Here is a 144,179-nt window from a genome sequence, read left to right as displayed (position 1 = left end):
TCATTGTCACGCAACATCCTTTACCAAACACTGTGAAAGATTTCTGGAGATTAGTGTATGACTACGGCTGTACTTCTCTTGTCATGTTAAATGAAGTCGACTTAGCACAGGTTAGTTTGGGGCTTGAGTTTTCCATACACTGTCATGTACTTTAATTGCTCTGAATCCATTACATGATCAAAATGTAGAGCAGTGCAGTTATTTTACAGTTATTCTGTGGCTCTGCTTTACAGCAACTAATTAATACTGGTAAAAAGCTAGATGCAATGTCTGCAGTGGAGCAAGGCAATGCTCATATTGTAACTAAACATTTAACTGTACCCATTTTGCTCTGGCACAGGGCTGCCCGCAATACTGGCCCGAAGAAGGGATTCTGCGGTATGGTCCCATCCAAGTGGAATGCATGTCCTGTTCAATGGACTGTGATGTAATAAACCGAATTTTCAGGATATGCAATCTAACAAGAGTAAGTATTATCATAACAATATGTAACTGTTGTTAACACTCTCTGGACTCTTATGGTTTTTAATTTTGAACAATAGTCAAATATTAATGTTATTAAGACATCACCCAGAAAAGAATGTAGCATCACAATCTAATGCTAGCTTCCAGAACTTTTCTACAGCTGCACATTAAGCAGAGAGAACGGTGAGTGATAGTTGTTCTGTAATGTTCTTCCTGATGCGTATGAGAAGGATTCTGTTTGGTGTTCTGTGAAAGAGGTATCCACATAAGTAATATATGGTGACAGGCATTTAGTTCATACATTTCATATGACCTTTTCTGTCCTGAATCAGAAAATGCAGTACTCAGGGTGGTTATATCACCATCGCCTTCTCAGTTTGAGATACAAGAACCACACACCCTACAAAGTGAAGTGTGAAAACACTATGAAAATTCCTCTAAAGAACTCTGCATCACTGTGCTTTGACCTAAATTTGTCACCTTTTCTTGACTTCAGTACCAATGCCAGTCTTGCTTTCTCGTCAGTTCTTTCATGCATTGCACCATCTTGTCTTTTTGCTGTCCCAAATTGTTTCACACTGTCACAGCATCTTCTCTAGCCCTGTTTGCCAAGGTGTATCCTCCTCTAGCTCACCTCTATAAATTACTTACTAATGTTGCATACAGGTAAAGAGTTACAGATGCACATGATGCAGTTGTCTATGCGGTTAACCAGCAATGCCTAGTTAACTACTACTTCTTATCATTACTACTTCTTATCTTTCATCTAATACTGAGCAGCTCACCATCTAATATTAGATAGTGACCACCTGTGGTGGTTTTTTTACCGTGCTAGGCAGCTGAACTCAATCACAACCGCTCTCTCACTCCCCCTCCTTAGAAGAGGAGGGGAAGAAGTAAAGGAAGGAAAAACTCATGGGTTGAGATAAGGATAATTTAATTAAAATGAAAAAAATTTATATTAAGGAAAGATTATTATTAATTCAACAATTTAACTAAAGGGAAAAAAGGGAAAGCGGAAAAGGGAGGGGGAAAGGGAAAAAAAAAAAAAGGCAAGTAAAAGCTGTGTGGAAGTGCAGAGGAAAGAAATTACTCTCTACTTCCCACAAATGAGCGATGCTTGACCACATCCTTGAAGGACCACGTCCCTTCTCCTCAGGGCTGCTCTCAATCCATCCTCTGCCCAGACTGTATTTGTGCTTGGGATTTCTCCAACCCAGGCGGAAGACCTTGCACTTGGCCTTGTTGAACCTCATGAGGTTCACACAGGCCCACTTCTCAAGCCTGTCCAGGTCCTTCTGGATGGCATCCTGTCCCTGCATTGACTGCACCACACAGCTTGGCTTGGTGTCATTGGCAAAATTGCTGAGGGTGCAAAGGTGCACTCAATTCCATTGTCCACGTCACCAACAAAGATGTTAAACCACATCAGTCCAAATACTGACTTTTGAGGAACACCACTTTTCACTGATCTCCATTTGGACATTGGATCACTGACTGCAACTCTTTGAGTGCAACCACCCAGCAAATTCCTTACCCACCAAGTGGTCCATCCAGCAAATCCATGTCTCTCCAATTTAGAGACAAGGATATTGTGCAAGACACTGTCAAATGCTTTGCTCAAGTCCAGGTAGATGATGTCAATTGCTCTTCCCCTATCCACCAATGCTGTAACCCCATCGTAGAAGGCCACCAGATTTGTCAGGCATGATCTGCCCTTAGTGAAGACATGTTGGCTGTTGAAGAATAGGTGTGGGCAAGGCACAGATTACTGTGTATATAAAGAATTATTTATCTTCATAATTTTGGTCACACTGATTTTTTCCAAATACAGAGATCAGTTTGCATGTGGTTAGTATTTTATCCAAACCCTTTATTTTGCTTATATTCAGAGTTAAGAAAAACATTTTTAGCTCTTCATACACTGTTTGGAAACTACAGGAAGCAGAGGTGTGGAGCACACTGGTAAATATTACACTACATCAATTTTTTGTTGTATGCTGAGATTTCCTTTTTTGGGGAGTAAGAGAGGGGGGAGGGGTTCCTTTCTTATTTTCACTTATTCCATTTCTTTTTTACTGTGGTTTGATTTTCTACTCCTCTACTTCTCTTTGTTTCCTGTGTATTTTGCCTTTACATCTTATTTCTAAACATCACAGAATCACAGAATGGCCAGGGTTGGAAGGGCCCTCTGAAGATCATCTAGTCCAACTCCCTGCTGAGCAGGATCACTTAGAGCACATTGTGCAGGCTGGCATCCAGGCAGGTTTTGAATATCTCCAGAGAAGGAGACTCCACAACCTCTCTGAGCAACCTGTTCCAGTGCTCTGTCACCCTCACAGTAAAGAAGTGCCCTCTCATATTCAGATGGAATTTCCTGTGCTTCAGTTTGTGCCCAATGCCTCTCGTCCACTCGCTGAGCACAACTGAAAAGAGACCAGCTCCATCCTCTCAACACCCTCCCCTCAGATATTTATACACATTTATGAGGTCTCCCCTCAGTCTTCTCTTTTCCAGGCTAAACAGGCCCAGTTCTCTCAGGCTGTCCTCATATGACAGATGCTCCAGTCCTCTGGTCATCCTATTAGCGCTCCTCTGGACTCACTCCAGTAGCTCAATGTCCCTCTTGTACTGGGGAGCCCTGAACTGGACGTAGTACTCCAGGTGTGGCCTCACCAGGGCTGAGCAGAGGGGGAGGATCACCTCCCTTGACCTGCTGGCAACACTCTTCTGAATGCACCCCAGGATACCATTGGCCTTCTTGGATGCAAGGGCACATTGCTGACTCGTGGTCAGCCTTCTGTCCACCAGGAGCCCCAGGTCCTTCTCTGTAGAGCTGTGCTCCAGCAGGTCAGCCCCCAGCCTATACTGGTGCTTGGGGTTATTCCTCCCTAGGTGCAGGTCCCTGCACTTGCCGTTGTTGAACTTCATGAGGTACCTCTCAGCCCAACCCTTCAGCTTGTTGGGGTCCCTCTGAATGGCGGCACAGCCTTCTGGGGTGCTCTATTCTTCCTATTCTCTTTGCACTATTCTTCCTTTTCAAAAATCCACATTCCTATTCCTGTTCACCTGCCTTGGCTCCAAGAAACTGAGCAGACTATTTATTTTTCCAATAATCGAGGCCTTTCTTGTTGTCATAATTCTATTCAAAACTCTTCCCATGCAGCATCTAACACATGGAAGGCTCAGAGACTATCAGCAATGATTATAATAGTGTGGCGAAAAGGGAAGACATAATTTAAGGAAAAAGGTCATACTTGTGCACCAATATTACTTGTTTATTTCTAATGGGGTCAGTTCATGCATGGGAAAGTTTAAAACTGAGCCAAAGGTATGCCTCTTCATTTCTGTAGGTCTCAAAATTTAACAAATGTTTTTTTGTTCATTACTGGTGCTAAGAGTGAAACCTCTTGACAGGCAGAACCCTGGACATTTAGTCAGGATAGGTTGCAATACTGACTGATAAACTTTGATGTTATCTTCGATGTAGTTACTTTTTTTACCTTTTCTCCTTTTTTTTGTTTGTTTGTTTGTTTGTTTGTTTGTTTTTTAAATCTTTGTTGAGCCCAAGGAGTATGAATTAACTACAGACCTATCATGCAATGTATACATGTTGTAATCTGTCCACAATAAAAACACTTAGGTATCATATTACTTTTATATTTTGGTTTTCTAAACCAAAATGTAAGGGTGCCCTATTGACCTAAACCTCTTTGATTTCCCCTCAGCCACAAGAGGGCTATCTGATGGTGCAACAGTTCCAGTATTTGGGATGGGCTTCTCACAGAGATGTACCAGCTTCCAAGAGATCCTTCTTAAAGTTAATCCTCCAGGTTGAAAAATGGCAAGAGGAATGTGAAGAAGGGGAAGGCCGGACCATCATTCATTGTCTGTGAGTAGTTTTGAGAAAGTCAGTTGCTACTCTTCAGATAAATGTGTTTAAATTGGTTCATATTTTAAATTCAACCAATATTTTAAAGGCAGTATTATTGTGTGCTTATTTTTGTGTCCTTGTTGCTTAAAAATAAAAGAAAAACAAAATGTATCACTGGTACTGTAGGCCAACCTTTGGTCAACTTTCAGGTTTGTATCAGGTCAAAGTACCATGGCTATGAGTATTTTAGATATGATATTACAGTGATATTGTGCATTGTCTCCCCTGTACATAATAGCAAGTTTTTTCAAGTGGAAATTATTTACAGATGATTTTCTTCTGTACAGTTTGAATTTTTGTGGTAAGAGGAAGTATTTTATGCTGAATAAATTTGGCCAAATGCCAAATTATTTTTTGTGTACCTCTTGCATATCTTGTATTGCTTTTTTTTTTTTTTTATTAAAACCTATTATTTAGGTTTTTAGATTGAAAGATACAGATATAAGAAATGTAACAAAAGTTCTGTAATGTGATCCTAAAAGTACTGTTGATAAATGACCACTGACTACTTATCTGAGTAGTCTAATATTCTAAAAAGAGTGCTCAGTTCATTAAATGTATTACCAGTAAAATTTCATGTAAAAAAAAAGAAACAGTTAGGGGGTTTCAAAAAGGCACTGTCTTTGTCTACTTCAGCAGAGGATGATCAATCTCTTTCCTTTATATTTATATTTATATTTGTACTTATATTTGTATCCATATTTATATTTCCTCTAGATTTAAATATAGAGTTAAAATCTTAGAAATTAAATTACACATTTCTCCTTTTTTAAAAAACTGCTTCTGTGTATATGTTTGGAATTACCTTGTAGCCCCTTTCTGCCTGCCCCTTCTCAGTATACCTGGAACTTTGTGGCTAATTTAAACTTAACAAGAAAAAACAAGTACCTGAATTTCTTTGAAGTGAAGACTAAAATAATTCAGAAGTGCCCCCAGAGGTCAACAAGATACCAAATCAATGATGCTTTGGCATTACTCTGGCTAGATAACCCTCATATTCTAACACAATTTAAATGAGTCTTCTTCCAGAAGTAAATGGAAAACATTGTACTTGTCATTGAGCTTGGTTTTTAATTTCTAATACCTATTTTAACTGGGCTATAGCATAGTTGGATGGCATGGTGGGCTGCAAGGGCAGAATTCAAGTTACTGAGAACACAGTCGGAAACACCAAGTGTCTCAGACCAAATGCACTGGAACTGCAAGGTGATTGCTAAAACCCAGTCTCTTTGTGGGAGTTGCTTGTGCTTACCAAGCGAAAGAACAGAAGTATGTATTGGATGCTTATTACGCCCTAGTGACATTTAATCATCTCTTCTTTGCATACAGAAATGGTGGTGGACGGAGTGGGATGTTCTGTGCCATCGGAATTGTGGTTGAGATGGTAAAAAGGCAGAATGTGGTCGATGTCTTCCATGCTGTGAAGACTTTGAGGAACAGTAAACCCAACATGGTAGAAACTCCGGTAAGCACAAGTCCATCAGGGTTACTTCAAATGGCCGGGGAGCTGGAGGCTGTCTTATTGTGTGAGCTGTGTTCTCAGTCCTGTGTCCATAAAACAGAGCAACCTTTGTGGAACTTCAGCTAAAAGAAGAAAAGGACCTGGATTTTGGCCTCCCATTGTAGTATATATGGAGTGGAGGCTGGTCTGATTCTTAGAGTAAGCATAAGGTTGTGAAATGTTACATTTTGTGTTGGAAATTTGTTATGTACACACTAGTCAGCACCATGAGAGGCCAGGCTAAGCATTTATGGTACTCATCTTTTAGTGGTACTGTTATTTTCACAGAAAACATTCTTATTTAACAGTGTGAACTTTAATCTCTCAAAATAACCTGGTCTACTTGACGAGAAGTTGTGGCATGTTGTGCTCACACAAACATCCTGAAATTTCACAAAACAAAGTATTTCTTCTTGGTAGGAATTAGCTGTAATGGAGACTGTCATGTTTTAATATTTAATAACAACTGCTGTTTTGGAAACTATACTGAATAATGGTAATGTTTGTTACTCAGATTTATAGTAGTCAAAATGATACCTCAACTTTAAAATCAAAGACTATTGGATCTTGTGTTTGGAAATTAATAACCAATAGAAGCCTAAATTAGCAAAACCACAAGACAAAACACAATATTTCTATGTACATTGCCAGAACTCAAAACAAATTTCACTTTTCTGAATGTGTGTGCATACAGCATGTCTGTCCATGTCATCACTTGAGTCACCAAAACTGAACATCATGGAAAGGGCTTAAAAAATGTCTTCATCCCCCAAGTAGATTTTTTTTCTCCCTTGTAGTTGAATGTGAAAGCAGGTTAGACAGTGTTTTGGTGCTTCTGCCATTTGACTCTCACACTGCCAGCAGCCAGTGTCACTTTTCAGCCAGATGGCTGCCTACAGCATGAAATTCAGGGATGCCAATTGAAATTAAAAATGTTTTGCAGTTTATGCATCCTGAAAATTGCTTCTGACCTTGTGAACTTACATATTGAGCAAAATGGCTGTAGCTGTGTTTTCCCACACTGCCCTTTTTCCAGGTGTCAGTGTTTGTTTAGTATCAAGTAGCTTCCATGGCACAATTTGCTTAATTATTGTGTATCACTTCCATCCATTGCTACTGCATAAATTAAAAAATGGTTAACATATTAACAGCTAGAACATATTGCAGCAGCAATAGCATTGGTCTAGGTATTGCTGGTTTAGCTGCAAATACTTTACAATCTGCTGTGCTATAGACTTCTCAGACACAACACATTGAATTGCTGCCTGGATTTCAGTTCACTGCTGTGAGGAAAACAGGTTTGATCACATGGAAAATTACTTGTGTCACTGTAAAGAGAGGCCAAGGTAGATTGTGTATGTTTCTGATAAATGATCTGAAAACTTATAGTTTTAAAATAGTCCTGAATTCCATTGTAGCTTTCATCTGCAGGTACTGAATTTCCGTAGTTACATGTTTCTGTGCTGTGTGGGTTTTTATTCAGAACTCTTGAACAGCAGCAGCTGTTGAGTCGTTAGTTAGAAAACAAACCAGGAAAACCAATATACAACATTGTCATGTGCCCTACATTCAGCAGCATGATCAGATAACAAAAAAGAGCAGCACAATAAAACCTTTAAGATATCCCCACCACTTCCTGCTAATGGATCACACTGGCTTACTTTGCAAACAAAAATAAATCACAAAAGCAGGTTTGTTTTGTTGTGAGGACAATAGGGATTGAATTTATTTCCTTGGTTTTTCTTCTTGCTGCCTTCTCCTCCCTCTTCACAAGTACTGGCTCTGAACAGAGGGATTATTAAGGGGAAACAATAAGCATGATGAACTTTTGAGCTTTAACTTCTCTTTTAAATGTGCATTCTCATCTCCTGTACCTTACATCATTACTACTGAAAAAGTGGGCTGAGCGAGTGCCCAGGGGAGCTTGGTGTCATAGTTCAATATTCCCCAGCCATCCAAGCAGCAGGCACTAGTTACCTGCTAAATATTAGCTAACTTAAATATAAATGGTGTATCAGAGTTGAGCTGCTTCACTGCAAGAATGCTCTGGCTGATATGAGAACTTTTCATGTCCGATAACCAGTTCAGAAGCTGAAAAAATCAGAGAAGCAAATCATTGCATTTCATGGTCAGGGTTTTTTTCCACTTCGCTGGTTAGGGTTAGTTTTTAAATCAGAGCTGGTAATATGCTTGTGTAATAGAGCGGGAAAAAAAAAAAAAAAAAAACTAAAAAAAAAAAAAAAACACAACAACAACAACAACAAAAAAGTCAAGCTTGAAGTTAAAGTTGCGTAGTAGTTGGCAAAATGTATTCTTGTTTGTAGATACTGTTGCTGTTTAAGGCTTTAGAATCTTGATTTTAACTTTTTCTCTGTTATTTTTTCTCTCCCCTTTAAAGGAGCAATATCGCTTCTGCTACGACATTGCACTGGAGTACCTGGAAACCTCTTAGTTGGAATGGATGTGACAAAGTTCACCAAATATATGAATCTCAATAAGCTGTTTTGACAACAGTTCTTGATCCTGTGAAGAAAGATTTTAGGGGAAGGGGGAGGGGGGGGTAAATTTTAAATGCAAAGTATTTTTCTTATGAAGTTGTGTATCTTAATAAAAGATCTCAATCTGTTTCTATGCTTGTATACAGTATCAACATTTAGTGCCACATAAATACTATTTAATGAAAACCAGAGTCAGAAGAGATTTGCGCAAATTAGGACTTTGTATATGCAAAGTGTTTGTATATGCAGCCGTCTCTCAATTACAGTAGAGCGACCACCTGTTGCATGTATCGATATTTCCTATATGGTATTAATTTTCCTTTTTTTTTCTTTTGATACATTGTTAAAGTACAATAACAGTGCAGATTGATAGTAAGATCCATTCTTTATACGTTTCAAGTGTTGCATATATATATTATATATAGTTTAAAAAAAACTGGCTTATTTTGTTTTAATGTGCAATGATGGCTGGATCACATAAAGATCTTTATAAGGAAACTTAAACATAAGCCAAAGACTCAAGTGTAAATATGTCTATATGGAGAAAGCACATGTATTTATTGTTTACTCGCATTCCTTTTTTGATGGCTGAAAAAAGAAGAATCATTTTTCTTGAAGAAAGTTCGTTGTTTTTTTTGCCGAAATCAAGTGTAAACAATTTTTGTAGTTTATTTTTTTGTATGTTTTAGTGTAAGTAGAAGACATACTTTTTATGCATAGACCAAGAAACATTGGTATAGTGGTTTTGTTGTGTACATGCTTGTGATTCAAATCCATGTAAACAGTTACAGAAGGTCTTTTACTGGAGGACCAAAATCAGAACATTTTGCTGAAAATGTATAGTTTTTCACATTTGCATTAGTTAAATACTGATCAAAAACAATATAAGGAAGGGTACAAATCAAAATGGCCTTGCCTATGACTTGCACAGCATTGGAAGAAATTTTTAAGCACCATTAGAATTTTAAGGGATTTGATTGTTTGAAAAATATTGAAGCACAGATCAACAGGAGAACTGCCAGGCAAATAGATGGCTCTACGCTTGCCCTTTGGGGTGAAAAGTATCTGTTTAGCAAATTGTAAAATTAAGCAATGTTTATTTTGATGTTTACGAACATGTAAGCTTTGCTTCCAAGAAAGCAAAATTTGAATAAACCAATGCCAGATTCTGATTATAGTTGTGGTGTACAAAATATTACTGTGCTTTTGCTTAGCTTGTATCCATTTGGTTGCAAGGTTTCCTATATTTTGCTAACTAAAATCATTCCAGTCTCTTTTTGGTCTTTTTTTAGAACTGACAGTAAAATGATAAGGTGCTTATAAATATTCTGTAAAGTAAGAGTGAATTAAACTTTTATTTAAAGATTATTTTATATTATTTCCTATTTTGACAACCTCTCACTGTCCTTGTTAAGGAGTAATTTTTGCCAGTAGACGGATACATTCGGATAAGGAAGATCTTAAAAGAAAATTGTATTATTTTTCACTTCAGAATTCCAGGGAATATTTAAAAGACTCCATATCACATGTATGAAAACAAGTACATTAAACTTCTTTCTTTCTTTGGGCACATGGAATTAGCCTTCTGAGTGGTGGAGAAATGTTTATAGAAATTCTACTTCTCACTTTTTTTTTTTTTTTCAGTATCCCCATCTGTATTGCTTACAGAACCACCTCTTCCAGATCTTAGAAGAATACATTTTCTTTTCTTGCACAATGGCCTGGAGGTGTTCAAGGCCAGGCTGGATGGGGCTTTGGGAAACCTGGTCTTGAAGTGGTAGGTGTCCCTGCCCGTGGCAGGGGGTTGGAACTGGATGGTCTTTAAGGTCCCTTCCAACCCAAGACATTCCATGATTCTATAAAAGCCACCAGCAGTAGTATGACCATGTGTCAGCAGCTCTGGCCGTGGAACAACCCACAGGTTTCAAGACTGATCAAAATCCTGCTGTTGGCTCCACTCTTGACGAAGTATTAGCACAGATATGGCCAAGTGGCTACATCCTGTGAGGCACATAGGCTCTGCTTTCCTCAGCTGCATGAAATGAAGACAAGATTAACATAAGCAGTAAACAGTGAGCAAATGGGCATCAAGTCAGAGTAGAAAGAGGTACAAAAGATTTCATCTGTGGAGGAATGAGAGGTGATTCAAGTTTCAAATAAGGTTAAATGAGTACAAGTTGCCAAAAACATGATTGTTCTGTACAAGCAGGTATTCTTTGCTGTAAAACTGAGAAATAATGACTTCAGTGTCCTAGTCTCCATAGTTGCTAGTGGAAGTGCTGATTGACACTTCTATGGCTTTGGTTCATTTACTTTAGAACAGTAACCAAAGACATAACTTAGGGATGTGTTCAAATTATTTGGGTTTTCCCTAAATAAGCAGATTGTAGCATCCAACACTGAAGGAGCATATCAGGCTTCAAGCACCTTAAATACATAGATGAGTCTAAAACAATGATATTTCTGTCATGGAGACTGAAGTAGCTAAAACAAAAGCTACTGAAAATAAGCGTGAGAGAGATTTTTTTTACTTTTTTTGCCTTCTGAATCTGTCTTTCCTGTTCGTAGTGACCCACCTCCAGCAGAAGCAGTTGTGAAGGGACCCAGTTGCTGAGCATTTATCAAGGTACTGAAAGATCAGTCTCCAGCTGGTTGATGAGATCCTAGCATTTATATTTCCTACTTTCTGGGTAAATGCTGTCAACAAGAAACTACAGTATTTAACGAGAATGTGCCTTCCTGGATAACTGTCACAGGCATAAATAAGTTTGAAGCTAGAATGCCCAGTGTATGCAAGCAGTTACTGCAATTTATTTTATTCAAGAGGTTACTCAGGTAATAGAATTGTATTGTTTATGGCAAGTCTTTTCCTTGCCCAGGATATTACATTAAAAACACAATATTCTTTGGAAAAATAAGAAAGTAAAAACTATTGCAGGAGTCTGCTATTTCAAATGGGTTAACAATTTCCAAAATCTAAGGTCTAATAAAGAAAAACGAAGAAAGCAATGGAAAGCAATGGTAGGCAAGTGCTATGTCATTGAGCCTCCAAAGTGAATTGAAACGTTAAAGGACAAGGGGAAGCCTGAGAAAAAATGTTGCAGACTCATTGCATGGCCAGGCCACCTGGACTGACAAATGACTGTATAAAAGGCCTTTTTAAAGCTTCATTCTGCTGCTGTGTCAGAAGAAACCCTGAGATCTTGAAATAAATGTAAAAGCTGCTTTTATAGTGCCCTGCTCTGTACTGAAAAGAAAAGTAACTCATTTTCTGCTGTACTTTCCTGTGTCACATAGAGGTCTGAATTGAGTTAAGTGATCCTAATCTCACAAAGGAGCTTTTGTGGTGGTTTATTGCTGGTGCTCTTCCTTTGTTAAACAGACAAAGGTCTTGTAGCCTCTGCAGAGCCAGGATAGTCAAGGATATCTTTGAATATTCACTTCTGTTTTTACCTTTTGGACTTGAATAATTGTTTGCGTCAGCTTCTATATACTGAGGGTGACTTTCAGAATATGCAGAGGTTTAGCCCTGTAAGTTTCCCTCAGCTAAATGCACCAAAACCTTTTCTTTATTACTATTATTATTTAACTAAAAGCTCAATTCGAACAAAATTTGAGGTGCAATATAGGAGTGTTTCTGAATTATTTTAAGCTTGATGATGTTTTTTCTTCAAACTTGAGTAAAAGAATAATGTGAGAGAATGGTGATGGTTGACAGGCATATGCATTAGTTTGCCTAACTTTCCTCAGAAATTAGTTATTTCCCTACTCTGGGGTTTAAGTTCCTAATTTATGCAGAGATTGACATGTATGATGACAGGCGCAAAAGGATGCTTACCTGGTAATAATGGTTATTAACTGTGGCTTGGCCAGCAAAAAACAGGTGGTTTTGTGCCTTGTTGAGATGCAAAAGCTTGATTTCAACAGACCCTTGTAACTCTTCCTAGTTTCCATCTGGATCAGAAAATAGTTCTGACTTCATGAATTATATCAAGATAAATTTGAAAACCCCATATGTTCAGAGATTCACAAACCCACTAAGTAAGCAGAAAAAAAAAAAAAAAAATACATTAAAGGAACAGCAATGAAATACCTCTTCTGAACCTGGAACCAAACTTTTTTTTTTTTTTTTTTTTTTTTTTTTTTCCAAGCTTTAGAGTATTCTGGAGCTTTTTTGGTAATCAGCACAAAATGTCATCTGGCAAAACACAGGACCTCCAGATTGTGATAAGATGTGCATATTTTTCTGCCAGGTGCAAAGCAATGTGAGCTCTTTCCGTTTCATGGTGGAAAACTTTGGTCTTTCTTATCTGTATCTGATTGCTTGTCGAACAGTAACTGAAATGACACAGTATTCTGCCGAGTCCCATTTTGAGGAAAGTTATTGTCTTTTTGCACTCCAATAGCAAACGTGAAACTGGAGATTATAGTATTTTTAGAGTTTATCTCCCGAGATAACCAGATTGAGTTGTTTTCTGTAGCAGACATAAAGACAAACTATGAGAAGTTTCAGAAAAGTTTTAAAAGTTGTTTGTTGTTGTGCTAGAAATTGTGCTTGTGGACTTCAGTCCCAACAGGTGAAATCCCAGTTCATTTACAGTCAAGGATGTAAGTCTTACTAGTCATGTTTCGTTAGCATTTCTGATCCGTTGGCTGTACCCATGAGCAGGCACAATAAATAGATAGCCCATCCAGAACAACACTCTGAGCTATCTGTAGGACAGAATCAGGTGCTTTAGCCTTTTTCCCCAGTTTCAGGATGAAGTTGTTATGAAACTTGCTGATGATACAGAATAGAAACACAAAATTGCCTCTATTTACTGAAAACGCTTGAAACCACCTGCTGAAGGGGTGTATGCATTCATTTTGAGTTAGGTAGAAATCATAGACTTAGGAGGCTGTGGCAGTGCTGCAATCTTTTCTGTTGCACAAAATTGTATCATTGAAGCTTCACTTGATGCAGTTTAAACTGTTAAATAGGTTGCTGCTTAGTTTCATCTTCGGAAATGATCAAGGTTTCCAGCTTACCTTGCATTAAGAAATACAGCAGTGTTCGAACAGTACTTCCCACAGGTCAGACAACTTCAGGGATGAGGATAAAAATGGAACATAAAAGCACCAGGGATAGTATAGGTTCATCTAATATTTCTCCTCCAGCAAGATGAGCTGGTTCAGCTAGTGTGACAGTGAGCTGTAATTACAGCTGTGAGAAAATAGCTGTGTGGTTTTGTCTGTGGCAAAGGCTTTTAAAATTTTCTTAAAAAAAAAAAATGAAAAGAGGGAAGAAGTGCAGTCTTTGTTTCTATTTCAGCATGCCTTCCTTTCAGGTTCTTGTTTACTTCAAATAATAACCTTGCTTAAAGTAGACCCTTTGTAGGATGTTATTCCTTTAAGTAGTCAGAGTCACAGGCTATAGCAGTCTCTGTCCTTGAATACAAGTAAGCTGTTAGTATATGGAATAAAGGGAGCATGTACAGATATGATAGATTCCTTAGTGCATTCAGTGAGGGACTGCAATGGGTGGAGGCCCCAGAAATAACCCTTTTACTTTTTTCATAAGGGTTTTATAATCTTTGTGCAAGAGAAAGAGAAAAAACTGTGAACTGTCTGGGACCTGCACGAGGATATGAATTTTGTTCCCCAGTTATCTGAGCAACAGTATATGAAGTACTTGTGAGTGTAGGCAGGATGGAGAGTATAAAAATCTAGAACAAATGGGGGCTTCCCTAGAAGACTACTTATGAAATAGATGGAAGAAAAAAAAAAAAAAAAAAAAAAAAAAGAACCCCCCAGCTCCCCAGTCAGTGAAAAAGTTTCAAATGTTGAGTGTATGGTATGCCTATAATCAAGTAAGGTTGAACAAATGGCTCAGGACACTGAGGATGAAAGATGTTGAGTAAGGGACAATAGCAAGAAAAGAAATGGGCAGTTTATGTGAGCATCTCCTTCAAGAAAGGAAAGATAGGAAGGAGTACGTGTCATTAAAGAAAAACTTCCCCTACAAAACAGGCTTAGTAGAGACAAAAGGCTTGGAGATTATTTTGCACAACTCATTTTATTACCAACAACCTCTGTTTGGTGTCTGAACTCAGTTGAGTGCCTTGAAGCCCACAAGGTGCAATTTTTGTGATACCATTGTTGTCATAGTAGATCAAGAAAAAGAAGAGAACATTTTTGTGAAGCTGGGCATTATTATTCAGATATTTCTTATCTTAGCTTTGAGGGCAAGCAACAGATGAGAAGTAAAGTAAATTTGACAGTAAGTTATAGCTCAAGCACGTGATTTCTCATCCCTTTCTTCCCTCTTAATCAAGACCCAAATGTGACGTCTCAGGGTTGTTTCCGATTCTCATTTCTTAATGTAATTATAGCTTGGTTTTGTTTTTCCTTTCTTTGAAAAAGAAAATTTATACTGAGAAAAACAGAATTAGAAACTGTGGGTGAGGGGGAAGCATTTGGGGAGAGCTTGCTGAGAGACAGCTGCTTGACTATGGCCTCAGGGGAGCCACTCACTGTAAAGGAAGGTTTCAAAGATGAGAGAAATTCTGAGTGTCTTGGAAACAGAAGCAAGTTTCATAAATGAAATAGCTTCAGAGTCCTACACCACTTAGTGTCTGGGGAAAATAGCAAAAATTGAGTGCGGGAGGGCCACATGCCCCTGCAAGTTGTTTATCTGTGTTTACAGTCCAGCACACCAAAGTAAAAACTGAAGAAGCAGATGGCCCTGCGAAGAGAATAAAACCTGACAATTACTTGATAATATAAACTGTGTTTTCTGTATCTCCACTATTAGGTCTTTATGTAACACCTACTTGGTCATGCAAAGACTCATCTCAGTATCATGATGTGCCGCGCTTGCTCTTCCCTGTGAGTTTTCCAAGGAGGTGTCTATTTTGTAATTGTCAAAAGCCACACAAACATTTAAGGAGGAGGACTTTTAATTTTAATCATTTCTTTTCAAGACTTTGTGTTGTTCAATCTAGACCCTACATATAACTTCTCATACCTAGTTGGTTTTGCTCTCCCTTCAGTGGTTTTAGTATATGACTAGGATCCAGTAACTGGATACTGCCTATTTGAAAATATAATTTGCTTAATTTTGTTTCTCCAATTTTTGTTTTCTCTGATGTTTTTTCCTCTTCTGCTCATTCTTTATATCTTTGGCTCTTAACACAAGCCAAAGCTAAGCAGGCAGGGATGGGACATAGCATTCCCTCCACAATGCATTTCAATTTTTCAGCAGAAAAGATTTCAAGTAGTTTCAAATTAACAGTAAATAGCTAGACACAAAACACCCCCATGCTCTTATATTAGGCAAGATCATTTGGCACCTCTGAAAGCAAGCTTCTTGCTGTTTGTCATTTAGAGTCTGGTGAGTGTGTTAAGCATGATAACAAGAACTTAATTACAAAGTGGGACAACTGCAACTGCTCTTTTGTTCCTTTGAGTGCTGTTTGAGTGGAGAGGCAGTGGAAAAGCCTGCTCTTTTCCAATTTTTTAATGGTCTGTGGGCCTTAAAAGCAATGTGAACCTGCACAGGAAAAGGTTTGGTTAGCGATGTGCCTAGATGTGTTTGACTTAAAGAAAAAAATTAACCCAGAAATTTACGGGAAGGATTGGTTAAAACGATTAAAGATCCTAGGTTAAGGGACAGGAAATATGAATATCTGGCCACATGCACTCTGGTCTGCACTGTATAGTCAACTTTTCTCTCGTGACAGTAGCTGAAGTGTGCTGAAGTTAGGTGAATTTAAAATAAACATTAACCAGTGAGGGGATTGTGGTAAAAGTCAATTTCCACACACTCGCTTCCAGTAATGTTACTTTAGCTGGTGTTCACAGGGGAGAGGAGAGGTGTGCTCTCAGCTCTTTGCCATAGAGCTGAGTTAAAACACAGGGTCCTTGGACAGAATTCAGAAATGCAGTGGTCTGGGAAGACCACAACTGTCCAAAATGAGGTGAGGCACCCTCTCTTGCAAGTGTCTCTTAAGTTGATTGCTCTTTTCACTACTGTCCGAGCAAGGAGAGAGGATGACTCCAGGGTGTGCCATACTGATGAGTGCCCATGGTAGGGCAGGCTTGGATGAACACGGGGATCTGATTACCTGCTAGTTTCAGGAAGCTGTACAGAATCCTCAACTCTGTGTTTAAAAAATAAATAAATAAAAATAAAAATAAAAATAGGAATCAGCAAATTTTCTCAGCTGTATTTGTTCAACCTTTGGCCTGGTTTTTGCTGTAACTCTGCTTGCTTTGATTTTATTTTATTCTCTCTTCCACAGAGTTTGAGTGTTTGTATTGGATGCTTTTTTCCCTCTTTTTAAGTACTTTCTCTTATATTATATATTAGATCTTCCTTGACAAGCTTGTCTATGGCCGTACTGCGTTGGTAGATTTTGTAGGTGAGCAGAGAACAGAATGCAGAAAAAGAAACGAGCAAAATATGTTGTTCATAAAATGGACTTTGGTGTAGATGATAGCTTTCCAGATTTCAGATTTCATCCTCTAGCCACGGGAAGTCTGTTTGAATTACTTTGTTGACATAATGCTATAAGAACATTTATAAATATATTCCTCAGAGAATTGTGAAGGGAGATGTAGTCTTTCATTTTTCAAAATGAATCTATCTATTCATGCCGGCTGTTTGTTAGAGCTCGCAATGTGGTCAGCACCAGAAGGTCCAGGATGCTGTAGTGCCCTACAGGCTCTCAGCACCCCCTGGCTTGGCAGCTCTAGCATTATGGTGCGGAGAAGTAAGGCGATGGGTCCAACTGCTGTGCTGTATGTTTCACCCAGGAGAACATGTGCTCGGAACACATTGAAGGAGATGCCCAAGGGTCACAAATGCTCTTGGATGTCAAAGAAATGCATATGCAACAAACTGAAAACAAGATGAAAGGCTGGCAGAAAGACTTAAAGTCCAAAGTGAGAGCCCCAGGACATTTCCTTACAGACTGTTTGAAATCTTAGATAATTTAAGTGAAATTTGTGGAGAAGTATAAGGTAAAAGGGCTTTGGCTGGATTGTAGCATATGTTCCATATTGCAAGGCTGTCTGGAAATGGATACAGTGTATGCTACCCAGTAAGCTACCACTCTAGATGAGAAGTAATGAGATTTGTTTAGTGTTGGAAAGGCAGACAAGACAGGTAAGAAAATACATGGTGAAGCTTCCGGACTGAGTATCTCAATAGGAAAGTGCTAAAACATGAGAGAAGTTGGAGAAGTTCTTCTAGAAAAGTTAGAATAAATACTATCTATGCATTCTTGAAGAGAGAGAGAAAAAAAAAAAAAAAAAAGGCAGTCTTTTTACAGGTTAATTTGGAGAAGAATCCCTGTACTCTTTCCTACTCCACAACTAGAAAGACAGGCTCAGTGACCAATTCAAAAAGGAAATACATTTGTTTTCCAGCTCTAAAGGCATAACTTTTCAGAGTGGAAAAGTGTTCTGTGTGCTGTTTGTGATCTCCCTGTTTATTGTAGCGTGCGACACAAAGATGGTGAAAGATTAGGCAGTACTGGAAAAAACTGGACAGCAGCCATTAAAAGTACTGTGCTCCCCTCTTGTGTGAAGTAGAGGATGGTGTGTATGCCATCCCTGAGGACATTAAGGTGCTTTTGGTGATGGCTCTATTTATGTTAATGGTACCAGGCACAGTGGAGAAGACAACACTGCTCTAGGGATGAGAAAAATAGAGGAAATTTTCCTCTGTAAGAGGAACAGAAGGGCGTGCTCTGCCAAATGTGAAGCAAATAAACAAATGTAGCTTATGTTGGACCCATTTTTTTATTATTATTTATTATTTTAATGTCCAGATGGTGTACCTTATTCTCTATTCTTTAAAAAACATTATCTATTTAATTGCACTATAACCCATACCTGAAAACAGAATTCTTTGTAACTGGTAAGTAAAAAAACAAAACAACAACAACAAAAGACACAAACTACACAACAGGGCACTAGTTATGTCTTTGTCTTTAAGAAAATAAACGCATGTCCTGGTTTCCAACCCTGCTGTCCCCAAGGTTGAGGAGCACTGAGGGCAGATGGAAAATGCCCTGGGTCCTCTCTTCTATGGGCTAAAACTCTGGCAGGTGCCAGCCTGGGAGTCTGGCTGCCTCTTCCAATAAAATCACCCTTTAGACTTTCTTTATTACAGATCTTAGTTCATGCACAGCTTTCTTGGACTTTTTCAAATGCCCTCGTCTATGTTCCATTCTCCTATATATTTCAAAAGACAAACAGCAATAGCAACAACAAAAACACAACACAACAAAATGAAATAGGTCCACCAATTAATGAAACCTTTGGACAGTTTCTTAAGAAAGAGTGAGGAACACCTGGAACAAGGCCATTGTTGCAGACTAGTTAAGCAGCAAATGCAGCTGAGCTTTCATATTGTAAAATACTGATAGCCAAAATGCCTTGCAGCAGGGTAATATCAATGCCTTGAAAATGGTAGAAAATCAGAATCAATTTAACTGATACATTGGCAAGTGTTAACTGCATTTTATATGCAGCCTTGATTCTTTGATGAACACCCAATTTTGCTGCAGAAACAATTTGGTTTTAGACTCAACATCATAAACAGAGCGGAAGTAATTGCAGTTAAGATTGTACTCCAACTTTCCAAAGCTGTTTCCAAAATCAGGCCAATACCATTGTGTGCTTGACAGACTGTGTCTTTCTGTGTACCTTCTTTAAGAAGGTTCCTACTGATGGTAAAGAGAAAAAAAAAAAAAAAAAAAAAAAAAAAAGTAGGGGGGGAGAGAAGAGAGAGAGAAATGTTTGATTTTATAGCATTTTAGAATGGCAGCTGATATTTCAGTTCCAATACAAACAGGTAAACGTATTCAGTGCCACCACTTTATCATTAATTTGAAAGTCAGACAAAAAGAATGTCATTTAAGATAAATATTAAGGATGACAAAAAAATTCTAACCATTATTAAAATACATGTTTTTCTGCTTTCTTTTCCTGTATGTGTAGACTAAACTGTGGGTTCCAATGCTCACATAAAAAGGGGTTGTTAGTGCTCTTTCTTCCTGTAATGCAGACATTTGAGAGGTAAGAAGTGTGAGATGCCAGTTTTCATTCTGCTTCTGCTAAGCTCTTTGCTATCAGGAAGAGTCAAACTGTTTTGCTTCCCGTCTGTAGAAAATTGTCAGTTGATAGGTGAAACTTCAGGAATAATTAGTGAAAGTAAATGTGTAAATTCCACTGGGGGACTCAATCTTTCACAAATATATTTAAATGAATGCAGTGTCCTTTTCTTTGAACAGTGGCAGGGTGCAAAAAATTATTTTGGATTCCTTTAATGGCATCTAGAAACCTATGTTGCCTCTTTAAAAATAAATTACAGCATACCCCACTGAAGGAATCACAAAGGGAGAGAGTGATATTTAAAATTAATGCAAAAAAATTCTCCAACATGTCTCCAGCTGTCAAAAAATACATTGAAGATAAGCCAAACATATTTCAAAACACTTTTTGTAATTTGAAGATATTTCAAGTATTTTTTCCTCTCAAAGTAAATCTTTAATGGACCTGTACTTTTCCCTAAAAATATTGTCGTTCTTTTTTAGATCCCTCCCTTCCTTTTTGTTCTGCTCTCCCCCTCCCTGAACCAGCATTCCACAGAAAACAGACATGTAATGAAATCTGCAAAGATATGTGGCTTTGATTTTATTTTTTTCCCCTAGGCTTTGTTGTTATTTGTCTTTTGTGTTTTTATTAATTTATTTATTTTTTATTTTTTTTTAGTTATAAGAGGGAGAGAAAAATGGAAGATAGAGGCCAAAAACGCTAAATATTTGCTTTACAATTATTGGGATACTGAGGATTAGGTTTTTTAATAGTTTTTTACATTGTGATGCCCTGTATAGACATATGAATATTCCCATGGGAATACTGAGTTTCCATGCTGCATTGTTAACTAAAACGTAGTAACACTAATTGGAAGTCACCTGTATGGCCCATTTTGTGTAAACATTACCCATTTTGACAGGTTCCTCTTTGTATTGGAACTCCTATTGTACTAAACATCTGCAGTCTACTTTATCTTCAGTGTAATTTATGAACACTTACAAATTAACCCTCTTAACATTTGTATAAAGGAAGGTAGCATTAATTAATACCTGCCTGTCAATGAGGGAATGTTTGGCTTTAGATTTTGAGTCCACAGAATTGCGGAGGTTACAAATCTCAGATCACATCCTTCTTTGTGTGGTTGTACAATACATTTGTAGCACTGCCTGCCTATGTAGCACTTGAACATTTCAGGGTTTTGAGTGTCAAATTCATGCATAGTGCTAAAACTTTTAACATAGTAAGACCATGGTGCTAAAAACACTTACCTACAGATGGGGACAGAGTTCTGGAGATACATTTCCTATAGTTTATGGATATATACAGAACAATTACTCTTTGTTGAAGAATCTTTGGAAAAATGGATGTCAATATTCTTTGCAAGACTGTAACTTAAAATAGTATTATCAGCAAGGTGTTTTTATGGGAAGCCACAACCAACTGAAAGCCATAACTCTTCCTTATTAAGAATCTGCGCTAACCAGTATTAAAATCAATGGAAAGACCTTTCTGGCTCCAGTAGGTACAGAATCGCTCAATAAAATGTAGAAAATACCCACAGGTTATTATTGTTCAGTCCATAAAAACAGTCAGCCAAAAACTTACTGTTTTTCGAAATGTAATGTGTGTACATGTGCTTCAGTACTTTTAAAAGCACTGGGGGATCCCAGTTCTTCAATAGGCTGTTCGCTGGAGTCAAACATTGGCAAACAACCCTCTGGGCTCAGGAGCTTTTACTAACAGGCTTTTGTTCACACCTGCTAAGCCATTTAAATTTCATATGAAGAACACGTCTAAGATCTCTCTGCCGAGCTGCAAAGAAATGTCAAAGAACCCAAAGTGTAGTTCCTGAAAACATAAAGGAAAGTTCACAATACAATCACAGTGCATTAAAATGTTCCAGGATTTTAAAGCCAGGAGCCATTGCAATTCATTGGGGTGACTGCCTGCTTTGTGAAGGCGTTAGGATTTTTCACCCAGTCATTTTTGTACCTAGTCCAACAGCTTGGAGCAGAGCAAGATTATATCTGTAGAAGGTCAGATTTTATTTTTATCTATGTGCTTCAGCTGATAGTGAAATACTATACGTTTCTGTGGTTAATCATCCTTGCTTTTTAACACAGATATTTATTTCAAATTTCAGCAGGATCTTGCTATGCCTTTGCAGAATTAAAAAGTCCTCTACCCAAACTGACTCATCCTATGGAGACTATGTGCAGAGACTGCACGTGGAAGTGGGAATGTTAAAAGATGTACGCATATATATCTTTGGTCATTGAAATATGCCATACAATGAATGCTTTACATTTGAAAGTGAAATTAGAAGAAATTGTTGCAGATGTGGGAGGATGTTACATAAATGTTAGCCATTCAGAGCTGTGTTTCTTTGGAAGGAAGACTTCAGTGTTTCAGGTACGATCATTTTGGTTTTACTGGCCCATCTATCTATGCATACAGAATCAGTGGGAAAAAAATGTACACAAAGGTCACATTGTAATGCTCCATTGGCAATTAGATTTTCAGCCAATTTGTTCCTGTCTGTCTGGGACAAATCTGGGGACACTACTGTAGGGGATAGATTTTTTTTGTATGATGAGGCAAGAAGCTACTGACACCACCAATGTACATCACAAGGGCCATTGAAAAGACCTGGCTGTCATTTGAGTCAGGTGCTTCTTAGGGGTGCCTGCAGGGAACCTGAATGGTCCTACCAGAACTGCTGTTGATAGGGGGGAGGAAGATGCCAGATCCTGAAGTCTCTGTGGCTTCTTTTCATGCTGGGTTTGCCTCTGGAGCAGTTTCAGTGTAATATTGTTCACCCCACCAAGCTATCGAGCCAGAAGACTCCTATAAATGAAGGAAAACTGCAGCTTGATCCTCACCTATAGGAATAGATCGCTTGTTTCCCTGTGTTTATCAGAACAGTTCCTAATAGGGTCTTTTAGTCCTGTATTTAGTTGAGGCCTAAATGTCCCAAGTGTACATTTGTTCCCTTCAGAGATTATTTCACAGCCCAATGCACTTGTGTCAGGGAGAATTCCCTACAGTTTAATCTGACTTTATTTTTAAAGACAGGTGGAGTTTCTACCTTTCACAGGAATAAATACATAAGCATACTGAACTTTCTGCAGTGCCTTGAGTTTGATTCAAAAGATAGCATAACCATTCAATATAGCTCTCATGCACATCTGCCCTCCAGGTCTTGGCTGTTCCCAGTTTCCCTAAAGCATCCTCCTCTTTGGAATTATAGCCCTGCCAGCTCAAATTGCAAATACATTGTGTTTATAAACTCAGTAAGTAGGGCATATCTTCCTGTGGACATAATGCTTGGTTTCATATTTACTGGACCATTTTAGAGTCCCTTCAACAAGCTCAACTAATGGCTGCATTTATCAGGAGTTTGGTCTGAGTTTAAACAAAAACAAACAACAACAACAACAACAACAAACCACCTTCATGGATTCGGAAATGATTTTATTCAGAAAATTCAAACATTGCATTGACTTCCTGGAAATGAGGAAGTAAAACAAATGAGTGTTCATCAGCATGCTGGAAGAATATCCCACTGGGGAATCGTGGGGATGGCATGGCCAAACCAAATGTTGTCTACAGATTCACGGAGTATACTGGTAACATGGAGGTCCCCATAAGCTCTATTTGCAGAATGCAATAACTCAGAGATGGAGGTGTGGTAAGGAGAAGTTTATGACTCAGTTCTTTCTATAGGAAAAACGGGCCCAGATTTCGTCTCCATTCAGTACACTTTACATGTATTTTTCTCCAGCTTGTCTTTATCTTCAGTATTGAGACTTGGATGAAGCAGAATAAAATTTTCCAAGTCAAGATATTGCTGAGTATTTATTCTTCTATATGCTAACCTGCCCAAAAAGATCCCTTTTTAAGAACAGCCTGTGATGATGATGTGGTAATCTTCCATTCTGGGATGAAGAATGTTTTGGAGATGGCAAAGGATTTTTCTCTGCACTTTGCATTGCACAGCAGGCTGGAAAAAGCTCCTGCAGAGCATTATGGAGAACAGATCCTTTACCACTCTAGGTGCTGTCAGAAATTAAGATTCCTCTGATAACGCATGAGTGGTAAGTAGTACTTCTGATCTGGATTGTAGTTTCGGAAGAATGTATATACATGGCACCTCCTGTTTTGTTACGTTGCTGAACAAAGAGCTGGTCTCTGTGCACACAAAGGAGCAGAGAAAAGCTATGGCAGGTGGGAGAACCCCAGAGGTGCCCTGCTCAGGGTATTCCCAGTCACACTACAGGAGAGCCATTAGTCCGCTGAGGGCCCAGAGAAGGAAAGCCATCAGTCCAGCTGCCCACAGAAGAAAACAGAGAGGCACTGAGCAGCTGGGAACCTAAATAACCCATCAGAAAAAAAGAGATCCTGCCCAGACCCCCTCAGGGCATCACAGGAGGAGATAAGGGAAAAAGCTCTTGAGGGCACCTCAACTGAGGGGGCTAAGCCTCAGGGTTAGGCCTCATTTGTAAAGGGGTCTGGGCCAGCTGCTGGCATGGGGTTCTGGCCTTCAGGGCAGTGGCCTCCAGGGCTGCTCGCCTGCCCTGCTGCCAGCAGCTGGGAGATCAAGGGTCCAAGACCAGTGACCAGCCCAGCTCCTGCACTGCAAGTATATGTCAGTATTTCCCACTGATGAGCTGTCAGCCAGATCAGACAGAGAGGGGACCAGGACAAGGCTGTTGGGGCTTGTACGAGCACTGTGGTTTCTGTCTTTACCTATGTGGCCAGTGCTGTATTGCTGTATTCATGTATAGATGTGCTGTGTGTGTGTGTGTGTGCACGTATACACATGTGTGGACACATACAGCTGGTTGGTCCTGGGGACATGGATCTGCAGCAGCCTTGCTGCTGTTGGGCTTCTGGGTTTGGCAGACTACAACTGTTTTTGTGCTGGTTTGTCTTGCACAAAATCCATTCCTGTTTGTATGCTTGCTTTGCTAGAACCAACTGGTTTCAAAGCCAGTTATTAATTTTTATGTGTGTTTGCAATTCATGTTTTTTTTTTTTTTATATATATATATATATATTTTTTTTTTTTTTCTTTTTTGTGTGGTGGTGTTCTTAGCAAATTGAAGAGCCAAATACAAGTCTATTCAGGAACAGTAAAAATGGCCCTAGGGGCTCTTTATCTATAGACCAAAACAATGTGGACAGGTAAAGCCCAGATTCTGGCACTGACACAATCCCTGAGAATCTTGAGAGCAGGTACCTTAGAAAAATTGGCTTTGATTCATTAGAGTTAGACACAATTTTTAATCTTATAAAGACGTCCTACCTAAATAACTGAAACTACTCACATATTTCAGTGCTCTGGACCCTGCAAAAATCAGCTTTTCATCATCAACCTTTTGATTGCCACTGAATGTGTGCGATTTCCCCCGATCAGTGCTGTTTGATTAATTTCATGTGTATTGTTGGGAAGGAGGGGGAGGACTCCTGTGTGTTACAAGTGGATGAGTGGTTGGCTGTGCATATACTCTAGCTTTTTAGCTTGGTTTTTACTAACACCTGTACCTCCTAGACCCAAAGCTGTTACTCATTTTGCCTGCAGCACCTGCAGTGTTAACAACTGGTGACAGCGAGCTCTGCACCTGCAGCCTCCCTGCTTCTAAACACTCTTTCACACGCTCTGCAGCAACAATTCTTAAGACCAAGTTAACAAACTCATCATATGCCACAGCCTTGCACCTCAAAAACCTGAGTACTCCCTTTAAACAAGTTGTGTTTTTTGTTTTTTTTTTTGTTTTTTGTTTTTTTTTTTTTTTTAAATATGAGGAAGCTTATATTGTCTCCTGTGAATTATTACATATAGATGAAATACAGCTACAGAGATTTTTTTAAAATAAATTATTGGCTTTCCATTTTGTCATAACATCATGCTTCCTGCTTTCTCTGACACCTCAGAGCAGTGTGAGACTGGTGTGAGGGAGCATGAAATCAGGCATTTCAGCTTTCCTGGTGATCTGATTCTACCCCTTATTTGCTACATAGTCTTGATGTTCTGAGGAGTGCTGCTGCAGTAACAGCTCTCAATAAAGCTCCGAATTGGTCTGAGACCAATGCTGGGATGTTGCCTTTAGTGCAGTCAGATTTGCACATGGTACTGGGCAGTAGCCTCTAAAAATTCATTCCCAGTTGTAGCATATCAAATTCAAATCCCCACAAGTCACTGATGACATTAAAACATCTTGGCCATTTTGCATAGCAGCATTGTGCTTTAATGTCCATTTACATGTCAAAGTTATTTGTACTGCCTTTTTATATCTCAAATCCAGCTACAATACTTAATGGAGCAAAAAGCATCAGAACAAAATGGTTTCATTTCTTCTGTTCAAAGGTTCTTTGTGGTTTTGAAGAGAACAAACACCAAGTTATTTTGCCGTGCTCCAACAAAACAAACAAACCCACCCAAATATGGTGTCTTTTCATCACTTTATGCAGGGAAGATGCTGGATGTCCTCTTTCTGCGGGGGTCAGTATTTCCAGGCACTGAATCAGTAACCAATGAGATGGAGTTCTATGGCAGATGCCCCCGACAACTCCAAAGTTTGGTCCCCACAGCGGTGCCTGCACCTCTTGGTGGGGCCAGGTACCCATGCTCAGCATCCCCTCTTCTCACTATATTCGTCTGCAGCCGTGGGAGGAAGCGGCCAGCGAAGCAAGGAAGCAGAAGTACCTTCCTGTGCTGCTCCTCCCCACCTCAGAGCCCTGCAGCTCTCGGGGTGCAGCACAAGCCAGGCTGCAAGCCTTGAATGCTCCAGAGCTTCTCACCAACCGTTAGGTGCCAGACACACATGCTGCCTTGTGGTGGACCATGGCATCTACCCTTGAGAAGTTCATTCATTCTTTGGACCCCAGAGCCCTTCCCAGGGTCCTCCAAATCCAGTCAGGCATCTATTTCCAAGGTGAGCAGCGCGTGCTTTTGGCAAGGTCTTGCAAGTCCTTCTTGGAAACCAGGTACTCCCTGTGAGGGGTGGGGGGTGGAGGTGGAGGGAGGATGTTGACAGACTTGTCTCCTGGCGGTTTCCCTCCAATTTTTTACCCCCTTTGAACAAAACAGTGTAAGGATGCTGTTGGGAAGTCTTTGGAATGGTGTGCATCTGGTCTTCTAACAGGTTTTGAGGAAGGTGAAGTCATTAGTGCTCATCATATCCTGGAAATAGTACTGGAATGAGTCACGAATTTGCCTTGCACTGGCTCAGAAATCAGTCCAGAAATGGTGAATCACCTTGCGGCAGTTAATCGATTAATGCTAGTCCTGGTATTGGCATGGAGCAATAATCTCTGTCTTCAAAGTAAAGAAACAGTCTGGAAAGTGACCATGAAGGATAATAAGGAAAAACTTTTTCCTGAAGTTCTGAGCTGCTTTTGAGGGTGCTTCAGTTGCGCGCTAATACGAAGGGATGGGTATAAGCCAGATAGGAGTACCACAGGGGCCATATTTTGCTCTGTTTTTCTGCACTAGCTTTTGTTTGCTTGTTTGTTTTAATGCTGTATTTATTATTTCTGGGCTGTGCTTGTACACAAAGTAGAGTGGAAGGATGGTAAAGAGGCTTGCTCTGGAGGGAGAAGTTCCGCACTTGGTCAGGGCATAAGACTGCATTTAATAACAGTGAAAACACCATGTCAAGCCTGTGTATCAGTCTAGGAAAAGTAGGTTACCTGCTTGTCACTGCAGATCAATGGTTTGCAGAGGGATTAAGTGAGGACCTGATGTAAATAAATGTCTTAGCTGGACCATGCAGATTTTACAAATTCCTGGCAGCCAGGGGAGAAAGAGGGTAAACTTAGGCTCACACTACATAAAATAGAGGGTGCTTTATGATATGATCTCAAGCTTCAGGATCCACAATATTTACATTTACGTCATTCTAAAAATCCCCGCGCTGCCCCACAGTAGGAGAAAAGAGGAGCTGTGGCCGTGGAAAATCCACACTGCCCTCCTGGAGCTGGGGCTGGTGGGGGCGATCCTTCCTTCTGCTCTTGGGCAGGCAGGAGGATGGGAAGGCCACACTTCTGCCACAACTGTGGTAGGCAGCCGTGTTGTCCTGACTGCCCAGACTAACTGCTTGGAGACTGCCCAGGGCCTGTGAATAGTGCTGAAGTGCAAAAAGGTATTCTAGGAGATTAACTTGGCCAAAATTACCAGAAAATTTTGAAAATATGATTTTCTGAGCAGGCCTCTCTCGTGGCCTGCTCAAATTGTACTGTGTAAAATGGCCCAAGAACTTGATTCCAGCCTGAAATTAATGAAAATCTTGATGAGGAGGCTGCTACCTAGGTGATGATTTTAAATTAAAAAATCACTTTTTAAAGTTGGAGTAGCCACCGTAACTGCCTCTCTCCATACAGATAGAAAGCAGAGGTAACATAAATACAAGATGTAAATTTATATGCATATATATGTGTGTATACACACACAGAATACTGTGAGGTACATACATAGATACAAAACACTAAAATAAAACTACAGCAGCCCTGCTGTCAACAGGTTTCTGGGTCCCTCCAGTTTGCACCCTGCTGCTGGTGGGTGGCAAAGCTCTACACCCTCAGAGCAGGGTGTATTTCAGCACAGGCTTCCATTTGCTGTGTAGATCCTGGAGCGCGAGGAGAAGGCAACGGTGGAGGCACAGCCCACACTGTAGCAGTGCTCTCTCATGTGAGGAAAAGGCTCTTAACTGGCAACTGTCTCTAAGACAAGGGCTGCCCAACCTAGGAGCAGGTGGCATGTGCCTCATGCTGCTCTGGTTCTCCTTAAGCTGCCAGCAGCACCTCCTCTTCCTGCCCTCTGTTCCCGGTGGTTTCCTCTCATCTTGGCTCTGTGCCTCCCCACCAGCAGGCTAGGTGCTCCACTGACACACGTACCGGTGCATGCAGTACGTGAGCAATCATGGTGTTGGTAATGTCACGCCTTGCCTATTGACAGCAATGTGGGTTTATTGCTGTGGTTGCAGGGACCAAATCACAGCATTCATGCCATGATTTTAGTAGCTGCCAACCTGCTACAGGCAGCTTGGTCAGCTGATTCCCACCTGGATTAGCTGATTTATGGAGCTGGGTTTTGTAAGAATCTTAAACCTTTCTCAGTACAACATTTAGATAATAAGAGAAAAGATGTATTTTAAATCATCACACTGCTGAGATTGTTTGAAACTGGTCAGTAGCAAAAGATGAATAATTTCATGACATAAGAATTTAAAATAGTGAGAACTTGTACACTAGTGAGAATATTGTACTAGTGTACAATAGTGAGAAATGTACATGCTGAGTTCTCCACAGGAGAAACAAAAATAAAACTGCAACAACAAAAACAAACATACTGCACGGTCTCTTAATGCCAGTTTAAACAGTTACACAGAATGGCAAGTGGAATAAATAATGATTTACTAAATCCATTAAGAGCTGTCAGATCAAAGCTGCAGCAGGCAGCGAATGAAGGTTGTAACCATATATCTGGTAAAGAGACAGTGGAGTTTAATTCATGCTCTGGTTTTCTGTGGTGCACTGATGTGCTGTGGGGATGAAAATCTTCATTTACTCAATCTGGAAGCAACATTTTGCACAAAATGCACTTATGTCTAAATGATATTAAAAATATATGACTTGCAAATTTGCGTAACTGCTCTTGACAGAGTTTCAGTACCTCTGGAAGCATAAGGAAAACATAATGCTATACATCTTTGTAATGTAAGGGTCGGTGTATTTTTGTCCATGTGGTGAAATGTTTTTATTAGAAGCCGCAAAGTCAGGCTTTGGGGCAAGAGAGTGGGAATTTGATTGCCCTTGAACAAGGTAACAGCCCTTAAAAAAAAAAAAAAAAAAAGTTCCGTCATTCTGCCTTCCTTCACACCATGTTGCACCAAATACAGTCTAGGTCTTTCCTTTTAGATGCAAGCCTACCTGCTACAGCACCAGGTGGAGAATATTGGAAATATGGGGTATGTACCCATTTTGCCATAAATTTCTCTACTTGCCCATACAAATTATGTCCCAGCCAATATTAATGGAATTGTGATTTATTTAACTGTTGTGGTGGTTCCGCTCGAGTGGGCAGCTGAGCTCCACCACAACCACTCTCTCACTCCCCCTCCTCAAAGAGGAACAGGGAGAAAATATGATGAAAAGGGCTCAAAGGTTGAGATAAGGACAAGGAGATCACTCAGTAGTTATTGTAACGGGCAAAACAGTTTGGCGAAGGGAGACAGTAAGATTTATTGCTCATTACTAACAAGCTAGAGAAGTGAAAAACAAAGGAAAGAAACCAAAAGCACCTTCCCCCCCCCATTCACCCTCTTCCACCTCCTCCCCCTGAGCAGCGCAGGGGAACGGGGTAATGGGGGTTATGGTCAGTCTACAGCGCTTTTTCTCTGCCGCTCCTTCTCGGTCACTCTCATCTCCTGTGCTGTGGGGTCGCTCCCACAGGATGCAGTCCTTGATGAACTGATCCAGCGTGAGCTTCCCACAGGCAGCAGCTCTTCCAGAGCTGCTCCAGATATGGGTCCGTACCACGGGGTCCATCCCTCAGGAGCAAACTGCTCCAACCTGGGTCCCCCACGGGCAGCAGCTCCTGCCAGGTCACCTGCTCCTGTGTGGTCTCCTCTCCACGGGCTACAGGTCCGGCCCGGGATCTGCTCCAGCAGGGGTCTTCCACAGGCAGCAGCCTCCGTTGGTGCAGGGCCACCTGCTCCACCGTGGTCTCCTCCACGGGCTGCAGCGTGGAACCCTGCTCCACCGTGGTACTCCATGGGCTGCAGGGGGACATCCTGCTTCACCATGGTCCTCAGCACAGGCTGCAGGGGACTTCTGCTCCAGCACCTGGAGCACCTCTTCCCCTCCTTCTTCACTGACCTTGGCACCTGCAAGGCTGTTCCTCACTCCTCTCACTCTCCCAGCTGCTGTGTGGTGCAGTGTTTTTTTCCCTGTCTTAAATATGCTCTCACAGAGGCGCAAAACAGCATCGCTTATTGGCTTGATTCTGGTCAGCAGTGGGGCCCTTACAAAACAAGAGGCAGCTTTTAGATCCTTCTCACAGAAACCACCCCTATGGCCCCCTGCTACCAAAACCTTGCCACATAAACCCACTACAACTGTACCTTCCAAAACTTCAAAGGGACAAGCCTACATGTATATAGACCCCTAAGCTAAAGGCATTTGAAATTTTGTGGTTGGTGATGAATGCTACAACATAGACTCCTCTCTGCAGAACAGTTCCCTTTTCTGTTCTTGGCTTGAACCAGAGGGTTGGGTTTCCTGTAAGGTTTTACCTTAGCGGTATGAGAGCAGCAGCAGTTCCAATGTTTTTCATGCCATACTGGACTTTGGGGTGATCTGAAGCCCCAGCCAGCTTGCCTTTGGCTGGAAGGTCAAGGTTTGAGGGGCTGACTCAAGTTCCCATGTTCTTCGTGACCTTCCCTTCTACAAGTGTGTGGCTGTATGCTCAGAGTCCCAGCCTGCAGTCACTCTCTGCGACTGTCTGGCGCTATGCAGTGTCAGGAAGATGAGTTTTTAGTAACAGCCTTGACTTCTTCTGAAGTGCTTTTCATTCATCATACTCGATGGGCCATATAGAAGTAGGAAAATTATTGTCATCCCTGGTCTACAAACAGAAACACAGTTGAGAGAAGAGCACAGTACTGCCAGCCCCAGGGATACCTCTTAAGGCAGCTGTTTGGGACTCTGAAGTTCACCGTCCTTGTTATAACATCACCTCTGCAGAAACCGGACTGCTAAGGGAAATAGGAAGGCTGAGTATAAGCTGAAAGCAAATTTGTCACATACAAATATCTTAGTAATCAGCACTGATTAGAAAGGAACTACGGTGCAGTCTGAAGTACATGACAATTTAATAGCTCATTAAAATATGTTATTAACAAATTAAACTGCCGAAACTCCATTAGAAACTGATGTGATTGATTGAATATCTTTCTTTGAACATTTTAGTAAATATTGATGCTTATTGAGCTAAGTATTGTATGGCCACTGATTTTTTACAGATAGCATGCAAGTATGAGCTTTCATCTTTATGTTGCAAAAATTATGTCTGTTTTAATACTGATATTTTATGGGTAATTGAATTTAATATTCTGCAGGCTTAATTTAACCAGTGGCAGAATAGTAAAAAGTGTCAAACTTTAATTGTGAAAGATGTGGAATTGCATTGCTCGAGGCACCTATTCTGTTGGTGTTTCTTGCCACTAGCCATATTCCCTACCCACAGCATTCCCAGTTTTTACTCAGTATAAATAGAAATCCTGTGTTGCATTTTTTATTCCCCTAAAGCACACTTCAGCTATGGGATTAGGACCCCAAGAATTGGGATTTGTTACAGTATGGGGAGACTTGGTAGTTCCTCAACATAGTTGAGCTGCTCCAAAGCAGCACTTGCTGTGTAAATTGCAATGCCAGAATGTCTCTTTATGATGGACCCATGAAAATCATTAGGAAAGTTTATGCTGTATGCCCTTTCTATGGGGAGAAGAGAGCTTGAAGGCAGCAGCCTCCAACTCCACAGGTCTGGGGTACAGTAAAGCAGCAGGCTGCAAATGCAGTGCTCTGCTCTGCTCCCACTGCTGGGGGGCTGGAAAGTTCCAGGTCTCTGGGTGCAGGGAGTAAGCAGTGGGAAGAGATAGCTGTGGGGTCACATGCATACTCATGGCTGATGCTCTTGCAGGTCTAAAAGATGCTCAAGATTGCCAGGTGTGCATCTCCCAGCCCCATGCAACTGTTTGGTGCTCTTTGAAAGTTGCAAGGGGTGATGCCAAACAAATCCCACAGGGACGTGTTCCTTCTTTGGTGAATGCGAACAGCTCCGTTCACAAATGCTTTTTGGTGAACCTTGAAGAACATGAGCATGCTCAGGCTCATGGTTACTCTTGGTTGTCTGCATATCCATGCCTGTTCGCTGCCTCTGCAGTTTCAATTTCACCCTTTCTGCTTCTGTTACTAGGAAGCAGCATCTTTCCAGAGCGTGCTTCTGTGAGCCTTGCAGGAGAGCCATGGGTTCAGCCAGCCATTAGCAGAGCACTGCAACCAATTACAAAAAGTCCTGTTAATCCTGGAACTGCATCTAGGCAAACTGGATAAAAGAGGAATCCTCGTACATCATTTCTGCTGCCCCAAGTCTTATTTGTGCAAGAAATCATGCTCAACACTAATAGTTAGAAAACAATCATGTAGGAAGGAATGATTTTTAATCCTTTTAAGGCAACCTAGAGGAAACAAACCCTGCTGGCTTAGTGTAAGAAGCCAGTGAGTCAATGAAAACTAGGATATGTAGTATTTAATACCCATGAATAAATCAAGAAAGCTTCCTCTTCATGATTAATAAAGGCACTTTCTATTTAAAAAACAACAACCAACCAACCAAAATAAAAATAAAGCAACAACAAAGCCCACACTGTTTAAACAGAGGAAAAATTGTGGACAACTTTGAACAACTTTGATGAAGATAATCGGGGCTGTACTTCTTAGAGGTCGAAGATAATAAAAATGACCTGTGTTTTCACAGGATGGAGTCTTCTTCGAGTGAAAGGGTCAAGGGGAGAATTGCATGAGAATCTGTAGAACTTTGTGGTTCAGTCCTTGTGCTTGCTGATTTGCTTCATTTTTGCAGAGATAGAAGCCAAATCTGTCTGTGAAAATGAAAGGGTTTCTTCCCTTGAACATAGTTATTTCCTTTCCTCTTGATTCAGCAGTTAGGAGTGATATCCCTGGGTACAACAGTAACAACAGATTGTTTGAATTCTCTTTTGTGGTCAGTAGTCAGAAGATGTTAATAAATTTTCTCTATTAATATGTACCACTGAAACTATCCTGTACTTGTTCAGACTGCTTCAAAAACATATTTTATTCTGAACAAGAGGGAAACTGCCTTTCAATGAATACAGTATTGCATTCGAACGAAACCTGACTTTTATGGGTCAGATATTGCTCATTTTATTCATGCTGCAGCCCTCAATGGGATGACTCATCCAGACACAGTGTGAAAAACCTGACCCTCAGTAGTTGGCATTGAGAGGCAAAGACTTTTTGAGGATCACGGACATTTTCTTCATGTGAGATTCAGCTCTGGGCCTCTCTGTGGATGGCACCACAGATGGGTAGGATATCCAAAATACCTGGCTTATTTTGATGTGAGGATCTTCCCTGACATGCTGCAGGTGCCTGGAATGTGCTGATTTCCTGCAAGGGAGCAGGCTCCCCAGATGTTCTTGTTGGGGGTGGCCTCCAGGGATGAAAAGAGAAGGTGTGCAGCAGGAGGAGCCATGCTTTCCTGAGCACCAGCCTGCTGTCCTGTAAAAATACTGCAGTGACCTTCACAAACCTGGGCTCTGGGGAGGTAAGGGGACAACTACAGCAAATGGGAGGGGTAGGAAGGTCCTGGTATAAACTTCTTGTGGTACACAAGTCCATGACCATGCTTGTTGATGAGTTTCAGGTCTTTAGTGGGGGGTATTTTTTTCTACAATAACTTTTCTTCCAGCCATGATTTATGTGTGAGGGGATGTGGCCTTTGCCCAGGTTCACAGTTTCTGGTTAGCTCCCTTGGGCAGACAGTAATGGGTCAAGGGGCAACATGCAGTGGACTCAGTGGGGGAAGGTGCTTAAACTTGTTGCCATTTTGGGGCTACATCTGTGATGCTCCACACTCTGGCCTGATCTTGTAACTCAATTTAAGCAGCCTTCTTAAACCCAGTCCAACAAAGTACATGTGCTGCAAAATATCTACTTCAATAAGCATAACTTAAATCAAATTAATGCTGCAAAGCAAATGAATAAGACTAAATAAATCACAAACTGTTAAAACAGCAGTGATTTCAGAAGAAGCTTTTGACATTCTTTTTGTTACTACATTAATTCCAACTGGTGGGGGTAAAACCAACAAAAGGTCAAAGATGTTGAATTTGGAGCTGTGGTTTCACTTGCTCTTTCCATTATAGTGGGTACTGCATGCACAAAACCGGTGCTTCCACACAGCCCTCCGGGTAGATGAGAATCAGAAAAAAAAAGGAAAAAAGAAAGCCATGAACCCATCAGGAAAGAAATAAATCAGAAACTGCAGAAGTAATTTTTTTTTTTTTTAAATTCCATTATGATTGAAATGGCTTAAAGCACTTGACATTTAAAGTTTGACTTTATATGGCTAAAGATAAATCTTACAGCTTTTGTTTTTTGATGGTTTTGTGCTGGCAAAAATCAGACCCTCTGCAGCCTAAGTAGATAAGATCAAGATAGGATGCCCTGTTTTCAAAGAGCCTTTTGAAGGGAGTTTACCTTCATGGCAATTTAGCCATGGAGCTCCTTGGAGGATTTTTGTCCCAGACTGATCAAATGTACAGATTTTTGTTGCTTAGGACACTTTAGAAAGAGAAGACCTGTTAGAAAACCCAGTAAGTCACTCAGTCACTTGATAGGGTGACTTGATAGGTGACTGGGTACACAAACTCATGCCACCTTCATGACGACCACAAAACCCTGGGCCTCTGGAGCATCGTGTGGGATGGAACACGGGGGAGCTGTGATCACCCACTCTCAGTGGGCACACCTTCCAGGGGTAGGAAGGAAGGGGTGGATGAAAGCTTCATGTGGTTTGCAGCTACTCTCACAGCTTGGGTTTGGAGAGAGAAGCTGGGGCATGCTTTGTTCTTTGCCTGCCATTGTGTATATGATTTTCAGCCTTTGTATTTTCCCCAGAAGCTGTTAGTTTGTGGGGTTCAATGGGGAAAGTCCAGCATGCTGATTATCCTCTAAAGTGGTTGGGAAATACTTGACTGAAAAAGACACGTAACTTTCTCTTGTCAGAAACTGGTTGCTTTTCCCTTCTGCTTAAGCAGAGTGTAATACCGTTAATGCTATTAAGCAAAACTCTCCTCCCTACAACTTTAAAATACATCTCACTTCTTGCTAAAGAGCATAAACTCTGGACAATTGACTAACCCCCACATAATGCCCATAAAGAATGATATCTTTTTTACTGACTCTAATTATAGATGCATTATGCCCTTCATATTACTTTGAGAGCCTGCAGCAGCCTTAATAAAACTGATTTTAACCAAGCTATGTCACAGCAGAGAACAGGCTATTGCAATTCCAGTGGAATGGCTACACCAGAGTGTTGTGCCTTTCTGTGAAAGCAGAATCATTTCAGCAGCCACTGAAACACAGGCACCTCTGATCTGGGAAGACAGCACCCATATGGGCAACCGATGACAACATAATAGTGGAGAAAGGAACATTCGGAGAAGGACACTGGGACAAAGTTCTCCTCTTTCAAGACTTGTCAGGAGATCTGTCATCTCCTTGCAAAGCAGCCAGGCTCCTGGTTCTTTGGATCTTCTTTCAAAGACATCTCAGCCTGCCAGCTACAATGAATTCAGTGGGTGCTACTGAGAGATGAAAAGGGCAAATTCTTTCCTTCAAGGATGCAAACTCATGGGGCTAGGGAGTCAATGCCTACTGTTCTGCCTGCAAAGTTACTTGGTTGCATTAGTAGAAAAGTGTGGCCTTTGTTGAAAAACAGAATAGCGGGTATTTGGAAGTGCTTAGCAGCACCCTGTAGCAGACAGGCTGTCGGACTGGGAGTCGGCCAGCCTGGGCTTGAGCTCCAGCCCTGCTGAATGGCCCTCTGTGCCCCTGCGGTCAGGTCTTTTGTCTGGTGTGCATCGCTCTCCCCAGCCCTCCTCACTGAAGCACCCAGACTTGTGTGACTAAAGGGAGTTATGTAGAAGTGATGTATTATTGCTGTTTAGTCATGGATCTGATTTTGAGCAACACTCCCTATAAGGATCACTGAAGCATTCACTCCTAGAGCAGTCACCGAATGGGGCTCTAAGCTACTGGAAAGCAAAAGAGAAATATTACTGAGATGGTTGCTGTGCTGTCGTTCTAACTTGTATTACAAGGTTTTTCTCTCAGTAGTACTGTCACATGCCCTGACATGAAGAATGACAAGATCCATCTCATGCATTAGCTATATTTATATTTTATCTTGTTGTTTTTAATATGAAAAGACTTTTCTTGTACATTTAATAAGAAATAACTCAAATAAAGGGCTCATGATAGGGACGATGCTGGTGTGGCTGCTTAACATTTTAGGGAAGATGGAGGAGAACGATGCTGAATCAATTGTTATGGTTGCTTTGATGTGATCACAGCAGTTGCTAATACAGATTGTCAAACTAGAGATGAGTTTATGAAAGGATATAAATGTGTTTTTTATTGAACAAAGTAGCAATCCAGAAAAGGTGGTTTCAAAGGCAACAAGCTCTTTAATTACAGCCTTCAGGGGCATTGTTTGATCACTGTAAATAAACTGCTTTATTCTGGGTTCTGTTAAAATGCTTTTTTTTTTTTTTTTTTTTTTTTTTTGCACTCTACTGCATACATTTTTCTCAAATCAAAAAGATTCAATCCTTAAGTTTACTGGATTTACTTTTCAATGTCTTATACTTGCTTTGTGACTTGAATGGGAAAAACACAGTGACTTTTATGTGCAACAGCAAATAAATGCACAAAAAGGTCCATTTTAGTTTTAATTTTTTTTTTTTTCATATATTTTTTGGGGGGGGTCAACATCACACAGACTGAATAAATTCTTTCTGGGTCATGTTGTCACACAGCAGGTATTTTCACAGTGTTTTAAGACTAATTATTGTGGCTTTTAAAGGAAAAAGTATTTTTATTTTCCCTTTTGAAAACCATGCAGTTTCCCTCCCTTCCTTTTATCAGCACAAATATTTGCTGTAAATGCCTATATGACAAATCACATAGGTAACATTTTTCTTGTCTGAATGTAATCTTCATTGTACTATTCCAGGCAAACCTCCAAGCAAGGGCTAAAATCAGGACTAAGGCAATCTAGTTGCAGAGAAATATGTAATTACAATCAATACTGTATGTACAACTGCACCCCCTCAAAGTGGATCTGATCTTGTATGGATGGCAGAGTTTCATTTTTTTATGTTTTTTTTTTTTTTTTTTATTATTATTATTATTATTATTATTATTTTTGTTATTTTAAATGTTATGTTTTATTTTTTAATTCTGGTATTATTAAAAAGGAGGCTTTTACAATGACAGTCTAGGTCCATTAGACATTCTTTTCCCAACCTCTCACCTGAAGAGTCTTTCAACCTCTTGGTATATTTCAAATGAATTTGCTAAAGGAAGAGGTAATTGAAGTCCTACAAGCTGCCCATGAAAATGGTCATATAGATAGATACCCATCTATATACTTATATACTGTCATATCTATCTGTCAGTCTATTCTTGTATCACTACTGACAAGCTGTTGAAGGTGGGTCTCTGACTTCCTTAATTGGTGGAAAATGCTATAACACACTTCCACTGGTGGTTGTACAAGCATTATATCCAGCCTCTCTTCTGGGATGAAAGGTACCTGTCCTGCACTTACAAGTCGTGGGATACTTGGGCACTCTCTCCATCTGCTCCGCTAAAAGTGTTTCTCTGTTCTGGAAGATTTAAAGCACACTTCCTATCTGCTTAATTCCCTTTCCCTTCTTAATGATGCCAAAAATATGTCTTTCCTTTGTTCCTCTTTTATTTAAAACAATAATGGGTTCACTTTTCTTGTTATTATTACTAGGCATTAGATTTACCAGCGAATTATGTACCCATGTAACAGTTTATTTCTCTGATAATGGGACAACCAGCTCCTCTCCTTCCCTTCCCTTTTCCCTTCCCTTTCCCTTCCCTTTTCCCTTCCCTTTCCCTTCCCTTTTCCCTTCCCTTCCCTTCCCTTCCCTTCCCTTCCCTTCCCTTCCCTTCCCTTCCCTTCCCTTCCCTTCCCTTCCCTTCCCTTCCCTTCCCTTCCCTTCCCTTCCCTTCCCTTCCCTTTTCCTTTTTCACATTTTTCCTAGAACTGGTGCTTTTAGAATGTCAATCCATTTGTTTTCCCCAGCATTATATTTTTGCTCAGATGAAAGACCTTGGGAGTTAAGGTGCTGTGACAGCCCTGTGTGTCTATTCTGTGCACTTTCCTTGGTGTTTTGCAGTCTGGTGTTTATAATCCATCTTTTTCTGAATGCATTATCTTGGCCCTTGATGTTTCAAACTGAGCCTGCAGCTCCATGTAATGCTTTTTGTAGACTACAGCTTGAACTCCATATGCTTGTCTGCCTCAGGTATTTTGTCTCTTTTATAAGTGCAGATTTTCCTTTCTTGTGTATTTTACCCTTTTCTTGTACTTTTTTAGACTTTCTGCCATCTCTACAGTGCCAGGCTGCTGTTCACCCCTTGTATGTTATTTGCATTTCTCATGTTTGGCAATTTTTTCTTGCTTTGTCAAAGGCAAATTTATGGGCCATTCAGTCATCTGTTTTTGAGTGTTTGGTGTATCTAGTCTCTTCTCATGGATACTGTTAGATTGGTTCTGAAACCTCAGACTCACCACTAACTTAAAAGTGTTTTCACTTTTTTGCAAGCTCTGCTTATACTTTCTATTGTGTGGTGGAGGGCTGTACTTCTCAAACTCTCTGCAGTACAATCTGTAGTAAAGATAGTGTGCCTGAGGAAAAGCAAACCTGATGAAAGTAGTAAGTCCTTTAGAACCAGCCATAACCAGAAGCAGGACCGTCCTCTGCCTCCCTTCTTTATTTTCCACTCTGCTGCAGATACAGGCTGAAGTAGTGGTTAAATCTTCATCAATCACAGCATTTTCTGGAGAGGATCAGCCTCTTAACTCTTCCCTTCTTCCCCTCACAGCAGTTACTTGGTTTGCTTTACTGAATCTACCATATTATTTACTAATCTCCCCAAGGCAGCGAGGCCACCGAACCCTCACCGCTCAATGCCTGTGCTCTTACAGAGTAGCACCGCCAGCGTGTTGGTGCACGGCGGGTCCCAGGTGGATCGAAGGCAGTGCTTGCGAAGGCTGACTAGCAGAGATGAAAGTAAATGTGCCCGAAGCCTGTAATTAGACAGTGGAGTTACTTTCAATATGCTAAATGGGTTCTTGGGGTCTATTTTCAAGTGAGGATCTGGAGACTCTGTGTCTAAATCTGCGCTGAATAAAAAAAAATAAATAAAAAAAGCCTCTGGAAGCCACGAGCTCCCATTTTGAACATGTTTTTGCAAATATTTGTTCAAGAGTGAGAATATTGGAATTCTTTGCTCATTTTTTGATGTTTCTGTAATGCAGAGCTCATCATGTGGGGTCCTTTGGGATTCCCCATACCTCAAAATATCATGGTTGCTTGTGATTTCTGCTGCGTCTTATGTGAGGAGTGAGGTGGTTCAGCACAAAAGGAATACTACTCTCTTTGAGGCTGCTCAATTTTCTCTCCCTCTCACTCTCATATGTAATAAGTATTGCACAAACTCTTTTCTGACTGTCATAAAATATCCTAGAGAGCTCAGCTAAAGCAAGAGAGCTATGATAATTCCTCATGTGTTTATTAGAGCAGCAGCTACGCTGCCGATAGGAACTGTAACAATATCTAGCAGAGAAAGCTGGGTTAGTCGGTGTTGAATTGCTCAGGGGCTAAGGGGAGAGAAAACAACTATGCAGTATCTTTACAATAAGAAAACTAGATTGTTGTTTTATAGTTAAAGGGCAGCAACTCTCTTGATCTTCTGGTTGGTACTAGACTGGTTGAAAGAATGCATAAACAGCATGTTCTTTCACTTGGCTGTGGTTAGTATTTGTGTGGCACTGTAATCCAGAACTATGTGCTAATTGCCATCCTGGTGTGCAACAGGAAGTAGCCTTCTGGGAAAGTTTAGAGTCTGAGTACGGTAGTCCCCTTCGTCCTATATTACACAGAATCACAGAATCATCTAGGTTGGAAGAGACCTCCAAGATCACCTAGTCCAACCTCTGACCTAACAAGTCCTCCACTAAACCATACCACTAAGCTCTACATCTAAATGTCTTTTAAAGACCTCCAGGGATGGTGACTCAACCACTTCCCTGGGCAACCTATTCCAATGCCTAACAACCCTTTCAGTAAAGTTCTTCCTAATACTAACTTAAACCTCCCCTTGTGCAACGTAAGCCCATTCCCCCTCATCCTGTCACCAGGCACGTGGGAGAATAGACCAACCCCCACCTCGCTGCAGCCTCCTTTAAGGTACCTATAGAGTGTGATAAGGTCACCCTGAGCCTCCTTTTCTCCAGGCTGAACAATCCCAGCTTCCTCAGCAGCTCCTCGTAAGACTGGTTCTCCAGACCCCTCACCAGCTTTGTTGCCCTTCTCTGGACTCGCTCGAGCACTTTGATGTCCTTCTTGTAGCGAGGGGCCCAAAACTGAACACAGTACTCAAGGTGTGGCCTCACCAGTTGGAAGGGAAATCAGGCAATGTTGTACATTCAGTCTTCTGAAAGCATCTGCCAAGTGCTTTTATTTTTATTTGTATATATATATATATTTAATTTTTATTTGGATTTTTTTGCTTAGGTTCCTTCTGCATAGGGTTAAAAACTACATTTATATCTGTCTTCTTCAGGGGAGCAGCTGGAGATTCCCTGGTGTCCATCTTAATTGTGAGAGGATAGCACAAGCAACAGAAAGGTTTGCAGGTTTTCCTGGGTGTATTTTCCTGATGGAGTGAACTCCATCGGTTGCTTCATGTTACTCTTGTTCATTCTCCTGTGCTGACACAAACCTATTAGTTTGTGGTGCTCTTCTCAGGCTTTGAGATTTAGGCTAATACGAGGGTGACTTTTGCTCAGGTTGGTCTTCCAGTGAGGTCAAGGTGGTGGCCAAGTGCTTGTTGCCTGAAAGCACTGTAGCAAAGTTGATAAATATGTCTTATACTCAGAGTGACTGGAACTGATATTGAGTAAGCCTTAGGAAAATTGCTGGGTTAATAGTTGCATTTTTGATATTACACTTAGGAAAAAAAAAAAAACACTTTTTTTTTTTTTTTTTTTTTCCTCCCCCACCTACAAGGAAAGCTTTAGAGTAGAGATTGTTACTTTCTGTGGGAAGTAAGTTCTGGAGGCAATGGCAATATTTCAGTACAGGCTATCTAAATTATTGATTGCTATATATAACCAGAGGTCAGATTTTAAATATCCGTCATTGCCTGAGACCATTCTGGCTACCTAGGTTAAAAGGGATGAAAGAAAAAGACAGGAGTTTCAACTGAACAAGATGCAAGAAAGGGCTATTAGAAGCTGTTGTATTAAAGGAGGACTTATGAGAGTAAAACACTTGTTTATTTCAAAGCCCTGCTAAGGGCTTTGAATGAGCTTCACAATGTTGAACTTAGTAAGGTGACAGACGTAACAGATTGGGAATTGCTGTTGCTAAACACACTTATTGCAATAGTGCTAATATATGATAACAGTGCTGGCAAAATGCTATCCCAGGTATTCCTCATCAAAGGGTGAAGGCGCAGAACTTACCAAGAAAGTGTCCCTGTTTTGGTGAAGAAGGAGCACAGCCCATCAGCTGCCCCTACTAGGTTTCCAATTCTTCCTCCCCAGCAGCTCTTTTTTCCTTGCTCTCTCTCTCTCTCTCTCTTTTTTTTCCTAACTTTTTTTCTTTTTTTTTTTTTTTTTCCCCCATGGACTCTTAGCACTCTATTATATCCTAACCTTATCCATTCCCTCTCCAAGGGTGACATTTAACATGATTTGGGTGAAGAGTCAAACACTATAGTCATATATGTTTAGCATATAATTCATTAAGCTCATTATCATATTCAGGGTGTTAACTTCTTTTTACACATAATGAAGCAAAAGGTTTCACTTGGGCACCATGGCCCTCAAGATTCTGTTCTGCTGCCAAAACAGGGCTATCCCACCAACACAAGACTCCCCCCCTCCGCAACCTCTCATACCAAGCTTGCAGATCTCTACCCACAAAGTTTGTCTAAGAGATAAATAAGAGCAAGCTGCTCAGTTCCCCTTTGCCTAAGGCTGGTGCTTATCAGTGATGCTAACAAGTCTGATTGTTCTCCACAGAGGATTGTGGGAACAAAAATTTGTCTTGTCAGAGGAGATGAAGAGAATTTGTTTCTTTTAGATTTTTGTTAAAAATGTGACTAGAAACAGGGTAAAATTAACCTTGGAAGCACTTTAGGAAAAAGAGAAATGGAAATGAGTAAAACAGAAATATTTTAAATAGCAGTACAATGTTAGTAGCAGAGCAAAGGAATACAGTCACCAATAAATTAGGAGTGGAAATGAGAATAAGGTTTCTCACCATGAGGGAAATGAAATTCTGAGATGAGATTCCAAGCACCACACTTCCATATCGGTTCAGGATAGAGCTTGATAAGTTCATAGAAGGAAATGCACTGCATCAGAAGAATAGAAGTTAGAATTAAAGTTAACATTTCTGATGAGAGGCTTTTTTGTTCAAAGTAATGCTATCTACAAATGTAGCTGAAAAAAGACTTAATCGCCATGTGTTTGCTGCACTGCCTTCATATATAATTAATTAATCCTGTGCCTCAAAGCTTCTGCTAATCTTCTGCAGGGACCAGGAAGAATTTCCCTTCTGCATAACTTGGCTTTTGTTATGATTTTACTTTATTATTCCCCTCACCCTCCACACCCCCAACACACATGCACTTCTGAAACATCAAAGATGGACCACAGCTAGTATGGAGAATGGAGGGTGTTTTTGGCAGGGCAAGCGGCAGTTCCAGATTGTGTTGAGGAATCTCTGAGATGCTTAGTTGGATTGCTTTGTTCCTGAACTCAATCTTCTGAACATCACAAGAAAAAAAGGATTATTTTTTTTTTCCTTTTCTTCCAGGAAAAAATCAATAGGCTTGTTTCAGCATGGGGCAGGGATTACCACTGTTAATTTACCAGCCTTCAATTTTCTTTCACTTTCTTCAGATTTCCTGTTACTATGGAAATCTCAAATGTTGATTTCACTTTGATGTCTCCTGGCCTCTCCCTGGGTACCTTGTAGGGTCTATAGTTTTTGTCTTCTGTTGCAGTCTATTGTTTTCTATGCTGTGTCCTGTGCTGTGCAGAGGCACCTTTCCTGCCCAGATTCCACCACCTGCTGATTTCACGAGGCAGCTCCTTATGACCCAGGTAGTCTATGCTCTGCCTCATTATGTTTTGGTTTTACAACTTTGAAATGCAAGTTCTTCAAACCTTAATGTCCTTACACACATCTAAGGACAGTGCATACTAGATCAGTGAAGATCTCTTCCAAGATCACTGAAGTCACAAGATGAATTTTCTTATAATCTTTAGGGGAGAAAGTGAAGATTTGACTAGTTACTGTAGGATAAGAATATTTCATATAACTTATTTTAAGTGTTTTTACTTTCATTCAAAGAGAGAAAGATACTTGAAAAAGTGATAAAATGTTGAACACTTTTCTTTTCTTTTGATTTGCTTTTCAGGTTCCATCTATGAGATGTTTGGAAATGAATGCTGCCTGTCAACAGGAGAAGTGATTAAAGTTACTGGTTTCAAAATTAATAAGCTCATAGCAAGTATCTGTGAGAATAATGAAGACAGCCAGTTTTCTGCCAAAGTGGAATTACCTCTAAATTTTCCTGGTATAGTATTTCATGAATACGTTTTTGAGGAATTATAACCCTGAATAATCACCTTTGTGCATTTTATTGATTTGCTGCCTTGATTGATATTTGTTTGAGGTTACATCTCATCTGTCAAGGATACAATTTTATCAGATGGCACAAGACACAATCCACTCATTTTTAAATTTCCACCCTTAGAGTTCTCTTTTGTGCCTGAATAGAAATTATTAATGTTATAATGTTCGGTAAGAATGCTTTCTATACTTGAGGTCACTCAGTGTCAGAATCGTTACAAAGCTGTCTTCTCAGTTATTTGTGACTTTGCCAAACTTTGAGCTATTTTCATTGCCTTGTGTACAGAATATAATTCCATTATTTTTAGTGTATAATTATTTTATTATTTTGAATAGAAAAGATTACAAATACTTTCTTATGTTTTTATTTATTTATTTATTTATTATTAGTTATTATAATTCCAGTGGCCAAAGTGGCTGCTACATGCCTGGAAACAATATTAGAGGAAAATATATAAAGAATTACCCAAATACCTACATTTTGGAGCATGGACTAAAGATATTTTGCATCTCATACTGACTTGATATTCAAAATGAAAATATCATCCTCCAATCATGTGGCCTGTCAGGGAGAAGTGGACAATACTGCACCTGGGCTACTTAGTTCATCACACATGTCATTCTAATTCATTATTCAATTCAGCTTTCATCTCAATTCACCTGCTTTAAGGGCCCAGCTGTGTTAAATAGGGAAGTGACTGAAATGCAGTGGAGGAAGTATTGGTTGTATGTGTGTAGGAAGGGGGCAAATCAGGTTGGGAAACTTGTAGAAAAATGTTGTACTTAGGAGCATAAGAGAAGGGTAAAGATTTGATATACGAGGAACAGGCACTGGAGCTGAGAGTCAGTTGGTCCATCAGATGAGGACCACAACCCAACAAGTATAGATATGTAGGGCATTTCATAAGCTGGGAGTCTTGTAGGCAGCAGAGGTAGTAGCAGCAGAGGAGTTGAAGAGGCTGGAAAGCAGCGAGCAGTGTGAAGAGGAAGTGGTACGTGCAGGAGGGAGCCCATGTGTGCCTGGGACAGAAGTTATGGGACACCTGAGAGTGAGAGATGTGGGGACAGAGCACATATGATAGTACCGCAGTCCTCAAGAGCCTGAGATCACATCCAGAATTCACTTTGGGCCAGCAATCTAGCTAATCTATAAAATGAGCTGTAGTTTTATAGAGAAAAATAGCATGTAAGCATTTAATTTAAATTGTATTGTAATGCGACCATGTGGGAGGCTAAGCTGATGCTGCTCAAGGAAGTGTAATGTGGATATTTTCCAGTATGTGAGTGACTTAGTAACATCACTGATGTTCTTCTACTGTATTGCAGTGCACGTGAGATTGTGTGCATGTGCATATATACTGTTTAGGTCATGCCAGAACCCAAACTGGCATTTGCTTTTTCTGCAGCGGGAGACAAGACACACTTCTCGAAGCAAATAAAATGTAAAAACAGATGAGAATGTAATGTTTCATCTGAATTCCACAGGAAAGTATCTTCTGCCGTGCCTTCATTTTCCATCTGCACAATACAGATTTCTCTCTGAAGTAGTCCTATATATCATTTTCTTTTCCCTAGTGGATCCTCAATTTACTTTCATGTTTTTCTTATTCTTTGAATCAGAACCATTTGTATGACCACTTATTAAAAGATTATTTTTTTTGAATGTCATTTTCATGTACTGATAGGGCCCAAATGTAATCATCAAAGACATCTTAATTATTTGTGGCTATCTAGAGATATTGAAGCACTGCTATACTGTGAACTCACGAGATATCTTGCATTTTTCTTGTATTCCAAGTTTCTTTGCTATTATTAACATTTCTACAATCATCATTAAAATATACATACGTATAGGAAGTTATATTCTAAATTTTGTTTGACAGATGAGTTTGAACATTTGAATCCTAAAATATCCAACACAACTGAGTGATAAAAGTAATTCTATATTTATTAATGTTGAATCTCATGATTTTTAGAACAGAACCACCTGTGATTTGAAATGCTTGAACTTGGTGAATTTGGATTTGTTTGCATTTAAGTGATCAGTTTTACAACTTGGCATTTGGATGTTGTTACCCTGTTGAGAATATTTTAAAATTCAGTATAATCACTACAATTTACATACATATTTATGTAATCTCCCAACTGGTATTCTAGAAAACTGAGTTATTTCACTAGAAATATAAATTCAGTGTTCCTTTTGCTGAAATTTATCATTGTTATCCACCACATGATGGGTGGTACTGAACAGCGATGCTGAAGAGGGGGATAATGACGCTTCTTATTAGCCCAACAGGGAGCACTTCTCTCGTTTTCTTCCGTATATGTATCCTTGTGCATTCAAGAGCTTTCTGGTAAGAGGCAAATTTGTCATATGTTTGATTTATTTTTTCACTGAAGAATGAGTCTATTTTACAAAGTCAAGATGTCCCAGTCTCTTCTTCTTGACCCTTAACCTTTTATGAAGCGGTCACTTATGTACACATGCTACGCTCTGAATGGGACAGTTGGACTTGATCTTTGCAGGTCCCTTCCAACTGAACTATACGATGCTAGTCTAAGAACATTGCTGGCTTGCCCCATTTCCACAACAAAGCACAGAACTGGATTATGAATGATCTTTTTTACACTGTTGTTGAATTACTTCAGTAAAAACATCCACAGGTCTCTAGACTCTGATGCTGTATTTACACTGTACTTACAGGGCTCTCTTGTTAATGCTGATGTAAAGAAACCTTCTTTTTTGATGTTATGTTCCATTTCCTTTGTTGTGAGTTATCGTTCACCTGCGATGGGACCATATGTCTTTTCACTGTATGCACACTGGCGTAAGCAAGCCATGTGCCTGTTTAGGTTACTCTGGGAATAATGTCTCTCTGAGAGAAGAACCAGGCTCATTGGCTCTCAACGATCCTTGCTCTTTGTCTTCCTGAATGTATTTGCAGTCTACAGATTTTTTTACTTTTTTTTTTTTTCTGCTCTGGCAAATCAGATTCTTGATAAAGTCCTAATCTGGCCTTTGCATTAGAAAAAACGCTGCAACTGCAAGTTTGCTATCTATGTTATTTCATTTTCTCCTCATTCTAATTTGTTCTTTTTTCATGCCTCAGAGGGCCAGGCTATTCTTTGTACTCATACATTGAAAAAAAAAATAAAAATCTGCTCTTACTCTAGACACTTCGATTGCTACATCTAACAGCATTTTGAACTACAATTTTCACTACTAACAAGTTAGCAGAGACAGGTAATTTACACAACACCTGAACTGTGTGCCAGCACAAATGATTTCATTTTGTTCTGTTATATTCCTTCTTCTGCAAAAATATTGCTGAGCTCTCCCTGTTTTCAGGAGGTCTGTGACAGCTGCTGCTGCTCATTCCTACAGGACCTGACAGACGTAGCTGAGCACAAGCACCCCTTTGAGCTCTCAGCCTTCACAAGCCACAAAGCAGGAGACTTGCCTGTGGCCATGCATGTGTGAAAAAGCTGAGGTTGGGCACTGAAAGGCTCACCTTGATAGGAGTTGAAGTGCTATCAGTCTGAAGGACTTCCATTTAGCAAAGTGAATGCCCCGCAAAACAGGAATGATGAGAAAATCAATCCCCAGAATCTGTGCTAGGGTGGTTGCTAACACATGGCTCTCCAGTGGTGATGCTGAACATAGACTGACAATCTGCTGGAGGTCTTACTGTGACTGTCAATGTGGTTGGCACAGACTGGGAAGGTGGTAAGAAGGAAAACCCCACCATCCTTGGCAAAGGGAAAAAAAAGCAGCAGATGAGAGATGAGAGTGATGGTTTGGCTTTGGGGCAGGATGTGAAGAGGTCACTGGAGCAGAGGAGGTGGAAGTGTGGATGGTGGAGGAATGATAACCAAGTCAGCTCCAGAGAAGTTGGGAACTGAAATGATCCCCTTCTGCATTACCTTGGGGAACAGAGACTGGTAGTCTAGGACAGAAAGTCTTTCAGCTAGTTTTAACTTGAAGACTACTCGCTGCTCTATTAGGTGAGCCTGATTTTTGATTTTTTTTTTCAGTTTTCTGTTGGGCAAAGAAGAAAAAGAGAGAATAAAAAGGATACTCCTTTTCTTCAGGAATCTAATTAGGACTGAAAACAGGAAGCCTATAAAACTACAGAGAGGTGTGCTTTATCACTATGTAGCCAGTAAAAGGGAGCTGCATATATTGTTCTGTAAAAAGGTGGTAAAAACATTCTTCTGTAAAAACATACTTTCCCACAGAACAAAACAAGTGATCTATGGGCCTTCCTTTCTCTCCAATACCAGTAAAAATCATTCTCTCAGACTCCCGTATGCATAAGTCAGTGCTTAAAATTTTTCTTGAAAATTATGGGGCAGTTAGATTTGAGGCTTGCTAATTATGATATTATAGCTAGGCAGGCACTTCACCTAGTGAAATGCTACCAGGTGATATGGATTCATGGCGTGTGACAATGGTTATGCATTCCTGTAGTTACTATGTATGCGTAGTGACTCTTGTCTCTATCTGTAATTTTCCCCCAACTAATGGGGATCAGTGTGTTTTGGTCATATCTCAGATTATTTACAAAATAGATCTATATGAGCAACAATGCCAGCTCTCAATAAACCAGCTGGACTTCTTTCCAGATCCACTATTTCCATCTGCCTATCCCCCTAATAGTCCACCAAGCTCTCTCAGGGAAGTCTAAGTGAATTTGATTCAGTCATTTTATGATTTATGGAAGAGTACAAAAATATTATTTTGACCTCAAAACGTCCAAACTTTAGCATCTCAAACTTGCCATATGTCTCCTACTCTGGAGAATTCTTTGCTAAGTTAGGTTTGGAAAACATTTGGTTTTGTAATTTGATTCATAATGTTTTTAATGAGGTTCTGAATAGTTCCAAATAACATTTTTTAAAGCACATTTCCCCATAAAAAATGAATAAATATGTCATAGCAAGGACAACATTTATGAGAAGATACTGTGACAGATTATGGCAGTTAGATGGGGACCACAGTGGTTTCCACCATCACACCAGAATAACTTTTTATATATTCACCTCTTTTCTATAGAGATAGAAACATATGGAACTTTACATGCTCATAAAGATAAACAGGTGGTTATTAGGGGCCTCTAATTCACGGGCCCCATCAGTACAGAAGCTAAGTATGCAAGTCCACATGGTTCTTTATTTGTCTATGCAGACATTCTGTTATTGAAATTAAGAAAACAAGCAGAATAGATGATGAAGATTTTTCTGCTCCCAGCCCTGACAGTCAGTCTGCCTGGGCCTTAGGGGTAATCAGTTATCTGTTTTGTATGACAACTGATGATTCTGATTCCATATGAAAACTGCTTTCCAATCCAGCATGTTCATCAGCTTGCTGCTGAAATAGCTGTCTTCCAAATATATCCATTGTCCCAAGGAAATTACTAAGCCTGAGTTTAGAGTCAAACTTACAGAGGAGAGGAAGGTTTCTTGTGCCTGTGTATTGCCAGACACTTTCAACTGGAAATGTTGTTAGCATAGTTTATGGAGGATTTTAATGTAATTCTGGATGCTTTCTATGGGCAATAGGCATGCACCTATATCACAGATGAGTAAACATAGTTATTGCCTTTTGGATATATCATATGTACTTTGAATGCACTTTTAATGAAGAATATTCCTATTTCCTTTCTCTCAGCATTATCAAGAGATGACGCCCATCCTATGCTTGCAAAGCATGACATTGGAACACTGTTTGGGAATGCTGTCTTTTCCACAATTGCAGTTTGTCATTGGTGCCTTGTCACTGTGATATTTTCTAAATGCTGATGAATCGATTTGTCTCAATCTGTACTGGCAGCTTCAATCTGTACTGGCAGCTTCAATAGTACTGGGGTAGCTAACTTGTTTATTAGTAATTGTATTAAAAAACAGCTATGGGAAACTTTAAAAATATCATTGAGAAAGAAATGTGGTAAGGTTTTATCTGTGCAGTTGCATTCGTGGATGTGGCTTCCTTAAAAAAGGAAAGCTAGAAAAAAAGTCAGAATACTTTCCCATAGTGCTACATTGAGGACCGATATGTAGCAGATGTATTTCCACAAGGGTACTAATTTCACACAGGAAAAGCTAACTGTCATACAGACAAGTGTGAAGGCACAGAATTGCAGACAACAGTTACATAGGCACAATTAGTGACTATTTCTGCAGTAAATCAAATAGACTATTGCTGTTTAGGCTGCTGACAAGTGCTCAGTGCTGTTAGTTGCCACAGTTACTAGTGGTCTCATGGGACACCTAGAACCAAACATGCCCAATCTGGTGATAAATCAAATGAAAGCTATTCACCAAACAGATTTTTTGTGTCTTTAACAAGAAGGGTACTAAAGCTATGATGTAAAGGTAGCAGTTTTTGTTACAGTGAAGCCAGAAGCACAGCAATTCTGTGAGGGAAAAAAAAAAAAGTCATTTTTAAAGAATATTATCCTAAGGTGCCGCCCCTGCTTCCACACAGGCTCCACAATTTTGTTGATCATGTATTTATGGAGATAAGCTTAGTAGGGAAAAAGGTGTGGGAGAAATAAATAAAAAAGGAGATTATTTTTAAATGAAGCAATCCCTGGATCTAATTTGTTAAACAAACCTGCAATCAAGAGAAAGTCTGGAGATAGGAGTGAGTATCTTCCCAGCATCTAGCAGAAACTGTGTTCTGGCAGTGTCATGCCTGGTTGAGATTCAGGTATCTGCTGGGGCATCCTTCCCTTCACCACAGAAAGGGAGTAGTAGTCAGTGTTGCCCCAGTTCCCAGACTAAATGATGAGGGAGGCAAAGGGGGTACTTAAACCCTTTTACATGATGTGAACCACTTATGAGATGTAGAACTGCCATGAAAATTTCTCTAGCAGCATTCCTTGAGTCCCCATCACATTCCTCCTTCATAACTGCAAAGGTGGGAGTATTCCTTTACCACAAGGATACAGTGCCCTTTGTATGGTCCAAAGGATGCAAAAATGTGGAGCAATGGGGCCATGGGGTTTCTGCTTTTTGTTTTTGGAGGGAGACAGGAAAGAAGGCACAGCATCCCCCTGGGAGCTTGGCTTCTTTGTCACTGCAGCTGTAGCTGCAACTTAAAAGTTGCTGTGCCATGAGGCAACATTCACACTGCTGCATCTTGGGAAGAAGAGAGCTTAATCATACAGCTCAGCTAAACCCTACTGTTTAGTCCTCTAAACTGTCCACTTCGTCTTCCTCTGTGAAAACACTCACACAAATATAAAAATGTACACATTTTTCTTCTGATGCGAACTCCTAATGAGACAGCTCCAAGGGGCATGACTAACATGAAATAATAATGTCCCTGAGGGCTAAGGAAGCTCAGATGCATCTCCTGCCTCGCAGTACTTCAGCACTTTAATTGCCTTGTGCCACAGTGCTCCAGCACCCAAACTGTGAATCACTCCGTTTGATGGTCTGGGCTATCGCAGATGCTAAGATCAATTTCCCTTGCTCATTCTTATCATTACATGCTCCTTTTTCAGTTGTGCTATTTCTTGAAACATACTTGGTCTTGGAATCCTCAGTCTGCATGTAGAAGAATATGTGATACTGATGTTTAGGGAGAAACTTCAACCTGTGTTTCACTGATCACATTTCTGTTGCTCTTCCTTATATCTTGTCTGTAATTATTTCTTAAAGGCTGGTTTCCTGGGAAGAAAGATAAGAACTTAAGATAACACATCTTTTGTTTCTGAAGCAAGAAAGAAAGAAAAAAAAAATGCTTTTTTTTTTTTTTTTAATTTTATTTTTGAATCACAAATGTAAAAATGCTGGATGTAAGAAATACAGTAGTTGCAGAGTGCAGAGGGCTAATTCCAGCTCCCTACGCTTTATATCACATTGTTGATGTTATCTGTGTAGAATTACATTTCTAGCAACTGAACTATCAGCCATGAACTCTTTGATATGCTTTGCTCCCCATTTTTATTGCACAGTCTAAAATTTGGCACAGCCTGTTTTGTACATTTCCTTTTTATAATAATGCAAGTTTTCTGTTCTTAGGTCTTTATAAGGTTGTGGCAGATAAAACTCCATATATCAGCATTGAAGAAATTACAAGAAAAGTTGCTATTGGGTCAACAAGATTTGGCCATCCATGCTTCTACAGCTCTGAGGATATAAAATTGGCAAACCTCACTATCAAACAAGGTGAGCAGATCAACTTCAACTCTGTGGAAGAGGTAAATGGAACAATGGCTGTCAACTGTGGTGTGGTCAGAAACAACCAGACTCTTTCCTTTACTTTGCCCCTTTCACAAGAAGGAAAATTCTATGAATGCGAAGATGATCAAATATACACTCTGAAAGAGATTGCAGAATGGAAAATCCCTAGGTGCAGAAACCGGATTGTCAAACTTTCCAACACTTTACATACGTGGGACTCCTCTAATCCACTGCCAGATAACTTTGATGGCTGCTTGATTCTAACACCTGTCTATGAAGTGCAGGCAGTAATGAAATGTAAGTAGAGATTAAAGTCAATGATCTGTTTTATTTGTATAGCAGAGTACAATGAATCACACTTAAGTTGCTCAAAATAGGCAGAAAAAATTGAGTTTGGTTGAGAATTCCTTACCCATATTTGCCACTGATGCTGGTTTCAAGTTGCAGAAAGATAAAAATAATATTGCCATTTTTATTCCTTTATCAGATATTAATTCAGATAGTTTCCTTATTATTTTTTTCTGTTGCCATTTTACTGTACACTACAATTAAATAATCTTTCAAATGGTTATATATTGCATAGTGAAAAGCAGAGCTTAGGAAATCAAATTCTCAGATTTTATTTGTTTGTTTGTATCTCATGGAGAAGCCATGGCAAAGCCACTTGATCATTTATGGCCCTGGCTAGAGAAAGAAAAAATATATAGATGTATGTTTTATAGCACACTCAACTACAATTTAGGAACTGCACTGTGTTTTTGAGGTTGAGGATTCTGCAGAATGCACACCATTATTACTTTACTCTATTGTGGAAAGAAATTTTGATAGAATATAAACAGATAATTTCTTAAACCTCTGGGTTTTAGGAAATAGGAAAGAATTAGAAATCCAATATCTTTAAGTCAATACTGTTCTAGTTGTTCCACTTAAAAGTGGCACTAAAAGTGTTAGGTTCTGTTCTTACCAATGGTCTTAGTTTAAACCTGTTATTGAAATTATTTGTGGAAATAAAATTTGAAGGTATAAGTGCACAGTGAAATGTTCCTGAGTTACTGTGACTTGAATAGCTGAGCTATAGCAATGACCCATGTATGGTTGCATAGCATACCCTCTCTGAACTGAGGTTCCTACATAAGCAAAAAATCAGCTTAAACTAAAATGTTCGACCTTGCCTGAGGACAGCACCAAACACTTAGACAATTTCTGCAGTTCTTCGTGTTGATACACCCAACCTGTTAGAGTTTGGAGGACAGGAGCTTAGCTTTTGGGAAGGTTTTGCTGCCTGTTCCTTCTACTGGAAACATACCACTAAACTCCACAGAAATGGAATACTGAGAGAAATACGTCACTCAGGAGGATAGTAAGCAGGAAAGTTTCACAGTGGAAGTTTCTCTGGGGAATGACATAAGTAAAGAGATAAAATACATGAGAAAGAAATAAAAGTGAGCAGAGACTGCTATCACAATAGTTGCTAAATGCTTTTCATGAGATATCCACGGTGCTTGCTATGTGGTTTAATGTGTGAGTTTGGAAAGTATATCTTCACAAGATAAAATATTTAGTTTTCTGCAGCTCTAGCTATATTCAGGGATCTTGCCTCTCTCCTCCAGCTGGATTCACTTAAGTGTATTACTGTGACCATTTAGATATGTATTCAGGATCAGTAAGAATTTAATGTTTCTAAAAAACTTCTAGAAGATTTAGAAATGTTTCGTATTCGGTTGTCTTCCAATCAGATATTCCAATGAGAGTTTTATTTGTAGATTTTATTTGTGTGCCTGTTTATGTTTCATAGTGTGCTCAACATTTAAGAAGCATTAAATATGCCCTAAGTAACTATTTAATACAAACCTCAAAAGTAGGTTTCATGGTACATGATTAACTACTTTCTTGTGGACCATGAAAAATGCATTTGCACCATTTTTAGAACTATAAATAGACATAAGATAAAGTATGAGAAATACTATCCACAATTAAATAAAAAGGATTCCTGATAAGAGGGATAGAAGATTACATTTTCACAGGCTGTGAGCAGGAATCCTCTGTACTTTTATTCATTCTTAATAATGTACAAAATTTTGTGTCTGGTACTCCCTGAGTTGCTCATTTTCTCTTTCATTTTCTCTAATTGTTCCTCCTTCATTGACTTTTCTTTGTGGTGGTCAGGATATTTGTCACCTGAGTGTTTTAATATGAGAAAAGTAGAGTGGGAGTAAACAAATCCTGAATCACTCTCATAGAAGTCTGTTACGTAAAATACATGTCTGATACTAACTTTTAGGTATAAAATATTAGTATGTTCTGCTACAAGGAAGTGTGGGACCAGCATATACTATACATGCGTGCATGTCTATGCAGCGTAAGTCTTAATGAAGAGAGCCATTAAATAATATTTGCTTGTTAAATTTTACTGCCTTGGTCAGCGATCTGTGGTACCACTGATCTGGAGCCAAATTCTTCAACAAACTTTAATTGCATAGTCAGTTTTGAGCTTGGAAATTTTACATCCAAAATTTTGCAAGTTCATTTGTGATAAAAGTGTTGTTGTTCCCTGTCAGACTGTTAAAGACAATGGCTCAGTTCTGATAGTAAATAAAACCAGGTGCCTCAGAAAAAAATACAAGAGATCCACAGAGGACCATTATAGTGGAAATTTCCTCATTCAGTAATAGTAAACTTAGACTTTGTTATACAAGCGTTTTTCCCTTTTAAGAAAAGTCATATTATTTTGTAATAATTATTGATGCTTTCTTTATTCTTACAAATATAAAAAAAGTTATTTGTCCCAGATTCGCCATAACAACCTCTTATGTTAATGGGTTCAAACATTCTTTTTAATTAAAAGTGTTTCCCCACCCATTTGTTAGAAGAAAACACAAATTACTATGAAATAAAAGAATAGAAATACATCTTGTACTCAATTAAAAGTGTTTGGTAAGAGGAATAGATAATTAAAAACTTGGAGGTGCTGTAAGAAAGATAGCAAACTGGATTTTTCCTCTTCCTTTTTCTTAAACTTTGTATATTTACATACATTATTTTCATGTTATCTCATTTCATTTCTCTCTTCCTTTCTGAGGTCTGCTGCATATCTGATAGCCATACATATCAAATTAAAACAGTTAGACTTTGACTGGCTCAATCAATTGTACAGGCATATATGGAGTTGCACACACTGGGAAGGTAATTTTTGTATCTGGCTAACATGACACGAATATTTTATTCCAATATCAGTTTGAAAACAAACTAACAAACAAAATGAATGTATTTCTTTTTGTTTTCAGTTCGGAAGGACATAGTTCATATCCTCTCTGATTTGGATGTTGAGGTCAAGGATATAACAGACTGTTACGATATTAGCTCTTTCCTTCAGCCACTGTCTTTGGAAGATGTATTTGAGAGAACAAGTAAGGAATTTCCCATGGTTGCTGAGGTAATGGAGGGCCCTTTAGGAAGACAGAAACCTTATAATTTATTGCATATAGGGAAAGAGATTGTCATCTACAAAAAGTACCAGGCTACAAGAGTCCTAGCCTCCGAGATCAGAAGTGACTCCCCCAAAAGACATTTTTTAATCCCTATGACCTACAAAGGAAAGTTCAAGAGAAGACCTCGGGAGTTTCCAACTGCCTATGACTTAGAGATAGCAAGAAGTGAAAGGGAACAGCTTCATGTTGTAGCAACTAAAGCTTTTGATTCTCCTCATACAGAGCTCTTTTCTGTTTCAGTTGGAGATCAATTTCTAGTTCAGCAACGTCAGACTAGTGAAGTTCTGTACGAGGGAAGAAAGAAAGTCATAGATGTTTTAGCTTGTGAACAAATACTAAGTGATACATATAAGGAAGTGCTCCTGCCTATGTATATGGAAGGTGGCTTTGTGGAAGTGATTCATGACAAGAAGCAGTACCAGCTTTCTGAGATTTGCAAAGAATTTCGTTTGCCTTTTAATGTCAAAGTGTCTGTGAGGGACCTTTCCATTAAGGAGGATGTCTTGGCTGCTGTACCTGGTCTGCAGCTTGAAGAAGAAATCACAGACTCTTATTTGCTGATCAGTAGTGCCAGCAGTCCAGTAGAGAGCTGGGAGATTCCTGTGTATCGCTTAAACATGTCAGTCCATTTGCTCAGCAAGGATGTCCAGGCAGTCTTACCTCCCATGACTAAGACAACAGTGGAAGAGATCAGCGAAGAGGAATACTATATGGTACGAAGATTTGAAAACCAAACCCTACATCCACCTCCCAGGCCACCCAAAAAGCCAGCAGCACTTGCACCAAAACCTGTTTCTGCAGTATCTAAGCAAGTTATATCTGATGTACTACAGGCTACAAAGGTAAGGTATTGCACCATGTCTATGTCTTTGAATCTCTTACAATCATAAGTCATTTTCTGTAGGTTCATAATCTCCATTTCCTTATAGTACTGTATACAGATGGCTCCCAGTTCCCTGTAATAGGCAAATTAGCCATTATAGACAACAATGGTTAAAATCTCCAGTGTGTGTTAATTGATCCGTGAAAAACAATGGAACCATGCCGACTCACAGCAGAAAGCTTGGCCTTATAATTTAGGACAGATAGTCCTTAATTGCACCAATGCAGAAGTGAAGGGAGAGACTTGAAGTGGGTATATTTAAATGTTTATTAAGGGGTAGCATATGTTTTCATGATATTTGTTAAGAGAATTTTACTCAGCTGGAAACAGCCAAATTAAATTCACAGAAAGTCAGGTTGTATAGATATTTTTGAGTGCATGTTTTTGCACATACCCAAGTGGCAAATAGATCTGGAATAAAAAGGGCAGCTTTTTTAGAATAACTTTTGATGTTAAGAAAGTTAAGTGCCCCTTCTAGGACAATTTTCTTAGTGATTAATCTAAGAAAATGCGTTCGCTCATTAATTTTTATATTGGGTCTGGCTGAGATGGAGTTTATTTTCTTCACAGCAGCCTGTGAGATACTGTGTTTTGAATTTGTAACTATAACAGTGTTGATAGCACACCAGTGTTTTGACTGTTGTTGAGCAGTATATGCACAGCATCAAGACCTTTTCTTTCCCAGTCTGTCCATCCAGCAAGGAAATGGAGCAGAGTGGTTGTTCTGGGAGGGTGGCCATAGTGCAGAAACTGGCAGGGCATCAGCCTGCTTGTGGGAGGTGCTGAGTGACGTCACTTGTTTTTCTTCCTCTTTCTTTCACTTACAAATTTATTTTTACATCTACTCATGAGTTTTCTCATTTTTTCTCTTCCCTGTCCTGATGTCAGAGATGGAGTGAGCAAACGGCTGGGTGAGTGCTCAGCTGCTTGTTGGGTTCAACCCATGATAGTTTTCTTGCATAAATTGAAAGAATTAAAGAAAGGCAGTTTGATGAACTTCAGTGAAAGAGTGTCCAGTAGGTCAGTTTCTCTGTCTCATGCAAATGCAAGTTTCCTGTGGAGGGAGACAGGCATACATTGGAAATGCTTTCAGGCATTGGCTGAGGCCGAGTAATGAGACGGCAGAGTGATTGTGCTGTGCTTTAAAAGTGATATAACTCATGACATTGTATTTGGGTGGAGGGTGGTGGTGGTGGTGCGGGGTAAGGTGGTGGTTTTTTTGTTTGTGGTGTTTTGTTTTTGTTTGTTTGTTAGTTTGTTTTTTAATGTTGCCATCAAACTAAGTTCCAACTCTAGCAGCCTTGAAAGGGGATATTTTATGAGTCCCCTTCCTTCCCTGCTGGAAGTGTCCGTCCCATCATGCCAGTTCCAACACCCCATGCAGGTCCTCAGCTCCACAGAGGTCCTGGGAGGTAATTGCAACAGACTGTAGAAGAAGTGAAGGGGGTAGGGTGGGTCCCTCAGATAAGGGTAATACAGCAAAACGTTGCATACAGTGAAGCCTGTAGCAGCTTAAATAAGCCATTCTGCTAGACTAGGGAGGACTGATGAGAAGCTAGGCCCTGGGGCTAACAGGGCCTTCAACCTGGCACTGTCTTGTGGTACAGAGCTGGGGAGGAATTCCCTAATTGTTATGTTTCTGGTAGAGCTGTATGGTCAGGGGGACTCAGACTTCCTGCTGTGACTGGTGTCTCTGTGTAGGGAGCAACAGGTAGATGTTGGCTCTAGACTAGACTCATGCAGAAAATACTGTTTTCCTGAACCAAGGAGAGAGCAGTAAGCACAAGGGAGGGATGGGCTGAGGTTCCTTTGCACATTCATTGAATGAGTGCAACCATAGACTGCAACTGTCCAAACAAAGAAGCACATTTAAGCAGACAGCTCCAGAGGACATATTTTGTCACATGCTTGTTATAAATAAGTCATAAATTGCAGTCAGAATGCTTTGAGTTATGCAGATTCATAAATCTTCCTCGAAAGACTAAATAAGTAGAGATTCCTTATTCATAAGATTAAACATCCTGAGTGTTAATGTAATAGGTTTAGAGTCGGAGAGAATGTGTTATCTGTTCTATCCCAAGCACAGCAAGTCCTCTGAGAGGACGTGGATCATAGCTGATAAGCTCTGCTTTGGCCTCTCTGCCAGCAACAGTGGTAGGGGAGACTGCATTTTCTTCTAAATATAACAGGGATGTCTGAGGGTTCAGAAAGTTGGAGATGGTGCCAAACTGATAAATGGCACACTTTGCATATTTTGTGACTCTGTGTAGACTTATTTGCATAAATAACAGACAAGTGTCCTAATGAGCTGAACTTAAGCCTGACAAGTGGCAGCCTGGAATAAGCTTTAGCGATGCATGAATTGCCATGGCTCCTCTTGCAAGCAGCTCCCTGCTTGCCTGTGTGATGGAGGGTGGTGATTGGCTTCCTTGCTCACTGGCTGGGAAGCTCTGCTTGGCCTGGTGCTCCAAGATTAAATGCTGCTGCTGCATGAGTCCACAAAGGACCAAGATCTGGTTATTTTATGTCAATGCTGAAGGATGCTCTGCCAGGGAGGGGTCACCTCTAGCTATGGCTTCTGCTTTGATCACTTTTTAGCTCTTCCAGAAAGGTTGTGAGTTGTGGAGAAGCTCCAGCTGTCTCTGCATGCTGTTCCCTGGCCTTGGTTACAGGAACACTAGGGCCATGAACAGGACTATACAGCCCACATTTCCCTGTGTGTCTTTGGTCATGTTAGTCACTGAATTGTTTGAAACTGGCAGCAAGTATGGACTGTGACCTCAGATGAGTGCACAAACTGCCTCAGCTTGTGTGCAAGGTGCAGTACTACAGAAACAGGTATGTCTGCACAGTACAGCAAAGTCCAGAGACATCAGATGAATTCTCAAATGTAATATAGCTGCATTAACCAAACCCTCTGCCCACTCTCTTCACAAGGCTAATTAAGTTGGCTCAGCTCCTGCTGATGCAGCTTTCAATTCCAGAGCCTGGGGATCCCTGCTCTCCCCTCTGCAAGGAACTGTAGACCTTGCTTTTCCCTCTCATCTCGTCATTTTATTTGGTTAAGAAACATCTAGCCCACATATGTTTGCTGTTTTGCATTAGTTGCTAATTGAATAAAGAAAAGAAACCCCCAAGAAAATTCATGCAAACTAAATAAATGAAATAAACAGCATGCACTGAACTACAGAACGAATCTGGTATTTAAGAATGATTAAACTCTAATAAACAATGCTATCTCTAGCCACCTCTACTCACAAACCCTACCAGCTTTCTACCACCAGTCAAGGATGGTGATGAAAAAATGATTGTACCCTTTGTTGAATGGCAAAACTTGGGATAAAGCACACAAAGGAAATCCACATTTCCTCACTTGAGCCATGTCCCCCAAGTAGATTTTATTATTATTACTCTTTTAATTGAAAAAATACATCTCACCAAATATGAGTGAATATTCATTCAAAAATGAATGTTAGTACTGGGGGAATGGTAATCAATTTGTGGAAAACAACAGTTTATTCCTGATGCTCTTCAAAGGCACTAAATGCACTTCCTAAGGAACAATAATAAATAAATAAGTAAAATCAGCATTTGGCTTCTGATTAACAATAAGAGAGGTTAGCTCCAACCAGGGCTATTTTCAGTGGTCTGCTTAGGCATGTATTTAGCCTAAGGAACATTAGTATCAGTGAAATACTCACAAGCTTCAAGCTGGGATTGCTGCTAAATACCTTTATGAATGTGGAACTGGAAAAGTCAGTCACAGGCAGTAATCTGCTCAGCTCTATCAAGAAAGCTGAGAGAATTCCAGAAAGGGAAACTGGGATTTAATAAAATAGTAAGTATCAGGGCATGATAGTTAATCGTCATTCAATGCTAAGGTCCATTATCCTTCAAAAAGTCATTACAGTGTTACGATATCAGGAACTTTTTTGCTTTCTTGCTTTTTATTTCAAAATTAAAATGAAAGAAAAATTATCACTTCCATCTGGCTTTACAGTTCTACAAACTGAACTACCGAAATCTGCCATTAACATATTTATCGCATCTGTCTTCACAGCAAAATGAAGACTTATCTGGAATTAAATTGATAAGACATAAGCTGCATTTTTCAGCAAATGAGTTTTCCTGCAGTGCCTTCTTTCCTTCCTCCTAACTATTTCTTTTCTGCTTCCAGAGCATTTTTCATGGTTTTGGGGCCTTTATACAGCAGGTTTAATACAAATATTTCTTCTGTGCAGCAAATTACTAACCTTTTTAAATAAATACATATTAGGAAATGCATGCAGAAAAGCCAGAAAGGAGCAGATATGAACAGACTTCAGGAATTAATAATCCTCTGGCACTAGAAATGAGGTAGGGAAATGTAGTTCATTAGTGGATGCAAAAATGCATGTGCAAGCATGAGGAGGGTTTCTCTCTGACAAGCGTAGTTCTGTGGCTCCTGAGGCTGCAGCAGTGCTTCCTCTTCCTCCATCTCTATGCCCACTGAAAAAAAGCTCTCCTCTCCTCGACCCTTGATCTGCAACCTTTGACCCTCTCTCTCCACATATCCCATGTAATTTCTCCATGTTACTTTCCAGTAGCTTTGTAAATCCCTCATAAATAGGATGGGAAGGCTGGAAGAACAGCCCTTAATGCTTATGACCAGCCCACCTTGTCATTGTGGATCAGTTCTTGAAATCTGTCAAAACCTCATCCCCACTGTGGCCTTGCCTGGTGAGTCAGGCTCCAAATCCTCCACACTCCCCCATGCCACAGATTCTCATTCTTCCAAGCACCACACAATGCGCTGCAGGGTTCTTCTCCTCCTAACACCCATCCTTTGACACATGCCTGATTTTCCCCAGACCTACGTGCCTTGAGTCCCCCTACACTGCATTTGTCAGTGCCCTTCAGCTCCCCCTAGACCTCTGTGTCCTTGGTTCCCCAAGGAAATGTCAAGCTTTCAGAGAAGCTTGTTTCTTCCAAAACATCCTCCTCCTTTTGCTCTTCAGTCCTGCAGCGAGCTGAAGCCAAGGCCGCAGCCATTGTCAGACAGGAGCTGCAGGAACATCCTAAGTTACACATGGGTTTTCATCTCCTTCCCCAGCAGCACATGTTCCAAACCTTAGCAGAGCATTGATCTTCAGCCAGGTTTGTAGGAGTAAAACTGGAGTGGGCTGTAGGTGCTGACAAGTGTCAAGCCACTTTGTGCTTTCTTGTAGGCTGAAGAGTCCCAGCTGAAGGACTTTGTATTGGTGACCTGTTCCAGAGACCATTATAGCTACGTCTATACATGAGGGACCATGACCATTTCCTGGCAACCCTTTGTGCATCTTGATACCACATTGGGCTGAGGCCTGCATGTGTGCCATCCCCTTTTGTGTCCCAGGTCTCTGTGAAAACTAGACCAGGCAATGATGGCTCTGATCTGGATGATGGAGGATTGGAACCACTGATAGACTTTGTATGAATCAGGAGGAAGGAGTTAAAGGTGTAGGAAACCCTGAAGACCCAGCTAAAAAAGGTCTGGAGTTTTTCCAATTTTCTCAGTATGAAGAACTGGTATTAAGATCCTTTTCTCTTTTAAATAATATGAAAAGCATAAAATTTCCACAGAGAAGCATCAAGTCTGTAGTAGGCACTTACTGTAGATTGATGTTATTCTCAAAACCAAAATAAAATGGGGAAGATAGCAATGTGCCTGCCAGAAGGACAGGCAGTAGATAATTGCCTGAAAAACTAGCAGGGCAATCTGAGGTGTAAGTCTCATTGCAGAAAGCCATTACTGCTGCAGGAATTGCTGATACAGTACATGAAATTAAGGAAATACAGATGAACATTTGGATATGCTGACTGACGTAAATGCCAACTGGTTAAAAGCAAATTGCATAATTTAGAGCTAAAAGTGAATGTCTTGGAGAACAAAGAGATAAGAAATATCAAAATAAAAGGGATGCCTAGTTGAAAAATATATATATCAACCGCATAAAAATACGGCACCCTTGATAAGAAGGAAAATACTGGACAGCGTGTTTAAGCCAACAACCATTAACGTCAGTAGGAGCAGAATTGGCTGGAATGTTTTTTTTTCTCTCATGCAGAAAGCGAACAACATAAAATCGTATATTTGTATAATACAAAGTTGGACAAGAAAGTTTTTTTTTTTTTTTTAAATAAGTCTGTTGCACTGCAGCAGAATAAATCTCCAAAAAAATATAACTTGGGGGGATCTGAAATGCTTTTTCCAGCCCGGGTTCCTTGCCATCTGACTTCCAATGTCACTGTTATCCAGTCTGCACTGCCTTAATTTGCCCTTCTCTTCATAGCAAGAAGGTCAGAAAATCAAGCCTGCAGATAGCTGGCTGCTGAAGTGCCACTTATCACATGGCTGCTTAAACACATTCAGGGACTTTTCTGGGCTCTGAGGACCAACTGGCATAAAATGCCTGATGTCTCTGCTAGTAACTCTTTCAGTCTCCAGCTTTGGCTGCTTGCAAACTGCATTCTGGAGTGGGCCTTGGGGTGTTTGAATGCCCAGATTGTACCCAGGAGCAGTTTGAGAAATAGCTTGTTGGCACAGGTTGAAGTGGAGCCCACGAATGCTTACAGGCACCAACCTATTCAATCAGGCAGCATTGATGTAGCCCTGTTTGCTGCTTGGGCAGTGCAAGGGTCCTGAGCCTTACAGGGTGACTGATGAGGTTTGAAATAAGAAGGACCAGAGTCCAGTTTCTGAAAACTTCATTCTCTACTGGGCATGCACAGGCACTTACAGCGGAGTAGCACAAATGAGACAGTGTTGAGCAGTTTAACAGTCAGCCATGGGAACTTCTGTTAAAATAATTATTCTCTGGATGCTTTACTTGAGGATAAGGATAACCCAGTAAGAGAGCAATATGCTCGAGTGACATGCAGGGGCAAATATGCAGGTTCCCAATCTGTTAGCAGCCTTTTTTTTTTTTTTTTTTTTTGAAAAAAAAAAGAAAATATGTACATCAAGGATGTACATCAGAGTCACTGCACTGTTGAATACAGTCAGTGTAAAAGAAAGTACTAACATTTCCCATTCACATTATGCTTTTCTTCATGAAATTCAGGCTTTTTCAGTACTGTCATAGCCAGACATCCCAGAACTGGAAGTATCCCTACAGGTTGGGATTATGGTTTGAAATACATTGCCCTATGAAATGAAATGAGAAACTTGCTGTCAGTGTGACAGCAGGGTCAAAGCCCAAAGTATCTGTAGGCATGACTCACATTTTCCAGAGTTCTCACAATGAGGAATTCAACGATTATGAGGAAATGGAGAATGCCAGGGAGAGACTCATCAAACCCATTAAAACCTGGAAAGACAATCCCAGCTCTGGGCTTTTTGAATATGTTAGTACATAGACAATATTAGAAATAGAATGATAATAAAATTAATAGTGAGGCTTATCAATTACTATAGGAGAGTTTAATGACTGTACTGAGAAAATGAATTTCTTTTCTCTGTGGATGGAGATGTACAATTTAGACAGAATGTTGTCAAAGTATTTAACATCATTATTCTGTTGTTCTATCCTAAGACATTAAATAATTTTACTGGTAAATATTTTAAATGGCAATATCTTGCAAAACTGTGGTTCAAATTTTCCTCCCATTAGTTCTTTTATATATATATATATATACGTGTGTACATAGCAACAGGGGATTCGAGGAGGCACAAGTCATTCTGTAGTTATAGCTATTGTCATTCCAGTGGTGCCACTGAAAAATCAGAGCATGGCTCTCAGGCTTACAGTGGCTGTAGACAGTAGCTTGTTTCAGTGATTCACTTGAAAGAGCATGATGAGTCTTATCAGAATATCACTCGGCAGGAAACACTGCAAGGGAAAAAAAAAAGCCTCTTTGTTAGTTTGTGGCGTGCCATGCACTACCCTGATGGGCAGCACTGTGGCTAAAGAAAGCTTAGAGTATAGAACATTGGAGTCCAGATTAGCTCCAAAAGACCAGGAATGACACTATCTGACATGAAGAGGTTGAAATCTGATGCATAAAGCAGAATAAAGCTTCTCCCATATCATCTTTTTATTATTATTATATCATATACAGATATATGATATAATTATAATAATAATATTCTATATGTGAAATTAAGAATTGTATCTAGAGGTACTTTTACTGATCCACCTGTTTTACATAAGAAGTGGTATGTTCTTGTTCTGCAGTATGAACAAGGAAAAGAGTAGCTGAGTTTGCTTGTGAAGTGATCTCATTTGAAGGAAGATGTTCCAAGCAGTTGAACAGCAGCTCTACAAGAAAATTCTGGCCATGTGAGGAGTGGGGTTGGCAGAAGCTCCTCAGGTCTGGGTTACATTACTTTGTCTTTTAGATGCCCCTTCTGTGACAGGAGGCAAATCGCATAACTATCATTGCCTCAAGATACATGAAGGAACTGCCATGTGTGAAGCGAGGGTGTGGATTTCCAGCTCATTAGTTACTCTATATGGATACTTAAATCTCAGGTAAATGCAAGATACATTCCCTCCCTCCTGTAAGGGTCAGAGCTACCTCACATTTACTCTGGAGCCTTAACCACCCAGACAGTTGCCATGGAGTAGTTAATGAGCTGTAAATCCACACTCATTTACTTTGTAGCAACTTGTTCATGTAGCTGTCTTCTCTATGAAATGGGACATAACGCTTCATTTTCCCATTTTCTGGGGTGTTTTATAGAGACAGGCATCATTTATACATATATATATATATAAAGCTTTTTCATTTTCCTTTTTTTTTTTATTCATTGGCTACCACAAAAGGACCTCAGTAACAACAGAAAAATAGTGACAATGAAATACCCAGACATGTTTTAACCTTACTTAAAAGTTTTCAACTGAAAGTTAATTGAACAGGTGCAAAATGAAACTGGCTGTCTCTAGGACAGCTTAATTCTGAAGTGTGGATATTTGAAAGAGGAAGAAACAAGAAAGAAGAGAGGTGTGAACTTGTCCCATATAACTTTGCAAGGTGTTAACCTTGAAGCTCACTAGCACATTTTAAGCTTGATCTTTTGTTAACCACTTCAAAGTTTATTCTTGTGGAAGACGTGAGCCTTTGTGCTTCCCTGTTTGCACCTTCTGTTGCATCTCTAGCATCTTAAGCCATGTCTTCACCTGGTGGCTTACAGAACGTAGCAGCGAGTTTTAGAGACGTGAAAGGTTATGGATAGAAATTGAGACACTTCTCAGAATGCCTCCTTAAATTTCCCCAGTCTGTAGGACTTTGACAGATGATAGCATTAAACTAAAAGTTGCATGTTAAAGGTTAGTTTGTGTAAGCATACAAGGTGTCAGCAAAGAAAGAAAATGAGGAAAGAGATTGCTACAGTGTGGGTTATATATGTATTTTTTATTGATGGATCATATTTGGATAAAAAGTAGTGGAACATAACTGATGATGTATAAATGAATGCTGACCCAAAAGGCCATTTTTCCAAGTCAACCCTCACACATAGCTTTTACAGCCAAATCATTTATACTGCCTGTAGTGATGGAGCAGCACCCCCATTAGGATGGAAGAGAGGATTAAGGAAGTATGCTAGGAATGTGAAACTGAGAACTAGTTAAACAAAAATGGGATATCCAATTATCTTCTATCAAATTGTGAAATGGGATGGGAAGGCAGAATTTATATAGGATGGAGAGAATTGCATTTTCGTTACACGATTTTTTTTTTTTTTTTGAGGATTTTTCTTTCTAAATATGACACTTTGTCCTTGTGAACATCCTAATTTATAACTATCCTGACCTCATTGTTTCTCACATAAAAAGCGTTATAAATGAAGTTTCAACTCAATCTGAATTTAGTAATATTTATAAAAGTAATATTTATAAAAGGTATAAAAGGCAAGTAAACAGCGCTGGGTGTGCAGGGAGTCTATGCTGCGCCAACACGCACACACGAACATAAAACATTCTAAATATACGGAACATTGCTTTTACATACTAAACCCGAGTATTCCTATACAATCAGAAAAGGTAACAAACAATCCTTTAAGTTCCATGACTTAACAGTCTCCATTTTCCATTCCTTTTGAACAATATGTCTTGCTTTAAGTTGTCAAGCAACTCGGTCTTTGGGCCTTATGTATCCCGTTCTTCCCGAATCGAAGAAAAACATATCCGTCTCCTTTTCGAGGCCAATAGAGTCTGGATCAAAAGGTACGTCCAGGTCAACAGGGGGCGTAACAGCAAAAGCCTTCGATGGCTGTAGCGGTGGGGGTCCGGTGGTGTAGCAGAAGGATGGGCGGACCAGTTCCCTCACTGTCTGGCAAACTACACGTTTCTGACTGTGGTCCCACATGGCTCTTTAAGGCCTCAGAGACTGCTAGCCAGGTGCTGAGCAATCCCACTGCCACCTTGTCGTTTTTATTTGCAGAGTCCCACACCTTGACCTCAATTTGGTCCCATAAACTGTCTGATTGTTAATAAAGAGAATAAGCTGCAAGGTTACCAGGACAGTCTTTGTTTCCAAGGATGTATGATTCCCTATAATGGGCAGCTGCTTACCAGCGAGAGGCAGTTGTGTGCACGGGTCTGTTTCTCTCAGCTTGAGCTGCTTTCCAGCTCCGGTGCGCCTATTTCCAGCGACTTTCTGTACGAGCTTCTCTGAGCAGTTTGCTGAATTTGGCCGAACCCATCTTCATGAGGCGATCAATGTGCCTGTTCCCGTCCTGGTCTCCGTTCTGCTAGCCTGTTCCTTTTCATTCCTTCTTTCTGCTTCTTTATTGATGACAACTTAATCGTGTTGCTTTTTTTTTTTTTTTTTTTTTTTTTTTTTTTTTTTTTTATCTTGAGGGCAGGCTCCCCTCTTCTCTCCACAGCAGTTCTTTTCAAAACAACTTTTCATTGGTCAAACAACTTTGAATATAACAACAACAGCAAACACCCAGAAACTTCCCTGCCTTAACGGCTGGAGAACAAGCAACCCGAGACTGGATGGAGTCTCCTGAATCACCCTTCTTTGTTCCTTCTAAACTCTTTTATATTCCTGATGGCCTCATCGTTAAGAGTCTAATGTTATCATTAACCACGGGGCTTTTCGACCCCCATGGCCACACTCCCAAATCTCCCCCTTGTTTATTAATATCAACCATTTTCTTGACACGAATTACCACTCCATATGTAGCAAAAGGAAAAGTAGTGTACAGAAAAAATAAAATCTGCTTAAACGACATAAAATGATTTAAAATGCTTACACACACTGTAGTGAGCATGAAATGTCTGCTTTTTATCTGCAGCTCTGAGCCTCACTGAATAGAGAAGGACCAGAGTGGTTTTGATTTGTCTCTTAGTTGTACTCCGTACAGTCAGTCAACATCTGACCTTATGGACACCCAGGCCACAAGCCTCTAACACTGCTGATGTTCCTGCTCTGCTGTCATGGTTCAGGCAGTAAGAAAATGGATGCAAAATACAAAAGCTAGGAGGAAAACAGAAGCTAACTCCTTAAACAGCAGGCTTAGGTTTTGCATAATGCTTATTGTTAGTGTTCATCTTCAAAAAACACGGAGATAAAATCCTCTCATGAAATATTGAAACCACTTCTGCCCCATGTGAACATTTGAATGTGAGAGACTTCCTTCTACCCTCCAAAATGGAAAGTAAATCTTCTTATAAATGTTAGAAGTTATTGAATAATAATATGGCAGTGGCCTGATGTTGCTATTGTTGAACTTAAATGAAGAACCTTATTAATCATGGATTTGACAGCTCATTCAGTTATAATGATGTTTTCTGTCAATCTAAGTTCTCATTATAATTGGATCTTACTTAGAAAAGAAGATGCTCCATTGACTGCTCAGATGCAGGAAAATACAGGTTCGAAAATGAAAATATCATTCTGAATTCTATTTCCAGGGAGCCTGCTTATGCATGTACAAGTTGGATAACATTTTAATCCTTGCTGTGTGTCACATTTGGTCGTTACTGTAATAAGGTTCTCTCGCTGAGGTACCAGCTCCAGAGTCAAGACAGTGAAAGTGAAAGCAAGATAAGAAAATGAAACCTTTTCTGGGGGTTGCTGGCATATCATCACTAAAACTCAGTTGCAAAGAATTAACTGAAATAGATGGCTTGAAGTGTGCTAGGCTGTGAATTTACATTTAATTTGTTTTTCTTTAATTTGTTGCTTTTTTGTGGACACTCAGTATGCAGAAAGTATTAAATATTTTACATGGTATTGAGAAAGGATTAAGTTGCCTCAAACCATGGCAGTTTAATGTTCTATAGTAATATTTACAAAGAGTTCATGGCAAGAAACTATATGCTCCTACTCTCACTATCTTTATAAGTACAACCTTTATAAACAAGGCCAAAGACAGAAAAAATAGTTGAGAAATTTTAAAGACAAACAAATATTCAAGCTGAAACTGAAAACACTTTGGAAAGCACCTCAAATAAGTGTAATTTAGAAAAGATTCAGTTGGCAAAATATGTAAATTGCATGTTGGAGGCCCCTATTCCATGGGTGTAAAAGAGGGAGGTGGCTTATTTCCATGGAGGCCACAGTTCATTAAGGACGCATAGTGTAACTTAGACTAAATTTAAAAAATAAACTTCTCTGGGACGGCTGAAATGATAATTCCCAGAAAGTGTTCTTGTTTACTAATGTACCATTGTGGTTACAATTAACAGAAACTTAAAGTAGCACTTCAAAGCATAGTAAAAAGCTAGCAAACAAGGAGGTACAATTTTTTTTTCCACTGTCTTGTAGGATGAGTTGCAAACAATATTCTGATGTTATCGGGCCTGTGTAAAGATCAGAAAATTGTTGTGAACCAGGAAAGAAATTTGTTGTTTATGGATATGATAGGAAACATCACTACAGGAACATCACTATAGGGGGGCTTGAAGATGTAGTTTTGATGTAACTGATTCCAAGAAAAAAATATAATTCAGAAAAAAAAAAAAAATCAATCTGCTTCAATAGAAAGTAAAGAGGGGCAAAAGAACTGATGAGAAGCTGGCACAGCTGGTGTAAAGTCTGGCAAGTCTTTATGAGGTTCTCATTTTGGGCAGGCATGTGTCTGATAGGTTAACTAATAGAGAGAAGCCTGGCAACTCCATCAGCCAGTTCCCGCAGGACCCTAGGATGCATGTCACCAGGCCCCCTAGACCTGTACCTCTTCAGTTCCATCAGGTGGTCTTGAACCTGCTCTTTGTTTATAGTGTGAGGGACTTTTTTCCCCCACCCCTCATCTACAGATTCAGGGAAATTAGAGATGTGGGAAGCCTGACTTGCAGTGAAGACTGAGGCAAAGAAGCTGTTGAGTACCTCAGCCTTCTCCATGTCTGTTGTTACTAGTTTTTCCTTCTAATTTATTAGAGGGGGTATACTCTCCTTGGTCTTTCTTTTCTGGCCAATGTACCTATAGAATCCCTTCTTATTATTTTTTTTTGCATCTCTTGCCAAGCTCAGTTCCATCTGTGTCTTGGCTTTCCTGATCCCATCCCTGCATATCCAGATGGCATCCCTGTACTCTGCCCAGGCCACATGTACCTGCTTCCTGTGCCTCTGCATTTCCTTCTCATGCCCCAGTTTGCCCAGCAGGTCCTTGCACAGCCATCCTGATTTCCTGCCATCCTTGCTCACTTTCTTACACAGGGAGATGGAGAATTATAGAATCATAGAATCATAGAATATCCTGAGTTGGAAGGGACCCTTAAGGATCATCAAGTCCAACTCTTGACACCGCACAGGTCTACCCAAAAGTTCAGACCATGTGCCTAAGTGCACAGTCCAATCTCTTCTTAAATTCAGACAGGCTCGGTGCAGTGACCACTTCCCTGGGGAGCCTGTTCCAGTGTGCGACCACCCTCTCTGTGAAGAACCCCCTCCTGACGTCCAGCCTAAATTTCCCCTGCCTCAGCTTAACCCCGTTCCCGCGGGTCCTGTCACTAGTGTTAATGGAGAAAAGGTCTCCTGCCTCTCGACACCCCCTTACGAGGAAGTTGTAGACTGTGATGAGGTCTCCCCTCAGCCTCCTCTTCTCCAGGCTGAACAGGCCCAGTGACCTCAGCCGTTCCTCGTACGTCTTCCCCTCAAGGCCTTTCACCATCTTCGTAGCCCTCCTCTGGACACTTTCCAACAGTTTCATGTCCTTTTTATACTGTGGTGCCCAGAACTGCACACAGTACTCGAGGTGAGGCCGCACCAGCGCAGAGTAGAGCGGGACAATCACCTCCCTTGACCTACTAGCGATGCCGTGCTTGATGCACCCCAGGACACGATTGGCCCTCCTGGCTGCCAGGGCACATTGCTGGCTCATATTCAACTTGCTGTCTACCACGACCCCCAGATCCCTCTCTTCTAGGCTGCTCTCCAGCGTCTCATCGCCCAGTCTGTACATGCAGCCAGGGTTTCCCCGTCCCAGGTGCAGGACCCGGCACTTGCTCTTATTGAACTTCATGCGGTTGGTGATCGCCCAGCTCTCCAACCTGTCCAGATCCCTCTGCAAGGCCCTTACGCCCTCATTTGAGTCCACAACTCCTCCAAGTTTGGTGTCATCAGCAAACTTGCTCAAAATACCCTCTATTCCTACATCCAGATCGTTTATAAAAATATTGAAAAGTACCGGCCCTAAAATGGAGCCTTGAGGGACCCCACTGGTGACCGCCCGCCAGCCTGACACAGCCCCATTTGGTGCTCTAAGAAAAGGATCCTTAAAGAGTTGCCAGCTCTGGTCAGTTCTTCTGTGTCTAAGGTCAGTGTCCCTGGGGATCTCATCCATTAACTCTTTAAACAGATGAAAATTCTCTCTTCTGTGGAGTCATGACTTTGCTCTTTGCCAAGCCCATATTTCTCAAGATCACAAACTCAACCAAAGCATGGTCACTGCAGCCCAGACTGCCTCCAATTGTAACCTCTTTAATGAGTTTGTCCACACTGGTGAGCAGGAGGTCCAGTAACACTTCTCATATGGTTGGTTGTCAATACCTGGACCAGGAATTTATCCTTGATGCACTCCAGGGGTCTCCTGGATTACTTACGGCCTGCTGTGTTTTTTTCCCAGTGGACATCCGGGTGGTTGAAATCCCCCAATAGGATGAGAGCGTGTGAGAATGATTCTTGTAACTGAAGCAAGGCCTTGTCTACAGGCTTCCCTTGATCAGATGGTCTGTAGTAGACCCCAACCACAAGGTGTTCTTTATTGGTCTGGTCCTTTATTGGTCTTTTACCCAAAAGCTCAATCTGTTTGTGGCTGTTTCTGAGAGGCAGCTCTTTGCAACCTATACATTTCTTAACATAGAAGGCAACGCACCCACTCTTCCTTCCATGACCTTTGAAAATCTTGTAGCCCTCAACTTCAGTTTTCCAGCTTTGTGATTCATCCCACCAGATTTCTGTGATAACAATTAGGTCATAGTTTTCTACGTGCACCAACTTTTTCTGCTTGTTTACCATGCTGCATTCATCTGTGTAGACGCACTTCAGCTGGGCTATCAGCTGCACCAAATTTTAAGAGGAGCCCTCCCTAATTCCTCTGGGACAATTCACAGGTATTTTCCTGTTGCTGTCTGAAGTGCCTCCTGGTTCTTCTCTGTCACTTCCCTTCCCCCAGTGAATCTAGTTTAAAGCCCTGCTGATGAGTCCAGCCAGTTTGTTTCCCAAACACCAATCTGTTGCCCAACCTGTTCAGGTGCAACCCATCTGATGTCAAAATGCCTGCTCTCTTAAAGGTACATCTGAGATCACAGAACCCAAAACCCTGTGTATGGAACCAGCCACACAGACAGTTACTCACCTGATCCATTCTTCTCCTTCTTCTTGGGTCCCACTCTCCAGCTGGAAGGATAGAGGAAAACAGTACTTGCGCTCCCGTTCACTTCAACATCTTTCTGAGGGATATCTACAGTCCCTTTAGATACTTTAGAGTCTGTTCATTGCAGCCTCTTTTGACCCTACAAGAAAGAGCTGGAATTGGTAGTAGTACTCTGGCTTTACCAGGCTTGGTAGTCTCTTTGTGACATCATAAATGCAGGCCCCAACAGGCAGCAAACCTCTCTAGAGAATTTGTCTGGATAACAAATAGGTGCTTCAGTGCCTCTCATTGAGGAATCTGCAATTGTTAATGCCCTTCACACTTTTATTGCTGGCACAGGTTCTAATACAGGTGGTTGGTTGGTCCAACTACATATAGTTGACCTTTCCTAGGTCTTGACTCATGCACTCCTTTTTTTTTTTTTTTTTTTTTTTTTTTCTAGGCCCAGGGTATCATATCTGTTGCATAGGGGCACTTTGGGGGCAAGGGGAAGACTCTTCCTTTGGCTCCAAGGAGAGACAAGGGTCCGGTCTCCATTGTCTTGTGAGTCAGTCAAGCCCATCAGCTCAAGGTTGGAACCTGGCTTGCCTTCCTATTGACAGGACTTAAGGCAGGGCTGTTGCTCAGCCCATGTCAGTGCACAATATTATGTACCAATCCCTTGCTCAGAATCCTGGATACTACACTGACTGGTGAACTCCTTTTGCAACATCATGACTTGATCAAAATGTTCATCCATCTGGGCACACTTGAACTCACAACATCCATCTCTGCCTTCGGGCCCTAGGGGGACTTCCAGATTCAGGATTTCCTTGCACCTGAGGGTCTGGGCAGCTTGTCCAGTCCTTGGGAGGTCTTTTTGGGTGTAGACTTCTGCCTGGGGAGGTTGTGGCCCCTCCATTCAGTACAGCTCATTACTATATTTTACTTGTGTTTGTGCCAAGCAGAGGTAACTTAGAATTTATGGAGACTGCAGTGCCTGAGGGAAGTAAGGACAAGGCTAAGAGTGGAAGTGCTGCAAATGTGAACAAGAATAAAGTTCCAGCAGAATTAGGAAAGTGCTTTTTGCTGTTGTTGTGCATTTGTTTACAAAGTTTTGTGCATGAATAGCTGACTGATGTTTCATCTCTAAATACATAAAGTCAAGATTTGTTTTGTGGGAAAAGTTAATATCAGGGTATTTCTTGTGTTGATGAAGTGCCAAGGTCATCCAGTCATAGACCAGAAGCTTTTATTTAACTCTGCAATCACTCAAGTAGCATAAATTTGTAGAGGTAATCCAATGGTTTCTAAAATGCCTGTTAGCATAAAGCAAACAAACAAACAAAAAACCAATAACATTTGCCATGGAACTATGTAATTCATATGGTGGAATAGTATTTCAAATAATACTTTTTGCAATGTATAACCTGGCCAGCAGCTGTTGAATACATAAAATTAAAATTTATATTCCTGGGATGTCTGTGAAAAGGTCAAGTAGGAGACATTTTAATCTATGCTTTCATTTTGTAGCTATATGTTAGTAGTAATAAATCAAAGCAGCTTTCAAAAAGAAAAACAATAACAGTAGTATATAACTTTAAAAATTATATGGACAACAGATTAAACTAGTTTGTCTTTCCTGAGCACCTAAACAGATTTTCTTTCTTTATTTATTTTTTGGTTATGATTTCTTATATAATTACAAAATGAGATTTGATACGTGATGACATAAATCGAATATGCAAACAACTTGAAATTAGTGGAACTTTTCAGATAATTTCAAAAGACACATCACTAGGAATATTTTTTCTTGACTTTTTCAAATATTAATACAGTTTTCTACCTAATGGCAGGTACAGCACAGTGACATTCTGCTATACTCATTTATTGATCTCAAAAATCCTTTAAAAGTGTTTTATATATTCAGAAGTGCTTATATATTGTATGCACCCTTAACCAAAATGTCATGCGTAGGGTTTTTTTTTTCAACATGTAAATGTAACCACAACAAAACCTCTACTCCAGTATGAAAACACCTGTCAGAAGGTTTGGTTTTTCTAGTTGACACAGTTCATTAGGCCGTGCCAAACTGTTTCCGTTCTGAAACCCATACTACGAGCATCCTTTTGACTGCTTTGCTGTTCTTGTAGCTGCTCAGCTGTGACTGTATCTTGACGCCTATGTTCTGTTTTAGTCTGTCCATGCTTGGATAGATGGACCTCCTGGGATACATGCAGACTTGGTTTAAACAAATACAGCTCCATTTGTTTTAATGGAATTGAAAGTTTTTCCAAGAAGTGTGAATTCGGAAGATTTATTTATTTATTTATTTATTTATTTATTTTAGAGAGGAAGATGGCATGCATGTTTCTTCAGTGCTGGGCCAGCATGTTGCAGTGACTGATGGGCTGGGACAGCTCCACTGCAGACAAAGGCACCATTTCTGAGGTGGCCATGTGTGTGCTACATTTGTAAGCTCCCATTATGTCCTGTACTGTCAGCAGTGCCTAGAGAGCTAAGTAGCCACTTTGTGGTTAGCTGAATCACCTCTTAACTGTATTAATGAAGTTTCCTGCCTGTAGTCAAAGCAAGAACATGTGGAGCATGTAGATTGGTACTTGTAGTTATTTACTTTTGTGTGCCTTTATCTGGAGTGAACTCTGCCCATGTTGCAGTATGTAATCCTATGAATCTATCTTTTTTTTTTTTTTTTTTTTTTTTTTTTTTTTTTTTTTCATGACAGAGCTGTGATTTGTGCCTTTGTTTAGAGAAAGGGTTGCCATGTTACAATCACTGATACTCATGAGGCCTGAAACCAGTCCAAGTGAAGCCCCAAGGCCATGGCTCTGTGACTTGGCCACTGCAGGGCTATATGGCTGCAAGGTCTGAGGGATGAGCTGAACCCCTGGTTCAGGAGTTAGAGCTTCAGCAGGGGAAGTTGAGGCTTAGTTGTCCATGTGTCCTCCTGGAGCCTGTGACACACCATCTGTTCTGGGAAAATCACATTCTTGGAGGATTATTTCCACACTTATCACAGAATCACAAAATCACAGAATTTCTAGGTTGGAAGAACTGCTCTAGGAACTTGCCTTTTTCATTCTTCCAGGTATGTGGCATGTGTCTTAGTGTCTCAGTCTTGTTCAGGAGTCTCATGGGGTCTGGAAGTTTGCATATCAAGGATGAAGTTCATTTCTGCAAGGAATCAAGAATAAACACTATTTAATTTGCATGTAGGTCCTCAGAACAAAGGTCTGAGGATTCATGCTCTCCTGCTGTGCATATAGCATTCTTATTTAAGTGAAAAAATGATCAACAAAAATGTAGATGTAGCAGAATTCCATAGTAGGGCTGGGAAAATTTTGATTTTTTCAGATTTGTTTTTCTTACATAAAAATAAATATTGTCATGATAATTTAAATTCTTGAAGAGTGCCCTTTTTCTCTGCAAATGTGCCCACACAAAATTAATTAGAAAAGATGAAAGGTGTTTATTTTGACAGTTCAGCCTTATAGGATGTCTTGTGTTTTTCTTACAACAAGAAGTATAACATGGATTTCTGAAACCTTAATCTTCACTCCTGTTGAAGAAGTAAAGTAGCAGTTTGAGTTAATAAAAAAAAAAAAAAAAAAAAAAGAAAACAAAAAAAAGACCTCTAGTAAGCTTTTAATACATTTGTTGTGACAAGGAAGACTTTAATTACATAAATTTAAATTTGAAAAAAAAACATTTACATTGGAAGAAACGTTTATGGTTTGTACTTCTCTCATGAATTTTGATTCCTGTAAGCAGAAAGTTTGCACACATCTCTCCTCTCCTCTCCTCTCCTCTCCTCTCCTCTCCTCTCCTCTCCTCTCCTCTCCTCTCCTCTCCTCTCCTCTCCTCTCCTCTCCTCTCCTCTCCTCTCCTCTCCTCTCCTCTCCTCTCCTCTCCTCTCCTCTCCCTCTCTTCCTCACTGGATATTGCCAAATACAGCACCACAGAAATAAAAAAAAGTTGAACATATTTATTTTTCTTTTTCAATATTATACATCCATTTAATTCATGCTCATTACACAAATAACTTACTGTACAGAATTGCTGTCCTAGATAATTTTCAATGGTAGATAAAACAAATCATTAACAAAATATTTTTATACTGAAATTCTCATTTTTTCTTCAGTATTTGATAAATGTGTCCCCAGCTTCTAGTCACTCAGGTTCCATATTTTCATTAACATGTGCAATAAAATATATCTATTTATTTTGCATGGTGCTTTCTGATCTGTATTTTATTAATTTTTCTCATATCTGGAAGATTTATATGAATAGATTTAATTTACAGATAAATATGATTTATAAAACACCACACCATATTGGTAACCCTCACTTAAAACCTACTAAGTTATGTGTTGTTTTTTTTTTTTTAATCAATTTACCTGAAATGGTCATATCTTATATACTCAGATAACCTTGTATAAGACTCTATTAAACCTGACAGGATTATTTGCTGATATTCCACCAGTAAGAGAACATTTGTACACCTAACATTGCATTTCATTTAAAAGCTTGCTCAGTTAAGGAAAGATGCTATCTCTACTGTTTTAAACAGAACTTTTGTGGAGAAAGAAACTAAGCCCAGAAAAAGCACATTTTTCATATTAGAATTTGATTCACTTCTGTCTAGTCAAATAAGAAATGCAATATTCATCTGTCAAAAAGTTTTTTATCCACTTAGCCTTTGTTTTACACTTTACAATAAATGGGGTGATATATAATCCCCATTAATGAATTGATCAGCCTGGGAAAACATCACTGTCATTCAACTTGCAGAACATGACTGATGACTGAACAGTTCCTGATAAAGCATATTCAATACAAGTCCAAAGAAGGAAGTATTTGGTAGTGCTTCTGTTCAGAACACTATTTAATCTCTTACTGCTGCAAAAATTTTTCTCTTTAAATAACTAAACATATATTTTAAATAAATATAAATAAATATTTTAAATTTATGTTGTAAAACATATTTTAAAACATATTTTTAGAATTCTTCTTGCTTTTCTGATTTGCATCTTGTAGGTCCACTTGGATATATTTTTTGATAAGAAGAAACACATCAGTGATATTTAAAATAGAAATTGGCAGTGATAAAATGGGAGCATAGTTGTTGGCTTCCCAATATTCACAAGGAACATTTCAGAAATGAACTGTCTTGATGCATGTCAGCAGGTAGAAGTACCATTACTGAACATCTCCTGAGAAAAAGAAAAAAAATATAGCAATATGGTATGACCTTTGAAGGACTATCAATGTATCACTGAAAGATGAATTGACCAGTTGTAGTCCTTCTGTTTGATGAAATCATAACCAGTTGCAATAAATTACAAATGCCTTGGCTCCAAGGCAAGCCTGAATGCAGACATGTCATTGAGTCCTGTGATCATGATGGGTAACATGTTGGATACTTTTCTTCACTAAACTGAATTAAAAGCATGATTCCTTCTGGCTGTAATTTGTATACTTTTTTTTTTTTTTTTTTTTAAATACATTAAATTCCATTACAGCAAAAATTAACATTTTACCATGCTTTCATGACTGATATCCCATCAGGCAGGAGATTACATTTCATTTGTGGATACTAACTATTAACTGCACAGACCAGTGATGTGAGGAGTGTGCTCATGCCTTCTCTACTGCTTGTTACTTCTCTTTAGAAAGATTTATATTCTCTAGCAAATTACCTGACAGTTCAGAGAATACAATGGCTCTGACAATAATTAACACACCAGGATTTTTTGCTTGTTTGTTTTAAATGTGAGCATATTTAATTTTTATGACCATTTATCCTAATGATGTCCGTGGCCTTTAAAGCAAAAGTTTCAGGCGCTTTACATAAACAACAGAAAAGCCTTGGTTATAGAATCCCCTTGTTCTACAAGTCTCATGCTTGTTTTACCTCTTTTTGCAAGCTGCAAGGTCTGTTCCTATGGCTTTTAAAATCTATATATGGATTCATCTCTACAAATCTACAAATGTTCAGAGCTACAAATGTTGAAAAATCATTGACTCACTATAGATGCCCAGAGGATTAATAATTTAAATAAAAACTGTCAGGACTGGGGTAGTGTTTTACAGTCAACAAATGCCTTTTCCCCATACTATTTGCAGTCAAAAAATGTCTCTTCCCAATACCATTCCCCTTCTGGTGCATGCTGGCATAAATAATTCCTCCACTGTTAGTGGAACTATGCTAATTTATACCCGCAGAGGACTTGGTCTCAAAAGTCTAATTTAGATGACAACGCTGAAGTGCAGGGACTTGCCATTTTTATTTGTATGTAAAGTACCAGGCACTCAAGTAGTGGTGTGTCATTAAATTATTTCTAGAAAATAAATTGCCGTTTGGAAGGCTTGCTCTTGGGTAAAATTATATCTTTTTGTATGACTTAAGACAGATGCAATGAGTTAATTTAAACAGCTCCTCTTCACTTCCCTAATTTTGTTCTCTCTCCTATCTCCCATCTCTCCTCTGTCGAGCATGCCTTCTTCTTTATATCTGACTGAAATAAATACATCCTTGCATGGTAGCTCAAGTACTTCATTGCAATGTTCCCTCTGTTCTGAAGGGCCTTGGTAAAAAATAAGGTAGTAGGGCATAAAAGTGGTTGATGTCAGTTATAGCTCCTGGGGCAGCTAAAAGTTGCATGATAAGAAGATTTCTCAGCTGTAAGTTTTCTGCTGCACAACACATAATTTTGTCCTAGGTTTGTTGACTGAATAGTAAGAGATTTGACAACAGTCTCACCTGCACACTGGAAATATAGCTGTTAATGGGGCACTTCATTTCTGAGGAGCCAAGCAATTACACCAGGTGAAGTACTTCTCCTTTTCAGGTCTCATGTTGGTAATTTCATAAAGGCTGTGTTCTGTTTTCTGCAGTCCATTCTCCTCAGCATTAATTGCTGGTGTATTTGTCTTAGCTGTGTCTGAGTCTTGTTTCCATGTAACCCTGGTCTAGCTATGATGCTGCTATTCTTGCATATTAGCTTATACTTCTGACAAAATTAATTTGAAGTCAGGAAAACAGACATGTAACTATGTAAATGCTGCTTAACATGTGTCAGGGCTGTCTAGCTCACAAGCAGTGAAGAGATGTGATCCTCGCTGAGAGCTTGCCATCTGAAAAAAAGAATAGGCAGAAAGAAAGGTAGCAAAGTTAAGGCTAGTGTTATAGACGATGTAACTGAAATAGAAAGCTTATTTGTCCTATGAAGACATTATGGGCAGTGGGGGAAGCTATGAACTGATCCTATTGCTTACCAGTATTTGATTCTGTGCCTGTCGTTTAATCTTGGTGTTCATCCATACTTACCTGCCATAGCCCAGTGGAATGCAGTGTACTGCAATTTGTTTTCTATTTTGTGTAAGTGAGGTCCCTGTGGTGTTTCAGATAACACTGTGAAATGCTCAGTAATTATTGTCATGGTGACCGGAATATACAGTGAACCTTCAAAAAAAAAAAAAACACAACAGTTTGTTCTTGAGGAATCAGTTTTAAGTTTTCTTAGAGTTGCTAATATAGGTTTTCTCAGGGTTCAGATAAACGATACCCCTGCAAGGTCACTGATTACTGGTGATGGACAAGTAGATAGCTGGAGGCAGGATTCATTGAATAGTATGCACAGAAATTTAAACAGTTTTCTTTATTGGCAGACTATATTTAAATTAACACATCTTTAAATCCTTAGGCATATCTTACTGTAAGTTTTCTGACTTCATACCTCCGTTACATTTAGAAGGTTTCCAGCATTCCATATCCAAAATATGTATGTTTTATAAACATATAAATGTATGTGTGTATATGTGTCTATTTTATAAAGACAAATGAACTAAGTCATGGGTGTTTGTTGTTGCATTTTTGTTTGTTTATTTTTAATATTGGTTTTGCACCAGCTATACAAAACAATTGTATAAGGGTAATAAGAAAAAAAAAGAAAAAAAAAAAAAGAGGAAATAAAAGACTAGTGCTAGCTATAAGGATCCTGGGGACATATTTAATAGTATTACAGCTGTCCAAAGCTTCAGCAGTTAAGCAGCTGGAGGGTTACTCACATCTGGGGACTTGATTTGACTAATCACTGGAAAATAAGAGTGGGATATTTGGATGAAATGAAATTCCACTAAGAAATGGTGTGATGGTAAAACCTCCTGGAATAGATACTTATAGTCATTATCACCTACAGAACCATGTGGAGGGAAGGTCTCAGAGTGTTTTAGCCCTGCAGAAACATGCAGTGAACAGCAGTACCAGCAGACATCCTCATAGATAGAGAATGCATGGCAGAGGGAAAAGACAGCAGATGACTTGCCTGCAGACACTCAGCAGGTTAGTGGTTAGGTTTCTTGGCTACCAGACCTGTTTTGTCCTGAACTAACTCTCTGGATGTGAATTTTTCTCTGTAGCTCTTGGGGAGGAAAATAGACTCAGATCCCAGACACAAAGCTTGTTGAACCATTACCCTATACACTGAATTCACAAGAACTGTGTAATTTCTAAGCCAGGAGTTTGTTATGTGGTCGAATTAATGCTGTGGTCGAATTAATGAAAGGATGCATATGTCATGAGGATGTAATGTGTCCCTATACATCTACATCAAAGCCTATCAAGAAGTTCTGTGTTAGAACAGCCTTGTGAAATACGCTAAGGTATTACTATTGGGAAATTATTCTAAAGTAGTTAGGGATCATCAGCAGACAGTTCTTTCATGAATGACACCCTCTTTATACTGATAGGTGGAATAAATTTACCACTTTACTATCCAGGAAGCCCCTCCTCCTCTGTTCATGGTGTAAAGATGAAATACAGGCAGCTAAGAAGAAATCTTCGAGCAAGTAATTGCCATATTCAGTTTTCCTCTGGAGTAAAATCTTCAAGAGACCCTCTGGTGACAATATGTGTTACAAATGTGTCCCTGTTCCAGAACATTAAGTTCTACCATGTCCACAAGAGAAATGAAGTCTGAGGTTTACCTGAAATGAAGGATTTGGGTCAGGAATTAAATAAATATTTTTAACAGGGTACTGTTATAAGGAAATATTTGAGATGGGCAGAAAACATTTATGTTAGGAAAGGGTAAAGTCCTACACTGCTGCTTCAAATCTGGATCTGTCCAGTTTATCAGTACACTAAGGTAGCCTAAAGCTTGACTGCATGGCAAAATCTGGAAAGAGTAAGTGTTTGATAGATGCTGATGGCATGATTAGAAGCCCAGGAGTTACATGATGATACTCTGACGGGTGTCATTCACAAGAGATCTAAAAAGGTGGTTTGCAGGTGGAGTAAAAACAGGTCTTGAATACTTAGGGAGTGTTGTGCAGAGTCTGCAGCTGGTGGGGGCAAGACGACCACAGCACCCCATTTGTTGGCTCCCTGGTTGTGTGCAAACAGTGCAGATCAATCAATTTTTGTCTCCCTCATGGACAGATTTTTAAATGACTTTCATAGACTCATAGAATGGTTTGGGTAAGAAAGGACCTTAAAGACCATCCAGTTCCACCTCCCCTGCCATGGGCAGGGACACCTCCCACCAGACCAGGTTGCTCAAAGCCCTGTCCAGCCTGGCCTTGAACACCTCCATGGATGGGGTATCCACAGCTCCTCTGGGCTACCTGTGCCAGAGTGTCACCACCCTGACAGTGAAGAATTTGCTTCTAACATCTAGTCTATATCTCCCCTCCTTTAGTTGAAAACCATTCCTTCTTGCCCTATCAATATCTGCTCATGTAAAAATTTTCTCTCCATCTTTTTTATAGGTCCCCTTTAACTACTGAAACACTGCAATATGGTCTTGCAAGAGCCTCCTCTTCTCTAGGCTGAGCATCCCCAGCTCTCTCAGCCTTTCTTCATAGCAGAGGTGTTTCAGCCCTCAGATCATTTTTGTGGTCGTACTCTGGACCCACTCTAACAGTCCCACATCCTTCTTGTGCTGGGGCCCCAGACCTGGATGCAGTACTCCATGTGGGGCCTCACAAGGGCAGAGCAAAGGGGGACAATCACCTCCCTTGACCTGCTGGCCACTCCCATTGATCCTAGGGCTGCATCCCATTGATGCAGCCCAGGATGCAGTTGGCCTTCTGGGCTACAAGCATGCACTGCTGGCTCATGTCGAGTTTTTTGTCCACCACAACCAGCAGGTCTTCCTCTGCAGGGCTGCTGTCAATGACTTCTCCACCCAGCCTGTACTCCTGTCTGGGATTGTCCCAACCCAGGTACAGCACCTTGCACTTGGCCTTGTTAAACTTCATGAGGTTCACATGGTCTGACTTCTCAAGCTTATCCAGGTTAGTTTGGGCAGCATCCCTTCCTTCTAATGACTTTGCAGCCATTTATAATGAACAGCAGTGACAAAGCACGTGGCTCTGTTCCTATGCCTGTGCATTATCTATTAAAACCTGATGAACTGTTGAGGAACAACACTGGGGTTTAATCAGCCTCTTGATTTTATGCCTCTGTAATGCTACCATGTTCAATAACCTGCCTAAAATGGAAATCCACAAAGGGGCTTTGTTTTGGTTTTGTCTTCTGCTTAAAGCAGAGACCTAATAATTACTAAGTGAAAGCAGAAATATACTGGTTAATTCTATTAAATGCATATGTGATGCATTTCTAATAAATACCATAGAAGTAAATAAAGTCGTTCATCTATAAGAAGAAAAACATCACTGATCCTGATGTATTTACTGTACAGCTCTGAACCTGGTTTGATTTCCTTACTTTTATCACTAGCAAGACAAAAGTAGCCGTCAGGAGCTAGAGATGTGCAAGACTCTGGAAGAAAACAGAGTATATTAATGAAATGTACTCAGCAGAGAGCCTATTATGGTATCTGTCCTCTCTCCTGTGCCACTGCAGAGCTAAAAGTGATTGATAATAACCTTGTAGTTACTGTACAATTTGCCTACAATTTTATAGTTGCAGTCATGGCATTGATCTACAGTTAAATGAGATAATTCCTGTGTGCTATCTTGCCAGTCTGCCAGGAGCAATGTACCAATTGTGTCTGTAAAATCACTAAAAATGAATACCTGCTTGAATCCAGGGTTTAATAGAGAAGTTTTAGATAGTTACATTATGAAATTGTTATAAAGAACATTCTTAAGTTTGTAAGAGAAATATGATGAGGACTATCTAAACCTAGAAATTTCTATCAGTAATATTGCTTTTATCAGAAGAGTATTTTATAGCCTCTGCTTTCTATCTTTCATTATATGAATGCTGCAAACCATTTTTGCTGAAAAAGCTATTATAACTGCAGACTTACTAATATTCAGTTCTAAGGCAGTGAGAAATATTTTTTTAACATTTGCTAAATTAATCTGCAAAACCTGTAGACTACTAGAAATATTGAAAAAAACTGTTTTGAAATGCATTTTTTTAAATTTCACATATATATATGATGGATCAAAATTAAAGCTTTTAGAAATTTTACTGGAAAATTCCAGGAACGTTTCTGTTTTGGACTAGAAATCAGGCAGTTCAGCAAAAACATCATGAAGCTTACAAATATATGTGTGAATCTTTTGCCCATTATCTTCCCAAATTTCTTCTTTCACCCAGCCCCCAAACTTACAATGAAGCAATTGGGTCACAGCACCACACAGACCACTTTCTGTAAAGGTTTGCTAAAACCAGAGTGCAATGAAATTCAAGGGCTTCAAAGAGCTCTACACTGCAAGCATGGCTTCTTGTTCCTCCCTGGGGCTACTTCTTATTTGCAATGAAGTCTGGTTTTGCTATGCCAAAGTAAAAAGAGGCCTCAAAATGGGAGCTGTTTACTGTCACAGAGGGGTATGTTTTCCTGTTGCTAACATGCTGGTTATACAAGTGGCCAAATGGGCTAGGAGGAGCCATAAGTTGCTGACCCAATAAATTCTGGCTCAGAAGGAGGCTTTGGAAGTATCCTCAGGTTGCCCATGACACGGCTTTTTAATTCTCAATATTTAGTTTCCATGATTTTAGTCAAGAATGCTGAATTTGAGACTGCTTGTCTTAGGAAATGAGTAATGCTGAAGGGAAGGCTTTTGCTGGCAGGCTCTGTTGTGTTATCCAGAAACTGTTGGTATCTCACAGATGCTCTCTGATGATCCATGTAAAATGAATGAGAGATTTTAGCCCAGCTTCAAGTAGATTGGAGAATTTTATATATTTTTTTTTTTCTCAGGAGCCATTGTCACATGCAGTGCTGCCTGCTGTCAAGTTTATTAGCTATCCAAGGAGTTGGAGGGTGAGGCTAACCTGAGATCTGCATTATTTATATATTCTTTCAAATGTCACCATGCACTCAGGTAGTTTTGAAGTCTCTACACCTGAGTAAATATAATACTATTAAACTACAGAATTAATGATAAAAAGCTGTACATTCTTCTTTTATTCATGTCAACCTTCTCATTAATCCACAAAGAAGGAAATAAATAAATGATGCTAACTTATTTTCTTTATTTATTATTTGAATTTTGGTAGCACCCACGATTTATTAAACACTGACTTTATCTGTGAAGAATATAGTTCCTTCCCTGAGTACTTTCAGTTTAAGACTTATAGGTTTTGTGTATCTGATTATTCAACTATGTTCTATGATTTCCTTAGTGCCAAAAAATATGCTTTGCTGTAGAAAACATAGAGTCCAAGGTCCTGATCTTGCCAGCTCCTAGGCTTGTACAACACCACAGTGAGATTTCCCTTTGCCAAATAGGATTATTCTCTGTAGTAAACTTAAGTAGGTGTGAAAGTGTTGGCAGGGTTGAAGCCTTTAAGGCTCTGCTCCTGTAGGCATTTACACATGTACATAGCTTTACTCATACTAGTATGCACACTGATTTTAACAGAATTTACTTCAGACGATTAGGAATTTTTCTTGCATTGATTTGTTTCTCACTGGGGCAAGAAGCATACAATGGCCCAAACCAGCCAAATACTTTAGAGAATGTGTGTTGCTTTCATTAAACTTGCAGCAAGCCACTCTTCAACCGTTTTGAAAAAATCAGCAAGCACCTCATCTCCCTTTGACTTGGTGGGAGTAGTTTCAGGTTTGCCATTTTTTTTTCAGCTCAGGCAACTTCACCTCTGCCACATACCTCTTTGCATGCATGATCTACAGCAGCCTTCATTTGCTCTCTGTAGCCAGCCACAGGCAGAGCTTGGACAGACCAGCCTTTCCAATACTGGAGCATTTTTCTATCAATCATCTGCTCAATTCTATGCTCATCTACAACACTGTATTTTTGGTGAAAGAAACAGCAAAGAGCAGATCTAGAGAGAGATATTGCTTCTCACGTCTGACTGTGGCAAATCTTTCTTTCCTGATGCGAGTGATTACAGATGGCTGAGATGGCTGAGCTGGGTAGTTTCCTGAGACAGCCACAATTAATTCCTTCTACCACAGCCAGAAGGCCTCCTTCTCTCCTACCTTCCACCATTTTACAATCTAGACAGAGAAAATGAAGGGATGCTGGAGATCAGCACTCATTTCAGCTTAGAAAACATAGTCCCATTGCTGGCAATGCTGCCAGCTCAGTCAGACAGCTGTCCTTTTTGCTCCTGGACCTGCATCTGAGAGCTGAACCAGTGGGCCTGGAGAGCAGTCCAGGTCCAGGTAGCCAACCATGTTGCCTACAGGCTCCTCAGCAGCTTGAGAAAAGTAAACAAGGCTTGATGGTAAGCAGAGGACTCACACAGCACCAATAATATTTGGTACAGTTTAATCAACTTGATTAGTAAACATAGATCAATGGACTTCCCTGGGATCTGGATGGATTTCAGAGCTGGCCAATGTAGGATGTGTACACCCTCCAGCTGTGACATTGGTCTCAATGCATAGAGGTGCTTGCCTATTCCAATTTTCTCCTTTGAAAAAGGCAAGGTCTTCAGAAGTCATATGGTTTTGCTGCCACTAAAGTTGTGCTAATGAGTTTCTGTGCTGTACTGTGAATTATGGTAGAATACCTTTTGTGTAGTTTATGTGACAGGAAAAAGAGGCAGACAGATGATGAACAGGACCAATGGTCTGGCATATGCTCCACGCATACAGGACCAGTGGTTTGGCATGTAATACATGCATATTATGTCCCACTTGGTCAGTTTTGTAGTGATGTGATTTATTTGCACCTCTGCCAGAGAATGCTAGGCATGATGGATGATGGCAGGGTTTGAGGGTTGCTGTTTTTTTCCAGAGTATTTTACACAAATCTGTTTGGCTTTTGTAGAGTGAATGAATGGTTCCTTTTAAGAAAGAAATGTTTTGCAGGTAGATTTTTTTAAAACTGCAAAAACTTCATTAGTGTCTGACATGGGTTTATAATGGAAGCTGTGGAAGTAATGTGAAAAAGTTTTAATAGCTCAGAAAATACCAGTTCCATAGCTTCTTGCCAATTCCATACCTAGTTCTATATATAGTTTAGCTGGTACTGGCATTGCTTATTTTCCCAGATTGTCCTCATTAGATCAAGCTGAAAACGAGAATGTCCCTCAATGAACCTTCCCAGACTATTACAGAATCACATGATGGTTCAGGTCGGAGAAGACTTCTGGAGGCCATCTGGTCCAACCTCCTGCTCAAGCAGGGATGGACACCCAGAGCAGGGTGCCCAGGACCATGTCCCAGTGGCTGTTGAAGATCTCCAAGGAGGAGACCCCACAACTTCTTTGGGCAACCTGTGCCAGTGCTTAGTCACCTGCACAGTAAAGTGCTTCCTGATATTGAGACACAACTTTTGTGTTCCAGTTTATGCTCGTTGCCTCATCCTGGCAATGGGCACCAATGTAAAGAACGTGGCTCTGTCCTCTTTGCACCCTCCCTTCAGTTATTTATAGACTTTGATAAGATGACCCTTGAGCCTCCTCTTCTCCAGGCTGAACAGTCCCATCTCTCAGACTCTCCTCATAGAAGAGGTGCTCCTGTCCCTTCATCGTCTTGGTGGGCCTACACTGGACTCTTTCTAGTATATCCCTGTTTCTCTTGTACTAGGGGGCCTTGGTGTCCACCAGGACTTCTAGGTTCTTTTTGCAAAACTGCTTTTCAGGTGAGGGGCCCCAAGTATATACTGGTTACCTGGGGTTGTTCCTCCCCAGGTGCAGGGCTTCCCTCTTCTTGCTGCATTTGACTAGCTGAATGCAATCACACTACCTACAGGAGAGTGAAACCAGCCAAAATCAGTGCATATGTCAGATCTGGACTTGCCCATAAGTTGTTACAGATGAAAGCTCTACTAATAATCTGATGTGACACTTATCACGTAGGGAAGGTCAGTTCTGCATGTTCAAACTACTTGCTGTTGATAAGTGTGCGAAAGTTGTCTCACTTGGGTAAGTAGTAGGACTACAAACGTTACTTCTCAAGACTGACTCATGATTGATGGCATAATCTCTTTCTAAAAAATCTGTGAGCTTGCGTGGGGTCATCTTATTTTCCATCTCTTAAGAAAAAAAGTATTCACACCAGAAAAAAAAAAAAAAAAAAGACCTGGCTGACCATTTGAATGTTGAGCATGAAGTCTCAGGAGAAAACAGCATTATAGGATGGTTGCTCAACTGAAAAGCAAATGAACAATTAAGCTTGTTCAAAGAGTGAACAAAATCAAATTTTATGCTGCAGAAATAAAACTTTTTCTACATTCCCAAGGTAATTCAATTGACTGAGGAAACCAAAAGAGTTCTATGTGATAAAACTCATGAGAGATCTACAACTTTGACCTCAGAGCAATCTGAAAAGTGCTTTCCTGTTAAGAAATATTTCCAAGCATTGTCCACCAAGCAATTAGGTATTTGGTCAAAGAATCTTCCATCTGGTATGTGTCTGTGGTCACTTTGGCAAATACTTCTGAAGATGTGTGTAGTTGTCTTGACAGCTCAAAATTTAACAGCAGTGTCCATTAGGACAGGACACAGCAGGACTGTCCATGCCAACAGCTGTTAATACATTGATCAGCTGCAAAAGTATTAAAAAAACACAACAGTGTGAATGTCTTCTTGGGTTTTGTTAAATTAATAATTATTTACTTCATTATTTTGGTCAGGATATGCAGATACTTATCATTTAGAATGTTTTCTGCACATGGGATCTTCCAGAAAGATGTTGAGAAAGCCTTTTAGAAGGCCTGATTTAGCACATCGAGGCTATATGCAAAATTCAATATTTCAAGAAGTTGGACATATACTGAATACAAATGAACGTGAACTTGGGAGAAACAACATCCACTTTCAAGGCTGTGTAATCACTAGTGTCATCTGCAGAATGGCGGAACTAACAACTCAGGCATTATTGGGGTATAATTAGTTTTTAAGACAAATGCACACTTTACATGGCTGAAGTTTCATGCTCTCCTTTTGAGCTAGTGCACTCAATGAACAAATGTGAGAAAAAGCTATTCAGTGAGATTAATGAAATCCTGATTCTCCTATTTTTAACCCAAGCATTATTATAGCTGAAGTATCATTCTATAATGAAGGAATTGTCCCGTATCAGAATGAGAAAAGCAGTGAAAGGAGACCTATTTGTCAAACATGCTGTACGACTGTGAAAAAAAAATGTCTTAAAGTTCTAAAAATAACCTAAATATTTAAATACCTTACAAGATTTTATCAAAGACCTTTCTATGTCCATAAACCAGATATGGACTCCTGTAAAAGCAGGGTTCCCTTAACTATGCTTTCAATGCATATTTACTTAATGGACTGCCAATCTACCATAGCTGTGGTAAGAACAATGCCTTTTGTAGGTAGACTATAAAGAAGACAGCTGCTCAAGACAGATGTCTGGGAGCATGACTACACATGGAAAACAGTCTGTGGCAATGAGTTGGCTGAAATCTGTTTGATTTGAACACAGTTTTGTCAGCTTTGTGATCAGTGTTGGGAGAGCTCACGAGGAGACAAGGTGGATCCTGATAATGGCATGAACTGAGAATGTAAGCAATAGATTTCCCCAGGGACTGAGAATGAAAGAAAGATCTTTCGGTCCTTCCTGTAAGCTTTAAGATTGACTTTCCCCAAGGGCTGTGTGAGGACATTTCCAAGATCATCAAATACAGACTTTACATTCACCTGGACGTGATTCACCCAGGCCTTTTGTCTCAACTGTAAATACTTGCCTGTCTTGTATGATACATCCATAAAATCAGAGCAATGAAGATGAATTGCTTTTATCTTCAAGTCTGTCTAAAATCCTTGGTTGTGTGTGGGAGATGACCTGTATCATCTGAATGGTATGGGGTACACTTTCATCCCACCACTGTACATACTGTTTTGAGTCAGACAGTCTTGAAAGATCAAGTGATGCAGACTGAAAACTGGCTACATCTCAAAATCTTGGAGAGTTTGTTCTCTGTGCCACTACTGGGGGAGGGCATGTGGCATGTCTAACCAGACTCTACACTGTTTCCTTGATAGGCGTAGTGTTTACTCATCATACAATACAAATATGTAGCATTCACAATGGGAAAGAGGGAGGAGGAGGAGAAGATGAACAGTTCAGAAGTCACTCTTCTGCTCCCTTAAACATTCAAGTCCAAATAAAGGGTAATATGTACATTTGGTTTCCACAAGAGCATTCGCTAAAATAACATACCATTTATTTCACAAAGTGAAATAACTTTGAGGAGTTTTGTTGAAAAACAAACTAAAAAACAAAAACAACAACAAAAAGAGCTCTTATCTTATTTAACTAACTTTCTACTCTCCCATATAGAGTTTCTCCATTGTTTTATGTGTTTTGCAGCTGTGGAAAAGTTCTAGATTTAAACTGTGTTTAATCCTTTCTCACCTGATTTAGTTCCAGTTTCAGTGTGAAAGACAGTTTAATTTTAAGAGGCAATACTTGGAAAATTTTAGTTCACCTGATCTGTAGCTGTAACTTAAGCCGTAGCTCTGCAATACAGGCACAGGGTACATTTTTATTTCCATCTTTTTAATAGTATCCTAAATAAACAGAATACATTGAAAATGAGTAACTACTATCTCCAGAGTGGTTCCTTTAGGAGCATCAAAAGAGACTGTCAAGGACACAGTTACAATCACAAGGGAAGAAAATGCGTAATTGCCACATAACCATGAAGAAGAAAAGGGAAGTAAAACACAGTTGTGATGTGGTGGAAGTCAGTGATATGGCAAGTCCATCTATGTATTATGAACAGTTATGAACTAACCTGTTACATATGAACATGAACATGTGTTACAGGCTTTCCATGATATGTCATACAGTGACTGAATATGACACATTTTCTGCCATTAGACCTCTTAGTGTACAAGCAAAGTACTGCCGTCACTTTTTTCCATGACCCTTACTAGGACAGCTTTCCAGTTATTTTTCTGCAAGCCAATATTTAACATCGATGCAAGAAATAACAGGCTGGTGTTTGTCCAGATCCTCTCTGCTGACCTCTGGCTTTTTCATGGGCTTAAAAGGCCTCAGAGGTGTAGCTCTGAAGATCACTGGAGTACCAGGTCTGTCCTATAACCCCATCCCTCTGGAGAGAACACAGAAACGGAACAGATGTAACAAAAACACTTGAAAACTGTTATGAGCACAAGAGAATATGTAATTCTTATCTCACAGCTTGGTACTGAGGCAGCTCATTGTTTGAACCCACAGCCTGGCTCTGAAGCCAGCTGGTGACCAAGGCCTGCTCTTTCCCATGGAGATAAGCTGAGAAGAGCTCTTGGACCAGCCAGCTCCAGTGCCCAGGAAGGAGGATGGTCTGTGGAGGGATGTGTGAAGCAGAAATGGGCATTTTGTGTTACTCAAAGTTTTATTTTGATGCCAGAGACAACATACTCTTGAAGGTTTACTCTCCCCTTACATTCATTCCCCAGAGTGAAATGAGGAAATTCAAAATCCAAACTGGTAACAGCTCACTTTTTCCAGGAGTCTGAAATGTCTCCTTTTAATATATTTTATAAATACTCACAATTAGAAATGTCAGGATTCAAACTTTCCTTTCTCATGAGAAGGAATCCTTAGTATGTTTTTCAATATTAACAATAAACCAAAACCCCAGTGACTTATCCAAATTTGGTAACCACTAGTGTGCAGTTTAACACAGCTGTGAGTGAATTCCATTTTGGAGCTCTGAAATTACATCAGATGACAAAGAGTAAATGAGGAAGTAAAAATGGGGCAGAATAGTTTCTTTCTGTCAAAACATTTTAGCTTCTAGTGGACAAGCTGAAACATTTATGTAGTTATATATCTATGTACATTTATATGTATGTAAGTATGTGAGAGGGTAAATTCTTGAAGGGATTTGAATGTTACAGAAATACCTGTTAGAATAGGAATGCATTTTACTAATAAAATAACCCATTTCTCCTGCACTCCTGCTGTTATATTCCCCACTGTGGCCTGGAAACCAGATGATTTTGAAAAACAAGAAGCCTGATTCTGAACTCACATATGAGTAAGTAAATCCAGGATAATGCTTCTGAGCTGCACGGAGTGACTCCAGATTTACACACAGACTCTGAGATCAGAATCTGCTCTGAAGTATTTAATTCCTACCAGTGCAATGCCCTGCTGCTTCACTGAGGCTGCTGTCTGCCACACACAGCATTTTCTGTCATTCAGTAAGAGGAAGCACAGTGTGAGCTCTGCAGCTGGACCTGCAGACTAATGCTAGGGAGGGCAGCACAGCAGCAAGAACTTGAAAACAATTTATTTTAAAACTCTTGCTCCCTCTCCCCAACTGTCTCGGCAGGGCCACAATTAGAGGAAATGGGGCAGGATGCATTCAGACCAAGGGGAGCCACAACAAGGCTGGAAGTGGATCAGGAGTTCAAGGGGAGACTAGACAAAAACTTAGAAGAGAGACCGTTTGAGGGTTACTAATAGACAAACCACATCAAACTCAGGAAATTCCCTGAGCTGAATATAGTTAGAGGCCGAGAGTGCGTTTGGAGGGAACAGATAGTCTGGCTCTGTCCTTGCTCTTCCGTTGTGTCTGTTTATGACAATGGTGAAGAAAAGATACTGAGATGTATTTTGACCTGGACTAGTGTGGTTATTATTATTACTATTTTATTTTTATTTTTTTATTTTTTTGGGGGGCAAAGAAGATCAGAGGATTGAGGGAGAGGCAGCCAGGAGAATGGTGCAGTGAGGGGTGTCTCATTTGAGATTCTCTGAGAGGAGTTACAGGATTTTTTTTTCTTCTTCTCATTTGGTTTCAGTTCAAATTTTCCCACATTAAATTGAACTTCTGTTCGCGTTGACTTCAGCATTCAGATTTCGTTCTGTTGAGTAGATTCCATCTGCAGTTTGGCAAACCTGCAGATAATTAGCTCTCCCTTGTAATTAAATTTCCAGTTAATGTCCCATTAAGATAAATGAGAAGAATTCGCATCTTCTGCTTAAGTGGTGATTTCACAACATACAACATTTCATAGTCTTTGAACAAACAAGCACTTCCATTTGCTGAGGTGAGATGTATTTGTGATACAGTAGCATAATAATTTACACCTTAATAATTTATACCTTCAGAAGACTTTTTTTTTTCCTCCCAAGAAGTTTACTGCTCAGTGGATGAGTTGGCCAGGGGAAGAGCAGAGCCTGCCTTGGAGCTAAGGCACCTGAACAAAAACAGGGTCCTGTTCTTGCTTCAGCTCACAGATGCCTTCTCATGCAGTGAGTGTCATGGAAACCGGAATTTTCACAGGTGGCTGCTAACTGCATTTCTTTGTCCAACCTCAGACAACCGAGGCCTCTTTTCTGTATCTGAGCACTCACTATTGTGGCTAAGATGAACAGGCAAGGTGGGCAGGCAGTGCCACCTGCACCAAAAGCATGGCAAGGAGGTGGGATGGGTGGAAAGGAGGCAGCTGGGTGGACATCACTGGTTCCAACTCAGTTTTTGAGGCTTTTGTGGACAAGAGCATGTTTCACTTTGCCAGCATATAAAATGTGGAAAATAATACTTGATTGCTAATGATGCTAAAGACTAATTGCTCGGAAAAAAAAAAAAAAGGCAGGCCTTGATGAGCAGGTGTATCTGCAAAAACAAATGTAATGCAGACATCATATACATTACATAAAGATGAGAAAAGTCTGTTCTCTGCAGTGAGGCTCTGGGGAACAACTTACCCCTTTATGTATTTCATGAGAAGGGGATAATGAAGAGAGTTCTGTATTTTGCGTTTAAACTATTGCTAAAAAAAAGATCTTAAAATACCCTTTATGATTTGTATTACTAATATCTGACAACGTAAGCCTGGTGATTTTGTGCTGACTAAATAAGACTGTTTCAACTCAGGCCAGTCAAGGATGCCCTGTATTATTATTATTATTATTATTATTATTATTATTATTATTATTATTATATACACATGGAACCATGAAACAGCAGAAAAATGCCTGGGAATGAGACTGACAGTTCTAGTTGCCCACAGGCATAAAGGACCCTTTGGTAGCAAAGCTTCATTTCAAAATCTCTTAAGATATACTCTGTGCCAGTCTTGGACAGACTCTGGAAAAGAAAAAGATCTTAATCAGCAATAAATGGTTAAATAAGTATTGAGAACATTGAATGTGTGCATGAAAGTCATTAGATTAAGAACAGAAATCTTGGGGTTCTGAAATTCTGGAGCAAGCAAAGAATTATAGTAGAATGTAATAGAGGTACACACTTGCAAGTTTTTTATTGATAACATAATACAATTTATTTTAGCTCAATTTTCTACCTGAAGTGTGGGAACTATCCATGAAGAGTAGCAGTATTTAATTACTTTCTCAAAGCCATCATGAGATTTCCTTGTAAAGCTTGTGCCGTGCACATACAACAGCCCTAATTTAAAAGTTATCCTGTTGTCTGGAACACTTATTTTTCCCCATTTTCTGCTCCCCCTAAATGATCAAACCTCAGTCTGTTTAGTCATCAGGTTTTAGCATTTCAATGCATAACACTACACAATACATTATCAAATTAGATGAATATTTTCTTTCTGCCCAGCCCCAGATACAACTGCGAGATTTATTTTGCTTTTGGTTTCAGATGGGGGGAAGCGGGTGGACCAGAAGGAGAAATCTTTCTCAGGCGAGAGAGGGTGTGCTAAGTTTTTACCTATTGTTTTACCGATGAAATGTAAACCCTTGCAAAGTTTGACGTCCTCAGGCTGGCATAAGGCAGGGAATACAGCCATCTAGCGGCTGCCGAGGCTCCCGTCCACCGCAAGCATCCTCCTTGCCTACCAGAAGAGAAGAGTTTGTTCTCGTCTTACAGAAATGTCTTTTCCTTCACTGTTTATTCTTTGTTAGTATGCCATCGCAATAGTCATGCAAGCTCAGCATGTTCTACGTACCATTGATTTCTTGAAGACCATTCAGTCTGATATGTTGGTTTTATTTATTTAGAAACGGATATAGCTAAAACATGACTTTCTGCTCTGTTTTGTTTTTGAAATCCAGACATTCTTATTCATGCTTTGAGCAAGGATAAACTAATTCTTTCCCTATTTTCAGGAAAGGTGCTAACGGAGCCAACTAGGAAAGGTGCCCTCCTAGACCTGTTGCTAGAAAACAGAGAGGGTCTGGTGGGAGATGTGGTGATTGGTGGCCGCCTCGGTCATAGCGACCATGAAGTGGTTGAGTTCAAAATTTATGGTGACAGAAGGAAAAGTGCCACCAAAACCTCCTCCCTAGATATGGGGAAAGCGGACTTCAGGCTGCTCAGGGAACTAGTCAGTAAGGTCCCCTGTGAAACTGCTCTTGAAGGCCTCGATGTCCACCAGTGCTGGTCACTCTTTAAGCGATGCCTCCTAGAAGCACAAGATAAGGCAATTCCAAAATATCGCAAGTCAGGCAGGCGGGGCAGGAGGCCGGCGTGGCTAACCAGGAATGTTCTAATGGAGATTAGGCGGAAACAGAGAGTGTTTCGCTACTGGAAGGAGGGCCAGGCGTCATGGAAAGAATACAGGGATGCTGTTTGTGTTTGTAGGGAGAAAGTTCGAGTGGCCAAAGCACAGCTAGAGTTGAAGCTGGCTGTGTCTGTGAGAGAAAATAAAAAGGGTTTTTTTAGATATGTAAATGGAAAAAGGAGAACTAAAGAATACATAGGGCCGCTCCTTGATAGGGAAGGTCTCCTCACAGACGATGACGTAGGCAAAGCAGAGACGCTTAACGCCTTCTTTGCCTCTGTCTTCAATGCCGATGATGGGCTTCGGGACCCAGGGTGCCCTGAGCTGGAGGACCGGGACGGTGGGGATGACAAACTCCCAACTGACCCTGAACATGTGCGGGATTTGCTACTCCACCTGGATCCCTACAAGTCCATGGGTCCGGATGGGATTCATCCCCGGGTGCTGAAAGAGCTGGCGGATGTCATCGCGGAACCTCTATCAATTATTTTTCAACGATCCTGGGAATTTGGAGAGGTCCCGGTAGACTGGAAGCTGGCAAATGTTGTGCCAATTTTCAAGAAGGGTCAGAAAGAAGACCCTAGCAATTACAGGCCTGTCAGTCTCACGTCAGTGCCTGGTAAAATCATGGAGAAGTTGGTTCTTGGACTTATTGAGGTGCACCTGGGGGACAAAGCAGTCATTGGTCCCAGCCAGCATGGGTTTGTGAAGGGTAGGTCCTGCCTAACTAACCTGATTTCCTTTTATGATAAGATCACCCGTATGGTGGACCAAGGGAAACCAGCTGATGTGATTTTTTTGGACTTCAGCAAGGCTTTTGACACGGTTTCCCATAGGATCCTACTGGACAAAATGTCCACCATACAGCTAAATAAAAACATCATACAATGGGTGAGCAATTGGCTAACGGGCAGGGCCCAAAGGGTTATGGTAAATGGAGCTGCGTCAGGCTGGCGGGCGGTCACCAGTGGGGTCCCTCAAGGCTCCATTTTAGGGCCGGTACTTTTCAATATTTTTATAAACGATCTGGATGTAGGAATAGAGGGTATTTTGAGCAAGTTTGCTGATGACACCAAACTTGGAGGAGTTGTGGACTCAAATGAGGGCGTAAAGGCCTTGCAGAGGGATCTGGACAGGTTGGAGAGCTGGGCGATCACCAACCGCATGAAGTTCAATAAGAGCAAGTGCCAGGTCCTGCACCTGGGACGGGGAAACCCTGGCTGCATGTACAGACTGGGCGATGAGACGCTGGAGAGCAGCCTAGAAGAGAGGGATCTGGGGGTCGTGGTAGACAGCAAGTTGAATATGAGCCAGCAGTGTGCCCTGGCAGCCAGGAGGGCCAATCGTGTCCTGGGGTGCATCAAGCACGGCATCGCTAGTAGGTCAAGGGAGGTGATTGTCCCGCTCTGCTCTGCGCTGGTGCGGCCTCACCTCGAGTACTGTGTGCAGTTCTGGGCACCACAGTATAAAAAGGACATGAAACTGTTGGAAAGTGTCCAGAGGAGGGCTACGAAGATGGTGAAAGGCCTTGAGGGGAAGACGTACGAGGAACGGCTGAGGTCACTGGGCCTGTTCAGCCTGGAGAAGAGGAGGCTGAGGGGAGACCTCATCACAGTCTACAACTTCCTCGTAAGGGGGTGTCGAGAGGCAGGAGACCTTTTCTCCATTAACACTAGTGACAGGACCTGCGGGAACGGGGTTAAGCTGAGGCAGGGGAAATTTAGGCTGGACGTCAGGAGGGGGTTCTTCACAGAGAGGGTGGTCGCACACTGGAACAGGCTCCCCAGGGAAGTGGTCACTGCACCGAGCCTGTCTGAATTTAAGAAGAGATTGGACTGTGCACTTAGGCACATGGTCTGAACTTTTGGGTAGACCTGTGCGGTGTCAAGAGTTGGACTTGATGATCCTTAAGGGTCCCTTCCAACTCAGGATATTCTATGATTCTATGATTCTATGAAAGTACTGCATTTCAAATGCACATTTTGAACCCTAAGAATTTGCCTACAGTGGCATCTGCCTATGGTCTATCATGGCTTTATTATGTAACATCCTCATTGTAACCCTTGGGAAAACCTGGACTATTGACAATGAACATCAAATTAATTGCAATATTGTAAGCACATACAGAAAGTACCTGGTGAGGGAGAAACTAGTTAAGGCTCTGAACCCTGATCAAAACCCAGTAATTTAACCAGAGGTTCCATGTGCCTTTTAGGCAGAAAAGAGCTCACAAACTAATGTAATTTTGTTCCTGCCTTTGAAATGATATAACCTTGACCCCTTCTTTGGCAAAAATAGTTCATCTGTAGTTTATAGTACCTTACGAGTTCTGGAGGCAAATAATAATTCTCCAAAGTGTTCCTGTCCTGTATGTTAATGAGGCTAAATGAGGATCCTCTTTATTGCCCATGGCCTTTCTCAAGCGTCTTCTAACTAGCTCTTCTCCTTTTCCACACTCCATTGGACTGTGGAAAATGAAGGTTTGATATCATGTATTGGAATCAGTGCAATGGGGAAGGCTGTTAAAATTCTTCACTACAAAATCATAGACCCTTGTCAGTACCCTTAACCACAGGTACACTGTGCCCTTGCAAAAATTACTTTGATCTGCAGGATAAGTTGTCTCACCAATAGATCATGTAAGAAGGCTACCTTGGGATACAAATGAGTAATAATCTAAAGGTAATTATTTCCTTTCAAGTGGAATAAATCAGTCCTGACTGTCTGACATAATAATGCAAATTTCTTAAGAGGTGTCAGCAGTTTCCATTTGTGTATTTCTATTATTTGATTTTGTGTTTCCCATCTGTTACATGGAAGTGCTCATTCCTTCTTCTGTTTATATAGTTGGTGAAATTTTATTTATTTTGACTAATATTTGACTAATATGAAAATCTGGACTGAAAAATTTTAAAGAAATGTAGTTACTCCAGTTTATGGTCTTGTAAATTGAGAGAGAATTTTGGTCTCTGCCTCAGGATTGTCTATGGCTCTGATTATGATAGCATTTATCCTGGTTCTGTATCAGTACAGTATGGGAATCAAAACCTGGGATTCTTCTCTGATTCACTGCAGTTCTTAATTGTTTCTACCGAAAATCATGCAGATATAAAAAAAGTTTATCTCTATTGATTATCTCTATTGCTGTAGGTAGGTTTTCATTCTGTAGGTTGCTCTGAAACTCATGAAGTTTTCTCTATATAGCAGCAAGTTTTCTCTATATCAGCAACTACGACTACCCTGTTATACTTGTACTGATGTGTCTCTTTGTGCCTCCCTCTCATAATTTCTTTAAAATACTCTCCAAAATATTAAAAACTAAAGTATTGTTTGCCAAGGTTTGGGCTTCCCCATGAATATTCTGCTGTCTGACTCTCTTGTAGAACGTTTGTTTGTAGGTTGTTCTGATAAATTGTCTTTTTTGTCTGGAAAGAGTGCAATGTATTTTGACTGCAAAACCATTTATCACACTTTCTTTCTATATATGCAGGTTTTTTGCTTTGTTTTGTTTTTTCTGTTGGAAAGGTACGTGCAGCAATTAAGCATTTTACAAGTAAATATAACAGTGGAGGATATGCCAAAGCAAAGATATATGTCTAGAGCTTTGGCTTGAGTTTCTAAAGGCAGCAAGAGTGCCACTCCAAACTGTCTTTAAAGATTGCAGTAAAAGGTTTATGATCTGTATCTGCTAGCATGGGTGACTCACAATAAATGTACTCCAAAGGTGTAGTGCCATGTCCAGCACTGATTGCTCCGACAAATGAGTACTCCTCTTCACTAGAGTCATTTGTAATCATATAACAGCTTGACTTTCTGTCTGGAAAGGCATAGTTTTGTCAGACTGGTTTATGCCACTACATCTCTCACAGCATTTTCAGAGACTATGACAGCTGTTGGTTTCATATTTACTCCCACATTTTTCTATACTTTAAACAAATGTTGCTTCTCCTTCTTTACTCTGAATGTTCTAGATACTGTTGAGGCTTTTTTTTTTTTTTTTTTTCCCTTAAAAAAAAAAAGCAACCAAAACAATAATGTGTATTATGAACACATGTATGATTTCCTTTCCTTATAAAGAGATTTAACAGCTTTTTCACCTTGTGTACTTTAAGAGCTTCACTTTCTTCTATTCTGCCTCAGTGGTTATAGTAGCTTTCCTGGATCTCTCCTCCAGAGTATTTTTCCTTGACTTACTGAGCAGTTGTGACCAAATAGTGCTGCCAGCAGTATATGCAGTATACTGAACTGCCTTCAGTAGTTTTTCAGGCTGCTATCTGGAAAAGAAGCAGAAATTTCAGGATCCATTGCATCATGGATTACAATTTGGCTCCTTTAAGAGGAAAAATGCTATAGACTAGAGCTCCTCAGCCTGAGCAAGAGTGGACTCTGGAGAGAGGTTAAATATGTCTGTAAAAACCTGAATGCGGTGAGAAGGTAAACAGAGAGTGAATACAATGGCTGCATGAAATTATTTGGTAGGACTGTTTTTTAAAAAGGACAATTTACAAAATGCAGAAATGCAGAAGTAAACTTTCAAACTCATTGCCACATGATGTTGATATCAGAAACGTAAATGAGTTCAAAAACAATTACACATAGTAATGAAAGAAATATTTGCAGGGAGGCAACTATTTATAGCCTGATTTTCTGAAGACAGAGAATATACCTTGTAACTGTGAGAAGGAGATGCTAACATATGCTTAAATTTCAGGGGAAATTGACATTTTTGAAAGCTTTTTTTTTTTTTTTTTTTTTTTGGTCAGGTGCTGTAGATGGGCAAAACATTGCTATTTCTTTGATGCTGTTCATAAGAACAAGAATGATGTCAGATGTCACTGCTTTTGGAGCAGGCAAGGGGAGGGAAACATATAATATGAGCTCATGCACATGCACACAAGCAGTAGTGTGTTAAGCTCTTCAGGTAATCAAGGGAAATTCATTCAAACTGTTTGCTCTGAAACTCAGTTTGCTACTTCAGTGTTTTCAGTTTATGTGTCTTGGTTAAACTCTGGACTCATTTACAGCTTCTGCAGAATGCTGCAACTTCTGTTCTTACTAGGATGATTCATCCCCAGATCTTTAGTTCTCACATGAGCCTCACACTTTGTTGTATCCTGTTTGAATTAACACCTCTTATTTCCTGAGAAGGACTGTGCAGTCTTACGCTACCTTACCTTTATGACTCCGTCTTCTGAGACAGTGTTCTTGGACAGTGAGTGAACCTAGAGATGTAATGGGCAATGCTTAGCTATTGAGGTAACTTGTTTTTAGTTCACACACTAGTAGTTGTTGAGATTTGGGATATCCTCTTGTGTAGCCTGTTAAAAGAAGTGACTGAAAAAATAAAGTTTTTAACTGATTCAGTGTTTCTTCTGGCAGTAACAGTACTGAAAACCAAGGCTGGTGTCCTGATTTCTTTAAATCAGCAGAGCAATGACTCCAAGTAGATGAAAACCCTGTACTGTTAAGCCTGCCTAGTATTTATTTGGAAGATGACTGTAAGACTTTGCTCTGCCTTTTTTTTTTTTTTTTTTTAATTTGTTTGTGTGTGTGTGTGTGCGCGCGTAGTTTTAAAAAACATCTTATCTCTATTTGTCTCTGGTATAACTGTTATCTATAGCTCCATTAAGAATGTTGAAGGGATATCAGATTTCAGCATATAATGAAGTGACAGTCCAGTTTCTGTTATCCTGTTTGTTCTTAAATGTTTGAGTTCTGCATATTTAAATTTATTTGCAGTGTGCCCCAGGTAACCATTGTATCACAGTGTGTGGTTTTGCTGATGACTGATAAGATTAGCACAACCTTCAGTTACATTCTTCCTAATGAGGGAATCTTTCCATTTTGATAGCATGGCTTGTTTTTAAGTTAGTTAAGGTAACACAAAACAAATAATCTGAACACACTCATTCCTGATATTGATTGCTAGGATTAATATAATAAATAGGGAGTCGACTGGGAAAAAAAAAAAAAAAAAAAGAAAAAAAAAAAAGAGAGAAATCGTGTTGAAAGCACTATTTTTTTTATTTCTAGTGCTAAAATTAAGGTTCCCCAATTACCTGAAAACTGTCTTTTGAGTGAAAGCATTCTGTGTGGCCAGTATCCTCAATAACTTGAACACAGGAACAATCTGCCAATGAATAAAAATATCTCCCTGCCTCTTCCAAGACCTTTCATTTGTGACAAACAGATATGAATGATACAGAGGACAGTACAAATTCAGTGACGCATTTGAAAAATTGTTATTTAAGCATGTATTTTCCTCAAGCAAAAGGTGGACGTTTCTCATTAAGTACTTGTAAAATGTATTCATATTGCCAGGGTAGGCTGGCAACACATACGTGTGTTTAGGTGCAGATGGTCAGGAAAAGAACCAGAAATAAAACAAAGGCCACACTTTGCTGGTGGAAGAAAGACAAAGGTCCTGTAACTCCAGTGAAGCTGTTCTACAATACGCTGGAGTATCATCCTAGTTTGAACAGCATTTTTTCCATTGGGTTATTTTTCTTTTAAGAACTTCTTCTGACATTTCTGTCCTCTTTGCAAAATATTCCTCAGCTGTGTTTCTTTTTGTTCAAATCCCTGATGTTTCCATGAATTACATCACTACTTTAAGCTTTGCTTGGTATCAGAGGTTCTTCTGCAATCACAAAGAGCGCTAGCCAGCATTGTACAGCCTGTGCTGCACAAACTTCCATTGAATACTGTAACTCAGTCAGCCCCTGCAGATTGAGGTTTCAGTATTTATTTCAGAAAATGGAGATAACTACCTTGGGTTCTTCTAACTGAAAAATGATGGTCTTCCAATTATGTCATGTCATGACTCACTTACCGAAGAAAATTGTCCATACATTTTTCAGATTTCATCCTGAGCTCTTCCACTTAATATGCTATCTCAAATTTTCTATTTCAATTACCAGAGACTTTCCTGTTGCTAGCTCATATCTTTTCAGAAGGAGCAGATTGTCATAAAAACTGAGTTCATGTTGTGCTTTCACAAACTGTGGGTTGATTCTGAAAAGATCAGACACTATTGCTGGGTCACTACTGTCAGTTTTACCAATGCAACCTTCTGTCTCTGAATAGAAATGATTTTATCATTGCTGAGGAAAATCTACATATGTTTTTGAATGAAAAATCTATGCTTATTATTTAAAACAAATGCAGACTTTCTAGTATAATGATTATAATTGGACTGTAAGAATGCTGCAGCTACTGTATAGCTTCAATGAAGATACACTTTTTGACACTTTTAATTGACACTTATTTGCACAGGTATTTTTTTTTTTCCAGACTGAAAGAATTTATAACTAATAACTCACAATTAAAAAAACAGAATTATGAAAATATACGTATCAGGCATGAAATTCAAGGAGTAAAGTATTACTGCCACATAACTTACTTTCCACAATGTTATAATACTACAGTTAATTATGTCTTAATCATCTATTTCTATCATCTAACTATACTCACCATGCTATGAATGCCACTGTATAAATGTAATTGAAATGTCAGAGTTCATATGAACCTGTGATGCAATATATATCAGAACCCATCAAATGAAAGATCAATACAATAAAAGTAGTTAATCAGAAAGAAACCTGTGTCAACCAAAAGGCATAAGTAAATATACCTCCCTGTGTTTACATGAGTCCATACACACAAATAAAGAAAAGGCAGTCTTGAGATACGTTCTAAAGGTAATTTCTTCACCAAGAGTGTCTTCTAATCATGATATTTTGTGAAGTATTTGTCGTAAAGACAAGCTATATGGGAAATGTTATTAATGAATTGCTTTGACAATTTGTGGTTAAATTTCACAAAAGCAGCCCAAAGAATGTTGCTTTTATGAGTCACATCTCTGAAAGTATCCAGTTTGGAGCAACAATTTACATGTGAAGTCAATGTGTTCTTCTATGTAATTTCAGAATTTCTGTGTAGACACCACCAAGAAATCATGTGCAAATCAAGCTGCTGATGTTTCAGAATTACAAGTTAGTTGTCAAAATGATTTGGTGCATCATGACAATGTGAAGGACATGACTGGGAAACCTACATTAGTAGAAGCCGCTGTGATTAAAGGTCAGTTAAGATTTATGGTTTAAGTTATTAATACAACAAATCTTAACCCTAACCCCAATAAATAATTTGCACGCAGAATTATTTTGTGTGATTTCACTTGGAATCTGTGGATTTGTCAAAACCAATAAAAAGCAAACATTTCTGTTCTTCCTCCATAAATGCTATAAGGCAAATTTATCCAAGCTTTCAACAGCAGCATAGTGTTAAACTCTGTTTGACACTGTAACATGAATATTCAGTAGTTTATAGGAACAGACTTGCGTGGAAAGATGCACTTTCCTTTTCCTTTGGGAAACTTTATATAATTTATGACAAAAAATGCTGATTCTAGCGGGTATTAAGGATGAGGAAGCAGTTTACACTAAGTATATGAAGATGTCTTCAACTCATACTTTTGTATTTTGAAGAAAAAATAATGTTGAGAAAATTACTCGACCATTAATTGCTTTAAAATTTGCCATTTGCTTGGATTTCCCAAGACTATTTAATAACTGGTTAGGTTTTCTACTTATCTTTCAACTTTTTCCTTTTTTCAGAACATATTGAAGTTGAGAAGCTAGATGATATGAGGACAAGTACAAAATAGTTTGAAGTTAATACAAAAAAATCAGTTGATTTCACTGGTCTGTCAGTCATGGGTTATAACTGAAATATGAACACCTCACATTAATTACAACAGTGGAACATTTGGAAGATTAAGACACAAATACTCATTCCCACAGTATTTGTTAAATGATAATTGATATCATTGTAAGAATAATTCCCACAAAATTTCTCTTTATTGTCTTCTCATTCAGTGTGTGAGACTCCTAAAAAGGTCATCCTATCTAAACCTACGCAAATGCAACATAACTTTTATATTGAAAGATTACTGTAACACGTTGAATATTCACTGATTTGTACTGCTGTGGAAGCTGATTATTTGGGGACCGTTTTTCTGAAGGTATTTAGGTATCTGGCTGTTTTGAAAGACAGTCACATATTTGTTATTCTGTGGCTTTGAAGAATCTCCCTGTAAGATCCATTTTGTTACTGTTTAATGATCTGATTAGATTTTATAGTGGTAAATAGTGAAGTTTTCACATTGGCAGTTGAAGAGAATGACATGCTCTGTTTAAGCTCTAGAACAAGGTTATTACCAGGATGGGTTAATGATGTACTCTCTGATGTCAATGAAACTACCTGCACATCACTTCTGTCCATGCAGGGATCAGTTGGATCACTTGCATGGGTTGGTCTTGTGGGGTGAGTCAGACACAAGAAGTGGGGAGGGACACATCTGAAGAAAACATGACAAAGGCATCCTTACTGAAGTAAGCCAGACTTAAAGATTATGATGAGGACATCATAATGTGGGTCTCAGTGCTCATGAAGGTGCTTTACCTTGGTGGGTTTAGACTCCTAACAGACTGGAAAAGCCACAAAGGCTGAAGTCACATAATGCCTTTATAGTCAAGATTTTTCAGAGATTTTTCTGAACTCAGCAGCTCAGTTCCTGTAGCGAGGAGCAGTGTCATGCTGTTGTTTCCTGTGCCTCTTACGGGAACTATGCAGTTGTTTCTAAACTGAGATACCCTGGCTGAGAAAAGAAGTTTGGAGTTACCATTGCTAAGGCTTTTGTCCAACAACAGCATTTGGAGGTGGCCATTTCCTTCCATTCTTTATGTTGGGACTAGCTTGTGTTTCTGTATATTGCCATAAAACTGTCAGGTGTTGTGATCACTTCGGCTGCTGCCCAACTGCTTTGTCTTTCTGTACAGTGAGCAGATCTAAGTCAGGAGGGAGATGGCCCCAGACCAGATACCATCTGAGATCTCAATTCAAAATATTTAGAGATACATTTTTCTTTGAGGCTTGCATATTGACTTTAAGATGTGCATGGTTAATGAGGTCCAGTTGCTCTCCTCATCCTCAGCAAGGAGGCTTCCCAGCCCATTTCCAAACAACTCTTGTTTAACTGCCTTAGAGTACCTCCCTTTTCAAACTACCTAAATTTGAGTATAGTGTGAGTTAAATGTTGGAGATAGGCAGATTTAATAACCTAGACCAAAGAATTGTGATGGATTGTACACTAACATACCCAGATCAAAGCTAAAGGTTTTTCTGAAAGCTGTGTGTTAGTATAGCCCTAATTACTGGGCTTAATTCAAAGATAACTGCAAAATTATACAGGAGATTGGATTAGATGATAAAGCAGTTCTTCCTGGCCAGTCAAGGGATCCCCAGGAGTCCACTGTTGCGTGCAGCAAGCTTGTCTGTTCCAGAGAGTATTCTCTGCTCTGCTAATTCACAGGATAATGGATTAGAAAATATGTCAAGACTAATAACACAGACACACTCCTGTGGATTTTGAGTGGGAGGAAATGCACCATTCACTGACTAATTTTTAAACTTCTACTAGTGAATGTTAAGCCACCCTCCAAAGCACCAACCTGCTTCAAATTCCTAATAAGGATAATGAATCTGTGCTTTCAAAAAAAAAAAAAAAAAAAAAAAAAACACACAAAAAAAACAAAACATTTACAGGCACAATTACTACTTCTTACCATAGGCCAGATCTGAAAAGAAAAGGCAACATTTTTCTTTCAGTTTTAAGGCCTCTACGGTGTTTTCTTGCAGAGTTCTTATTAGTGAAGATAGGATTTGTTATCTTTGTTTCTAAGAAATAGAACATTTTTTTTTTCTCCTGTGTTGCAGTTAAACTTGAATTGGCCACTAAAGATATTATCTTATTTTCTTAGATTTGACTGAGTTTGAATTCATTAGAAATAGCAGCAGTTCTCCAGGATCATAACTCTCATCTGAAATCTGCTATATCAGTTTGTTTTGCTTTAACCTTGAAATTTATTCTAAGTGGCATCTTGAAAACATCACCTAATCTTCTTGTATATGCCTTAGCTTTCTGGAGTTGTTACATTCTGCAATAAAAAAAAAATATTTATGTTAATTTTGTTTATTGATGCCAAGATATTTTAGGGAAGCTATTTATGCTTTTCTGACTTTAGGCACTTGATTTCGGAAGGGGGCTTCTGATTGCAGTTCAGAGTACACATAAAATGTATACTAGCTTTGACGTGAAGATGGTTTAAGAAATTTCTGCCCCTGTGCTGTAGCTTGCTGTTCTATCATTTTATCATTTAGGGCAATACATTTGGTTATGTGGCTATACTTTAAACCAAATAATACAATGAATTGAACTTAATATTTTCAAAAGCTTTAAGCAAAACATAGAATTCTGAATTATTTTGAAAACAAAACAAAATAATTAAAAACAAAACCAAAACCAAAACAAAACAAAACAAAAACTCTCACATTGTCTCAGGAAATCTACACTAGTGTTCTGAATTGATGTATAAGGATAAGCAATATGAATTAGGAATTCTATACTGTGTACATGTGTACAAGTATGACAATTCCCTCCAGCTTCTATACTTTAATTCTATATTTGATTAGGGCAAAACTGTTATTACATCCTTTGGCTCCACTATCTTTAGAAAAATAATTGTACTCTTTTCCCTGTTTTTTGAGCCATTATCAAAAAAACATATTCATTGCTGATGCATCTTCTGAGATAAGCCAAAAAAAAAAGAAAAAGTAAGAAAACGACGTAAAATAAAGAGATTGCATCATTTAATAGGATGGTGAGTACACTTTGGTAGATTATGTATAAAGATTTTCAATCTGTTTTGTTCTTCATTAAAATCTAACATACAGCAGGGACAGAAAGTGCTCTGCATCCTTTTGTATTTCCCTCATTTATTAGATCTGACTGATTTTAATTGCAGTAATTTGCAGAGGCTCCAGAAGCATGTAGAAGCAGTTACAAGGAGCTGTTGCAAGATTACATGCCAGGTGACCGGGGGGGGACTTTGCATGAGTCACTTCTCCCACTTTCTGCCTGTGCCATCCAGTTTTGTGGCATTTCTCCAGCTGCACCAGCCCTGGGAGGAAGCAGCTGTGCAGAGCAGCAGCTGAGAGCAGGTGGGGTGCATGGTGGGGCACTGAGACCTTCTCTGTACCCTCCTGCGCTGAGGTACGATGACACCCAAAACATGCTATTCATTAAAACCTGTGGTAAACATTTCTCATCGGTAAGAGTTCACAGAATCACAGAATTGAAGGGTTTGGAAGGGACCTCGAAAGATCGTCGGGTCCAACCCCCCTGCCAAAGTAGTTTCCTTAGAGCAGGCTGCCCAGGTAGTCATCCAGACAGGTCTTAAATATCTCCAGAGAAGGAGACTCCACAATCTCCCTGGGCAGCCTGTCCCATTGCTCTGTCACCCTCACCGTGAAGAAATCTTTTGCAGGTTGGTGTGGAACTTCCTGTGCTCTATCTTGTGACCATTGCCCCTTGTCCTGTCCCTGCAAACCACTGAAAAGAGGTTGGCCAAATCCCTCTGTCTCCCACAACTCAGGTATTTATTGGTAAGATCCCCTCTCAGTCTTTTCTCCAGGCTGAACAGACCCAGGTCTCTCAGCTTTTCCTCATAAGGAAGATGTTCCAGGCCCCGTATCATCTTTGTGGCCCTCTGCTGGACTATTTCCAAAAGATCCCTGTCTTTTTTGTACCAGGGAGCCCAGAACTGGACACAGTACTAAAGGTGAGGCCTGACCAGGGCAGAGTAGAGGGGGAGCTTGACCTGCTGGCCACACTACTTTTAATGCACGCCAGGATCCCATTGGCCCTCTTGGCCACAAGAGCACACTGCTGGCTCATGGTCAACCTATTGTCCACGAGGACCCCCAGGTCCTTCTCCTCAGAGCTCCTCTCCAGCAGGTCATCCCCCAGCCTGTACTGATACATGTGGCTGTTCCTTCCCAGGTGCAGGAATCTACATTTGCTCTTATTAAACCTCATTTGGTTTCTTCCAATTCATCTCTCTAGCCTGTCCAGGTCTTATCTATTTATTTATTGATATATTGAGTTATTGATATACTGAGGGTTTATTTTACAAGAAAGAAGCAGTAATGGAATAGTGGACATCAGTGACTGTAAAGATTCAATAAATTCAGCAGGGTAGACTAGAGAAGCAGTGGCAAAGAAGAATACTTGGAAATAAAGGACAGTGAAAGAAGTCAATATTTGTATCTTTCTGGAAGTCTATTTTTTATTAAGAAACAAACTTTAAGATTTATCTTTTCCAAACAATGGCCTATTAAGTTCCAGACACAGATAAATATTAAATAATAAATATTAAATATAAATTAAATTTTAACCTTACAGTGCATATGAAATATTTTGATTCTTAACAGTTTTTAAAGACATGCTAAATCACCAAATGAAAGAATGACTGATGGATACCAGCCCAGGAAACAGTTCATTACTTTTATTGGCTCTGATTCTGCTATCACTCAATAGCTTTCAGTAGCACTCCCTAAGGAGTTAGCTCTCATTAACATCGAGGACCATCGGAACCAGGCCCACAGCAAATAAAGAACTACTGTTCATAAAAACTCTTTGGCTTATGCATATGCTCTTCACTTCTGTGCTTTTTCACTTAAGTGATGCTCAGAAATAAGGACATAGCTCCACCTTGTTTAATTCACAGTATTATTGTGTATAATTATTCAGAAATATTGTTTTCAGGTTAGGCATATCTATAAGCATTACATGTTATTAATGTGGCTGAATGTTAATTTATGCAGCATAAATCATGGGCTGAGATATTTACCACAGCTATAAAACTGTGTTATGGTCATAGCAAGGCATATTTAGTTGTGCGGCCTTGTATGAACTTGTGTTTTTAGCACTGATTGCATTCTAGCAGTGGGACTGATAGGTTAAGTTACTTCTGTTGCTTGCATTTTGGAAAAGGCCAGAATGGAGAGTTATAACAACTATTTGTGATCTTGAAGTCTGTGAAAGAATTGTAAGTATATTCAGATGGAAAAAAAAAATAAAGAGAGAGAGAGAGAGAAAAAGAGAAAAAAAGAAAAATCAACAAGAAAAAAAAAAAAACACAAAACAAAAGAAAACAACTACCCACTTGAGGATATGAGTGAGATAAATGGAAATTATTTGTCTACAGAGTACTCCCTTTCCACTATAAAGCCAAACATAATTATACAAATTGTTCCAGGAAGAGCAGAGTTAATGAAATTTGGTTTAATAAGGGTTCAGGTCTGTTGTCCCCCACTGCTCCTTTCCCTCATTCCCTGATAATAACCAAAACTCTCCTTATGGCACTCCTATCAAATGAAAAAGAGCAGGTCTGGAGCTATGTCTGTGTTGAGTGGCCAACCAATACGAACATGCTGATTTATCCTGCTGTCTGCTGCCAAGTGGAGTGTGTAACAGATGTGTTCTGCATGCCTTTCTTTCAATAGAGGAACTAATTCAACTCTCTTTGTTATAACCACGTTGTGACTTCTGCCCCCTTTTCAAATTTGACTGAAATTGGCAAAAAAAAAAAAATACAAAATTTAAAAGTACTGAAAAGATTGATGGATGGATAGACAGCATGATGACATAAACCTTGTTTTCTTAGCAGGCTAAGATGGCGTATCTGATTCAGTAATTCAGTGTTGAGGCTAATGGATTTTTTTCAAGCAGGGAAGCAAATTGCATTGATTTCACTGTTCAGAATCCCGTTGGGATCATTCAGCTTGTCCCATTCATTGCTTAATGCTTTATTGAAGTGTAAATATATACATTTCAGAAGGCATCCTACACTGATTTGGACTGGGGACAGCTGTGATTTAGTCTGGCCTGATGACATTAATTTCCTTTCTCCTTGAGATGTCTTGCTTAGAAGCAAGACACAATCATTTTGATTGTGTATGTTTGGGAAAGAAGAAAGTCTAGCTATGCCATCCATGTGCAACCTGTACTTTATATCCGTATTAGCAAGTCTAAGTGCACAAACAATATTTCCCTTGCTGAATCACAAGGATTAGCTTATTCCTTCGGTGCCTGTTTTATTCATTAGTTTACTTTTACTGATATCAAACACAGCCAACCTGCAAATGAACGGCAAACCTGGAAATGTTTATTTATAAGAGAGTGGCCACATGTTTGAGTGAGATCTTCATTAAATTTGCATCACACAGTGGTGGTTGTTGGTTTTGTTTTTTTCTTCTCCCCCTTTTGATATCAAGATCTGGTAGCAGGGGTACTTGTGAGTAAACTGGTCCATGGTAAATTGTATACTTGATGAACTTAATGGTTATTTCTAGCCTTCAAATTTCTAAAAGGGAGTGGATCACAACTTCAGAAAGAGGAGTCATCACTCCTGCCCAGTTTTTCAGGGAGAGACACCTCGGCAATGGAGAGTTTTAGGACAAACACAAGTGGGGGCTGGAGATTGCTGAGAGAATGAATATACAGGTATTTTCTTGGTGAAGGGGAGCACCATAGTCCCAAGAACAAGCTTGGGAGAATTCTTGTTTGAGAAACTCAGTGCCATACAGAAGGATATATTTGATAAACATGGCCTTGCTTAGACGTCAGATAGGCTGTGAGGGCTTGACACATTTGCAGGTTGTTTCAGGTTATGTTGTAGCAAATTAACCAGACAGGAACAGCTGTTCCAGAAGCAGCCTTTCACACTGTTTTGCCACTTCACATGAAACTTCTTCCTTTTGAAAGAGTGTCCTCCCAGTTCCATTAAATGTGGACAAACCCAAAGTGCGGTCTGTTCTTGTCCTGCCCATCTCTTGTCTTGACCATGTTCTTATCCATGTTCTTGTCTTGACGCATCTCTTCCCCACCACAGCAAATGCCAAGAGACATGATGGGTCCAGAGAGGGGACATGGGGCACTCAATGACTGATCCTTTTAAGGTTTTTCTCTGTGTGATGAACAGTCCCATGTGTCCCGTGCCATTACCTTAAGTTTCAAGGGTGCAATAAGAGCACATGGGCAAGGCAGGAGATCACGGGGCCTTTTGGCAGCAGACTGTCAATCAATGTGAATGATAGCATCAAGCTGCTGCGATGCCACGAATCAGAGCAGAGCACACTCAGGAGCTGGAGCTGCAAACAGGCCTTCTGTGAGGGTCTCTGCCCTAGCGGGAAAAGACCACCACTTTTTGAAAGGTTTGTCCTCAGTTTTGCTGTAGACACAAAGTGCTCAGTGGACACAAAGAAATGTACTTCAAATCTTTTCACTTCAACCTCACACCACTTCCAAGCCTGCATCTCTCTTTGTTTTATTGCCTTCTGAATAAGAAGAAATTAGGGATTTTAGTTCTAGAAAATCCCAAAATAACATCACAGTTTCCTAGCTACAGATTCTTCTCTTCAGGCAAAGAAACACATGAGCACAGAAGCAAGTCTGCAATAGGGTTGGTAGGTGCTGCATGAGATAGGTGGACTACTCATCTCTTTATATGATAAGACAATTTTATATGTCTGCTTTTACACTCAGTGACTGCGCTTTATAACCATTTTATTAAACCTTAGATTTGTCTGTGGACAGATAGCTATCAGGGAGTGGACAACAGATTATCTGTTTTGTCCACAGATTTTTCAAGCACAAGTATTTTGCAAAATCTGAAAGAGGAATTCTTAGAAGAGTGAAGACAATTTTCTAAAATGCTCATCTGGGTTTCATTCTTGATCTGGTACAAATGTTGTTTGGGAATCTGAGCAAGTCTCTTTAGATCTCTGTGAAAATGCGAAAAGTGAACACTGCTTCCTTTGTTTTTGACTTTTGTGGTTGAGTGTGTGAATTGTACATTTTTCTGGGCAAGGGCAGTATCTTTCATTTCCTTACAGTTATTTATTTGTTGATTACTCAGGTCTAACAAATAACCCACTTGGAAAGTGGGAGAGTGAAAAGGAACAGGAAGAAGAGCACAACTATGAGTATGTGGATGAAAACATAATTGAAAACATAAGAAAAGTATTTCAAGACACCACCACTAGAAATAAGGACATACTCTCTGAAGATAGAAGGTGAGTGAGCCTTATGATCATATATGGATGCAAACAAATGCATTCAGAGTGATTTTCAGATTTACCAGTAACCATCATACTTCACAATGAGGAAACGTTTTCCATGGGAGCCACCACCATTGCCACATATATTCTGTAAACAGTGTGCACCTTGGAGGTAGACACAACTATTGGTGACCCACTGTTGCTCTTAGCAATGTTGCCTTTTGTCAAAGTTAGACCTGTGGTTGTTCTGGTGATATAAGTGCATAGGCATGATCAGGTTTGCAGGTGGAGAAAAAATCTTAATTAGATCAACGTTTATAGTTGAAAACAAACAAACAAACAAACAAACAAACAAACAAAAATTGTCATTTTTTCTGATTTGTGCCAGTTTGGTGCAGCAAATACTGATACAAATACAATCTTTCTCCTCTGTTAGAACTGGACACCCTGTAGTCCACAATTACGGTATGTCTCTTGAAAAACTTCCAGGAAATTATTTCTGTTTCCACTAAGTTCTTGTTTTTCTGCACTGTCAGTTTGTAGAAGACTTAAAGTGCTAGTGAAGAGGACTTTGTCTTCTAAAAAATTTCCAGAATCATTTCCAGCCAAACACAATTCCCCCATAAAGTTTGAAATTTGAAATTTGTGTTAATGATTTAGAAAAACATTTTATTATCTTTTGTTTTTGTTTTATTTCAAAATATACTTCATTTTTATTTTAAAATGGCCTGCAACATTTCTATTGCATTTGAGTTCGGCAGTATACTGAATCTGAAATAAGATATTATTTTATTTTATTTTATTTTATTTTATTTTATTTTGTTTTGTTTTGTTTTGTTTTGTTTTGTTTTGTTTTGTTTTGTTTTATTTTATGGGAAGTTCAAAACCCCCAGAACATGACAGAAAACATATATAATCAAGTGGAATTGTCTTGAAATATGACACAAAAGCAAATAGAAGCCCTCAATTTCCCCATCCAGTATTCCCCAAAGAAGGTTTCTTACATTTTCTCTCAGTTATCCCACTGGTTCCTCACCCTCCCCCACAAAAATTGCCCTCTAAACTCAGCACAAAGAGTGGCTCTTAATGAGGACTTGAGGCAGTGGAGGTTCTCCCAGGCTCTGCATGCATCAGTAGGAAGGAGGGTGAGCAGGAGATGTCTGCCCCCTCCTCCAGCACTGGCAGTGGTACATTGCAGCTAATTGAGATTTATCCAGTAACTTCCATGCCTTCCAGGGCAATTACCTTATCTGTGTGGCCAATTCTTCTCCTGCTCACTGCCAAAGAAGTTGAAAAGTTACAGGAAAGACTGAAAAATGAAACAAAGTAGAGTGCTTCACGTACTTCCTCAGTCCACATACCACTGAGCATGTGAGCTTTGTCTGTAGTGCAGAGAAAGAGAGAATGAAAGTTTTTGTCTAAAATAGTCCTATTGACTACAGAATGTCAGGACTTCTGCATGAAAGCAGAAGTACGGTTTCAAGAAGCAATGCCAGCCTATAAAATCAGCCTGTAATTATTCTACTTACTCTTGTTAAATCAGCTCCTTTAAGTCTTTATCCATCTGCCCTTTAAACTCACTATCAAGAGAGATGAGGCTTCACTTTATTAGTTGCTTTATTTGAGGGCTCTAGCAAAACATGAAAGAAAGGACCTTTGCTGCCTACGGGGGAGATCACTATCTGTCTTAGATTATGAAGCAGTCCCTTAAATTGTCGTCCTCAGTGGATGACAGAACTATCTACCTTCTGAAATCATTAGCTAGCCAAGAAGCACATAGCATCTCCAGCCTGCTGGTCTCCCACTGACCATCAGAAATCTTCCATTATGGTTTCCTCACCTGCACTTGTGAACATTTTAAGAAATATGGATTTAACATAGGCATGTGAAATTAACATTTAGTGTGGGCAAAAGAGTATAAAACTTCTAGCCAGGTAAAATGATTGATGATTAAAAATCAGCTTTTGAGCTGTGTGCTACACAGCTCTATGTAGGGTGCAATTAAAAAGATTACTATGGGACTCACAGACAAATAATACAAAAAACTTAGTTGTGTCTTGCATCTCTGCCAAATGCCTAATATTTGAGCATGTTAGTTCTACTTCAAGAACTGAGCAGTAAGCCATTTCCCACCCATGGTCCCATTCTCTATCAGGACATTTATGATACTTATTAATATCTTCTTTTAATGTATTTGGATATATGAGGTAACAAAATGAAATCTAGTGATCCAAATTACTACAGTATATAGTTATTAGGAAAAACAAACAAACAAACAAACAAAAAAGTGTTTTAATGAAATTCAAAAGCAATCTTCAACAGTCGGTAATTCTGTGAGAAAATCAGTATTTTTTATTTGTAGTGTTTCATCAGTGCCAGAAAAAAATTCTTCCACAGTCAGGGCCAAAGAATGCCAGAGTCGTACTAGTTAGAGCTAGTCCTCACCCTAAGCAAGCAGGAGAAAGAAAGAACAGGGATTTGCCTTGGGTCATTTCTATGTTAATTTTGATAGAATAAATGTGCCCAGAGGGTCAATGATGTTAACATGACCTCATCACTCCAGAGCAATAAGCAATTAAGCAAGAGACTTGAGTACAGATGCCTTAGCTTGCTATAGCAACAGCCACCATTAACATATTTTGCCCTCTCATTAAAGATACAAGAGAAAGTAGGAAAACCCCGAAAAGTATTTTAAATGTGTGGCTTTATTTTTAAGGACATGACAAGTTTTTTCCTTTTACTGCCATGGGTTTTTTGTTTGTTTGGTTGGTTTGGTTTTAATAAGGAAAATCCTTGGTTTGGCAGTCTTTTAGAAGACGTTAAAAATGTTAATAGCTGTTTTTGTTGGGTGTGAGAAAAAGAGAGAAGGTTCATTGAACTGAGCTGGAATAGCACTGATGCTGCTATAATGTCTTATCCCATGTTCTTGGAAACAAAATCAGATGGAGGCATGGAGTAATGTAAAAGAATAGCAAAAAAAAAGTGAAGGGAGCTTCTGCCTCCAGTGCTGATAGCTGCATGTAGTCTTGTGGCTGGGAAAGGACAGAAACAACACAGTCCAGCCACCTGGAGAGCTGAAAATGTACACTGGCATCGGGCTATTTCAGGATGTTGCTTTCTGGACTTGAACATCACACGAGTGCTGCAAAAGGAATAGTCTCAGTTGACTAAACCTGGGTGCATTTTAAATGGGAGACAAAAAGTAGAAAAGAGAGAAATGCAGCAGGGAATGAAAAATCTACATAGCTGTGTTTTCCTTCTGCCACAAGCTGAACATTTTGGTGGCTTTGTTTGAACAAAGCTTCTTTATTATTATTTTAAATTTGGACTTACTTTATTTTTAAGCAGTTGTATGAAACAGATTGAGGTAGAGCTTTTTTCTGCATTGATTATGATAAGATGAAGGTTCCTGTATGGCAGAAGGTTAGAGTCAGTGCTAGAAATGAAAACCAACCTTTCTGACCCACTGCATCTTCATTAATCCTTTGGTACTGATTTTCTCTGACATGTATTTGGACTTTTCAAACCAGTGTTCTGCCAAGATAGCCATTTCTTTCCTAGCATCCCTTGCTCTTAGCTGAGTGGCTGAGGCAAACTTTGCAGCATTGGGGACATTGAAATTTTAGGATGACAAATCCATAACTGGAGTAGTATGTTCTCAACACTTTTGAAAGTACTCCTACTCCTAAGTGATTTTCAATGCAGATTTTGGAGCATCACCTACTTTGACAGTTTTTGTTGTTTGGTAATTTCTCTCTGCTTGGTGTTTTCAGTTTTTCTTAATGTGTGAACCAAAGATTATTTTCCATGGCACAATCAATGCTGATTGCAGAAGGAAGAAGGAGTTGACAGGAAACAAACAGGGTGCTGCTCTGAGAGCTGCAATTCAAAGACAGCAGGACTTCAAGAAGCCCATCTCAAAGCAGTTGTAGGTTTAAAGACCCTAAGGGCAGGGGAGACCTAGCCACCTACCATGATTATCTAGATGTTTATCTAACACACACTGACCTTGCTGTTCCTCCAGAGGACAGATTAAAATGTGCATTTTTGTGGTGTGGGAGAGCTGGGAATGGAGCCCACTGATGAAGCCTTAGCCCACTGGCATATTGCTGTTAAATGTTAACAATGGGTGTTAAGTATTAACAGCAAAGTGGTGAGGCCCTTGCACAGGTTGCCCAGAGAAGCTGCGGATGCTCCATCCTTGGAGGTGTTCAGGGCCAGGCTGGATGGGGCTTCGGGCAACCTGGTCTGCTGGAAGGTGCCCCTGCCCATGGCAGGGGGTTGCAATTAGATGGTGTTTTAATGTCCATTCCAACCCTAACCTTTCTGTGATTCTGTGATTATACATGTATGATTCTGTGATGAAGTTATTAATTAACTTCCCTCCAGAGCTGTGGCTATGTTACCCCAGCCCAGAGCACAGCCTCTGGAGCCCTCACCAAGATGGTGGTGTCTCTACTCCAATGTCTCTTAAACCAGCAACACCACATGGGCTTCATGGGTGTAGTCATATTGGAGACACACTGAAAAAAATCTTTGCTGGAGTCACAGTTTGTATTGACTAAATGAGCTATTTTACCCACATAGGTCAAATATTTCTCTAAATTGCATAAACTATGCTAGTAAAAGAAAAATTTACTGGTTTGAGTTTTGCACACTTAGGCTAAGTTGCTGGCATAGCTGTGTTAGAGTCATATATTAACTTTATTTTTGCTGCAGTCTTGGGATTACTGGTATAATTGCACTGACAAACCATTTTATGGCACAGATGAGCCCTAACTCACAGCCACTAATTTGACTCAAGAGCTCATTCACCTGCACTCCCTGTGTAATTTTTAAACCCAAATGTAAAGGTTTCCTGTTTCACCCTGTCATTTTGTTTTGTTTTTCAGAGACATCTGAAGCAAAATAATGCTGAAATTATCTGGAGACAAATAGGAAGCTGCATCCTTCACATAATAAAATCAACCGTGACTGTATGAAAAAGCTGCTCATGAAAGCATCCTTGTCTCATGAAGAGCATATGAGGCTATAATTTAACTATAATAATCCCCTGAGAAACTAAACTGCTTACTCATCCTAAATAAGAAGTCAAACCAGATAATGTCTCATGACCCTTTGAAGGGACAAAGTTCTTCTTGTACATATTTATTCATGAATTTGGGTAATGATGCCAAGTCCAATCCTTCATTCTTATTGCACCTGAAATACCAGTTGATTTTCTGAACTACTGTAGGGCATATGCAAAAGGAAAATCCCTTACTGAAACAGCTGCACAGTTGTTTCGTTGTTTCCTTTTTAGGTAGAAAAGGGAATGAAGGGTTGTCTAAGGTGAATTTAAATTTCTTTAGGTGGTCACATATGCTGCATGTTAAGGCTCAAAACTACAAATGGCAAGATTTTTCCACTCTTTCAGATGATGAGCGATCCTTTATTGCACAAGTAGTAATGTTACACAAGTAATTCACCCTGGAAAGCAACGCCAGTCCTCCCAGGGGGGAAGTGTTACTCAGTAGGACTGGTACTCCCTAAACTAGGCAATACCACCGTCTCCATGGCTCCTTGCACAGCCATAGTTCTCTAGAATCACACTAGATCTGTAGATTTTGCTATTATGTTCAGCAATTTGCTGAAAACCTGGCCAGGAAGGAAGAACAGAAGCTGACACTGAAGGAGTAGTGTCCATGCCAGTGCTTGTAACCAAGAAAAAGGAAGACTCTGCCCTCTGAGAGGTCAGGGAAAAGCAATGCTGAAGAGCTTCTCCTGCTCCTTCTGGTACCTTGCTTTCCCACAGAAGCACCTGGAAGCACCTGGAAGAAGAGACTTTGCTTTCAGTATAGCATTTTCTTTCAGCTTATACTTCTGAAAATGAAAAACAAGAGCCAAATGCTTACATGGTATCTGTAAAAAACCTCCTGAGCCCATAAGGAGGGAGCTTCCTGTGAGCCCCTTCCCTTCCCTGTGAATGCTGAGCAGCAGCAGTGAGGGCTTCTGCTTACATGGATGAGTATCTCCGTGCACTTGGCAGAGAGCACATAACCAGTGCTGGTATTAGAGCTGTCATATTCCTGTCTGAGATCCCTGTGTGCAATCACCCCAAAGCTGCATGGGTACAGCATTAACATTATTGTGTGGCATTGGACCTAATCCTCATGTTCTGGCAGAGAACAGGAGTGTAGTTGCCTGCAGACTGAATCTGATGCCCACCACCTATGGCATATAAAATAAGAACAGGGCAGCACATGCATAGTGAGTGCTGTGTATCTGGATGTGTTAGATCTGGGGCAAACATATACACCTCTGGCAATGCTTTAACTCTCAAGGGGAAAAATTACTGAGAACTGATGTGTAAATACACAGTTGATGTGCCAAGAGTTTCCAGACTCACAGCAGCTTGATCAGAGTGGCATATCCAGAAATGCCAGACAGCTGCACAGAATAGTCAAACTTCCCAGACAGTTTTAGGGTGGAGATTGGGAACATGTTTAGAAAGCCTAGACATACCATATTTTTCATCCCACTGATAAGTTAAAAAGCAAATGCTCACAAAAAAAAAAGCCTTAATATGCTTTAAAGAAGTCTTTTCAAGCAGACAGTACAGTATCTTCAGAATTTCCTATTAAAATTCTACTGAATGATTAATTTTCACTAATGCAAATTAATTTAGGATTTCTCAATATTGTCTTACATTAATTTATTCAAGATAAATGCTTGTGCTCATTAAAATCTGTTGCAATTTAAGTATTAATATCTTAGAGTGCTTTGATTCTATGCATATGTAGCATACAGCATTTTGAATATCACTTGCTATTACGGGGGCTTGCAGTTTTGTACAGATCTTGTAACTGGCTGACATATCAGTTGTGGGTTTTTGAAATACTTTTGAAGAATTTTGCACAAAAATCCATATTTCTTATTGTAGCAGCTCAAAACAGCCATTTTTTATTTTTAATACCAGCAAACATAGTCTGGTATGTGAATAAAAAGCATTTATTGTGTACTTTACTGTGTGTTTTTTTTTTTTTTTCTTTCTTTCTTTTTTCTCTTCTGAATGTGATGTCTTCTGTTGGATTTCTGAAAGACATAATATATTACCATCACAATTTTCTTGCCCTGAAATATCAGAAGCCTGAGTTTTGTAGCTAGAAATGAAGAGAGAAAAGCCAACAGCCCCCTGGGCTGTACTAGGCACTGTGTCACCAGCAAGTCGAAGAAGGTGAACCTTCCCCTCTGTTGAGCACTGGTGAGACACCTGGAGTCCACTTCTGAGCTTCCCAGCACAAGAGAGACATGGGCACACAAGAGGGAGTCCAGCAAAGGATCATGAGGGTGATCAGGGGTTTGGATCACCTGACATACAAGAAAAGGCCGAGAGAGCCTAGGGAAAACAAAGAAACAAACAAAAAAACCTCTCATTAGTTTTCCTAGGTGTTTGGATGAGTATGAATAAGGGGAGATGCAGCTACTTTACTGACGAACCGAAGATCTTTTAGACATTCTGTAACAGCATTTGGGACTTAGTTTGTGGAAACAAACCAACAACAAACCAAACCAAACCACAAACCAACAAAAAGAACCCCACAACTAAGACATATCAGCCCTTTTTTTGCAGGTTCTTTCTTTTAAAATGCTTCCAAAGAAATGATTTCTTTTCTTTGCATAGATTCTGTCACATAAGGAGTCTCATCCTGCCACCCCTGTCATGTGCAACAATCCTGTCTTGCACATTCAACCTCGCTGAGCTCAATGAGTATTGTTCATGTGAGTTAAGGCGGTGGATTTCATGAACCTTGTAAATATGTTAGTAGCAGAGATGTCTCCAGTATCTCTTCCTCAGGCACATCAGTCAACCTCGTATCTTATCGCAGGAAAGAGAACAGGCCTGGCTGTTCCGTTCCCATAACACGGAGGGGCAGTGGCACTTGCATGAAGTTAGTGGTGTGGAAGAGAGGCTGTGCTGCTGTGCTGCGGGTAGAGGACACACTGTCTTGCTGGGCAAAATGCAGGGGAGGGAGGAGGCATGAGGCAAGACTGTCGTAGAAGGCTTGTGTTCAATGTTTAAGACTTGATAAGTGTTGAGATTCCCTTATGCTGTACAGATGACCACAGTGATTTCATGTTGTTTGCTATTACATGTTTGACAAAGCTGTAATGTCACCGTGATCCATGAGGGACCTGGTTATCACTCCCAGACATTGCTGCTCAGGAAGACTGCGCTGAAGAGGGGAAAGCCATTTTCAGCTGAACACAGACCGTGTTCGCCATACCTGAAGAGAATACAAGTATATTTAAATAATAAGATATTTGCTTTGCAAAAGATTGGCATAAGCTTCTGCACAGACCTGTTAGCTTAAGGGCTTATCTCTTTTAATGCTAAGGAGTATTTCCACTATGCTCTCACTGAAGGCCTGCTCAGGAACAGCTGCTTCTGCAGCACTCCATGTGTTCATAAGCCCTTAGTGAGATGGTATTTTCTGTTTGGATGATCAACATGCACACTTTTTATGTATCCAGCCTTTGTGTCTGTTAAGATAAGAAGAATCTTCCCTCAGCATTCTTCTTTAAATGCCAAAAACCCTTTTGTTTAAATACAATGTGTCAAACAAATGCTTATCTACGACACTCTTCCCAATAAGCGCTATATATTGTTGCTATCTCTTCACTTAACATATCTGGTACTTTTCCTACCTCTCCTAAGTCTATTCAAGTGTTTTCCTAACATTTTTCACCTTGGTGCCCCTGTACTGTGCTAATTTACAGCTTCTTGATGCCATATTAAAACTAGTAGTTCCAGAAGAGAAAAGAGTTTTCTCTCTTCTACTTCACCTATTAGTGGCAGGTGGTTGCTTTCCTTGGGTTTCTGTATGCCCTAGGACACCCTTTGCAGATCAAGCTGAGGAAGCAGGAGGGGCTGATGCTCATGCTGGCTGGCAGCTGCTGGAGGCTGCGCAAGAGGGAGGATTGCTCATGATTTCCCTTTCTTTATCACTCTGCTCCAAATCCACTGTTACCACACCAGATAGGCCTTAGGTCTGTTACTACCTGGGGACCTAATGTTGCACAAAACGAGAGGTAGAAGCAGAATTTCTTTCTGAAATGAAGCTTTTCTCCAGTTGCCAAGACTGGCTTATATGGCCATTATCTGTCCAGCCGTACCTGATGCAGTCTTTTCCTGCAAACATTCACACAAATAGCTCCTGCAATTCTTCCACAGTCACAAATGGTTTGCAGATGGAAGGGGGAGACATCAAAGTTTTGCTTTCCTTGCAGTTTCAACCTGAAGACTTTGGCTAGGGATGAATTACAGAAAGAAAAAAAAAAAAAAAAAAAAAGTTTTATTTTTTCTAGGTGAACATATTACAGAAATTCAGTCATTTTAAGTAGGTATAAATACCTTATGACCTTATGACTAATTTTGACATGGTTCTACCTTCTCTCCTTGCCCTCTGCACCCCATTTTGAGTGGCTGCCTGTGCTTCCCAGCTGGAGCATCCCTTTGTTGGTGCAGTGGGACAGCTCTGCAGCCCTTAGACTCTCCCAGGCATCCTCACCAGCCCGGCCCTCACACACAGAGTCATTCTCCAAACACCTCATGGCCCATTTCGTCTCCTCTGTAGTACGGAAGAGAAGATTCATGAGTCCAGGTTCAGATCTACAAGCATATTCACACTGTGAAATCATATTGAAAACATCCTGTTGGGTGTGAGGAGCCAAAATGCCTTTGTGGATATGGACTGTAAGCACTGCAGACTTAAATAGAACAAAGCCCAGCAAGTGCTCTGATGGCCAGCATTACTGCAAAAATGAAATGGCAATGGGAGAGGTGGTATCAAGCCAGGATTTTTCTTTGTAAATTAAACTGAAGTAGATTTCAGAACTTTTACAGGTACCTGCTCTTTTCACTTCATATATGAAAGCTCAACATGAGATCAAAAAAAGGCAACATGTCATTCCTGGAGCCAGTGAGGCTAACGTGAGAGAAATGTTGTAAAAATAGTGCATTGCCTTCAATTTCACCCCCTTTGGCAGCAGGAACTGAAGGTTCACAGCTGGCAATACCTTTGCAATGAGAGGAGTCAACACATCCTTGTCTGAAAAAGTAACTGAACAGTTTGCTTTGGGGAAATGCAGGTCTTTACGTTGTGCACCAGCAGTTAGAGTATTTATACTAGGTTCAGTTCTGTTTTCTGTCTGGCTGGGTCCAAATCGACCTCCTCTGCTTCCCAGCAGAGCCCAGTAGCCACCAGTTTAAAGGCTGCTCTGAGCAAGAACATTTTTGCTCTCACCACTCCACACCTAGCAAACAAAGAGGAGAGAGATTTCTCCCACTAGCAAAAAGCACTTAATTATGCATTAGCAAGCACAGGCTGGAAAGGAAGAGAGCCCAAATCATTCCGCACAGATTAGGGATCACAGGGAAAGGCAAAATCAAGAATCCAGTTCCTGCTTGAAAGAAAAAATGTTTTTCTACATTTTTGCTTATGACTTCTTTGCACGTGAGCCCTGTAAGCTCTATGTCCTAATGACTAAGAAAGCTAAAGTGCCTGCTGGTGCCTGCTCACAGCTCTGTGAAGACAGAAGTACCTATCCTAAATAAAGAGAAGAGCCTTTCCCTTCATGAAATAAAAAAGGAGATCGTTGAAGAGGTCATCTCTTATATATGTCCATTATGTGATGACTCGGGACACTATTTCTTAAAGCACAGGTCTGTTATGTGGCTGGATTAATTGCACCAGCTATATCCCAATTGCAACCACCTAGGTAAGGACAATAGCCTCATCTCTGACCTTTCCTCAAACATGCGGTCAGCCCTGTAAGAAAGGCAGTGGAAATGTCACGTACCTGGGAAATACAGAACTGATATGCCTAATGTGAGCCTGCATAGTGCAAGTGAGCAAAGCAGACTCCAGAGGAAAGTTTCCCACCAGCCCCGTGCAGCTGTGGGAGGGCAGAAGGGTTCAGCACCATTGACCAGGCTTTGAGAATGACAAGGCTCTTTCCTGGTGGATTTTTTTCCCTAAGTTCTTTCTTTAGCAGATATCCATTTCTAGCCTTTCCCTCCCTGCATCCCAAACGTTTTTTGTTTCAGTCCCCCGAGGCTCGTTATTTGCAAGTGTGTAAAGGAGCTGAACTTCCTGGCTTTCTGGAGCTGCAGCCAGATGTGTTTGCAGTTTTTTCTATTAGCACCTCTCTGAAACAGGGACTGGCCCTGCTTAATACCAAGCAGCCCTCAGCAAAGAGATTACATATGTGAAAAGCATGAGAATAGGGCTGAAAATGCCAGGTTAATGCTGAGCAAGAACACCTAAACTTTGCTAGTCTGCCTTGCTGGGCAAACCCTTGTTTGTTTTTGTTTTTTCTTTTTTTCTTGTTATTATTATTATTTTGGCAAACCCTGTCAGCCTTTGCCAGCCATAAGGAGTGAGCAGACTCTTCCAGTCCTCTCCTGTCCTCTTCCAGAGACATCTCACCACATCTGTACTGCCTTCTCTTGTTTTTCTCTCTCCCTACTTTCTGACACCTGTATGTTTTCTTACTAGGGTGCATCTGTTCTGTTTCAAGCTATCTGGATCTGCTCTCCTTGTAGAAACCCACTAACCTGTGCTTTGTCTAAACTTTTATGTGTGCTTCAATCTCTGAAACCCAATTGCTGCCCAGTTCCTAAGGACTTTACCTGACTGGTAGGCACAAAGTGTTTGAAATACATAAATGCCTGATGTTTCATTAAGTTGGTTCTTTTTCAAAACACTAAAATATTTCCCAGTGTTGTCATGAATTTAGTCAGTAAAATATTAGCTCTTTAAATACGTGTTTTACCAATATCCCCTCAAGTGCAGCAGTTAGCAAGTTTGCAAGTTTGTGAGTTTCTTTTCTCCATTTGTATTAATGGCTATTTTTGTTTTCTTAACAGTCACCTGAGGTTAAATCTAAGTTAACCACAGAAAAGATTGAAAATTGTTTTCAAACTTTTCTGGAGCACAATTAACCTAATATTTTAACAGCTGGCAGCTGCAGTAATTACTTTAAGATTATACCTAAAGTCTGTTGAAATCTAATTACTCTGATCTATGAACCAGGTAATTAAGGTAAAAACTCCTGCATTTTCTTAGACCTCATTAATTTATTTCCTTTGAAAATTGTTAGCTAATGATGGTACATTAAGAGTTTATCCATAAAATGACAATGAATAATTGAAACCTTTATCCTGGGACATTAAAGGACAGAACAGTGTTTAACCACTCAATGTCTTGATGATTATTTCTTAATTTACAGTGCAAATATCATGCAAGTTTGGGGAGAAAGAACTGATCAAACTGGGAAAGTGGCCTAGAAAGACACAAATATTTTCTTTCTCATTGACCCAGTATCCAGCAAATAATCCAGGACTGCCACTGTGGTGCAGAGACTCCCAGGAAATACCACAACCTGCTGTTTCTCAGGTGTTCTGGAGCTGCAGCGCAGGTGCAAAGAGACACTCGGGCTTGCGCCTGGAGGGAGCAGGGCGGGTGCCCATTTGATATGGAAATGCTGCGGTTTTAGTGTTGCTTCCAGGCTGCCTGGCACAGCTCCTGCAGCATGGGGACACGCTGCAGCAGGAGCCCTGGGGGCTGCTTCCTCATCCCAGAGATGCTTGCAAGCTCTGAGATGTCGTGTGCTGTGGCTCCACCTGCAGCATCCTCCTCTCTCCCCAGCGTACAGCTTGCGTCTCAGGTAAAGGATGAGCTTTTCTCTTTCCTGAGATCCGTGGAAAACTTCTGATTGCTGTGCCTGTGTCAGGAAGCTAAAGAGAGGGTGCTACGTGCATTTCTCACCCCAAGTCAGGGTGTATTGAGAGGCCAATGGGACACAGTTACTAACCAAGATGCTAGGTACTACCAAAAGAGTAAGGGCAGACCTAAATGGTGGCAAAGCAAAGCTGCTTTCCATTATTTTGACATGATTCTTAGGCTTGTGTTATTTTGAGCTATAATGTAGTTCAAGCTGTAACCTGAAAGGATGCAGCTGGCAGTGGCTGTGCCACCATCCTGTGCCCTCCGTTATTGAAAGGGATCTCCAACTATGCCTGTTCTTCTGATGAAGTTTCCTCAACCTCTCATACTAAGTTTTTATAATTAATTTTTCATATTCTGTTATCATCCAGAAGACTGGGAAAGCATCTGGGTCTGAGTGTGCTAGACATCAGGACAATGCATACTGCAAACTCAGTCCTTTTTTCTCAATAATCACATCTAATGCAGGAAAAGCAACCTGTGGCTACAGAAAGACTACATAATTACATAAATTGGTAGATAGATCAATGTTTTCTTGTGGTAAGTGTAACAAATCTAATAACAGAAATCTTTATTAGTCATGTAAGAACTTCTGCAGAATAAGCTATTGAATTCAGGACTTCTCAGGACTGGCTCCTGAGCACCAGGTAAGGCACTTATTTGTTACATAACATCATAGCAAGGAAATCCACTTGCATTCAAGTGTTTAATCTGAAAAGCCTGATAGGTTCAAAGTTGTTTGCAGCTGGTCTGTAAAATAACTTTGGTGAGAAACTGTCAAGGTATTGATCATAACTTCGAAGAAAAGTTTTGGGTGATCATCTGTTAGACCACAAAGGGCCTGAGTAATTACGTATCTGGTGAGATCCCTGTATATAGGGAAAAATAATATTGCTAATAATAATAAAAAAATAAAAATAAAAAAAAACAACAGTCAAACAGAATATAATTTGCCTTTATTTATTTTTTCTCCAATAATGATACATTATTTCCGAAGTCAAAAAAGTAATAAAGTCAGATATTCTGTGAGGCATTTTATTTATAAGGAAACAAGTTAAGCAAATGAGCTAATTAGGAAAATTAAGGATAAAAATATTGATTCAATATGAGAGAGATCTGCACATGGCTACTCAGGAAATCCTGCTTTAAGAATACCAAGACCAGTTTACCAGATACATAGCTGCTAAAAGATTAAATCAATCAATGTTGGAACTGCTTTTTCTCATGAAACTGCGTGTTGTCAAATCAACTCTTTTCAAATCATTATATATTCCCACTGGGTCATAATTCTGGCCAGAAGCCAAGTCTTCAATCAGTTTTCGGCCTATTTGTCTTCCTGCTTCAGTAGACATAGCCTTTTTCCAGAGCTTCAACAGCAGTCCTCCTTAGAAAGAAACACAACATGACATTGTCAAATTAACATGGAGCACACGCAGCTCACGGCACACAAGGGATAAAGTGCCTGTCTGGCAACAAACACCTACCACTCTCCTGTGGATAGTGAAATGTAGACAAAGCTGGAACATGCCAATGGGGTAATAATTGCCTACAGCTATGTAGGGAGACACAGGCCATTCATTCAGCTCAGGTTCCTTTGTATTGATAGACAACTTGGCTTGTTCCCTTGTCACCAGTGTTGCAAGTCAAAATGATTGAAGATGCATGTTAGGGTCTTGTTCTGCAATTGCACATGGCTTCATAGCTTATGAAACAATGGCCTGGTGGTTACAACCATGCTCATCACTGTTTTCACTCTAAATCTACCAAGATTTTGCCCTTCTGCCCAGCCAAGCCTCAAGCTAAAGAAGCAAATGACCCCAACATTTTCATTCAGGCAACAACCAGTTGTTCTCCATGAAGTGTGCCTGACCCACCCAGCATTAGCACCAGTATCTTTACGATGGAAACGGGCCAGAGGGGAAATCTAAGAGAAGGGAAAAAAAAAAAAAAAAAAAAAAGTCTACAAGAAAACCATGAGGAGTTTAATTATTCTCCTTATTCACCTGCAAAACATGAAGAATTGGATTCCCACCATATTTTATCAGGGAAGTGGTAAGGTAAGAAGAGAAGGAAACAACCTGTCTGTCCTCCTGACTGTCCTGGCAGCCATGGAGATCCTGCCATACTCCAGGTAGTCTTGTGAGGAGAGCAGGAGAGGTCTCAGCTAACGTGGCTGCTGACCATGCCTTCAGATACCCGTGAGGGGCAGAGCACGAACAGTAAAGCTTCTTCTGACTGTCTGTTAGCGGATAAACTTAACAGGCAGCTGTTCTGGGTTTACATGGCAAGGTCAGGGGTGGGGTGGGGTGGGGTGGGGTGGGGGGGGTGGAGCAGAAGGGTTGTCCTCTGAGAGCAGAGCCCAGCAGCTACCCCATGTTAGCTCAGAGCCAGCTCCAGACAGTTTGAAAAGGGACCTGCTGCTGGCCAGGCAGTGACACTTGTTGCATGTCAAGTAGAGCAGAAAGTGGAAACCTGCTGTGTAACAGCAGCTGGGAGAGAGGAGTTGGAAAATGTGAGAGAGTCAGCCCTGCAGACACCAAATGAGGAAGGAGGGCAGGAGGAGCTCCAGGCACCACATCAGCAGTTCCCCTGCTGCCTGTGGGGGACCCCTGCTAGAGCAGTTTGCTCCAGCAGAGAGTGACTGTGAAGGAGCAGAGGAGACGAAGTGTCAGGGACTGACCGCAGCCCCCATTACCTTGTGCTGTTTGGGAGGAAGTAACAGAAGAGGGAGGTGGATGGAGGGGCAAGTATTTTTAGTTTGCTTTTGGTTTCTCACTGCTCTAGTCTGTTATCAGTAGTCAATAAATTCCATTAATCTTCCTACTCTGAGTCTGTTTTACCTGTGACAATAATTGCTGAGTGATCTGCTTGTTCTTATCTCAACCTATGAGCTTTTTTTCATCATATTTTCTCCTCCTATCCTTTTGAGGAGGTGGAATGAGAGAGCAGCATGGTGGTGCTGAGCTGCCAATTCATATGAAATCACCATAGCAGCATCGCACTGTTTCCATATGGCTCCCTGCTAAACTGGGAGAGGCAGCTAAAGGGAAATAAAGGGTAACCAGACTGAATCAAGAAATCAAAACTCACTGTGTGCTGGACAGGGTCCTATCCTATGAATTACTGAAACCTTCTCTCTTGTGCTGAAGTTTGCAGCACCACAAGAGTACTCCACTTCTCACAGAACATATTTAAAAGTTTGAAGAATCTGTCTCTACGAAAACAACAGTATGTCACTTTTTGTCATCTGGGTGCTGTAGCAACAAGGTCTAGCTTTTCAGATCCCCTCTGAGACTGTGGATCCAGACCCACGTATAGTTAAATATAGTTTAGAGCTCCACTTCTGAGCTGCAAAGCTATCACCAGGTTGAGATAGCTTGCATTTAACTCTCAGATGAATCCAAAGCCCATTCCTTCAAGACAGTCAGGGAAATCTCCAGCCTGCAAAGCCAGTAACTCCAGATACTTTCCAGTTTATAGCTGCACCCACATGAAATATCTTAATCCCTCTCTTTCCTTCTCCCTACTGCCTTCAGCATCCATGCTTTTTATCCTCTCTCCCTCCAGTGCTGCCCTCATCTGCTCCACTGCCCTGGTTCTCTGCTCCCTGCTTCCTGCCCTGTTGGTCCTGCTTTTACTTTCTGTGCTTTCCTCCCCTCCCACTGTGGGGACACGACCTAGAGGTAGGTAAAGAAACCCTGAACTATAACATAAGCTACGAGGCACAGGACAGAGCTGTAAAGTTCCTTATTCAAACTACGAGGCAACCCTCACATTAAATGCAAGGCAAAACTCTGGGATGCTCTTTTGTAAGACTGAATAGCTTCATCAAACAGCCTTTCCCAGCTGAAAATACAGAGAGAGAGAAAATTTTCACTGAAGTGTATAGACAAAAGATCTCAAAAAAAGTGCTATGGCTCTGGATACTAGCTTTACATTGTATTTTTATATGCTGTTTTCCTTTAAAGATTCAAAATAGCTTTCCTTCATAAAGGCCAAAAACCAAAACCAACCAACCAAACAACAAAACAAAACGAAACCATCCAGCCCAGCCGTCTCTACGAATGAATTGAAACCTCGGAAGAGTGTAATTCTATGTCTCACCGCTGGATGGTGATGCAGAATTTATTTTAGATGAAGCGACTGTCTAAGAATAACTGTTTCACTGGGGGAGGTATCTTCTGTTAGACAAAAGATTGAGAAGGAAAGCAAAATAAAACAAACAACAACAACAAAACAACAGAACACTTGCTGACACAAAACGTTGTTTGTGATATTTTCTCCATTTTTTGTAATGAATTCAACTGATCTAGTAAGTTCATTTACATTTTTAACGGTTCCAAATTTAAATGATGAAATGCAAGCTAGTGTTTGTTTGTAAACTTTATGTGCAAATTAGAGAGAAAAAAAAGTAAGGTCATTTGCTCCAATATATGATGCCTTTGTCTCATGTGAAATCCTTACCACATACCATCAGTGCTATTCCATTGATGCATTTATTCTCTGGTGCATTGTTTACTTGTGGCTGTATTTTTAGCTGTACTGTTTTATCTCCAGGAAGTGATTATATTATATAGAAAATCACTGCATTCATGTGGAGGAAGCTATTGAAACAAAGAACAAGACAAAGTGCATATGGACTACAGATACCATGTGAGAGGTGGGGCTCTTACCTGTTAATTTATTTGCTTTGTGGAGTGCTCTCATTGAGAGCAGGACTCTGTTTTGCTGTGGACTGAAGCCACTGATGGATGGCAAGACATCCCCTTCAACAAGCATCCTCTGAGGCAAGAAAAGCTGGAAGTTGTTTGTGGTTTGTAAATCTGTACAGAAATGTGTGGCTGCAATGAAATCTACAGCATTAGCCCAGTCTTCACCAAAATTTGCTTCTGGATCAGGGAGATATCTTAAGCTGAAATAAATCAAAATAAAAATGTAACAGATAATTGAAATCCACCATAGAACACAGTAGTTTATCATTTATCCCAAACGTGTTTTGTTCATTATAAAATCCTGAGTGGTCTTGGTGTCACAGTGACTTAAAGTCTCTTTCAGAACTTTACACCTAATTTCTCTTGGCATCACTGCCTCTGGCCAGGTTAGACACTGCTTCTGGCTCAGGTCCTGGCTCCCAGAGAGGAATCACCATCTTTTTGTTAGCCCATAGCCTGCCTGCCCTTTGCAGCTTGAGGCACAGGGGCTTCATGTCTCAGTGGATATCCCACACTCCTACAGAGTGGATGAGCAGAGCCTAAAGGGCATCATCTCTCACCCATTATCTTGCACACCAAGGGCATGGAAGGGTAGAGCCTAAAGAGTGGAAGCCCAAAACCTCATAGAGTCTTTGTTCAGACATTATCCTTACAAACAGTCATGGGGGTGGGAAGGTCCCCTGGCCAGCTCTCTGATTCCCATACCTGTCCTGGAACTTGGGCAGTGCGTAGGCAATGGAGGCAACGTGTGCCTTCCACATGTAATGGAGAGCGTCATCCAGTATGAAAGAGGAGAACGTTTCAGGGCCCACAGCTTTTTGCTCTGTAAACTGCAGATACTACAACAGCAGGGAGGGGAAAAGGCAGAGAAATGAGAAGGTGATTCAAACCCAATAAATTTTTCAGATTTATGTACAGATCACACAAAAGAGTAAGTTCACAACATAAGGAAAACTGTTTTTGAGTAGTTAGCATGTGTTGCTTTTACTTTGTAAGTAATTGTAATATCTGACCTAGGAAGAAAAGGATGATTAATATAGATTTATAAAGTGAATTAATGTTCCCACTGAAGTTAAAGGGATTTGCCATTCTTCAACTTCAATAGAGTGTTTTTCCCACATAATATAGGCATTCTGTCAGAATTCAGTGGACTTGTGTATCTGAGTCTATCTGACTTGTGTATCTGAAGCTTCCATGCTATTGGATTCCTTTAAAAATTGTTTGTACTCTTTCAGCTGCAACTGCTGCAGGTTTTCAAAAAAATAAGAATATGAGTATTAATGGTTATCATTATGGCTATTTGAGAAGTAGATTGTTTATAATGACCTCATAAACATACTGTTTACAATAAAGAATCTGAAGAAAACAAATCCAGTCTTGCTCTGAAAACCTCACCCTCTGCTCACAGCTGTCAAGAGGAACTTACAGTTCTAAGTTTCTGATTGTTATCTACTACTTGACTACTAACAAAGACATTGAATAAAGAAGTCTATCTTTAAAAGTAGTTATTAAATCTATGAAATAAGAAATACTGATATCTTTGGGATTAGAGAGCAACTGAATAAGGAGGAAAAAGAGTATGTACTTGCATAAATAAATACGCTACTCAGTGAAGTTTCAGAACTTCAGGTTTAGTTGTTCAGAAGAATAAATGAGCCTTACAAAATCAACACGAGGCCATTTCTCAAGGGTAATGTTCTATCTTGAATGCTAATGTTAGCAATTTAACATGCTAATATTAAGACTACAAGTATAACTGTTAATGAAACAGTCTCTGAGGACAGACACCAAAATAATTGTGTCACTCTATGTCATGCTTTTCCACTTTTCTATTTCTTACTTTTTTATCAAGCTGTTATTGAAAGCAAATCAAGCTCCCTAAATCTTAATAATAATACTTCTAAAGTAATATTCTGATATCATCTCTTACAAAACATGAAAAGTAAAAAAGTAAAATTGTTTACTTCAAAATAGGCCTTCCACTTATCCATGAGTTCAGGAATGCGAGAACGGCAGTCAGCAACACTATAGCAGAAATCATCTCTTCGTTCCTCTGGTGGCAGTAATTCTATCTCATATGGTACCTCTCGAAAGAGGCCAGCTTCCACTGCCCCCAGAAAGGGTATGACGGCCAAGTAGTAATTCATACCTGTAATGATAATTAAAAATGCAGAGGCACTACCCACTAGCAATGAAAAGTTCCCACACAGAGAAATGGAATCTCTCCAGCACCAAATGTGGTCATTTCAAATTGCCATTGCTATGTTCAGCAGTGAGATAGAAGTTTGTGCTGAAATGCACTAGTGATAATATCTGTATTGATTCTGATATGATTTGCAATATTGATTTATATATTGCCCATTTATAGTCTTGCATGAGCTGAAAGTGTTCTATACTTTGCAGAAATTGAAAAACTAAAAGTAAAATTAGATCTTTATAGGTTACCATGGATAGAACATTAAAAGCCTTTGAAATGCTAGTTGCAAACTGAGCAGAGAAAATGATGATCAGGGTGAAAGATGAAGAGATCCTCCAACATGGCATCACAAGTATTGCTTTCATAAAAAAACCTCTGTATACATCCTAAGAATATAAGAAAGGAAAAGGCAAGTCCTAGCAATATTTTCCTGGAAACTGATTTTATTTTTAAAAGAGACATTTAATTCATTGAAAACTTATTGGAAATGACCTCAGTTGATTTGGTATGATTTATTTTAGGATGATGGCTTCCTGTGGTCTGATCTATAAGTTAGAGCAGTCAGTTCCAGTATGTAGAAAACCCAGATTCAGTTCCTGCCTGTGCTGGACCACATCTCCTGTGAGAGTGCCCATACAGATATTTGATGATCTTCATTTAGGAAGAAATTTTTAAATTCTTGCCTTAATTGCATCCTTCTCTGTAGAAATAAATTTTAATGACTTTCAGTGAAGAACAGGCTAAAGCCTGGATATCTTCCCTCCTGGGTGGGTAGCTCTGAGCCATTGAGCTGAGAAGTCATTTGCTCATGCTTAAGTAGCAGTGTGACAAGGACGGTCTCACACACCTTGGGGCATATTAAATACAGATTTCTGGTTTAAGCTCATTCCTGGCTTGGTATGACTATGCATGCCAGACAGGGTCACCCTGAAGGCCAACCAAAAACACGTACATCCTCAGAGCAGTAAGAGGCATTTCTATGCAGTCTGAAACACTTTTTGTGTGTTGCTGCTGCAATATGGTAAATCAAGACTGAGTTTATACATTTTCTGGAGGCAACAAAAGTGGTATCATGCAGAATTGCAGTGTTTAGAAGTAAGTTAAGAGCTGGAATGCGATTTTTGTTCCAGGAAGGTCCTCCACTTGTACAGGGCTATGCCATGACCCTTCATACTTGTCACTGTGTGGGACACCTTCCACCAGAGTACCTAGTCTGCCTCAGAGATGAGAAATTGAATTTAGCAGTTGGATTGAGTATCACAGTGAGCTTTGATTTTACTCTAAATTTATGTTTTACATTTACTCTGTGCTCATACTTTTGATCACATGAAGATACGTACATTTAATTGCTGGTTCACGAACAGAAGCTTCATTCAAAGAGCCTCTACAATAAAGCACTGGCATGGAGGGAAGGGACAGAGCTTGCCTGCAGGTCTTGTGGAAAGGGGGACTTGTGGCAGGACAGCAGGAAAGCAGAGGGAGCAATGGACAGAAGTGATGGAGAGAAAATGTGTGAGATGAAAAGGAGGGGACAGCCTTCCCTTTCTAATGAAGGGAAAGAATATTCAAATATTTAAAAAAAAAAAAAAAAGTTTTACATAATTTTATTACATTTATTTATAATTACTGATTATAAGCTATAGGTCAGGCTTTTTCTTTTTTTCCTTCTGTCCTACCTGCCAGTTCCATTTCTGAAAAAAAAAAAAAAAAAAAAAAAGTAGGTAATCTTTCCAAAAGAGTCAGAGTTCCAGTCTCAGAAAAACAAAAACAACAGCAAAAATCAACAAACGAACAACAACAAAAAAAAAAAAAAAAAAAAAAAACAGATCTTAAAATTATCAGATCAGATAAAAAGGAAATTTTATTATTTAAAATTATTAAAGAATGTGTTAATTCAGCTTTTCTATAATGGAAATAAAACCATCATTCTATTTAGACCATTTGGAATATATTAGATTGGGTGCAGGCAAGTTATTTAAATATTTCTGTTTTATCAAATGAGAAAATGTAATTGTTATTTATGTTGTTTTTTTGTTTTTTTTATGGGCTCATAAAAGTCCATACTCTGTGAAAATCTGTGTAAGCATTTTTTGAGAACTCTATTTCCACATAGCACACTGGCTGTAAATAGAGCAGAGGGGAATAAACTACACATGTGGCCTCTTCTTGCAGATAACCAGTGATAGAACAAGAGAGAATGGCCTCAAGTTGTACCAGGGGAGATTTAGGTTGGAAATTAGGAGAATTTTTTTCTCAGAAAGAGTAGTCAGGCATTAAAATGTGTTGCCCAGGGAGGTGGTGGAATCACCGTCCCTGAGGGTGTTTTAAGGAAAGGTTGAATGTGATACTTAGGGACATGGTTTAGTGGGTGACATTGGTAATAGGAGGATGGTTTGACCACATGATCTCGAAGGTCTTTTCCAACATTAATGATTCTATGTGTACTTAGAATCATAGAATGTTTTGCATTGGAAAAGACCTTAAACATGATCTAGCTCCAACCCCACTGGCAGGGGGCAGGAACAATTCCCACCAGACCAGGTTGCTCAGAGTCTCATCCAATCTGGCCTTGAACGTTTCCAGGGATGGGACATTCACAGCTTCTCTGGGCAACCTGTTCCAGTGCCTCACCAGCCTCTGAGTAAAGAATATCTACCTAATATCTAAGCTAAATCTTCCCTCTTTTACTTTAAAACCTTTACTCCTTGTCCTATCACCATGCTCAGTGACAAAGAGTCCCTCCCCAGCTTTCCTGTAGGCCCCATTTAGGCACAGGAAGGCCACCATAAGGTCTTCCTGGAACCTTTTCTTCTCCAAGACAAACAACCCTAACTCCCTCAGCCTGTTTTCATCGAAGAGGTGCTCCAGCCCCTTGATCATCTTCACGGCCCTCCTCTGAACTTGCCCTAATAAGTCCATGTCCTTCTTGTGCTGGGGGCCCCAGGGCTGAATGCAGTGCTCCAGGCAGGGTCTCACAAGAGCAGAGTAGAGGGGGAGAATCACCTCCCTTGGCCTGCTGGCCATGCTTCAGTTGACACAGCCCAGGGTATGGTTGGCTGTCTGGGCTGTAAGCACACATTACTGGCTCATATTGAGCTTCTCATCCACCAACACACCCAGATCCTTTTCCTCAGGGCTGCTCTCAATACTTGCACTTGAGACAAAGAACATTGTAGTATTAGAGTCTTTTCTATTGATGCTTAAAGTGTTACTCATTGGGCTGTCCTACAGAACAATAAATGGTTACCTTTGACTTACGTGACACATTCCAGATCACATCCTTTTCTGTTCTGCAAAGTTCTTAGCTAGACATGAATACAACTATTCTTTCATTTCTATTTAAATAACTGGTTACAGTTTGCTGTGCCACACACCATAATTTCTCCCATGATACTTTCAGAGGATGCAGTATACCTACCTTTACATCCCACATAAGAGTAAGGTGCTCTGCCACATCTACCAATAGAGGTGCCAATACCACTGATTTAGTGAGCACTTTGGCTGAGTTAGCTCACAGCTATTCCTTCAGTAACATTTGTTGCTTTGTTTTTTATTGGCATTGCCTTACGCAAAGGTGTTTCCAAATATAATTTGATCTCACTATCACTGCTTCCTACTATGTCTAATATTTTCTTATGTGCAATGGAAAGACCCATTTTTAGTTACACCTATGGTAGACATTTTTACAAATCAAATTCTTGTGTGTCTCATGCTAAGAAAAAACCCACAGACTATCAAAAACAATTAGTTGATCTCCTCAGTTCAACCTATGAATTGACAGGGGCAACCTATGAATTAACAGAATTATCAGAACAACCCTGGGATTTTGGATGTCGTTTTTTTTTTTTTTTTTTTTTTTTTTTTTTTTTTTTAAATCTAGATGTACATTTTCAGACATGTTGAGGAAAACATTGAGAGTGTCAGTGACATTGATGTTGGAAAGTCAGATCTTTACATTTTCTCTCTCTGTCTTCAATTTGTTTCTACTTACTGGAATAACAAAATAATAATAATAATAATAATAATACGATTTAAGCCTACTAGAAGTCCAAAGCCAATATTAAAGTGAATAGAAATTATCCTGCAGCTTATGTATGCCAAATCAAAGTGATAACTGCTTTTGCTGGGTATTTCAGGGTCCACTGGAAAAAATGTTGTCACTGTGATGAAGATAGCAAAGTTATTTGGACATTGTGGACAAAACATCTCCCTTTCTTTTATTCTCTATAGCCTACCAAACCACAAAGATACCTGGTTGGCATTCTCACACTAAGTTTTAGTTTGAAGAATTAGCATTTAAACTGAAGAAATCTGCTCAGGAGTGATTGAAAAAGGTAATTTCTACAAGTGCCTACAAATACAGATACCCATCATGGTGTTTCCCACATTTTCACTCATATTTTGCTGCAAGTTTTCATCGAAGAACTGTGTAGCACTGCAATCACTTTGTAGTAGAGAAGTCCAAGAGGAAGAAAGACTCTGAATTGCCTTCTAGGACACTAATCATATTTTGAGTAACAGTGTAATAGCATACATGTATACTTACAGGACCACCAGCTTCTTACAGATATGCACAGGTCTCCATCTTCATAGCCACAGGAAGTCACACTGGAAGGATCTGCTAGTCTGCCTGAATAAAATGAAAGAATGCACCAAATATTTCTCATCCTTTTTTACATGAGAAATCCCACTGAGAGGGAAAAAAAAAAAATCTGTACCAGTAAAGCGTGCAAAATTTTGCTCAGAGAGGCAGAACAATTACTGCTGTTCTGCTTTATAAAATACTGTTGGTACAGTATTTGAATTTCTCAGTCAATATTTCACAGAATGCCTAGTAATTTGACTATGTTTTACGTTTCACATTGTAAAATTCACTGTAAATGTATTCTGAGAGTTTATGGAACTGTCTGAAACTAGGACATGATTTTTTATAGAGATATAAATATGAATGTGCATACGGACATAAATACACGCATAGCTGATGCATCATTTTCAGTAGCTGCAAGGCTGCTAGTGCAGGAGAGCTGTTTAATGAGGAGAATAGCACAAATTAAAAGTGCTAGTAATTGTGTCACCTAATTGGGTTGTGTGGTACAGAATTCCTTCCAGTTTAATGATGCATACAAACATTGCCTTCCTGTTAAGCTAAGCATGCAAACATTGTTGTATCTGATTAGCAGAGTTTTCAAGCATCTGTGCCATAACAAACACGCAAGACATTTCACAGTTTTCTGTGACAGCACGTAAGGTGTATTTTACTTTGAGCACATGACATAGAGGAATTCCTTAAAACACTTGGATATGTCCTTCATGTGCTGAGTAGTCAGGTAGGGAGTCAGGAAAATTGCTTTAAGTACATGATGTGAACTTGTCATGGTCAGCCTCAATGACTTGAGCAATTCCAGAAACTCTCAACCCCTATCCTGCAAAGCACTTACTTTCTGACAAGTCAGCTGAATACAGACATTGTCACTTCTGTCAGATCAGAAGTGAAGTTCATCGTATTCTTTAAAAGACAAAACAAATTTTCTTTGAGGTACCTGATGTGTTTTGCTCAAAGAGAAAATGGAATCATGAACCATCTGTATTAAGATTATCCTAATTATCCTCTCCATCTGACTGGACAGAGGGTGTGTGTTGAGGCATACTAGCAACTGAAGCCCATGCCTTTCAGTAGCAGAACATCAAGAGCAAGCAGGAACTTGCAATGGAGAAGAATACAGTTCAATGTGATTATTTTTTTTAATTTTTTTTTTTTTAAGAGTTACAGAAAGACTTGATCTTTTGTTTCTTTATTTCTTTTGGGCAAGGCCATATTTCCACACAGGCAATCACTAGGCATCAGTAGTTCACTAGTGTGCAAAGAAGTTGAATGGAGAAAGACAAAGGTAAAGGAAAAAAATGTTTCAGAAGAATTATACATGAAATTTACCAAAGATCATTAATTAACCTGGGCATTTTGGGAAAATAGAGTCCTGGAAAGTATTGGTGATAATTATGGGATATGTCTGAATTGCTTGCATCTTGAAGCACTAACTATACTTCCAGGTCTACACTCCAGGTTTGTCCTCTCCGTTCCCCCTTATTTCTTGTGTTTAACATGATTATTTCAGTCTTCATGTATATCCAAGCTATCCCAATCTTTCTTTGTATATTGACAGTACCTCCCAGCTGTACATCATTAGCAAGTTTGTGCATGATTTCTCATTAGCAGGATTTCCTTGCTATTTTTTTGTAACAAGATTGTTAACAGAAAAAAAATAAAGGAGAAGTTGTTCTCAAGAACGATAACTGAAGAACTCTGAGTGTATCCTTCACTTTGCTGTAAACGTCCCTTAGCAACACTTATCATTAAACTCTCCTTTAGGTGTTCCATTGTCAGATTTACAATTTCCTTTTTCTGTTTTATTTTGGAGAGTGTTACTAACAACTTTCATTCAATGTTTTGATTCTATAGAGGAAGGAAATACATTTCTAGACTTGGGTGAAACATCAATTATATCATAAAAGAAAATACCCTGTTAGTCTAGAAGAATCCATTTTAGATTAGCATAAACTAATCTATCCATTTTTATATTTAGCCCCATGTCTTTTTAAAATTATTTTCGTTATGCTTATTCCAATGTCTTACCTACTGTTAAGGTAAGAATAAGAATATTTGTGCTGTTTTTCCTTCTTCTTCAGTACAGGTAGTACTTTTCCTGCTCTTCAGACATTTTAGAACCTGAAACTTTCTTAAAATCCTTGCTCCTGGATTTGTACTTCAGTATGACAATTCCTTCAAGTGGGAGTACCCAATTTCCTCAGTTTGTGTAGGCAGGACTCTTTCAGTTTGTCTCCATCTCCAAAGTAATGATTTCTGTCTCCATAGTCTCATTCTTATCAGCTATTTTGGCTTGCCCATCAAGACATCCTGCCTTGCAAACACTGTGTCTCCCATAAACTTGGGCAAATTAACGATTTCATTTTATGCCCATGTATGGTCATTACAAATATTAGTACCACTCTTACTAAAGTAGTAGCTTCACTTGTTCTTTAAGAATTATATAGAACCATATCCATTAAAAAATGTTTTCTCAGCCATATAACCTTCATGACCAGGCAGAATAGTTAATGCAACATATTTCAGTGGTTCTTGCGGAAATCTGTTCTCCCACACCATGAATTTATTTCCTCCTTTTAATTGCCCAAGCTTGTTATGTTGATATACAAATCCTTCAGTCTTTCTTCACTAATCTCACCCTATCTGGATTAGGCTTAAATATTTGGTAACTTTACTACTATTCACACCAAAATTTAAACCTTTCATTTCCCCTTATCTGTCTATACTTCTTACATTTCTTTCCATAAACCACTTTCTAGTTGTGTAATATTTCTCCTACTATTTTTTCCCTCCATTTGTTCATGTAATTTCAAAAATTTATCTCCTTGTCTATGGACTAATTATATGACAGTAAGTCTTTACCTGTCTGTGTAACCAGGTGCAAATCTTTCTCTCTCCCATCCTGTCCCTCATCTCTATTTGGGAACTGTCACTGCAACCAGGCACAGCTTCACTTTGCAGATGAGGCCACACTACATAACCAGATTGTTTCCAGCAGTTCCCCACTCAAGTGTAGATTCTGCATCCAGGCACCTTTGTCTCTGCCACTCATTGGATCAACTCTCCTGCTGCATCAGCCATCCTCTTCAACTTCTCTTTCTTTTCCTGCTTAAAACCCAACCAAATTCTCCTTGCTGCTCTCTGTTTTCCAGCTAGTTTCCTGCTCAGATTTTGCTTGCTCTACCTCTTTTTCCTCATTTTGACTTAGTAGTTAATTTTCCATTAAGTGCAATTAAATGCTGGCAGCCTTTCTTCACCACCAGCTACAATGCCTCTGTTTTCTTCCAGGTGAACATACACCTTCAGTAAAACCAGGACCTCAAGAAACTATAGAGCACAACCCATAAAACAAAAAAAAAAAAAAGATCAGGCATTTGCTTACACATGGCAAGAAAGAATTTACCACCAGGCACCAGTTTCTACAAACAACACTGCCTATTATTCCCTTCTTCCCACCTTCCCTAGTTGCTAGAACAAAGCAAGGCAACATCGGCTTTGTGTGGAAGGTTTCAGTGCATGCTGCTTGCCTGTGAAGCAACGTGGAAGAACAAGTTCACTAACAAAGCCTTTGATAAGATATTGCAGCTTAAGCCTCAAAGGACCTTTTACACATGTTTCTGTCTCTGCTTTCCCAGCATGGCCAACTAGAGAACAAGTATGATTGCCCAAAAAACCAACCTGCTTAAATAAATAAATAAATAAATAAATTACTTTTTGGAAAAAAAAATATATATATATATATTTATTTTAAAATGTATCAAGGCTGCTTCTAATCTGATCAAATAAGGCACAGAGGGAGAAAAATCTTGGTGGGAGAGGCAGGCTTTCAACAGTATGTATTAGAAATTAAACTCAAACCACCAGCAAAAGATCATAACATTAGCAGCCAAAGAAAGCCTATCAGTTAACAATATATGAAGAGTACTGCAGAGCACGGACCCGAATACCTACCTGCAACAAGCTGGAAAGACTGGGAATATGTTTTCAAAGATTTTTGGATACCTGAAGTACTGCCCTCTTCATTTGAGATGCTAGTGTTTCTAAACCACAGTCCCTCTGGATTCTGATCAGTTCTATGTTTAATAATATCCTTTCTTATTAGAAAATCCAATAGATATTATAATAATAGATATTAAGGGTTGCTTTCATTGAGAATTTCTCCTTCAAACCACCAGCTTAGCACTGTATGTAAAAAATTACAATATGATGCTACAGGAGGCTTGCAAGGTAGAAACCTTGGGAAAAAACGACCCCCTCCCCAAAGTGGGTCTGGTAAACAGTTAGCTGTTCTAGCCACTTAAGGACACAGTTCATACCTGTACGGAATTGCCACCCATGCTGCAATGGTAGTCCCCAGAGAATATTGCCAAAATTTTGGGATCCAAAGTTGGTAAAATATTTGGCTGAAGAATTTAGCAAGCTCTTATACACTCCCAGTCGTTCCCGATAGTTCCAAGGATCAATGACAATTTTGTTGCCCTTAACTGGGAAATTCAGCAGGTTTTCAGGGACAATGTCCCACAGCGGGGGATAGACCTGTTCTCCAGTAGCATCTTTGTCATTCTGTGCTGCTGCAGCAGTTGCTGGATTCAGGGTAACAGTTGCTATGAGAAGAAGAGCACATATGCCACCATAGGTCTGCATTGTGGAGGTTTGTGACCCAGGTGTTTGTGGCTGCAGGGCTTTTATCATGAAAGGTGAGGGCTGGGCAAAAAGGATGACTCAGACTGCAGAGGTCTCCTGTCTCCCTTCCTTCTTTCCTGTGACCCTGACCTGGCATTTCCAGGTGAGCAAGCTGTGAGTAATGCTTCTGCCTCTGTCCTCTTGGTGAGGTGTGGGGTGCAAGAGCAGACGTTTAAGGGGGATCAGCCTGACAAGAAATGTATGCCCACAGTTTATACCCACCCTTCTGAAAGACAGCCATGCTGCAGTACTGCTTTGCCCAGTAGTATTATGAAACTTTCTGTCCCTGTTATTTTTGCTAATTGCCATCTTCCCCTTTCTCTGCCTAGTTCCTCCAGGTAAAGCTCAGGCAGCAGTATCAAAGAGCTCACCCCTAAATCAGACATAGGGTTGAGTGACTCCAAATGAGGTGCTTTGAGGAGGGTCTGGGTGCCTACCAAGGAGCAGCAGTGGCATAAGCCAGGTGCTGCCTTTGATATCTTTATATTTTGGTCTTGGGACAACTTTCCATGGCCGATGTGAAATGCTGTAAGTTCCTAGCTGATGTCTAGCAACTGGCTACCTGTATTTTAGTGTCAGTTTGTTTTGTGTGAAAACGATCACCATAAAGACCTGAAGTCTCCTGTTAAATCTCCATGGTCTTGCAGACTCCAAATGCAATACAAAGGCCACCCCTCCACTGATAAAATTGGTATTTGAATTAGTTACACTTCAACATAAATGAAATTGTCAAGCTACCTTCACCTCATCTACTTCTAGGATTGTATAATATTCAGCTGCTTTTTCTCAGATAAGGAACTGTTGCAAAACAGTAGTCAGCAAACAAATGTATTTCTTATCTCTGTAGCCATACTTTCACATGAGAAAAATCGCAAATGCTTACTTTCTTTGAAGCAGTTCTGTGATTTGGTCAGTCACTGTGTGCTTAAAGTACCCTAAACATACAACATGGATGAGAGCAAGATGAAGTTGTCTGCAAATTTGAACAGTAGACTTGAAAGAAATGTATAAGTTCAGTTCAAACATTTTCCATCTTTTCTATGTATTAAGGAGACTTCCTAGAAAACAGCGTAATTTTTTTCAATGGTCAATTTTTATTTGTGGCTCTACTAATGAGAAAAAAACAACAACAACAAACAATGAAAAATGACGTGTTCAACCAAACAGAGATCAGCATAAACTTGAGAACTCTTTGCCAAATCATGGTCCCTTATAGAGATTTTAAATAACCAACTTTTCCTTTCATTAAATTCAAATGAATTGAATTTTTCTCAGCTAATTGTGAACATTTCAGGATTAATCTAACTATGCAGATTTCTTTGATGGCCAAAGCAGAGAATCAAGCATGTTCCAGAACATTACTCTTTTAAAATACATCACCAAGAGATGTATTATTCTTGGCTGACTGTAGAAGGAGTTGAAATTTAGGCTTAGCTTCAGACATAAACAAATATATTAAATAAAATCAATATTGTTGTTACTTAATTTCCTGTAATAATTTCAGAAATGTTTTCAAATTTAGTTGTTTTTCTTAAAAAAAGGCATTCTATAAAATAATCTTGAAGGTAAATGCCAAGAACTGCACTATCTATCTCTCTCTCTATATATATGTATGGCTTTGACTGAGGTAATGAGCAGTGAATCTCACCTGAAAAGCAAGGATGCTGAAAGGCATTATCTGAAGTGCAAGATATATAAAGGAAACCTATGATTCTATGAAATAAAGTGTGTAAAGGCTATAATCATGCTAGGATAGAAATTTTGATTGGGAATATGAAAGACTGGTTAATGGTGGGGATTATTTTTACCATCACTACAAAAGTGCCTGATTTGGGAGTCTAAATTCTCTATGCCTTTATACAATCAAAGTAGAGAATTTGAGTTCTCCTAGTGAGAACTACACAAGTGATTTCAGTTTCATTGCTTACAGTAAAGAGATGTGAAAAAATGCCTTCAGTTTTCACAGAAATTCCATATATATATATCCTGATGGCAGATTTGCATGTAGCAAATTGACTTGTTCCATATTTGTATGAACATTTACTGTGGCACAAAGCCTGTCCTCCACTCTGTTATCTAGAAAGGCAGTCCCTGTTAACAGTATTCAGGGCAGAAATGCAAATATGAATTAATCTGGATGCAGACTTTAAGTTCTCAAAAGATTTAATATAGTAATGAAGAATTATATAAATAATAAATAATTAAGGTAAATCAATGACATAAATGCCTGCCTTATGCCAATTTTAGAGCTAACGTATAAAGATTTGTGTTATAGACTACATGATATAAGTTGTAAAATACAAATATGTCTAGTAACTTCTGCTGAATTCCTTCATCTTTTAAAGTCTGAACCTTTTGTCTTTTGCTAACAGGACTTCAACAATCCAATTGACCCTTAATGAGTTCAATTTAAAGAAAAAAAATCCTGCAAAATATTACAATTAATTTTATAGATCTTGCACTATTTTCCCACTTTTTATCATGGGCAAATAAGTTGCAATAGTTTTTGTAATACTTTAAGGGCAACAGCTTGCCTTTGAGAAGTCTCCACACTGGCATTTCAAGCTTGGAATCCAGTCATGTTTGTTTACTGCCTTGAGCAGAGGAGAGGATTCACGTGGTGTCAACAGGACCTGAGTGGTGCCAGTGACAGGTCTTGAGTCATAACCATTACTTTGGGTATGTCAGCATTTCAAATGAGTGGAATGTTAAGGAAGACTATTGGTAATGTCAGCATCACTGTTTTATTCATCATTGTTTTAATAACCACTCCACTAGTTACTCGGTATGGCTGTGCCTTTACAGATACTGCAATAGGAGAAAGACCTGGAAAGTCTTGTGGATAGTGGTATGCTGAACTGATGTGTAGTTGTTAGCAGGTTTTCAAGAGAAAACAACATACTTTTCAGCTGGGATGCAGAGTTTTATTCAAGATAACTGCAGAACTGCTGATAAGCATCAATACTAAAA

General features: G+C 39.7%; 3 protein-coding genes across 7 annotated transcripts in view; 2 read left to right on the top strand and 1 right to left on the bottom strand.

Moving 5' to 3' along the window:
• PTPRK (protein tyrosine phosphatase receptor type K) overlaps positions 1–9,856 on the top strand; it is a 413,945-nt gene extending 404,089 nt beyond the window's left edge. Inside the window, exons 27-31 of one of the 5 annotated variants that reach the window (XM_082758357.1) lie at positions 1–110; positions 341–466; positions 4,194–4,357; positions 5,729–5,864; positions 8,299–9,856. The exon at positions 1–110 is cut by the window's left edge and continues 22 nt beyond it. In XM_082758357.1, the coding sequence (XP_082614483.1) occupies positions 1–110; positions 341–466; positions 4,194–4,357; positions 5,729–5,864; positions 8,299–8,352 (590 nt within the window). In that variant the 3' untranslated portion in view covers positions 8,353–9,856. The remainder of the gene's footprint in view (positions 111–340; positions 467–4,193; positions 4,358–5,728; positions 5,865–8,298) is intronic. The other 4 variants (XM_082758360.1, XM_082758356.1, XM_082758359.1 and 1 more) reach the window with 4 other exon arrangements.
• Positions 9,857–26,309: 16,453 nt separating this feature from the next.
• THEMIS (thymocyte selection associated) lies at positions 26,310–117,184 on the top strand. Its single transcript, XM_082757330.1, has 7 exons — positions 26,310–26,424; positions 43,856–44,014; positions 52,102–52,560; positions 55,548–56,593; positions 103,208–103,361; positions 112,103–112,259; positions 117,137–117,184. Exons 1-7 carry the CDS (start codon positions 26,334–26,336, stop codon positions 117,144–117,146), a joined length of 2,076 nt encoding a protein of 691 aa, XP_082613456.1. The 5' UTR covers positions 26,310–26,333; the 3' UTR covers positions 117,147–117,184.
• An 8,764-nt stretch (positions 117,185–125,948) lies between these two features.
• LOC309876808 (protein LEG1 homolog) lies at positions 125,949–141,188 on the bottom strand. The gene is made up of 6 exons (XM_082757542.1): positions 140,843–141,188; positions 136,470–136,553; positions 131,691–131,875; positions 130,432–130,565; positions 129,688–129,926; positions 125,949–126,398 (listed from the first exon to the last, which is right to left on the bottom strand). The coding sequence occupies exons 1-6, from the start codon at positions 141,168–141,170 to the stop codon at positions 126,211–126,213; spliced, it is 1,158 nt and encodes a 385-aa protein (XP_082613668.1). The 5' UTR covers positions 141,171–141,188; the 3' UTR covers positions 125,949–126,210.
• Between the last annotated feature and the right edge of the window lie 2,991 nt (positions 141,189–144,179).

Source organism: Aythya marila (genome assembly GCF_965140915.1).
Source record: "Aythya marila genome assembly, chromosome: 3".
NCBI classification, from domain to species: domain Eukaryota; kingdom Metazoa; phylum Chordata; class Aves; order Anseriformes; family Anatidae; genus Aythya; species Aythya marila.
This window is presented reverse-complemented; position numbering and strand designations above follow the sequence as displayed.

What these genes read in the sequence shown, in the direction of transcription:
- THEMIS (XM_082757330.1), top strand. Translation starts at nt 26,334, where the DNA reads ATGGCATCTACCCTTGAGAAGTTCATTCATTCTTTGGACCCCAGAGCC. An exon ending in ATTACCTCTAAATTTTCCTG is followed by an intron (nt 44,015 to 52,101) that starts GTATAGTATTTC and finishes TTCTGTTCTTAG; the next exon opens with GTCTTTATAAGGTTGTGGCA. An exon ending in AGTGCAGGCAGTAATGAAAT is followed by an intron (nt 52,561 to 55,547) that starts GTAAGTAGAGAT and finishes TTTTGTTTTCAG; the next exon opens with TTCGGAAGGACATAGTTCAT.
- LOC309876808 (XM_082757542.1), bottom strand. Translation starts at nt 141,170, where the DNA reads ATGCAGACCTATGGTGGCATATGTGCTCTTCTTCTCATAGCAACTGTT. An exon ending in TGTAAGAAGCTGGTGGTCCT is followed by an intron (nt 131,876 to 136,469) that starts GTAAGTATACAT and finishes TTATCATTACAG; the next exon opens with GTATGAATTACTACTTGGCC. An exon ending in CAAAGCAAATAAATTAACAG is followed by an intron (nt 126,399 to 129,687) that starts GTAAGAGCCCCA and finishes TTTCTTTCTAAG; the next exon opens with GAGGACTGCTGTTGAAGCTC.